At 41.3% G+C, this 139,042-nt stretch overlaps 13 protein-coding genes and 1 long non-coding RNA gene across 23 annotated transcripts; 7 read left to right on the top strand and 7 right to left on the bottom strand.

The window, feature by feature from the left end:
- The first annotated feature begins 5,583 nt into the window (after window positions 1-5,583).
- Window positions 5,584-12,026, top strand: LOC146688056 (neuromedin-U receptor 1-like). Its single transcript, XM_085438703.1, has 4 exons — window positions 5,584-5,901; window positions 7,365-8,100; window positions 10,185-10,418; window positions 10,653-12,026. The coding sequence occupies exons 2-4, from the start codon at window positions 7,404-7,406 to the stop codon at window positions 10,976-10,978; spliced, it is 1,257 nt and encodes a 418-aa protein (XP_085294829.1). The 5' UTR covers window positions 5,584-5,901; window positions 7,365-7,403; the 3' UTR covers window positions 10,979-12,026.
- A 2,952-nt stretch (window positions 12,027-14,978) lies between these two features.
- cpdp (CPD photolyase) lies at window positions 14,979-21,398 on the bottom strand. Of its 3 annotated transcripts, none has more exons than XM_085438920.1 (10): window positions 21,340-21,398; window positions 19,913-20,289; window positions 19,651-19,799; window positions 19,155-19,337; window positions 18,237-18,395; window positions 17,446-17,644; window positions 16,145-16,297; window positions 15,881-16,002; window positions 15,637-15,796; window positions 14,979-15,545 (listed from the first exon to the last, which is right to left on the bottom strand). In XM_085438920.1, exons 2-10 carry the CDS (start codon window positions 20,172-20,174, stop codon window positions 15,397-15,399), a joined length of 1,536 nt encoding a protein of 511 aa, XP_085295046.1. In that variant the 5' UTR covers window positions 20,175-20,289; window positions 21,340-21,398; the 3' UTR covers window positions 14,979-15,396. The 3 variants fall into 3 exon arrangements, with proteins under 3 accessions (XP_085295046.1, XP_085295047.1, XP_085295045.1); XM_085438921.1 differs by lacking the exon at window positions 21,340-21,398 and adding an exon at window positions 21,244-21,278; XM_085438919.1 differs by lacking the exon at window positions 21,340-21,398 and adding an exon at window positions 20,470-20,695.
- Window positions 20,752-25,914, top strand: LOC146688058 (UAP56-interacting factor-like). Its single transcript, XM_085438922.1, has 9 exons — window positions 20,752-20,925; window positions 21,092-21,229; window positions 21,343-21,506; window positions 23,798-23,946; window positions 24,084-24,156; window positions 24,271-24,326; window positions 24,491-24,565; window positions 25,128-25,254; window positions 25,342-25,914. The coding sequence occupies exons 1-9, from the start codon at window positions 20,853-20,855 to the stop codon at window positions 25,441-25,443; spliced, it is 957 nt and encodes a 318-aa protein (XP_085295048.1). The 5' UTR covers window positions 20,752-20,852; the 3' UTR covers window positions 25,444-25,914.
- A 2,184-nt stretch (window positions 25,915-28,098) lies between these two features.
- Window positions 28,099-49,687, bottom strand: LOC146688059 (TSC22 domain family protein 2-like). 2 transcript variants are annotated; one of them, XM_085438588.1, is made up of 4 exons: window positions 47,103-49,687; window positions 37,154-37,228; window positions 30,269-30,320; window positions 28,099-30,115 (listed from the first exon to the last, which is right to left on the bottom strand). In XM_085438588.1, the coding sequence occupies exons 1-4, from the start codon at window positions 48,959-48,961 to the stop codon at window positions 29,756-29,758; spliced, it is 2,346 nt and encodes a 781-aa protein (XP_085294714.1). In that variant the 5' UTR covers window positions 48,962-49,687; the 3' UTR covers window positions 28,099-29,755. The 2 variants fall into 2 exon arrangements, with proteins under 2 accessions (XP_085294714.1, XP_085294715.1); XM_085438589.1 differs by lacking the exon at window positions 37,154-37,228.
- Window positions 49,688-52,760: 3,073 nt separating this feature from the next.
- Window positions 52,761-57,324, top strand: LOC146688060 (profilin-2-like). Of its 2 annotated transcripts, none has more exons than XM_085438721.1 (3): window positions 52,761-53,196; window positions 54,425-54,617; window positions 56,593-56,911. In XM_085438721.1, exons 1-3 carry the CDS (start codon window positions 53,068-53,070, stop codon window positions 56,688-56,690), a joined length of 420 nt encoding a protein of 139 aa, XP_085294847.1. In that variant the 5' UTR covers window positions 52,761-53,067; the 3' UTR covers window positions 56,691-56,911. The 2 variants fall into 2 exon arrangements, with proteins under 2 accessions (XP_085294847.1, XP_085294846.1); XM_085438720.1 differs by lacking the exon at window positions 56,593-56,911 and adding an exon at window positions 56,918-57,324 and having other exon boundaries at window positions 52,810-53,196.
- A 1,900-nt stretch (window positions 57,325-59,224) lies between these two features.
- Window positions 59,225-64,116, top strand: LOC146688061 (uncharacterized). The gene is made up of 6 exons (XM_085438722.1): window positions 59,225-60,336; window positions 60,500-60,667; window positions 60,748-60,869; window positions 60,946-61,111; window positions 61,431-61,546; window positions 61,618-64,116. Exons 1-6 carry the CDS (start codon window positions 60,063-60,065, stop codon window positions 63,949-63,951), a joined length of 3,180 nt encoding a protein of 1,059 aa, XP_085294848.1. The 5' UTR covers window positions 59,225-60,062; the 3' UTR covers window positions 63,952-64,116.
- Window positions 64,117-64,866: 750 nt separating this feature from the next.
- LOC146688062 (alpha-2-HS-glycoprotein-like) lies at window positions 64,867-66,397 on the bottom strand. The gene is made up of 6 exons (XM_085439820.1): window positions 66,271-66,397; window positions 66,099-66,180; window positions 65,828-65,982; window positions 65,639-65,734; window positions 65,436-65,507; window positions 64,867-65,312 (listed from the first exon to the last, which is right to left on the bottom strand). The coding sequence occupies exons 1-6, from the start codon at window positions 66,355-66,357 to the stop codon at window positions 64,935-64,937; spliced, it is 870 nt and encodes a 289-aa protein (XP_085295946.1). The 5' UTR covers window positions 66,358-66,397; the 3' UTR covers window positions 64,867-64,934.
- Window positions 66,398-68,383: 1,986 nt separating this feature from the next.
- LOC146688063 (alpha-2-HS-glycoprotein-like) lies at window positions 68,384-70,755 on the bottom strand. Its single transcript, XM_085439536.1, has 7 exons — window positions 70,481-70,755; window positions 70,013-70,120; window positions 69,841-69,922; window positions 69,564-69,718; window positions 69,375-69,470; window positions 69,172-69,243; window positions 68,384-69,047 (listed from the first exon to the last, which is right to left on the bottom strand). The coding sequence occupies exons 1-7, from the start codon at window positions 70,676-70,678 to the stop codon at window positions 68,598-68,600; spliced, it is 1,161 nt and encodes a 386-aa protein (XP_085295662.1). The 5' UTR covers window positions 70,679-70,755; the 3' UTR covers window positions 68,384-68,597.
- A 1,476-nt stretch (window positions 70,756-72,231) lies between these two features.
- On the top strand, window positions 72,232-73,172 carry LOC146688064 (uncharacterized). The gene is made up of 3 exons (XR_014916481.1): window positions 72,232-72,479; window positions 72,569-72,657; window positions 73,057-73,172. It is a non-coding gene; the product is annotated as an uncharacterized LOC146688064 (long non-coding RNA).
- Window positions 73,173-73,239: 67 nt separating this feature from the next.
- On the top strand, window positions 73,240-76,476 carry LOC146688065 (sentrin-specific protease 5-like). 2 transcript variants are annotated; one of them, XM_085439679.1, is made up of 10 exons: window positions 73,240-73,682; window positions 73,785-73,991; window positions 74,065-74,170; window positions 74,246-74,393; window positions 74,506-74,553; window positions 75,510-75,587; window positions 75,776-75,913; window positions 75,989-76,072; window positions 76,160-76,210; window positions 76,294-76,476. In XM_085439679.1, exons 1-10 carry the CDS (start codon window positions 73,316-73,318, stop codon window positions 76,408-76,410), a joined length of 1,344 nt encoding a protein of 447 aa, XP_085295805.1. In that variant the 5' UTR covers window positions 73,240-73,315; the 3' UTR covers window positions 76,411-76,476. The 2 variants fall into 2 exon arrangements, with proteins under 2 accessions (XP_085295805.1, XP_085295804.1); XM_085439678.1 differs by having other exon boundaries at window positions 73,240-73,991.
- A 524-nt stretch (window positions 76,477-77,000) lies between these two features.
- LOC146688066 (protein crumbs homolog 1-like) lies at window positions 77,001-85,824 on the bottom strand. Its single transcript, XM_085440414.1, has 8 exons — window positions 85,821-85,824; window positions 83,391-84,362; window positions 81,697-82,247; window positions 81,401-81,566; window positions 78,819-79,728; window positions 78,693-78,734; window positions 78,460-78,582; window positions 77,001-78,341 (listed from the first exon to the last, which is right to left on the bottom strand). The coding sequence occupies exons 1-8, from the start codon at window positions 85,822-85,824 to the stop codon at window positions 78,089-78,091; spliced, it is 3,021 nt and encodes a 1,006-aa protein (XP_085296540.1). The 3' UTR covers window positions 77,001-78,088.
- Window positions 85,825-85,847: 23 nt separating this feature from the next.
- Window positions 85,848-95,589, top strand: zbtb41 (zinc finger and BTB domain containing 41). Its single transcript, XM_085438888.1, has 11 exons — window positions 85,848-86,166; window positions 86,679-87,920; window positions 88,914-89,121; window positions 90,303-90,372; window positions 91,947-92,094; window positions 92,429-92,558; window positions 92,691-92,786; window positions 92,956-93,062; window positions 93,198-93,303; window positions 93,450-93,538; window positions 94,165-95,589. Exons 2-11 carry the CDS (start codon window positions 86,711-86,713, stop codon window positions 94,794-94,796), a joined length of 2,796 nt encoding a protein of 931 aa, XP_085295014.1. The 5' UTR covers window positions 85,848-86,166; window positions 86,679-86,710; the 3' UTR covers window positions 94,797-95,589.
- Window positions 95,590-96,538: 949 nt separating this feature from the next.
- LOC146688068 (complement factor H-related protein 1-like) lies at window positions 96,539-114,986 on the bottom strand. Of its 5 annotated transcripts, none has more exons than XM_085438889.1 (10): window positions 114,854-114,984; window positions 114,584-114,760; window positions 113,445-113,624; window positions 113,187-113,363; window positions 112,180-112,266; window positions 111,977-112,018; window positions 111,695-111,856; window positions 111,436-111,606; window positions 96,850-96,875; window positions 96,539-96,718 (listed from the first exon to the last, which is right to left on the bottom strand). In XM_085438889.1, the coding sequence occupies exons 1-10, from the start codon at window positions 114,906-114,908 to the stop codon at window positions 96,698-96,700; spliced, it is 1,098 nt and encodes a 365-aa protein (XP_085295015.1). In that variant the 5' UTR covers window positions 114,909-114,984; the 3' UTR covers window positions 96,539-96,697. The 5 variants fall into 5 exon arrangements, with proteins under 5 accessions (XP_085295015.1, XP_085295017.1, XP_085295018.1 ...); XM_085438891.1 differs by lacking the exon at window positions 96,850-96,875 and adding an exon at window positions 110,716-110,741; XM_085438890.1 differs by lacking the exons at window positions 96,539-96,718; window positions 96,850-96,875 and adding exons at window positions 110,341-110,530; window positions 110,716-110,741.
- Window positions 98,493-99,735, bottom strand: LOC146688069 (complement factor H-related protein 1-like). The gene is made up of 4 exons (XM_085438896.1): window positions 99,617-99,735; window positions 99,358-99,537; window positions 98,824-99,000; window positions 98,493-98,740 (listed from the first exon to the last, which is right to left on the bottom strand). The coding sequence occupies exons 1-4, from the start codon at window positions 99,669-99,671 to the stop codon at window positions 98,547-98,549; spliced, it is 606 nt and encodes a 201-aa protein (XP_085295022.1). The 5' UTR covers window positions 99,672-99,735; the 3' UTR covers window positions 98,493-98,546.
- Window positions 114,987-139,042: the final 24,056 nt, after the last annotated feature.

The following is a 139,042-nucleotide window of genomic DNA, read 5'->3' on the forward strand; positions in this document are numbered from 1 at the left end:
TGTGGCGTAAAAACATGTGACAAAACAAATATGCAGGTCCCTCTGCTGTGGCCACCTCTTGGGAAATAAGGGAGCAGTCAAAAGTAGCTCAGCATTAACACTAAAGAGCACACAGCTAACGCCCAAAGCCTCTTAGCGATGTTAGCGAGACGGTCAATTTGTTTCATTGTGTTGTTTTTTTTAACCATCTTCAAACTTCTCACCTTTGGCAGTCTAAACAATGACGTAGCCACCATGATGGCACCCATTAGCTTGTAAAGTTTCTCTGGGTATTTTTACCGTCAGCACCTTGGCAACATAAGAGGTCCACTCTCAGTAGACAGTGTTGGGCTGTTTAGCTACGCTACATTAGCACTCTGCTTCAGACTGATAGCTGCGTCTGTCACTGCCTACACTCTGCCTAAATAGTCCTTATAATGTTTTAATTCTGTGTCTATTCTATGCTTGTGTTTTTCTCTTGTAAGAAAGACAACAATTCACCTTTTGCACCTTACTGCAGCTGTCTGTGGGCGGTGGTGCTGAAGCACGAGCTAATTGAGCCGCACGGTTTTCTCAGTGCTGAAACATATGAACTCGACTTGCTCCCTGTCTAATTTTGAGTTCTTCTGAACATTCGTACCTGACAAAATGCTTGGATAAATAAGTTTCTGTTTATGCATATATAGGATATGAAAGGTAAGCGAACTGTTTCACTTCTGCACCCTAGCAAAGGATTGGAGTGTTTACCGTTTTGTGTTTACACCTCTACTCCACTTCATTTCAAAGGGAAGTCTTGTTGGCAACTTTTTAATCCTTTATTTATATGACTGTACTAGTTTGTCCACAAGATGTATTCAGAGTTTATAGAGCTTAAGATTGCAGGTCAAAGAGAATTAAAGCTGAGGTGCTTCACTGATTGATTACACATGAATTCAAAATGATCTCTTTCTCTTTTTTGTGTTTAAGACTTTTATCCTTAGTTTTTTGGATGTGCAATTTGGGGATTTGGCTTGCTTGTTAGACAAAGTATCTCTGCAATGGTCTCGCTTTGTTATCTAAAACCATTTTCTGAAGTTTTACAATCCAAGCAATCAGTTAATTGTGAATAGATTAGACTGTAATGAAAATTATCATTAGCTGCAGCGTGATCTGCAACAGATGGGCTCTATTATCATCAGTAACAAAAACAAAATGCTGGTTTTATTTTAAAGTGTGAGTTAAAAAATGATATGAGTACTTTTAATTTTTATATTCAGACTTTTAATGTATTTTTAATGTTTTTTCAGTGTATCTTTTGTACTTTTGCCCATGTAAATATCTGAAAACGTTACCTTACAGTTATACATTTTCAAATGGCTTCAAAAAACAGTACGTCAACGTAAAGACGTGCAGTAGAGATCATTTCAGAAGTGTATCCATGCAAACCAATCTGATTATCGATCGATATAACCAACTTGTCCCTATCAGAAGGAACTTTTGATCCAAAGGAGCGTGATTGGGTCCGAATGTCCTGTTTGGCATGTTTACATGAAGCATTTTTAGTCCCGTCTGACTTTTAATCTGGTTACTTGCCCTAAAATGACACTTAGACTGACCAACATTTTCAAAATGGACAAAGTGGAGTCATATAGAATAAATGATGTCTGAGGCAATAAACTCATTAGAAAGGGGTTGACTGAAGACCATCATCCCATAAGTAAGTCCTATTGGAATGAAAGTGTTTGCATCCCCGGGCCTTTAAAAAAACGTAAATTTAAGGCACTTCTTAGCTTTACTTTTCAGACCCAAAAGTTACATCTGCCTTTTAAACTGTCTATAGTCCCCACAGGGAAGTACCCACATGTAGATCAAAATAAAAGCACTATTTAGCTATTCACTGAGCAATGGAGGCTAGTAATACTGAGCCTTGAATATCAAAAACAAAGAAAAACAGGGACAAGCTGAAAGACCAAATCTGTATGCACTGACAGGGGCTATATAACAGAAAAATGGGATTTTCAGTGTCTGTGAAACCATCCTTCACCACATCAGCTTTCATTATGACTTTCACTCTTGTGGTCACAGTTTAGTCCACTCTCATTTAAAACATTTTGCTGCTGGCCCCCTGTCACAGAATCCAAATTAACACTTGGCTAAAAGGAGGCACCAACAGGGACATATCAGTTCCCTGCTGTGAAAGTGTTGGACTCCAGCATCAGGATTAAAAGCAATGATTGAATTAGTCACCATCGCAGAGGGAGGCAGGGTTACGAGGAGGAGTGGAGGGGGGCAAGCCACAGTCATACGATCGTGTTCAACTGGCAAAATTTTCTGCTCTCTGACAGAAGCATCGCTGATGATTTATCTGTCTCCGTCCTTGCTAGTCTGTAAATGTATTGTGTAGGATGTTTCTCAGTGAGCTGCTGCATTAGCTAGACAATCCTCACGTACGGAATAGTTTCTCTTCTCTGCACAAATGCAAAAATAGTCTTAAATCCTGGATTTCTGGCTAATGAGGCTTTTGGTTTGCAGTAATAAAAGCACTCATCTCAGCCTTTAGAACTGGAGTACTTCACTTCCCGATACAGCACAAGAACACACTTGATGACTCACATATCCTCAGCCTAATGCAGGAAGACAAAACACAAAAACCCCCACAAGCCACTTAAAATCAAGGACCCACGTTAAAATACATCAACCCTGTTTTTCATACTATAGCAGTGAGTGATGAAATAAGGTGTAACGAGACTGTGCTGATTAAGCAGTGCTTGGATTAAGCTCGAGGTCTGATGTTAAAAACATGCCGTACTACATGTTAATAGTACATTACAGACCACTGTACTTATTACTGGTCTAGCAGAAAGAGATGCAGGGTTTTTGATTTTATCCCTCGTTACGACTCGCTAATTACTCAGTTCAGAGAGGACACGTTCACGCTGAAAGCGGCACAGCAAGAAAAAAATCACAGCTCTCATTTCCTGGAACAGAGCCAGTGAGGGGGGGTGTACCACAAAAGTGGGTGGTTGAGGCTGCTGCAATACAATGCAATATCATCCAACAAGTACTTTGTACTACTACTGTTTATCTTGCGATTAACTGTACTTGACGAAAGAAGTGGAGTGGTTTGCCTTTAAAGGTTTTTCTCCTGTAATTGATTATGTGACTGGTTGCTTACAAGATCGCTGTGTTGCTATATAACAACAGTGTTTTTGTCTGAATCCCTAAGGAGAAAACGTCTCACTGGCAATTTGCTTAAAGTTCCTCATTGTGGTTTCATTCAGTCTTAATTAGGAGGTCATATATATCAGAGCTTTGTTTTTGTATATACATTTTAAGGCAAAGCTAACAGCAGAGATAGTAGAAGAGAACTTCAAGGAAAAATCTCATAACAGTAAAACCTCACTTGTCATCCATGATTTTCTTACCTGCTGACAATCAAGCTTTTACTTCTTGGTTAAGATCATCATGCACTCTGCTCGTGCATCACTCTTGGTTGGGCTGTTATGTTGCCTTTGCTTAGAAACATTCAAAGCTGCATTGGTACAAATGGTGATAGTCAAGTCGAACAGAGTTTGCACTTTACCATCGCATTCTTGCCTTTTTGTACAATAATCCAGGAGAAAGTAAGGTGTTATACTACTCGTTACATTACTTTTGCATTTCTCTGTAAACTTACCTGAAACACATTGTCTCATAATTACCAAGACAACGTGATTCGTATTACAGTCCAACACAAATCCCTATCCTAATGAGGACACATATGATATTTGTCTTAGTATTTGGGTATGAACACAAAGCCGACAACACAAAGCAAAGATGAAAACCAGCACAAAGAGACTATAACGTTGCTGTCACAGTGATTCTACTTTAGAAATATGAACAGGTAGAAACAGAGGATGCAGTCTGACTGCTCATCCGTTTGTTACCTGTTGAAATTCAGGTTCTGGCTGTTTGGTTGGGGTCTGCATTCAATCAGCTTTATCATCACTCTGGGTTCTTTGCCTGCTTAGCATTAGCATGCTGTCTGTGCAGATGCTTGCAAAGAGCAAGACGTTGTTGTAGTTGTAGGCGTTTCTGTCATTTCTTTCCTATCTCCTGCTTACTTGGCTGATTGTTATTCAAGCAAATTTCTTCAGTCAGCTGTTGCCATTTTTTTTTATTAGTAGCTGTGATTTGAAAGCAGTAATGTTTCACAGGACTGGACAGGAGACTGACTGGAGGGTAGCAAGTTTTAATCTGGTCCTACGTGTCTTTCTAAAGAGATAGGTTGACTTCTTCACTTTCTATAAAAATCCTTGTGTGTCACTGCATGGTAAATAGTTACACCCAATATTGTTAGTGACACTAGTAGGTTATTTCAAGCTAAATGCTAACAGCTGCATAGCGCTAAAGTGCTAATATTAAGCAAGTGTGTCTTTGATTCACCCTGGCATGTGGTTAATATGTTGGATCAACACCACCACAAACAAGAGTAACCCACAGATGGGTTGTTTGTGACACTGACCCCTGGTGACAGCAAACAGTTACAACGTGTCTGTTTTAGAAGCACAGCAGAAGCATTTCGGAGTCCTAATGGGCTGAACATTGGCAATGCGTTGGTAGACCGTGGGGTGCTGCAGACTGCTCATCTTCCTGCAGAGAGCGCCTGTTGCCAGATGGAGGCAGTGCCAAAGGTATGAGGTACAACTGGAAGGTGGGCCACTCTTGCTTGTGTTTTAGGTGGTCCACCACCCAGAGTGAAATGATAAACTACAAAAAGTTGAAACAATAAAACGTGTCCAGTGCAGCCCCTGTTTCTCGTGTTCCTGGTGAACTCCACTGTTGCTCCATTCCTTGTTCCGGCCCACTCATCAATCAATCATCATTTGACCAATGCACAGTCAAACTATGTGGGTTTTTGGACGAACACATTTGCATAGACAAATAACTATGCAAATGGACACAACTGTGGGAACATCTTACAGCTAAAATATAGCAAAAACCAACATTCTGGATCAGTTTAAATCTTAATACACTGATGGGAAAAAAGATTAGAGATTAGCAAAGTAGTTATGATTCATCGTGTGAGGGACATGAACATCAACGGCAAAGCAGTCATGCCAACACGCACGTCACAATTATCGATCACCGAGGTACATCCAAGACATTCACATTTGCCTTCTGCAGACTGTAGGTTCTTTAACATTTTTTTGGGGTTTTTTTTTCAAAATTGCAAAAAGTATTTAAGAAAAAGCTGTTGCACAAATCAAAACAAAAGCTTTTTCGTCTTTTCTGATGGAAAAACCCAAAATTTCATATTTTTACAGCCTTTTTTTCTTGTTTCCAGATGTGCACCTCGCCAGTTGCTGCCGATTCTACTAATGAAAAAGAGTGTTTGTTTTATCTTTGATTTGAAATGAGTGGAAACGGGAGCACACACACACACACACACACACACACATACACCACACATACCTGTACTCAGCTCGCAGGCTTTAGGGTCAAAGCAATCTCACCTTTAATTTTCTCACCGGTGCAATATCTGTGAAAGCAATATAATGCAGGATCACAAGGCAGGTAGTGTCTGTGCAGGCTAGGTTCATGAAAGTGTGTATCACGGTGTCGAGAGTAAGATGAGAAGAAAAGATGAAAACAAGTTGAATTGGAGGAGAAAGATAAAGCATGTAGTGATGGATGGACGCGAGAAGATACTCCAGGGATAAAGAGAGATGGAGAGAGAGAGAGAGAGACAGAGAGAGAGAGAGCGAGAGGCGGGCTGAACACCAGCCATCAAATACGGGAAGCCGAGCCAGTTGTGACGCACCAAGGCACCAAGGCGGTCAAGATAAAGTGTCAGAAAAAAGTCCAGGATGCAGAGAAACATGACAATCACCCATCTTCCCTCATTTCTTCAGCTCTTGCGAATCCTGTAGATAAGAAGAGTATAAAGACCACAAACTGCAGGTGAGTGTTTGTCCTTTTTGTTTGTACCTCATTTGAAGTTATCTTAACAACTCCGCTGCCTGTTACAACGATATAGAAATCCCCGTGGGGGAATCCAAACACAGCCTAAACACATCTAAACAGCCTCCCTGGCGTCTGTATTCTGCTGAACATAAATTTCTAACAGGGCAATATTGTGACAGTGCTGTTAATCGTAAAATCAATTTTTGTCGAGAGGACCAGAGAGGATATTAAACATATTAAAGATAATTAGAAAGCATGTGCTGAACATTCTTATCATATCAGGGATTCAGTGAACTGATTGGGCTGCTGCTAGTTGCTATAGATGAAAGCCAACAACTGTCTTTTCTTTATGTAGAGATACAAAACACATAGGATGCAAACATCCAATCAAAGTTATATTAATATTAAAAAGTCACTGAGCTTACTTCTTTCTTTTGTACTTGAACCTAAGCTTCTTCTTCTTTTTTAAATCAGAGGCTTGAAATTTTATCATGTCAAGGTTGGACATTACAGTAGCCAAGGACAAGGTATGCCTACATTTATTCTCCAGCAACAGCTGCCTGGGCTGAAGCCAACCTGTAATGCCATGAGACTACTTTGGGGGGATTGTTTTTAAATTAGATGTCTTAATTATACTGAAGTCTAAAATTACATGTGATTATGCGTGAGGGGGGCGACAGGCAGCTATCATCTAGCTGTCTGCTTGGTGTCACCTCAGTTAATTGAAGTCGCTGACAGATAAAAGGATTCACAGTGCAGTTGTGCTGTCGAAGAGATAGTTAAAGAAAGTCTGCACTCCAACTTCAGTGAGGGAATTTCTGCTATTATTCTATTTACATCTGTTACTAATGTGCCACACTATGAACGCAGCTAATATTAGCTGATGACATGTAGTTCTTGGCCAAAACTGCAGCGCACTGACTGATACATGATATCGTGGGGGCTACGTCTTATATATAAAGCTAATTGCCAAGCTTCAAACAGCAGGATCCTATAGTTCTCAAGATACAAAGGAGCAGCATCTTCAGTATCATTTCCCTGCCTCATAGATGAATGTATTATTTCACTTCAACAACCGTTAATTATGAACTGTTTGCATTTTTAATTCAGATTTTTTTAAAATCACAACACTAGTTGATCCCATCAGATGTTAAATATCAAACTTCCTACTTTCTACTTTTACAGATTCCTGACTGGCTCCATAGTGTAGCGGATACTGCGCTCACCTAACATATAAAAGATCCTTTTAGAACAGAAGGAGCTACAAATCTCTGGGAGGGTTGTGTCAGGAAGGGCATCTGGTGTAACAATATGTCAAATCAAATATGCAGATCCATCTGCTTTGTCGAACCACGTTGTGAATAAGGCTGCAGCTTAAAGAGCCTTCACCCTTTTCTGACGCATGAGTGTTTAAGGAATCCTTTAAAATTCACACTGTCTCCTTTTTCTTTTTCCATCAGGTTTATATTAGTTGAGGAACCTGCTGTCCAGTCACCACGATGCCGATACCTAACTGCACCTTCAACTCTCTTGCAGCCATTTTAACTGGTGACAGAGAACTCAGTGACTTAGGATGCCCCGATTCTGCTGTGGTGTGTGGAATGAATATCTCCTGGGTGTTGACGAACGCCACTCAAGAAGATCTGGAAGAAAAGCTTTGCTTGACTGAGGACAAGTACCTATCCAAAAATCTGGGGGAATCAAAATCCCCCATGTTTCTCCCTGTCTGTGTCACTTACCTCACCATCTTCATCGTGGGTGTCCTGGGCAATTCCCTGACCTGTGCGGTCATTTTACGCTACAGGGTGATGCAAACGCCAACCAATTACTACTTGCTGAGCCTGGCTGCGTCCGACCTGCTGGTGCTGCTTCTGGGGATGCCGTTAGAGATCTACGAGATGTGGCAGAACTACCCCTTCCTGCTCGGAGAAGGGGGATGCTATTTTAAAACCTTCCTATTTGAAACTGTCTGCTTTGCTTCCATCCTCAATGTCACTGCACTCAGCGTGGAGCGCTACGTGGCGGTGGTGCACCCCCTCAAAGTCAAGCATTTGACCACACGTGCTCACGTTAAGAGGGTCATCCTCATGTTGTGGGGGCTGTCCATGCTGTGCGCTTTGCCAAACACCAGTCTGCATGGGATCGAAGTGCTGCCGCCACAGTTTGGTCGACAGTTTCCCCGATCTGCTATCTGCCGTATGTACAGAATTTATATTTTAGTTTTACTTTATACGGTCTGCAGATATGCTAGAAGCTCTCTGGTAATGTAAGCGTGTTCACCTGCTGATTTAAAGCAGGTATAAGGGTTACTCTTTACCACTCAGTACAGTAAGATGTCAAAAACCAATGGTTTTCATTCATAAACCAAAGTGTTGGGCTTGGTGATGGTGCTCGATAGAAAAAGCGAACCTTCCTGAGCTGCACATAGATAACTGGATGCCATCTGTAACAGTGATTAATCATTTAATCACTGTTGAAACACTTTACTCAAGTCCTGAGCAATATCAGTAAATCTTGTCTGGGATCACTACTGTAAAGTTCGTCCCAGTACACTGAATACAGTACGTGATACTACACTTTGGTAGCAGCAGTATTAACCTGGCTTGCCAGATTATGAGACCACAAATCCCTAGGGGGTTGTGTCAGGAAGGGTATCTGGCATATAACTGCTAAATCAAATATGGAGAACAACCTGCTGTTATGACCCTTTATGACTAAGAGAGCAGCTGAAAGTAGCTTTAATATTGCAAGAGGCAATCTACGTTATAGCTCTTGCAATATTTCAGTCTGGAACAAAGTAGTGGTTTTTCTAACAGACTGTTACCAGACATTTTCATGGTTATAGTTTGGGTAAAAAAACAAAACAAAACCCAGAAACCTGACTGCGTATTGGAAATAATTTACCTGAATTTAAGGAGCAGGACCACACCTCCATACATCTGACCTCCTGAGCACTACAAGCTATTCATTCTTGTTTTCATGTCCCATCCTCCCTCCCTTTTTCAATTAATTCACTTCTCATTAAAACATGGGGATCTGCCTGACCCAGGAGCCGCCGTCAGTCCCCTCTGAGGCCTTTCCCAAACCGCACCTTCAATTTATGCTCAGACCATCTGCTATTATCTTCTAGAAACACTGTCAAACCTAAATGAGGATGTGGTCCCAGCTAGCAAATTAACAGTTAAAAGTAATGGTATACCTGGAATTGTGATCTATAATCATTTTCAAGCATGAGCTCTGGATAATATTCGGGGAATCAAGCTGAAGCATTGTATGAAGTTGCCGTTTTGAATATACAACAGACAGATAGAAGAGAATTTGCTTTAGACGTCTTCTTTCTACTTGAAATAATTTGGCCTAGAGCAAAACGAAGGTAGGACAGGTTCAGACATGTCCACGAGCAACCATTACTTTATGCTAATAGCATTTTACAGACTGCTAATCATATGACATGAACTTGTTGGCCATTTTGGATGTGATAGCCATAGTGACAATGGAGAAAATGATATAGGACCCAGTCACACGGGCTTAGAGACCAGGTTGTGACTGTGCCAACCACCGGTAGTGAAAGAAAATTGAGTACTCCCCCACTAGTTGCTGGAGGTTGCTAGGAAAATGCCTGCTAAAGCCCAGTCTCCATCACTAGGGGAAAATACATCTTCTTCGAACAGTTCACAAAACCCTCCTCACGATTGCTTCGGTCGCTGTCTTATTGCTGTGATCACCCAAAGTTTGCATGGAAGTGATGCACTGGCCAGCTACTCTCTGAGGTGTAGGTAATCTGCAAAAACGGTGGCACAAACTGAAAATGAAGACCATTTGCCTTCAAAGTAAAAATGATGCATTTTGAAGCATGTTGACTGCAGTGCTGAGGCTCAACCTTTAATCTAAAGGTGAACCTACTCCATTTTCATGTTTGTGTCTCAGTTTTTCAAGTTTTACTCCAGCTTGAGTAGCGGTTAACAAGCGTCTGCAAAGAAACATGAAAAACTACAGGCAGCAGTTAGAATCTGCTAGAAATCAAAGCAATCTCTCAGAGGTCTTTGATGCAGCACCGTCTTTGTCTGGATTTCACCCAGCCAGAGCAAGCAACCTCCAGGAAACACTTCCAACTAGTCGGGAAACAAATATTTTTCTCTAGCAACAAGTACTGTGTACGTGATGTCACATGAGAAACCTTGAAGACAGCTGCCAGGTTAAAGTCTGCGTTAGACATTTTTATTTGCACTGCTCAGATTTATTCTGTTTCTCTTGCTATCCTATCTTATATATATCCTCAGATCTGGTCAAACCCATCTGGATGTACAACTTAATCATCCTGATCTCCACGCTGGTCTTCTTCCTGCTCCCCATGCTGATCATTAGCGTTCTCTACCTGCTCATTGGCTTGAGGCTGCGCAGGGAGAGGGTGCTGACCACGGTGGATACTAACGGTGGCTTCGGTTCTGAAAGTATCTCCAGCTCCCACAATCAGAGGCTGAGCAAACGAAATGTGCAAGTAACCAAAATGCTATGTAGGTGTTATTTTACTATATTTTTATTCTAAATTAAATTGGCAACAACCCTAACCCTACAAAAATCAAGACCCCATAGTCAACATTTCTGAAATGTTTGTGTTTAAATTCATTATTTTAAGATTATTTACAATATTTTGTTTAACTAGTCATCTGCCATTAAAGACTTTACTGGTGTCCCAAAACAAAATTTATGTGCCCCATGAATCACATCCATTGTTCCATCTGCTCTAGGTGTGCTGGTGGTTGTCTTTGGCCTGTGTTGGGCTCCCTTCCACATCGATCGCTTGATGTGGAGCTACATCAACATATCATACGAGCAGCACCGCAGGATCTTCGAGCATGTCCACGTCATCTCTGGAGTTCTCTTCTACCTGAGCTCCGCCGTCAACCCCATCCTCTACAACCTCATGTCCACCAGGTTCAGAGAAATGTTTAGCCACATTACCTGCTACTCTAACAGCTGGAGAGAACACTCGAGGAGCTTCCAGATGACTCAACGCAGCACCCTGCGTGAAAAAACATCCCAAAGTAACAAAATGACTTCTGGAGCCTTTTGAGCCTTTAGGAGACAAAGGAAGTAAAGGAAAAACTGAATAAACAAGAGTTCTGCACCAAGCACCACTAACATTATGGAAAACGATGTTCCTGCATTCATATAGATCTCGAACACAACCAGAATCTGTGTCTTAGCAGCTGATATGACTCACAATGAACACAATTCACAGGCTATTGCCCAAAAAACTACAAATATTACACTAAAATCTGACAAATACTGTAGGGGGAGCAGCAGGTCTTGTGAACTGTGGATGGACAGAAATAGACGGTCCTTCAGCCGGATGAGCTAAAAGGTGGTTCCTGAGGCGCCTCACCTTAAGAGAAAACAAGCATATTTCCCTCCTGCATGCTTTTACTCTATAATCATTTTTATCAACAAGTCCCAGAGTGTAAAAAGAACAATGACTGAAATTACATTCAGAGTGAAGACCAACAAGACCGCACACTGAGGTTACTGCACTGCCACATAGATGATGCAGCAGCATTTTTATGCATTGGCATCCCATCAAATGCATCAAAAGTAAACGCTTTCTATTGGAAATGGATGTGAATGTATTTATTACATACATACTGTGTAATGCAATGAATAATATTTCCAGGCTTGCCTACATGCTGCTCTACAGCCCATTAACACACTCCTAGCAGCAGTAACACTGAATACATTTGTCTGTGAATGAAAGCCAACGAAGTGTACATGAAACGGTTTGATATTTATAACCACTACGGACGCTAATCATGACACAAGTATTTACATTATATTCTGAAAATACTAAAGAATCATTGATATTATGTAGCAGTTGCCACAGAGGTTCCACATATATTGATACGTATATTATGGACTTGTATACAATGTACATGACTAGTAACTCTACATATTGCTTAAGTTTTCACTGCAGCATAATTTGACATATGGTTATTGCTCAGTCCCATTCATTTTCTGCTTTGCTGGTAAGCGGTGCTATTGTTTACCTATTGCTTTAATTACTTTTTGATGCACAATGTGTACATATGACATGTTTACAATATCTTTTTATGGTGTGCACCATTAAAACAGACCTGATTTTGAATATCAGTGCTGCTTGTAAGATGTGTCAGCAGGCCCACTCAGAAAGAAAAGATCACACCGAGTCTTGTCTTCTTTGGATTCCTATAGTGCAACCGGCCCCGGGAGGCAAAGGTCTTCTGTGTATACATCGCAGTAAAAGTGTCGGGGTGAACAATAACGAGGCGTGCCGAAAGCCACGAGAACCTTCCGACAGGATGTCTCATCTCAACTTTAGGTGACGCACAGCGCGGAGGAAAAAACTCATTTGTATACATGGAGAAGATGATGATGAGGGGTAGAAGCTAGGAGGAAAGATGATGTCACCGGGTCAATAATATGGAACAAAGAATTAATGAATGATTAGATGAAGCAGGATGTGAAAGCAGACAAAGATGAGCCATCTGTTCAATACTGACAAATCGCTTTGGAATGAAACAGCGTTATCAGTGTGCCACACCAGCACAGATGAAGGGCCCTCTACCCACAGCTTCCATCAACATAACAAAATGCAGCGTTTACGCACTGGCTATGCAAATTGGCCCATTAAAAAAAGGGTACATCACAGCGTCGCCCAAATAATTACAGACACTCAAGACCGGGGTAATGATTGACTCCTGTGGGACTTTAATGTGACACTTCGAGGCAGGCAACATCATTTACCTTTGAAAGATTTTTTTTAAATTAAGACATTAAAGGACAGATCACAGAAATTAGAAATTCAATGTGTTTCATTTTCACTCACAGAAATATGGAATCATCCTCACGATGAAAGTCACGAGGCCCAAGAATTGGAAACAATAGAAAGTTCATGCGATGCTCAGTGGGAGTTCTGGGAAGGAAGACTGGTGAGGGACACTAATCATCCGATCAAACTCAACAGACACGGAACTTTGAAAAGGTAATTTATATCCATCATCCTGACACGACAAGAGCTCCCAAAATAACAAACGGTAGTGAGTTACGAGTTTGAGCTTAGAAATCTAATTGGCTCTGCAACAACGGTAAACTTAAAGGCCACTTCTATTACAGTAGAAGATGAGGAGAGATGGAAACTTAAAGGCTACAGTGCCACTCAGTCCTCTTTTAATAGCAAAGTGATAATTGGAAATGTACTAGGACAGGAGATAATGTCAAGGCGCAGAGCAGTATCAGAGACAAGAAGGATATGGAAGTGGAGATATGATTTCCTGCCAAGAGGATGATGTGAAGTGCTTCATAATGAGATGAGGTTAAGTATATTGTGAGAATGGGGACTGACACAGATGGGCTGTCTCAAACTCAAAGGTCTCTCTTACATTAATAACAGTTGAGAAAAACGTTACTCCAAGTGTCATTGACCTGATGTGTTGAGGAGAGGCCAGAGCACAATGAAGCGACACCTTAGTACGCCAGCGCCGGGGTCAGCTCAAGGAGGATTTGCATTTACTAAGCAGTAGAATGAAGCAAGATAGCTGTCAGGTTTAAGGTACTTAATCCAGTTGCAAAGACTTTCCAGCAGGCTTCTATCAGTCGAACAACCGTGACTGACTGAGCCATTTGCAAACACTCCATCTGTCCAAATGACCAACACTATTCGCCCATCACTGTGTATTAATACTTGTAATCATGCTAGGATCTCTTTGGATAGCAATGCAGTTTTTTAAGGCTGAGAGCAGCTGTAACACTAGAGCAGCACTAGCACAAAAAATGTGTGTGGTTAAATGTTTTGAAAATGTTTCCTTATAATTCTGTGATAGTCAGCAGCATATTTATATATCAAATATCAGCAGTGATAATCCTGCCAGAAGTTTAGACAAGGTCAGTCATTCAGGAGATAATTAGATACCAATGAAATTGTTTAGATCAATCAAGCCATTTACTCTAGGAAAATAACTCCCATCTCTGCAGCTGTTAACGTGACTCACAGCCCTACTCGCTGTCATATAACCACACTATCACTAGCCACTTCATTAGGTACACTTTGCTAGTATCTGATTGGACCCCCTTTTACCTTCCGAACTTCCATAATTGTTTGCGCCATGGATTCAGCAAGACACGGGAAACATTCCTCTGAGATTCTGCTTCATGTCGACATGACAGCATCACACATTTGCTGCAGATTTGTCAGCTGCGTATCCATAATGGAAACCTGTTTCATCATATCCCCGAGTAAAACTGCTGACGCCAACGACTGTGCCTCTTTTAAATCACCATTTTTTTCCCAATCTGATGCTCAGCAGGTCATCTTAACCATGTCTACATACTTAAACGTGTTGAGTTACTGCCATGCGATTGGCTGATTGGATGTTTGCACTACAAGCAAGCAGCAGAATAGGCATGCCTTATAAAGTTTAGCAGTGAGAGTATATCCTTTATGACTGTAACCTGTAAAAGTCTACTTCTCTGAGCTCATTTTAATTAAATGAGGAAAAACAGGTGAAGTATCTCTCTCCCCTGAAATGAACTGAGCACAACAAAAGAGGCCATCGCAAGGACGAGCTTTCATATGCCAATTTGTGACTTGGTGTTAAGCACGTCATTACCTATGTGGGCTGTTTTTATCCACTACTGAGGAGTGCAGTTAATTAGGCTGGATAGAATGGGTTTTGGTTCTGTTTAATTACATCTGAGCTCAATAAAAGCACATTTAGGGCTGTGATGAAACCCAGTGGCTGCAAACATGAGAATATTAACACTTTTCATTTAGATTCACTTTGGATCATGTGAGGTTCTCTAGTCTAGAGCATTATTTTTCCATCTGTTTGCTGACAGTTTATGCTAGATGTGTTTACAAAAAAACCCAAAAACAAAACACATATTGACCGGTTTGATTAGATTATGGGGAAAGCCTCTCATCAAACATAGCTGTAGGCAGCATTACTGAAAACCTTGGCTAAATGGTGAAAGAGTTGGATTCAAATTAAATTACGTCTCAGTCACTGTGGGTGGGAGTATGCTTTTGAGTAAAGAGCAGTTCAGTCTGTTAAAGAAACACGCTTTATTTCAAGTTTAAAGAAATAACAGTGAGAGAGTTGGAAATGATACAAGTGGACAGAAAATGACTTCAAACTTGTATTAAAAACCGAACGACGGTAGTAATGTGATTGTTTTTATGGTGCTTTTATATTAACAAAGCCCAAAGTGCTTTCTCTAAAGCTCACTTTAAAATGCCACAAACAGCCTACAGTTTTATTATGCATGAACACGTCTGAATATTTAGTAAAAGTGTCGACGCAAGCAAGAATAGAGCGAATGTTTTGAACAAAACAAGCTGTGAAGAACAGAACAAAAAAACCAGAAAGGCTGTAACAAGAAAAAAAAATGTCCCTGAGGCCAAGGTGTAAGAGATCCACGCTGTCGAGCGCTTTTAACGCATCCTTCCAAACATATCGTGCTTCAAAGACTTTTAGGACAGTACTTTCTCTCAAACTGAGCCACGTTAAACTTCCGAAGGCAGCCTTTGTAGTTCATGTAGCGGATCTTCCCGAATACGGCTCTCTCCGCCCAGCCCTGGTCATGGATGCCGCAAATAGACCACATACAACCTACGAGACCAAAATGCAGCAGAGTGTGTGAGAGTGTGGGAGAAAACGAATGCATATTTGATCAAATAAGTCAAAATAAATCCGTTCTTACCGACAAAGCCGTTAGGGTCTTGACCATCCAGCTCGTAGCGATCGTTTAGGTACAGAGCGATGGAGAGCGCCTCCTCTGGGGAAGAAGTCCACTCCAGGATCTTTTTGGCCCAGTACATCCTCAAGAAACCATGCATCTTCCCCTCTGTAACCATCTGGTACTAATGGTGGTGATGCAGCAGTTAGAAAAAGCACAACATGGACCGAATGTGTTCAAACATTTCATTTTAGACTGAACGTTGTACCTGAGCTGCGTTCCACAGCTTGTCATGAGTCTTTGCTTTCTCCAGCTGCTCACGCGTGTAGAGATACGGCCTCTCGTCTTTGGCATGGTCTTTTAAGGTCTTCTGAGCCCACTCATACGCACCTATGAGACGCAGACACAAATATATTTAAACAAAAACACTTGTGAAGCTGAATAACTTCTATTCAACTAAATTTGCTTGCGATCCATCCGACTGACATCACAGCAATCGACAGGATGCAATTTTAATGAGGTCTCCACTGACCCTCCACGCTGTCGTATTTCTTGTTGTAGAAACAGAAGTTGTCAGTCAGCTCTCGACGCACCACCAGCTCTTCGATGAAGGCCGGTACGGACTGACTTGCATTCTTCCCGTTGCGCTGAACCTGCCAAGCCACACGCTGGGCCGAAATCTGGCCTAAAAGGACCAGGAAGACAAAAAGGCAGATATGGAGAGGAGAAGCAATTAAAATGTCTTTCCCGGTTCAGAGAACGTGCGGCAATCTTTCAGAGCTAAACTGTTCTGTGATGTGGTGCCACGGTTGCTCTCTTTGAACTTGTAAAGATGTTCAGTGTCTGCGGAGCCGTGAAGGAAAGGCATTAATATTCAAAACACAGGCGTGCTGATGCCTTCTGGATGTCCGAGATAACCGGACCAATAAAAGTTGTGAGTATAACTGCTGTCTTAAGCAATGAACTCAAGGGGGAGGTCATATGGGAAGTGTGTAGGACACTTTTATCATTTAGGGACATAATTTTAAACCATCTATAAAAGCAACACTCTGAACTCACCCACATTATCAAAAGTCTCAAGGAGATCTACAAAGAAGGCAGTCAAGTTTTTCTTGAAGAGGATTACAGCAGTTATTGCGCGATGAACAGACTGAACAGAACACCAAGATGCTATTAAGGATTCTTCTCCAGATGTACTGCACTAAAGTCTTAAGCCACCTGTCATGTATTCATATTTTGCTTCCAAGTAGCCAGACTTTCTTGTTATTTTTAAAGTGGTCCTGTGCAAAAGTTCTCTAAGTTTTCTGAAGTTCTTTCAAAGTTTCTCTTTTCTTTTTATCTTACTCGTTTTTAGTCCTGAGGACTGCTTTGTTAAGCCACTTAACACTGACTGTGACTCACTCAAGAATAAAAAAGCCTCCTAACTCAAGGGATGAACCAGTGTTTGGTCTGTGCATAACAGACAACTTAGTAAGGAACCAACTTTAAATTGTATCTTTAGGTACTTTGCAACTAGCAGCCTGTCAGAAAACACATTTGTTCCCATTTATTTTGTTAAATCTACAAAAAATATGCCAATTCTGTCATTGTTTGACAGGCATAAAAAAAAAATAGTATTTTTGCACCAGCAACATGATTCCTAAAAAGCTTTTAGCTCCAAACTAGTCATATCTTGTGCAGTGTGTCCTTAAGACATTTTGAAGAAACTGGACAAGTGCAGGACAAAAGCAGAATTGGCAGGACTAATCAACTAGAGCATATGAATAATATTAGAGAGTCATGTCCTTAAGAAAACTCTTTTTTTAAATTCAGAGTTTTACACAGAATACTGACCAAAGCGGAGCCAGGGGGAAAGCTGGCTCAGGGCGGGAGCGTTTGGGTCGTTGCGTTGGCTGCCAAACAGTTTAAGTCGTACATCAATGAAGGACTCCAGCATGTCCATCCCTGCTTTGGTGCCCGGCTTGGCCCATTCTGGCTCTTTTACATTTCTGTCAACATCCAGGGAGGCTAGGGTTTTGTCCCAGTCTACTCCCTGTGAGGTAAAGAAGCGAGAAAGGAGAAAAGATCAGTCGCAGCTGAGAGGGATGAGTTTAAACATATACAGTGGTGCTACAGAGATCTGACAACTTCAAAAGCAAAGGAGAAAATTCTTCTTTTTTTTTTTATCCAGCTAGAAAAATAGTGGGGGAGTCAAACTGTGTGTAGCATATCAATCTCAACCCTGGAGCAAAAGCACATACCCCTGCAGCTTTAATAACTACTACAAGGGGAAAGAGAGCTTTAACTTTTGGACAGTTAAAAAAAATTCCAGTTTATACCGAGTCATCAATAAATAATGTGTGGAAGTGAGGATAGAGTTGAAGGGTAAAAGTGTGTGCTTTCTGGCAGCAGCTCGACTTCCAGGCTCCCCGTCGATGAGCCTCCCTGACAGCTTACTTGCCTCGCAATTGATTTTAGAACAACAACCCCAAAGCAATGAATAATTTCATGACCTCTAGAAGATAAATTGTAATTGTTTACCAACTGATCCAAAAGTCTTTGAACTCACTATAAATTATAAATACGCCGCTTTTATTCTCAGTACATTCAACATTTATTCACTTCACTGTTTCTCGAGCGCTTACTTTGGCGGTTCTCGTAGCAGTGTGTGGGTGTGCGTCTACCAGGGGAAAATCAGTGAGGAACTCTGGTAACAGATTGGTAATTTTTCCTCTGATCGTCCGAGCGGAGTACTCCTGTTTAGGTGAAGCTACCCAGCAGGGAACAATATTGTGGGCATCAACCTATAAAAGGAAAATAGAGTGTTCAAGAAATAATGACAGGAAAAACAAAGTCAATACGCATGAAATGAGAATGAGATAAGATAAGATAAGATAGAACTTTATTAATCCCTCGGGTGGGTTCCTCTGGGAAATTCGATTTCCAAAAAAGCACAACACCGACAGAAGTTACAGAGTTATACACACACACATATATATAAATACAGAGACAATATAAATAAAATATACGAAGGGGATAAATAGAATAAATAGGAATAAAAATAAAAATACAAGTGAATTGCACATTTCAAGTATTGAGTCTATTGCACCGTTGACTATTTACAAAAGTATTGCACAAAAGGTATTGCACAGTGAGGTGAAGAGGCACTACAGCTTAGTTGTTCCCCCCTTTGTCCTCCTGTTTCCCCTCCCTCTCCCCTCCAGAGAGGAGTTAAACAGTCTGATGGCGTGTGGGACAAAGGAGTTTTTAAGTCTGTTAGTTCTTGTCTTTGGGAGAAGCAACCTGTCACTGAACAGACTCTTCTGGTTGTTAATGGCCGTGTGCAGAGGATGCCTGGCATTGTCCATAATGTCCATCAGTTTCTTTAATGTCCTTTTCTTTAGGTCTGCTGCATCAGTTTTCATACCTATTACTTTGGAATCAGGGGAACAAATAAAGAGAGAAAACAGCCTGGGGACAGACAATAAGCAGGATACAGAGCATCCTATCAGCACACACCTCCTGCAAATTGGATTTCAGAAAGTGAGGGTTTTTTTTCATACCTGTATGAAGGGAATGTCTTTGGAAAGTTTCTTTTTGACGTCCTCCAACCACTGCAGCGGCTCTCTGATAGGAGAGAAGTCTGTCACCACGGCCCCAAAGCTGTGGTCGGACACAAAGCCGGGGAGAACTTTCTCCGGAGCGCCGTGCAGCAAGTGGAACTGGACGTTTAACTGTTCACATTCCTGTTATATGGGCAGAAGAGCAAGAGTGAGGCTGGTTCACTGATGATGTACCTGCAACTACAACTAGACTCAAACAAGAGCGATTCCTCTGGTCTGGTGTAGTACTGCACAACTAATATACGAAATATTTCTCATATAACAATAGATACAAGTTTCTATCACAAAGATCCTTTTATTAAGCTCTGTTTATAAAACAATGCATTTTAAATTACACATGTAAAACAAGAAGCACTCAGAGAGCTCCCACCCCGTGCAGTATTTACTTTAAAAGAATAGTATTATATTCACTATATGTTCATTTTGATGTTTGTACCTTTGCAACTTCTTCCAGCCCCTTCAGCATGAAGCTGTAATGTCTCAGAGTAGACAGCTCTGATTTGGGCACTACCAAACAGAAACAGACATGCAGAGGGAGGTTCTCCTTCACAGCGAGCCGCTGGGCATGGATCAGTGTCCAGTTATCTAAACACACAGAGGGAATGCGCACATACGTCATGAGAAGAGACAGTGAGAAAATGCAAACCAAACAGAGGCTGCGCCATTGCTGCACTGCTGGCTCTGCTTTGATGGGTCACCTTGTACTCTCTGATCTCTTAACATCCAGTAGAGGACACCCTCAGAGCCCTGCTTTATCTTTTCAGTATCAGATAGAAAACGCAGGCGCTTTTTGTTGAACTTCACGTCTTTCTTTTCTGATCTCTGCAGCTGCACAAGACTTTGCAGCCAGCCCCCAACTTTCTCCTTCTTCTCCTGCTTGACGGGAGCCAGCTTCTGCTGCTTGGCACGGTGATCCTTTCCAGCCGTTGCAGAAGATGCCTTGCGTTTCGTGCCTGACATGGTGGGCTGGCAGCTGAAGAAACTGGTCAGGAAGAAGAGTGCGGGGCTGCTGGGCCTCTGATGATGGTGAGGAAGAAGCTTTAAGAAGCGCCCTGGTGCAGAAAAAGGTGATGTGCTGCAGGAAATCGAATAGAAACAGCGAAACTCAAAATTCAGAGTTTTTGCAGATGTGAGCAAAACAGTTACAGACTGGAAAACTTTCTATGAACAAAGCGACACTGCAAACTACAAGAACTGAGTCAACGGGGAAGCTCAATTAAACGTGTTTATAGTGATTCCTTCTACGGACACATACCTCCTCCAAACACAGTGCAGCATACAGGGTGGGAAGCTTCAACTGATGCAGGCTCCGCTCGAGTGGACAACAAAACGTGAAATTAAACGAATAAACAACAGACAGAGTAGCCGTCGTGACAGCAGCAGCCAGGTGTCTGAAACCCGCGGCGTTTTCTCTTACACAACCACTTACATGAGCGCGCTGGTCCGGGTTTTGTAACGCTGTGTTTTCATTGAATTGAAATACACTTCCCACAGTGCATGTCTGTCACGTCTTCACGGGGCATGCGCGGCAGAGGCGGTTTGTGTCTGTTCTAGCGTATACAGGAAAGGAGCGGATAGCTAGCACGGCTGCTAACTACATTTCTGTGTCCACTTGGGTTGTTCGCTGTGGTTTGAAGTATGAGCATGGGGGATTTCACAGCAGACCGAGGGAAAAGGACACCTATACCGGATAAAGTCGACATGTCCTTGGGTAAGGCCCTCACACAGCTATGAGCAACGTTACTAAAATAGATTGCAAGCTAATATTACTAGCACCTAACTACTGGGAGGTCGCCAGTAGCTAGCTAGGCTAGACAGGCAGCACTTGTCAGAGGGCTCGCAGATGTTGATCACTGCTCGTGTGATGATTTTAACAGATGACATTATTCGGCTGAACAAAAAAGAGCAACAGTTAAGGAGACAGGCCAATGTGAACCGCCGACCAGTGAAGAAGAAAGGCCGCTTAATCCAAGGAAAGGGAGTTTCACAGAGGACTGCAGGACCAGCCCAGAGAGGTGTGTTCGCTTACGTTTTCTCGGTTATTATTAGCTTCGTAGGTATGCTTCTCTTTTTCACCCCAGTTGAAACAAGTGTGTTTATCTAATGTCGCTATTCCAATACTTACCAGGAGGTGGCATTCCCCGAGGAGGAGGTCCCAAATTGAGAAACAGAAAGGTCCCACCAATAGTGGCTCGGAGACGGGGTCAGGGGGTCATCACGGGACTGGCGGCCAGGAGACCAGCGGCTCTGCTGAAGCGAGCCGGCACACTGAACAGATCAGCATTCAACCAGGTACTGGAGGACTGCACTGGAGGAGACATGAGCTATAGTCCATAATACTGCCCTGCCATCTTAACTGGCAAGCGCAGACCGTATTGTGGTTTTATTAAAGCGTGGGAATCACTCCAGCTTTTGAGGCCTTATTAGGGGGCAAAACACTGAGAAACCAGACCTGGAACACATACAGCTTTAATGGAGCCATGCTGGAAAATGACGCTACACCTTCATAAAGCAATGTTGGAATAATTCATCAACTTAAGTCCTGCTAGTATTAGTTGTAAATCATATTCAAAGTACTTCTAAAGTGGACAAAAATATATAAATCTCTTAAAATTTGGTTCCATTTATTATGTTTTCCTAAAGTCAGTATAGCTTGTTGAATGTACCAGTAGGCCCACTTTCATCACAACCAGAGGTAGCTATTTTTCCCAATCTTGTCGCCTGGCAACAGACATCAGCATCTCTTGCATGTTGTCCAGGAACGTCAAACTTTCTTCGTTAGCCGTGTCCCCTGTGGTTGTTTGACCTGTTTAAATGCTGTTCCAGAGTGTTTCTCAAGAGGGATATCGTGCTCAGGAGGTAGCACACTTTGAAAGTTCAGAAATGTTTTAGTTCATTTTAGTTATTTCACATGATCGCTGCATCGATTGGTAGAAATCATTTTGCCTGTTTTAAGGTATACAAAAGTCAGAGAAGTTCCTGCGTTAGCATCGCTTTACAATATGTACACATGCAAAATGAAATTTCTGCTAAGTACTACTACTTTCTACCACAACCTCCATGAAATCAGGATGCTGTGTGGTCCCCAGTGTGGGCCAAAAACCTAAATGTGAAGGAAACTGCCTACTTTTCACAAAGTGTCCCCATGTGTGAGACCAGACACTTTATGTTGGAGCTCTGGGAGTGCAGACATGAATCAAGGATATAATTTGGTTCCCGATAATGAAAATATGGAAGGTTAAAGTTAACAATCTTTCTTATATTATGCTTTTGTCAAACAGAAAGTTTACAAACAGAGCACGTATATTAAGATCAAATGGAGAAAGAAATATTCTTTTTGAGTCACAATTAATTACCAAAATCCTGGTGAAAAAATACATCCAAATCTGATCTCTTTCATAGTGAAATTCAACAAATAAACACCTCATTTGACATGCACAGACAAAGTATTGGCACCCTTCCTGATTCCCCCCCCCTCCCCATTTTTGTTACACTTATTTAGATAATCAAACACATTTTAGTATTAGACAGATAACCTGAGTGAATACAAAATGCAGCTTTAAAATGATGATTATTTGTTAAGGGAAAAAAAACTAACTGGCTCGTGTGTGGAAAAAGTAATTGGCCCTTAAACCTAATAACTGGTTGTGCCACTATTGGAAGCAAAATCTACAATCAAATGTTTGTGATCACTGGTAATGAGTCTTTCACATCGCTGTGGCTCTTTGTAGGTTTTTACGTTTTTTTATATTTAACCACATTGGAGGGTCTTTGAGCCAGAACAGCCCATTTAAGGTCGTGCCAGAGCTTCTCAGTCTGATTTCAGTCCAGATTTGAGGATGCCAGTACACTGAGAATGATTTTTCGAGCCATTCAGAGGTGGAACTTTCTGGTATCTTTCCGATCACTGTCCTGCTGCAGAACCTAAGTCAGGGGTAGGCAGCTCCAGGCCTCGAGGACCAGTGTCCTGTAGGTTTTAGACGTGTCCTTGATTTAACACAGCTAATTTAAATGGCTAAATTACCTCCTCAACATGTCTTGCAGTTCTACAGAGGCCTGGTGATGAACTAATCATTTGATTTGGGTATGATGACCCAGGGTGATATCTAAAACCTGCAGGATACAGGCATTTGAGGCCTAGAGTTGCCCACCCCTGACCTAATTGAAAGCAGAATTCCTGGTTCCATCAGTTGCATTAAGTCATCCATGCACTAAAGTAGCAAAGCAGTCCGAGACGGTCACACTACCACCGCCATGTTTGACTGTTAGTATGATGTTCTTAATGAAATACTGTGTTAGTTTTTTAGACTAAAACCTTCCACATGATATTTTGGTCCCTGAAAGCCCATTACTTTTTCACACAAGGGCAGGAAGGTTTGGATAGCTTTTCCCCTTAATAAAAAACTATTTTCAGGATAGTATCATCTTCTGAAGTGAAAAAGCAGTCCCATATTTTAGCGAACTTTTTCCACCTGATGTTACACAGAATCGCTTACTAACAACTAGTGTCTCGCTGTAAATAATTCCTCCTTTGAGTAAGTCTGCTGTACTTGAAAGTTCATGCCGTTCACGTCTTTTTTCAGAAAACAAGACAGAAAACAAGGCCCTTCTTTCAGCGCACTGAAACCCAGTACAGGAAGCCAGAGGTACAGAGGCGGCTGTACAGGCAGCCAGATCAACAGAGAGGCCCAAACGCCCCGTCAGTCAGGAGGCCTTTTCAACTGCGGCGACGGTGAGAATGTTTGCTTTTTATCACTCATTATGATTTCAGCTCTAGAGGAGGAGAGACCGATGTTATTCAGCTTTGATTCACCTACATAGTTTACACAGCTAGATTTTTTTATTTTATTTGTGCTCTGTTAATGCCAGACCGCTGCCGCCTGTCCAGCAGACTCAGAGGGAAGCACGACAGGCCACGTTTCTTTTTCGCAGGGGACTCAAGGTATCTGAGAGGTTACGTAGTGTGTTTGTTGTCTAAATCAAACCAGCAGTGAAGCTGGTCTTCGTGGCCATGTGGACTCTTCTCATTCTGCTTGTGCTTCATGTGTTTTAACAGGTACAAGCCCAAGTGCAGAAGCCAACTCCCCGCACACCTCCAGTCAGAACACGGCAGTGAGTATACTTCTGACAACCTGCGTTGTATGTTCATATGTGAGGAAGAGGAACTCGCACTGAGGATGTGAATCATTTAGAAGGGAAAGGGCACCGTTGTTGTCCGTTTTTGGGGTCTGTGTCTGTTTGTGTAACACGAGGCACCTTTTCCATTTGTCCAACAGGTGGCGCACATCGACAGCCAGCAGTGGAATCCTGACTGTTTCAATAGACAACCCCACAGCCAGGACACAGCCTGAGTGAGTACTCAGCAGGATCTCTGCAGTACACACTGATTTTAGACCTCGCTGTGAATGAAATGAGGGTTTTCGCTTGCTGTGGAAGAACTTCAGACGATCCAAAACGCTGCAGCAAGAGTATTAATGGGGAATAGCTTCGCTCTATTGGCTCTGGTTTAATCCATGACTGAGTTTCAAATCCTTCCCTTTAGGCTTGCTCATGGTTTCCAAAAGTAGATTAGGAGGCAGAGCCTTCAGCTATCACCTCTGCTGAGGAACCAGCTCCCAGTTTGGATTTAGGAGCCAGACAGTACTTTAAGTTTAAACTTGCCTTTTTGGTAAAGCCTATAGGGCTGGATCAGGTGCCTCTGGGCGACTTTCCATGATGCACTGAGCTTTTCTCCTCAACTCCACCTCTTTTCTCTTCCTATATGTCTCTATGCCATTATTAAATGTCACCCACTCTCCTGTAGTATCTAGTTTGCACTATTTGTTTGTGTCTTTCCCCTTGCTGAAGGATGTCCTCCTGTCGACAGAAGGTAGTTCTTCCTTTTGTCTGACTGTCTTTGTGCCTTGTACTTAGGCCCCCAACAGCTTGGACCCTGCATCCCCCTGCTGCCAGTGTTGCCCCCGTGAAGATGGAAACTGTGGAGAAGAAGATACCAAAAGGAGTGCCTCTGCAGTTTGACATCAACAGTGTTGGAAAACCGGTGAGAGTGTGCTTGAGTGTCGTCTAATCCACAGATATAGGACAGTTTTCATTCCAGTGTTGTAACCTCGGACCTTTCTCCCCACAGCAAACGTCGATGACTCTGAACGAGCGATTCCGCATCCTAAAAGACCGACGCTCTGCCACAGCTCAGAGCAGTAAAGGCAGCAGATTCGTCACTGTTGGTTAGCTGACCGGAAGGAAGACACAGATGATACTCAAACGCTCCTCTGTCCTGCTCAGACTCACACGGCGAACCCCACCTCTCTGATGGAGCGGACAGTGCAGACCCCAATGCCTCGCTCTGCTAATTGGAGGGAAGGCAAAAAGCCACAGGACAAACAAGGATGATGTGCACAACTGTGAGGACTTGAGTATGAAAGAGTTTGTTGTAAAAGAAGCCCCCAATCATTGTTCATATCATTGTCCTCAGCTGTTTGTGTTGTGGATGTTCTGTACTGGAAATGACTGAGGCCCCCCCCCCCCCATTTGGTCTTGGGACATTTGACACTAATCAAAGTTGGCTTCAGAGTATTTCTTTTCAGAATGGACCTCTATGCATTTGCTAGAATGGCACGTATGTTCTCTTCACCTTTTTTGACATTTTTGAGAGTTGTTTTGTAATGTTTCTTTAAATAAATGGGTTTCTCTTTAAAGACTATTACAGCTTCTGATTGGTGGGTAGCACACTAATGCCCGACAAGACTCCCTGATATCATTGTGCTGGTGTTCTTGCTTCAGAAATTGTAGCTGTTGTTGCCATAACTACTCATATCTAACTCATATCTACAACTGACCAGTGAAGTTGAAGCCGTTGCTTAAATGCATAAGGAAGTCGGTGAGGTAGCATAAAGCAGAGAACTGGACCATCATATGACATATATGAGTTAAAGTCCTGATTTATTTAACTCTTTCGCCAACATGATGCTGGTGGAGGTCATTAGTGAACCTGCTCACATTTGGACAGGTTTGGGAACTATTACAGTGCAGTTCCCAATTTTATTTGTATACTGCAAATACTTCAAGATGGTACAATAGCAGCAGAAACCCTAACAACCAGGTGAGTAAGTACATGTTGACAGGAAGGAAGGAAGAATTCACTTTTACCAGAAAGGAAACCTCCGGCAGAACCAGGCTCGTGAAGCTGCAGCCATCTGCCGTGTCCAGTTGGTGGATGAGTGGGAAGAAAACACCTCAGACCTTTACCACTCACATTCTAACTTTGGGTTAAGGTATTTTGTCAAGTTGTGCATGTGACAGGTTTTTGCTTTGTTTTTATTTCTTTGGTGAACATGCACGCCCACTGAAAGGACTTGAAAAACATTGGTAATGGACTTTTTACTATAATAATTCTAGTTTAATATTTGTGTTAATTTTCAAGGATTTTTTTTTTTAGCACTTTGGTTTGAAAAAACTATAACCAACCGGGATAATACACTTTTGCAACATTTACCACATTACAAAATCTTTTTAAAAGCCCCAAAAAGAACATCATTCTCTTGATGAGCTTCATGAGGTCATTGCCTGAAATGGTTTTCCAACAGTCTTACTGGAGTGCCCAGAGATGCTGAGCACTTGTTGGCTCTTTTGCCTTCACTCTGCGGTCCAGCTCATGCCAAACCATCTTGATTAGGTTTAGGTCATGTGACTGTGGAGGCCAGGCCATACGGCGCAGCACTCAGTCACTCTCCTTCTTGGTCAAATAGCCCTTACACAGCCTGGAGGTGTGTTTGGGGTCAGTGTCCTGTTGAGAAATAAATGATGGTCAAACTAAATGCAAACCGGATGAGATGGCATGTCACTGCAGGACGCTGTGGTAGCCATGCTGGTTCAGTGTGTCTTTAATTTTGAAGAAATCCCCCAACAGCAAAGCACCATCACACCTCCTCCTCCATGCTTCACGATGGGAACCGTGCATGTAGAGAATATCTATTCACCTTTTCTACATTGCACAATGACATGGTGGGTGGAACCAAAGATTTTAAATTTGGACTAATTTCCAAAGCACAGATTTCCACTGGTCCAGTGACCATTCCTTGTGTTTCTCGGCCCAAACAAATCTCTTCTGCTTGTTCCTTTTCCTTAGTAGTTCAGGTGACCCTGAATCCTCCCTTAGTTATGCTGCAATAGACGTAGGCTGCAGGGGGATTCCCATGATGCATTGAGTTTTTCCTTTCCAGTCACCTTTATAACTCATGATGTGTTAACAGACCTCTCTGCATTGAATCATACCTGTTATTAATCTCTGTCTCTCTTCCACAGCAGGTCTTTATCCTGTCTTCCTTCTCTCATCCCAACCGGTCGCAGCAGATGGCCCCGCCCCTCCCTGAGCCTGGTTCTGCCGGAGGTTTCTTCCTGTTAAAAGGGAGTTTTTCCTTCCCACTGTCGCCAAAGTGCTTTCTCATAGGGGGTCATATGATTGTTGGGTTTTTTCTGAATCTATTATTGTACGATCTACTGTAAAATAGAAAGCGCCTTGAGGCAACTGTTGTGATTTGGTGCTATATAAATAAAATTGAATTGAATAAAGGCCTGATTCACTCAGTCTCTGCTGAACAGCTGCTGTACAGATGTGTCTGCTACTAGAACTCTGTGTGGCATTTATCTGGGCTCTAATCTGTGCTGTTAACTTGCGATTTGTGAGGCTGGTGACCCAGATGAATGCATCCTCAGCAGCAGAGGTGATTCTTGGTCTTCCTCTCCTGGTAGGTCCTAGTGTGAGCCAGTTTCATCGTAGCGCTTGATGGTTTTTGTGACTGCACTTGGGGACACATTCAAAAGATTGTTTATTCATACAAACACAGAAACACTAAACTTTTGAACAAAAAGGTGAGACACGTTTGGAATCTGAATATTGCTTTTATTTAAATACATTAAAATTTTGCAATGTAACAAAACTATTGGCATATGAAATTCAAACACCATTTAAACGAACAAAACATGGCTCACTTCATTTTGCTGTGACTAGTGTTGGTAACACTAGGTTATTTTACTCCGCTCGCTGTTGCGCATCATTACCCCCCCACCCCCCCCCCCACGTCCCCATTTACACTGTTCACAGACTATCTTACAATAAGAGTGCTGAATAAAAATGAGGTAAGAAAGTGGTTTGAAGATTACAGATCATGCAGAACATGCTGAACAGCAACAAAAATATTCTGTGAAGGAGGAAGTAACAAATGAGAACCAAGGGAAAAAAGGAAAAAAAAAAGAAAAGAAAAAGGTGTGTGTGCATTTCAAAATACATTTACACAGCTTTGGATCTTTGGTTACAAAGTACATGTTTTCACTACTGCCACCGTGCCCGTGCCCCCACCCACCTACCCCGTTTCAGGAAAACCAATGGAGAACTAAAATGTGAGTGAGTGAGGGGACGTGGCAATACTAATTCACCTTTGCCTATCAAATTTTCACCGGAGGCCTTAAGATTTGATATCGGTGGGTAAAAGTCCATCATGCTATACAAAAATATACACTCAAACTGGATCTGGACTGAGCTACGAACTGGCAGTTGCAGCCTTAAAAATCTGGGTTAGTGTTAAACATTTGTCAGAATTTTTCTCTGTTTGTCGGCATTTCACAAATATATAAAGCTGTTGTCTGGGATGTGTGGCCAATCTGTTCAAACACTGGGGGAAAAAAGCAAGAGAGGAAACAAGTCGTTGGGCTCCTGTTAAATAGGTTTTGTTGTTTAAATTGTTCATTTATGAAAAATAGCAGCCCTGTAATAAATAAAAACACTTAACAGTAGAACTCAAAAGAGTGATGCAAGAGTTGGACTTAGTAACGGCAGCGGCGTGGCGCTCCGAGGAAGAAGGAGGAGGAGGAGGAGACAAATAAAAAAAACAAATAAAAAAAACAAACAAAAACAAAAAACAAAAACAAAAAAAAACCCAAAAAAAAAACCACTCCCAGTTTTTTCTTTACAACATGAAACGGCAAGGCTAAAAATACCCCTCCCCTTCAATTATCTCATTTAAAAAAATAATCGCTCTCTTTTTGACAATCACTCCCCGTCTGTCCGGCAAACCCCTCGCTTTCCACAACAACAACTACTGGTTTCGGGTCAGGTCACAGGTTGGTTTGGCTCGGGCCCGGTCCAAGAAAAGACATCCTCTCTACAAGCCCAGCTGTTAACCAATCTGGGAATACAGCCAAAATGGAAAAAACAAAAGAACCAAAAAGACAAAACAAAAAACCCTCAACCTTCCCCAACTCTACTCTGAACACTTTGTCTCAGTCCGTCTGTTGCACTCTTGATGATTGCATTAACACTGGAAAGGCCCACAGTACAGATGCATACACGCACACATTCTAACACCAATTCACAGTCTTGCTTCCTCACTCGGACACACACACACACACACACACACTCACACTCGCACAGAAGCACTGTACTCTTTGTGGTCAAGCTGGTGGCTAAGAAGTTCACATACACTAATTGTAATAAGTTGTAGAGAAGATGCTGTTCTGCTTTTCTTTTGTTGGTTTTTGATGCGCTTTCAAGCAGAGGTGACGTTGGGTTGCAGTTGTTGGCTGGGATCGAGCTGCGGCTGAGTCTGGAGCTGCTGGGGTTGGGGGTGGTGCTGAAGCTGGGGGTGCGACTGCGATGGAGGCTGAACTTGAAGCGGTGGCTGGGCTTGCTGCTGAGGCTGGCTGAGTCCTGGTTGGGAAGCCGCGGCGCCCGAGCTGCTGGTCGACTGGGTGGACAGCTGAGATAGCTGCTCGCTGTTGGCCAGAGATTTCAGCACGGCGTTCTCCCTCTCCAACACAGAGTTCCTCTCGTACAGCTCCTTGATCTGCTCCTTTAAGACCTCCACCTCTTCGCGCACTGCATACATCAGATGGCTTTTCACCAGGTCCTGAAGGAGAGCAGAGGGAAACATGAAGTGGGAACTAACCAGTGGTAGGAGCCATTGTCTTATTACATGTATACACTCTCTACATTGAACTCATTCCTAAGCTTTTCATTTAAAAGAGACGCATATATGATTAGTGGTAAAATGAATACTCACCATAGCCTGTTCAATTTTATTATCAATGGCAACAACATTGGTTCCAGAGGCACTGCAAAAAAAGAAAAGACAGATAAAGTACAGTTACACAAACAATCGCATCATGATTACTTTCTATATTTGACTTCTTCCTGCTTTTGTGTTCCCAAACACATCGGAAACATGGAAAATACTGACTTCTATTGAAATGGACAAAAATACTAATCCAACTTGAAATAAAGCAGAACCCCAGATAAAAAGCGAAACCAGATGACACATTGGTGGTCGACCAGTCAAACAAGGCGCCTCAGGCATCTAGGTCAGATCACACAAAAGCACCAGTCACCACTCTCACATCTACGCCTGGCCACCTACAGGAGAAATGACACGAGACCGGGCCCCGGCAACAGACTCAAGTTTGTTTGAATGATGCATCCGTTTGTTTAACAGCCATGATGACTGGACCGTGCGGATAAATCTCCAAAGGCAGCTGCCAGCTAACCCCACCGCTGGAAACAAATATTCATGCACCCAGATTCACATCAATGTGTAGCTATGATTAAGCGCTATTTGGTCTGACTCCTGTAAATCCATTACAACGTGAAGACACAGCTACAACCACGCGGGGAGGAGGAGCGGCGCTCTTACGTGCGGCGTGTGCGGTAGGAGGGCAGCGGATCGCAGCTCGCGAGCCGGGTCGGGTCCCCAGGGCAGCCCGGTGGTTTGTAGGAAAACGTGCACGGCATGGCGCTGCTGGAGCTCCACCGGTAGCAGCGCACAGAAGGTCATCGGTGCCTACCGGAGGCGGTTTAGCTGGGCAACTGTGACCACATTTAGAATAATGAAACACGAGCCGATGGGAGGAGAAGTGCGAGGAGCTGAAGGAGGTGGGGACACATGTCTGAAATTATTTCTGGCTCTGATGGCTTCATAGTGACTGATAAGTGCAGCGACTGTGCTCGGCAGGGCTACAAGTGCAAGTTAAATGGCCGAGGTGGAACGTGCTTTAAAATATAATTTTGATCCACTGCAAGCTATACTTGCTGATCAAACCAATTATCCCCCACTGTTACATCCAAATGTTACAGAGGCAGCTATAAGCAGGCATATGCTGTGTCTGCAGAATATGTGCAACAGCTGCACAATAACCCAGTTTTCCTCTGGGATTCACCTCCCCCATCCACATTTGTTCCATTAACTTTGTTTAATATCTTCCATCTTGCTCATGGGAGTAAACATATATACTGGTTTATTGAGAACATTCGAAATATCGCTGAATTATTTAACTGTGGATTGATTTACAGACATTACTATCACTGAAGTTATCCCGGTGATCAGTGATAAGAATAAGTAACCAAATAAAGAATTTATTTCTATTTCTTATATATTCAGTTAATGATGTTTAAAGTTTCTAATAATGAGGTGAGCTTTGTGCCATGTCAGAGGCATAAACAGGTCTGGCTGTTTGTGGGAGGGAACCAATCAAAGTTGGCCTCATCCTTAAGAGGAGCTGAAAATGGTGAAACTAAAACATGCAAACCTGCTCTAGCTGAGTCAAACAATATAAATACAGAAAGTAGAAATTAGCACTTTAAGAAATCAGTAAGATGTTATTACATACTTTCTCCACCAGGGGGACATGATGAGCTTAGCTGTCCAGCTGCATATCTTCTAACTCTGTACTTTGGTGAAAAATCTTATTATAGCAGTGTTTTCATTTTTAATTATCACTTAGTGTCTTAGTAAGATTCCTGATCTCATAAACAAACAAAAGGATCAGTTCAGCTGTAATAAGATGCAGATTTACACCTGCAACAAAAAGCTATGAAAAAAAATCATTGCCACCACGCGGTACTAAGGTGCCTTCAAATACATGTAGACTCCTACTGTTGTTCTGTTCCTCTACATGTAACTAGTGTGGGTGTGAGAGGCCGGCAGAAAGACTCGGATGATCTTTATCAGCAGGCTGTACTGTGGAAGGAATGTTCCCCATACTCCTGCTGCTGGGAAACACCGTCACTCACACCCCTGTCCTCCACTCCTACCTCTGGTCACTGCCAGATATGATAATGTCAAACACCACTTCCAAGCCAGCATGTCACACAATGACGGGGGAAAAAAATAAATAAAAAAATGCAGATGTTATGAACAAGATGCACATGGTGCAATCATGGCTAGAGGCGCAGATCACGCCCATCACTTCACGAAATAAAATTCAGCACTCGCTCATTAACGTCTCTTTATGTCGTTCCCTCAGACATTATGTGACCCCCACCATGAGTGCTTATACAAGCAAAACACTTTAAACAAGGAAAATAACATCAGCTTCACCCAGTACCAAACGTGTCTTTAATTTAGACGTGGTGCCGCACTCAGGACCTCCTATAGCTTTCCTCCCTAACAGGAGTTTTCAATAGGCCTGTGCCTAGAGGAATCTCTCAGTCTATAAAATACTGAGCCTTAATGGACTCGCTGGGTTACACCCTTGTTGCTTCACCAGTGGTTTTCAGATAGTACAGCAAACAAAAACATGCTCTGCTAATAACAGGATCACACTCTGCAGCTGCACATGTATAAATACAGGCTTGTTTGAATCTGTTAGAGCCCAAAGTTTGCTTATACCCACGCATGAAGTTCTACTTTTGAGAAAGACGAACGGCAGGATTTCAATTGGACCAGCCAAAGACAAAATAAGAAGAGCCGATATAATCTCTTAAAAGAAAAGCAAGTCAAGTTGATAAAACTGATGTGAAAAAACTGTAAATGTGACGGGGATGAGACAGGAAAACGATGACAGATGTTCACAGCTAAGGCCAGACGCTTTGTGGATTATACAGGATACAGTAAATTTCCATATTTTCTGGATAAATCTACAGTTAGGGTGGAAACCTGGGTCCAACCCTCATGTGACAACTCACATGGCAGAACAATTGTTAATGGAGGGAGCCATATTGTGCAAATTCTATCAAAACTGCTGCAGATTAACTTCCAGCCTGGTTTCAGCTCTACTGTCATCCAAGGTTAAATGTGATACTCCTCTGTAGTGCCTTTAAATGACCTCATTGTAATTAAAGCAGGGGGGTATGAAGCATTTTCTCCTGGGGTTTCCTCCAGCTGGTTTCAGAGAGCTGGGTTGAGACTATTGTAATCAAATCAGAGAATAAAACGGCCGGGAAAACTCTAAAAAACCCCATGTGCACTGTCAGGGGAAACATGTGACAAGCCAGCAAACTGTAACTATGGAGACTGGAAAACAATAATACAATCAACCTTTATTAAGAGTCTGTCAGAACAAGTGGGTAAATATGATTCTATTAAGTCATGATGGTTTGGGCAGCTCCTCTCGACTATGACTGGACATACAGACTGAAGCAGGCATGTATAAAAACTAAACAAAAAAAAACAAAACACTCACAACAAGTCAAAACCATATTAGGAGACCATCTGGTATTCGAAGTAAAACTTCCAAGAACAACTGGCACTGAGGGAGGGAGGGGATTTTTGGTTTTTGGGAACTGCACCATCAGTAGTGTTTTGGAGCACTGGTACGAGCTCTGCTGATACACATGATCTTGTTTAAGTCTCTAGAGCTCCTGTGAAAGCCAAGAACTAGTCTGAGCGCCTGACTTTGAACCAAATCACGTTAAATGCTTGGCGGAGCCGCCTCCTCCGTTTTGACAGCATTACAAAGCGAGCACTGTACGACCGCTGATGTATGTGGGGTCAAATCCCGGAGGCCTAAAGGCTGGGCTCAGATGAGGGTCTGAACTTACTCTGCCGCTGATTATACAACCGATCGCTCCTATAAACTTCACCTTCTACACCAACAGGACTGAAGTTTATAAGCTCCCGGCAGAAGTTTGCAGCTTCCCTTACAGTGCTAGCTGTAAAACAGGAATGCCAATAAAAAGTCCATTAGCGCTAGAGAGGTTTACACTAGTACCAGGGCAAGTGGAGCGGCGGGCATGCATAAGTCATCTGCACATCAAATAGTTGTCATTCCTTCTCCCTGAAAGAACTGCTGCCATATTTAAGACCACTAAGTTTCCTTCAGCAACATTAGCAAAAAAAAAAAAAGGGAAAAAAAAGAGACATGATGATACAAGTTTAGAGCTTGGGAGGTGAAGGCGAGGCTGATCATGTGCCCAAGGACAACAGGTGCACGGGACAATATTCTCGTGTCATGCCCCCAAGACGCCCCCAATTTAAAGGGGGAAATCTGTGTTCTCTTTCTAAGCAGCTTGGTACTGCAACCACACAAATATTTACTTTCATTTTTATCACAGACCTGTGAACTTCCACAGTTACATTAGACAGCTGTGTCTGTAGGAAGGCAGTCCGCCACAGAGAACAAAATGAGGAAGTGCTATAATTATAACCAAACAGCAAGCCTCAAAACTCGAGCGTGGCTTTGGTGTAATTATGAAGCAGCAGTATATATTTATTACCCAAGAAAGCTGACGGGCTTTATTTGACTTGGTGGTTAACGACATTTTTAAATGTGTTGATCGATTTTGGCAGCATGCAAAAATAAATGAACACATATTGGGTCATGAATGGATAATGATACCAGGAACTGTAAATATTCTGAACCAGGTCTGATATTTAAAAAAAAAAAAAAAAAAAAAAATTGACAGCTGACGAGACGTTTTCCTTTTTAAGACATCAAGTTTTTGTTGCTCTCTTTATCTGTAAATGTCGTTCTATTTGCTGATAACTCAACAAGGCTGATATTGTCAAATGTATCAGTGTGTTTACCCTAATATCTGTATAATACACCCACAGGTCTGACAGGGGTCAATAGGTGCCATGCCTTTAAGCTCTTCTAAAACAGATTCTTCTGGAAATATAAAAATATATTAAAGAAAAAAGTAAACAAAATGAAAAACCTGGCAGGAGACAGAGGCGACCCTACATGCGTTCTTCTGTTGGGAACATGTGACCCATGGAGATGATCAAATGGGTGAATTTCCTATACAACTGATGTAGATCTACTTTGAGGAGGTTTTTCAGGTTAAACAGGCCTCCACACAGGAAGCATTTCCACCATCGCCCTTACGACTGGTCAGTAGCTGACAAAAGGCTCTGGTTGGCTGGGTAACCCTCTACCACCCCCTCATATGTCAATCGCGGTCATTGGTAGTCACGTCAATCACTTGCCAAGAAGTTAAGAAGTTTACTCTGAACCCTCCTAAATTATGTTGCTGACTGTCTTTGGCCTGAGTGCTTCATATGTAAACGGCCCTTTAAAGTACAAAGCAGAGTTATGGTAGGGTTGCATATGTTAGGGATGTATAGATGAGGCACAGTTCTCTGTAAACAAACATGAAACGGATGGTTTCACTTCTATACAAAAAGAAATGCAGGAATGATGCTATGATATAGCAGCCCATGTGGTCTTATTCCAGCGGATGGGTGTCATCTGGAACATCATTTCCAACACACGGGTGAAGAAAAAAAAAAAAGACCTTCAGGATATTAATTTTTCACTTTCTCCGCCTTCATCTGGTCGCCTCACACATCATCCCAAACCAACCGTATAAAAGAGTCGGATCACGTGTCAAACGGCCATCGCCCAAATCTATCAAACAAAACTTTGGTTATCTTTGCATCCAAGGAAACAAAAGCAGTCCTTGATGGGACAATGTACCCACAACAACGGCGCTCCAAAAGAAGAAAGAAAAAAAAAAAAAAAAAAAAAAGAATGCATGGGGCGAAACATTTGTGCCATCTTACACTGCTGCTGCCTTCAGCCAAGAGTAGAAATCACGTGCACGCCACGCAGCATCACACTCTGGATAACACCACCACAACGCTGATCTATCTTTTCAAATTTAAATCAAAGCAGCTAAGGCGCCAAAAGGGCTGACATTACTGTATATGCACGCGCATGAAAGTGTGTGTGCGCGTACATGTGTGTGAGCGAGTAGTTCCTCAGCGGCTGGTTGTGTGTCAGCTGTATATTTCTCTAAAACAGTTTCATTTCCTGTCACTGAGATATGGTTTCATGTGCTTCTCTTTTCATTTTTGTAAATGGCATCAGAAAAATGTTCGCCCCTCCGATTGTCTCGCTACGCCATCTACTTACCTCGCTGTCATGTAGGAAATGAATCATTTCATGATGAATTTAAAATGTAACCGTGAATAAAAACCATTTGGCAGGAAAGAGTGCAGAAAGAGCGCACTAGAAACCTGGCTTTACTCAGGTTCATATTTAACTCCAGTGTTGCAGAGAGCATGCACACACTCTTCACGCCTCTTTTAGCCACTTTAAAGCTGAAACAACAAGTTTAAAGTATTTTCATTGGATTGTTTTCATACTGTATGCATGTTTAAACCATGAACATCAGCTTAAAAGTCCTATCAGTCTGCAGAACTGCTCTGATCGAGTTGTTTCATGTTCTTTGTTGTCACTTCACAATACTTAAACCAGAATGACATTTAGAAGTGTCAAGCGCTGTTAGATGTATTTGATGTTTGAGAGCACAATATTGCTCTTTAGCATTACAGAAGAAGGCTACAGTGTGGACATCTCCATTCCTGTGATCAACAACTGTGTACACTACCAGACTATCCTAGAGTTTGCACTACGAAACACAGTCAGCTGTTGGATTAATAGTGGCCGACTGAAAAATTTCAACGTTTAAGTGACACACACACACAATATATGACATCTTAAAAAGAGACTGCGTTAATTTGCTAGTGAGAAGCAGTGGGAAAAATAAATAAATAACAGAGCGAAGAGATGCCGGTTGAGAAATCTACTGGCTAATCCTGCGCTTGCAGCCAGGCTTCGTTTCCAAACTCAATCCATGCACGTGGAAAAAGCAAAGCTCGCTGCTACTGAACACTGCACACACAATGTTACACTCTTGCAGGCCTGCCCGGACCAATCCAGTACTGTACCTATCAATGTGCGCCTTTGAGTCTCTTAATCTGCTGCCAGACTGGAAGGCCTGGTAGAAAGCCTTGGAGGGATTCCTGTGTCAACCGCATTCAGGGAAGAGAGAAGAGACAGAGACAGAGTGAAGAGCTGCGACAGTGAAAACAGACTCAAGTTTGACTCCTACAAATGCTTTCTCACACATCTTCAAAACTCTCTAGCAGTAAACATGACTAGAGTTAAGGCTCTTAGTCTTAATGGGAAGATTCAAAGAGAGTAAAGCAAAGGTCTGAGGTCTTCAATTAAACACAGGAAGTTATGTTCAAAGGTGGGGACAGCTTCAAACACATTAAGGACCTCCCTCCAGCTTTTAACCGTCAACATGCTGATCACTCAGTTGTACTCCCTGATTTCACCCTCAACTTGTACTCACACACACACACACACACACACGTAAATATCATTTGTCTTGGATATTTGAACGTCACTGCAGAATTGTGCATGTGCAGACGAGGGATGGTAAGAATATTTCATATATTTTAAACTCAAATGACTTGCGCAACTACTTCTAGTTCAAAAATATATATGCTTTTCCTTGATGATATATAACAAAGGTTTTGGAATAATTAGGAAAATTAGCATTTTTAAATAGCCTTTTTTAAATCGGGGCTTCATTTACGCAAGCAGAACAGACATCTGTATTTCTCAAAAAACCCTAAAATAACTAAATAAAACCGATTTTTGAGTAACAAGGTAGCAGACTATCCTTGCTTACATAATCATCTCCTGGAGACGATTCTGAGCCAATAAAAACCCGACAATGCAGTTTCTATTGCCAGAATGCACTCAAATGTTTTCTGCCAACTACCACTGACAAACAAAAACAGAAGAAACACATGACTACTTGCTACGCTGCAGATCAGAAATAAGGGAAGTGCAAAATGCTAAAATGTTAATTTAAATAAATATCTGTTAGTTGCTTAGCTTCTTCTCACATTATCTTTGAACATATATCCAGTGTAAAATTAACGTGACACAATCTGCAACTGACACTGATAAATGTCCTTGCAGTTGCTAACAGGCCAGTATCTTTCCAAATGGAGGATATTGACAGACACCAAACGTTTGGCCAATTTATCTTTAGCAATGCAGCCGTAGGAGAGTAGATGTGACGGGAATGGTGAGCATCTTCCAAGAATGGCAGGGATTCCCAGTGAACAGAGTGGTATTTATGCCTAATGACACTAGAAAGCAGTTTTCAAATTCTGCTGGTGGGAAGACCTTTAAAAAATGTTTTTAAGAACCTTAGAAAAAAACAAAAAAACAACAACAAATTTTATAGACACACAAATACACGAGCACAACTGCTTTATTGCTGGGCTGATGTTATCTGTATCTGCATTTACAATGGCCAATAAATGAACATTTAAAAAGCAAAAAAAGAGATGCGAGAAACACCCTTCAATCATGCCAGGCGTATGGATACTGCACAGACAGCCCACCAGGGGGCACTCTACAAATTTCCTCATGTCAAGACGTGTTTGAAATGCCACAAAAACGACTGTAACTGAGCAGAGGTGGGCAATTTTTAGAAGAACCTGTTAACAGTTTGTGTCTTTAAATAAATAAATAAATAAATAAATAAATAAATAAATAAATAAATAATCGGCTGATATGACAGAATATTGATTTTTTTTTTTACATGATCAAATATTGGTATTGATGAGGATGAAGCTGGATCTTTTTCCTGATCAATTCCTGGTTAATTTGAGTCAAATACAATCACATTATTCAATTTCACTCTACCCCCCATATTCCTGGTAACTAGCTACAAGTACACTGTGTTCTAACAACACATGCATGAGGGGAAGGCAAAGGAAATCCCCCCCCCCCCCAATCCCAACACACAGACACACAGATATACTTCATTCACTCTCAGTCTGTGCATTTTAAGACTGCTTCTTTCTCACATTCACACGAACACAAATGCGCACTGACTGCACGTGCACACACACGCACAGTAAAGTGTAGATTTACAGCATGTGTGTGGATATTATAGCAGCCAAGGCTCTTTTCCTAGAAATTTCTGGCACAAACTGCCTTTGTCACATTACCTCATGACTTAACACTCTCACTAGCTCTGGCTCTGCTTAATATTACTTTGTGGCCTGCAAATCTCTGTACACACACACCCACACACGTGTGCCAGGCACGCCTCCACAGGAAAACCTCAGTTTTTCAAGGCTAAAGCTCTGCACAAGTCCTATATCGACTGAAATCAACAAGGTCAGATGACTTGGAGTTGGGTAGCCTCTTGATGAATGAGGTAAGAACCAGAAGAGTCATCATTCTCTGTCTTCAAGTAGCAAACTCTCGACTCTCAAAGGCTGTCTTTGTCAGTCTAAAAGGCAACATGTCAATATCCCTTTATGAAAGCTGCTCTTTGTAAACCAGACAGTCACCGTGTTCAGCAGCTGAGAACATGCGGCCTCCTCCATAAACCCCAAAATCCAGAGTGTGTGTGTGTATATGTGTGTGTCATACAAAAGGAGGGAACACATAACCCAACAGATGTGCACACACAATGAAAATATCCCCCCCCCCCCCCCTCTTTTTTAACCACTCTCTGAGATCCCACAAGGTTACCTGATTGAAAAAAAGAAGGTTGCACATGCTCAGGCTTTGCTTGAGACGACCCTAAAGCTAATGTATGACCAGGCAGCAGAAAATAATCTGAAAATAACTCCTGGATGCATTTTTGCTGGTTGATGTCACACATTAAGCTGGGGCATGACACGTGCATTCTTTATTTATTTATTTATTTTTATCTCTCCCCCCCCCCCCTTGTTTCTGCAAACCAGTGGTTTGCAGGTTTAGGTCACGGTGTTGAACCTCTTAATAACCTTGCTAAGTAGCTGAGCATGTGAAAAACCCACAACAGCCTTAAGTGATGAAGCAAAGGGGGAGCGGGGTAGGAAGCTTGAGTTGGAGAGCGAGAGCATGCAGAAGTGCAGGAGGAGAAAATATCAAAGAGCAAAAGTGTGAGAGGGAAACACGAAGACTACAAAAAGGTGTCAACCTAGATATTTTCCTCTCCAGTCAAGGTGTTGCAGAGGCGGCATGGTTCACTCAAGGTCCCCCTCACAGCAGAAGCACCGAAACTTCAAACCGGGGCCAAATGAGCTACAGAGTTTTACAAAGGTGGGGAAGTTTGCTCTTCTGTTTGCAGTGCAAATCATCCCCTTTCTACCCTCCATCAAAAACATGGCCATTGGATGGATAGAGAGTGTTTGAGTTTATAAAAAGGGGGCTGAGGGATCACTAACAAACTGGTAGTGTTGGTACTAACTGGACAGGTAGAGTAATCTGGAGGTAAGTTATGCACAAAGAAGAGGGAGAGGCTATAAGGGGCTGTTGAAAGCTCTCATTGTTGGTGCACATGAGGAATCAGGTTTTCAGCAAAATCCATATATCTGCCACACAGCACAAGTAGGTCAAAACTATTTAGATTTCAGTGGCCTCGTGAGATTTCTTTCAGCAGGTTTTAGGTTGTAGTCAAGGGAGATGGAGAGCAAGAAGGACCCAGAGCAACTGCACGATTACAGCAGAGCTACCAGAGGAGACTGGAAACCTGGATTTTAGCGTTCAAACTAATTTATAACCTCATGTTTAGCATAGCAAAACTAGGTAGTTGCATTTTTTTGATCTTGTCGCTCCTTTTAGGGCACTCCCCAAGAGTAACCGAACACTTTTAAATCTGCTTTTATCAAGCTACTTTTAGAGATGCGAGGAAATAGCACATTAAAAAATAAAACAACTTTTAGTTCCAGGGTCTAGTTCCTGGTATTAGATGGAGCCTTAGGAGTATCTAAACATATCCCACATGCGTAGATCTTAAAGTGGATTGTACAGTTCATGTATCCAGTTTCTGAACCACTTATTCAGCTTGGGTTTGAGAGGCGGGGTACAGCCTGGACAGGTTGCCAATCATAGAGAGACAAGCTTACACACACACTTTAGAATCACCAATTAACCCAACAAGTATGGTTTCCTTCCACAGCCGAGAGACAGAGCACCCAGAGGAAGCCCATGCAGGCACAGGAAAACTAAATTGCATGTAGTGGAAAATAACTGACAGCAGCAGTGAATAGATATATGTGTAGATTAAAAGACTTGGGCTAAAAGAAGCTGGTATTTAATTGACCAAAGAACAAAACTGCTTAAAGACTTTTTCAATTATTGTGTCACTTGTTAATGTTTTGCTTTCCACAAGCAAGATAAAAAGAACACTGTGAGCTAAGCTTATCTATAACACAGTACAGCACATCCCCAGTTAAACACCGGACCAACTTGGTGAAGCTGTTCTGCTTGTGAGAAAAATGAAGAGCTTCAGGTGGGATGCAAATTAAAAACTGAGTCCAAAATACACAACCCCTCCAATCTTATCAGTTCTTTTTAATCCGTACATGCCTGCTTCTCTAATGGCTGCACACATAAAACTGACATTTTGCACGCCCGAGTCACATGCTAGCCTTCTTTCTACACCGGTGAGACTGACATAAGAAGACCGTTGCATTATTTCAGATAATCCCACTGGTCTCAAAGAAAAAAAGAAACAAAAACACAACCTGTCAACATGGATTCTGAGCCTCTACACCTGGGGTGGAGGGGTGGATGACTGCAGCAAAGCCTACAGACATACTGACTAATAGTGCCGGTCAAACTAGAACAATACACCCTTCTTTTATAAAAATAACTCAAAGGCTGAGATTAGGCTGGGGTCATAGAGGAAGAACAACTTGACTAGTGCACACAGAAACACACACCTAAAGTTGAGGCTCCATTTCAATATTTACAGCCAGAAAAAGAGAGTATTACATTGCTGTTAAATGCAAATAAAGATACTTGTAGATCTACTGCTCGCTGCTGTGCAGCTCAAAGGGTATTACAGCCGAAAGGCAGATTAAAAACTTTCATTCCAATCAAAGCCACTTTTTTTTTTTAAGTGTTGACTTGTACCTCAGTGAAGCACTGTGGATAAAATGTACCCACCAAATGTCATATGATATGACGCAAGGAAGCAGGGAGTCAGCTAAGGAATATTAAATGAATAGAAGGTGGAGAGCAGTGTGAGCGACTGTGACTGAAAACAGGATACAGCAGTTAGAGGAGAGGTCAGCGATGGGAGGGAAAGACCCTGTGGTACATGCTGTCTCTGTGTCACACTCACTCTCACACACAGAGCTACCACTTCCACTATGACTAAAAATGAATAAGCAGTTCTTATCCACGTCCACCCCCAGCATGGATACTTGTGCACACATACGCAAGCGCTCATGGAGTCCAGCCATCCCCTTAAAGACACACCTCTTATCCACCCACACGAGCACAGTCTCTCAATTCACTGTGGCAGTAACTATATCGCAAACCTGGACTCCCCTCCTCTCTCCTACCTCCTAAGGAGTCTGATCTTACATAAGCTCCCGTTATGTGAGGACAATAAACCATGCCCCCCCAGCATGAGGCTCAATTACATACAGACTTCAGTTGCAATACATTTATGATGAGTTTGCAAAATAGCAGCCATCCCCCCCTCTGTGAGTACGGCAAAGACATTATGGCAATCCAGAAATGTTGTTTTATGCCTTCGGTTGTTGAAGCCATCTGGGAAACATTAAGCTGAGAAAACCATATTCTAAAAATGAGAACAGCATCTTCAGTCTCGAGTATATATAGCCATTGTTTTATTTTAATTACTTGTGAGCAAAACTAAATGGGGGAAGGAAGCTATGGACAAATGTAAGAGTCTTTCCAGTTTCTGCACTATGAAGTCTATAACCCTTTAAAAGATGCAATAAATACTATGTAATGCATGTTTTATTGGGAGGTGTTATTAAGACACTTGATATTAACACTCAGCATAAGAAAGAAAGCTGCCATTACTAATAAAACCTTTAATGAACTGCATGCATAAAAATCATACATACAAAAGACCCTGAACTTTTGTATACATGTTACACATATCTAGTACAAATGGATATATTAAGATGGCTAAGGCCCCAATCAAACCGATCAACAATCAGTGGTAACTACAGGTCAGGAAAGACGTGTAGTCCCCGATTATAGTCACAGTGAAACTGACTGCTAAGCCCCAGTCATGCTGACCTAGAGGTCAATCAGTGCCCCCTGGTAACCACCTGTACCTAAACGAACGTGTGTACTCCATGACCAGTTGGTGAATAGTTGCTGTCAATCCCCAGTGAGACATTAGTCACAAAGAAGTATACGTTACTATACTGAAAACCACCTTGTGAATGTCTTAGTCTTGTTTTGCTCTTCTTTCCCCTAACCCTCAACTGGTTGGGCTGGATGGCTTCCCCTGCTCGAGCCTGGTTTCGCCAGAGATTTCTTCCTGTTTCAAAGGGAAATTTTCCTTCCCACTAGGGCTGTTCGATATAACGATATATATCGGATGACGATATAAAAACGTCTATCGTTTCATTTTACACTATCGTTTGTTTCGTGGTGTCGCAAAATAAACTGTTTACGGCAATATTTTTTTCATCGTTTTGATGCTCACTGTAGTGGCTATATTAATTTCTTAAAGTTCTCTCTTTCTCTTATATTTAATATAACCACACTATTGAAGGACAAGCGCCTGTTTTTATGCGTTGTGGTTAGCAACAACGACGGTAACGCCATCGCGTGTCCGCTTGTTTATGTTCCACATAAACCTTTCACAATAAAGCACAAGATCCTGTTGAGACTTTTCAAAATAAACCGAATCACGTGAAAGAGCAGATTATTTACAGATGAGAAGTAAAAAAAAAAAAGAGCCGTCAGGTGCTAAAAAACAAACCTTAGACTCAAACGTTAGAACAGGCTTTTCCCCACAGCACGCTGTGTAATAAATACTCACAAAGAAAACGTCGGCCGTTACAACTTATGTCTAAAAATGTCGAGTTTCATGCATCGGTTAAAACACTCGACTCCAGCTACATGACGCGCAGCTGGAAACACTTCCCGCAAGTCGAGCTGCCCAAGATTCACAGAATTTACAGAAAATGTTAGATTTTAGTGATTTATATCGTTATCAGGACGATAGAATTCTTATATCGGGATATGAGATTTTGTTCATATCGCACAGCCCTACTTCCCACTTTCGGCAAGTGCTAACAGGGGGTCGTCTGATTGTTGGGTTTTTGTAATATTGTAGGATCTTACTAAATAAAGTGCATTGCAGAAGCGATTGATGTGAATTGGCACTGTAACTGGACAGTTACACCCTGCCTTTTGTTGAAATGAATGACTTATTCCATAGTGGCCTTATCATTTCTGAGCTACCATTAGCTAGCGCTGCTCACTGTTACTGCTGGGAGAGGAAGAGAAAGCACTGAGGATAGGCACTAGGGAGTGAGTTTTGTGCAAAAATCTGTCCAAAATACCTCATACAGCAGGCACTCCACGGGGTGAGTCAACCAAGAGAGTCGGGAAAGGTCTCACTTTTTTCACACTTATGCTACAGTCTGTTTATTTGGCAATAAAAAGCCTAATTTGTGTCTACAGAAAAAAAGAGAAAGTTTAATGAGCATGAATTTTCTTGTTGTTTGACACATGAGTATGGAGAGAAACAAACAGTGCAGTAGAAATGTAGAAATTAAGAATGGAAACATGTTGTTTTTTTTTTTTTTTTAAAGCTACGGGAGGGAGGTGTGCCAGGCATAGCTAAAATGCCTACTAAAGAGAGGCACAGCAGGTTTCAGTACGCAACTTCTTCCTCCTCTTCTGTGCTTAACTCAGTTGCTGCAGTAAAGGAATGTCATTCAACACTTCATCTGTACGTGAGCAACTGTGATGCCTCTTCTGTCAGTCAGAGGGGCAGACAGCATGCTGACCACACCAACAGAGAGCAGTACGCTAGCCGGTGTTTTGAATGACTTACAGATGAGTGTGAACCCTTACTATGAAACATGTATGTTTGCTCCTGTCCAAAGGCTCTAAACAGAACAGGGTAATTTAGCCTAAACTTGCATTGCAAAAGAAAGGGGCCATTGCGTGACAACGCACAGTTGGTTGACACGCCCCTTTGTGAGGTCTCTTATCGGCAAAACAGGGGCACAGTGGAAAAACTACTGCTCAGTGTCTGATAGTGCTTGGCTGTCGTAAGAGACCCCCGCTCTTATCACCCCGGGAGCTCGGTCTTCTCACAAGCAAACTATAGGTGCTCCAAAAATCTAGCGCCCGAAGAGAGTGACATTATCACAGACATTAATAACCTTTGAAATGTCACCTGATATTAAAAAAGTGCACTCAAAATAACTGGCTTGTGGTCATTACAACTTAAACAGATCAAGTGAAGAGCTGAATATAAACCTGCGAAGCTCATCTCCCTCTCATGGTGCGAAAGACTTTCAGGATGGACACATACTGCAGAGATACTGCGTGAAACTGATAAAACAAAGCTTAAGTTGTATGATTTGGTTTGCTGGTTGGACATGCTTATATGAGTCAAAAGCTGACATGTATTTCTCATAGTGGCAGCTAAAGTGTTTGGAAGGCTTTTTGAGTCCAATTGCAATCATTTGCATCAAGAAAATAAATTGTTCTCGATGTCATGAGTGATATCTGTGCAAATGTATTTATGTTATTGTGTGACACAGACTCATCAGTATCTAGTAAGATAGTCTCCGATGTCCATTTAGAAATAACATCCATAAATAATTCAAAAATGATTTATTAGTGCCAAAATGTAAACAAATAAAGGATTTTTAAAAAATAAAACAAAATAAAAGCCAGTCACAGAAATGACAGAAGTCATCGAAGCACTTTAAACTTCCTTGAAGTGCACATTACAAACTGACACTTCAACATACAGCTCGAGAGGAAGAAAGAAAGTAGTGCCAGTGCTCTGCAGGCTGCGTATCCTGTCTGGTCTACATTCTGGTACATCTCTAAGACTGTAAATGGAAACCACTGAGAGATTTCAGGCTTTAAATCATTTCCGCTCATGTGTGCCATCTACTACTGAGAGAAAGATCATTTCTGGAAGAGATGCAAACTTCACATACTCCTATTTTTTAGTTCACAAATCAAATCATGCGCAATTGTGATATCTTTTGTAGATGACATTTGCTTACAAAGAGACTCCTTATGTGACACCACATCACAAATTTAACAATGTAAATGCCCAAAACTTCTCTAAACATTTTTAGTGAGCAGTACCTGGTGGGGCTAACTGTAGCAATGCCCCCCCAAAATACATTTAAAAAATAAAATACTCTTCATTATGTTTGTATCAGAACGGATTTTCTAAAACAGGACCTGACTTAATAAAATCTGCTGTACATGTGCAGTGCAGCCTCAGTTAGCCTGGCTAACTGAACACTGAACTAACCTTACACATAGTAGCAACCAGCAAAACATCTGTGAGGTTTGCAGCCAAGGCCATCACCTCACACACTGTCCTAGAGGGTGATAGCTGGAGTAAAAGCTGGAGACTCACACATACACACACACCCTTACACACAAGGAGTCACAGAGTCACTGTGATACAGGAGCCATGTGTATTTAACAAGTTGTTTCTTGTGCTGGGGAAGTGTGCTACACTCCACTGACTGCTTTAGGCCCCAATATTAAAACAGCAAACATATTTCCTTCCTGTGTGCCACTACTCTCTTCCTCGTCATACTCCCCTTCCTCAATACCTCCCTGAAACTACGGGGAAAACCCTGTCCGTATTAACAAGCACACAGTGCTGCTGTTTGTTACGGCTTTTCATCTTTCTGCAAATGGCTAAACGTGTGACAAACTTCTCCCCTGCTGTGGACTAAATTAAGCATGTTTAGTCCTTGCATGGTCATTGTGATTTTTTGAGCGGTGTTCATTACGGGTAGTTTTAGAGAGGATCAGCAGTGATGATGTGAAGCTTAACAGGGATAGGGATATTAATATAAAGACTTGGAAATATATTACCTGTCCTCCTCCCCGTCGACAGGTATGTGGATTGCAAATATGCTGTTGACAGTCGGAGTGGTGAGCTGCAGGCTCTCAGGCATGAAGGGCTTAGCTGGTTCCTTCACAGAGACAACTGGAGACTGTATGTTGATGATTCCATCTGACTTCCTCCCACCACCAGCTTCCACCTGACCAAATGCAGTCACTGGGAGGCCCTGTGGCCCCAAAGCCCCTGCAGTGTTGCTGTGGGCTATCTGACCTGGAGGCAAACTCGGGGTTGTCACATTTGGCTTTGCTGCACTGGAGGCAATGGGCACAACAGTGGGCACAGTGGGGGGCACACTGGAACTCACTGCAATGGCAGGCACGTTTTGTACACCAGAGGATGGAGGGTGGCCGTGGGGTTGAGGCTGTCCAGCGGTGGCATAAAGATTCACAGTCTGCTGCTTCAGAGCAGATCCACCAACCAATACGGGGCCTCCAGCAGCTCCCATCCCTACAGTCTGCTGCTGCAAGACAGTTGGAGCTGGCTGTCCAGCAGGTAGAAGTACTCCTCCTACTGCTGCTCCAAGAACATCTACAGCCTGACTTGGCGCAGATGCCCCTCCAGAGGCTGTAGGCATCACCGAAGTGGGTCCTTGTCCCTGGCTGGACACTGGGTGGGGCTGGCCTGAGGCAAGCCCTGGTGGCAGGGGTGCAGAGTGGTGCTGCTGATAGTACTCTGCCTGGTTCTGCATCAGTCCAGGTGATTGGCCGGCCAGGTGCTGGCCCACAGGAAGCTGTTGTTGCTGCTGCTGCTGCTGCTGAGGAGGGTAAGGACTTGGTTGGACAGAGAGAGGCATGATGGGAGACTTCTGTATGAGGACACCGGATTGAGGTGGGCCGTTTTGCTCGACAGGCAGCAGGTTCTGTGGAACAAGAGGCTGCAGACCTGCCACTGCTGGCTGAGCCGGAACAGCCGTAGGCCTGGAGAAAGAACTGTGCGTGACCGACCCACTCACACCTTGTTGGCGGGCGCTGTAGTTTTGATGGTGGATTTGCTGCTGCGGTGGCTGCGCCTCCACCGAGTGCACACGACTAGAAGAGAGAGAAGAGTCCGCCATGGAGCCCAAGCCATGACTCGAGGGCGTTGTTGAGGTTGCGGCAGATCCTCCTGTAAGCCCGAGCCCACTGTCTCTGTCTGCAGCAGGGTCCAGTGCTGTGTTGGCATGTCTCATGCTATCCACAGTCCGACCAACAACAGAGCTCTCAGAGTCCTTCTCATAAAACTCCGTGCACGTCCACCTGCCTCGCCGAAACGGTTCTCCAGTACCATGATCAAGTTTAATGACCCTGAACCGCGAGGAGCAACTCACCGTGGAGGTGGCAGGAGGTGGAGCTGAACTGGGCACTGCAGCAGGTTGGGATGTGTTCACTGACGCACTCGCTGGCCCAGCGATGGCTGCAGAAGCAGGCTGCTGCTGCTGCACTGGCCCAGCCTGAGTGATAAGGGGTAAACCAGCCCCAGCGCCAATCCCCGGTGCTTGCTGACCACCTTGACTCGAACCAGACACTCCCACTTTTCTGAAATCCCCAGAGGGGTTGCTTGACAGCGCTGACAGCTGACTGGCATGAGGTACGCTTGATGGTGGCATCACTCCGACCGCCTCTGGCTCCACAACATTATTCAGAGCTTCTTCGGATGAACTTATGTCACACGCAGGCTCATAATCAGCCCGTGGCATGTCGTAGATTTCCGACGACACGTCCTCAGTCCGTGACTCGTCTGGATCGTCCAGACTCTCCGTGTCGTCGGCGGCACCTACAGCCGCCACCTGGGCCTGAGTCACACTTGTGATCTGAAAGCAGCTCTTTTTCTTGGCCGGCATTTTCGACATATTGACAGCCTGAATCCAAGTCCCGTATGGCTATGTTTATCCTCAGTCAAAAAGGGGCGAGCTGGCTGCAGCTTTTAAAAGCTTAGAGCATAATAAGCAGCAGACCTGGAGCTAGTTTTCTTTTTAGCCTACCTAACTGTAATCAAGATGTATCTGCGCCATCCTCTTCCTCTCTCGGACTCCTGTTGCGTTTCAAGAGCTCATAACGCAATGCCACACTTCGTGTCGTCTTGTCCAGCAGCAGGGCTTCAGACACGATTACCAACAGCCCGTGCGGTGACCGATCCGCGGCTTTCGGCCCGCTAATGTCCCGGTTGTCCAGTTGTCGAGCGGCCGTTGTCGCAGAGTGGGCTGCCCAGCTGTAGGGGCTACTTTAAGCTGAGGAGGGCCCGTAGCCCTCCACTCACTGAGCTAGCTAACAATTCAAGCCAACTGGCTGCTGCACACTCCCCCTACGTCGGAACAAGTATGTGAGACATCCTTCTGAAAGCGGCGCTGCGTAGCCTCTCGCTTCACCAGCTCAAAGTCATTCGTTGTCGACACTCACTCCGTCGCTGACTACGGTTGAGGGAGAAAGGGGCTCTTAAATATGACGCGTTAATAAAAAAAAACCCCAAATGATATTCTAAACAGCGTCTACAGTTGCCTCCCTCACTCAGTCACTCCTGACAAGATGGCTATGTTGTGTGCGACCGCGCTGCATCGTGGGTAGGTAGTGAGCGCAAAAGACGTTTACGTACCAGGCTTTTGAGAATCCATCCTAATGATGCCTTCATGGGCCTTCGGAAAAAAACAAAAACAAATACGTTCACAACTGCACGCACAGAAAGAGTAAAAAGAAATGTTTTAGACATTTGTTTTTAGACTACTCATTAGAGTAGCACTACCCTGAAATTGTTGTCGGGGTAGTGCTACTCTAATGACTATTTAACCTTTTATATTCTATTTGTCACTATTCAGACAACGGATCTATTTGACCGATTACTTTGGACTTTGGAAAACTGTGAAACGTAATTAGCTCATAATTTCCTCATTATCAGTCTAGCTGATTATGCGATTAGTCAGATTTATTTAAATCACAATAGATGGATGTCTTGATAAAACACTCCCAAACACTCTTGCTTGTTTGCTACCGCCTGCCCCTCAGAGCAAAATACTCTTTTCTTATCGCTGTAAAGTTTATTTCTTTCTTTTTTTTTTAGTTACACCTTGCCTTAATTAGCTGTTACTGGGCTATTATATCAGGTAGCATGAGGTATAAAATGCCTTATTTGATGATCAGCTGCAATAACAAACTAAATCCACCCAGTATTCTGTTTAAATGTGTTATGGAGCAATACGACAAAATATGCATACTTGTAACATATATGAGCAAATAAAAAAAATAGAAACTATCTAATTAAGAATTAACCAGAATGCTTCCTGTTTCAATTTTACAGGAACTTTACAGGATATCTCTCAAAAGCACCGAAAGGAAAAAGACGTGCTCTGAAACCAGCGAAACATGTTTTTTCTCACAGACCACGAGGCTTCCCAAATCATAGAGAACACTGCCCTCGGTGGCCAAGAATGAGTTTTGAATTCAAAGAGGTCCTTCCCTTTCCTTTTTTGGTGATTTTGGGTGAACCTTGAACCCTTCACCGTTTCATTTAGCTTATATCAAGTAATGGTTGTTTTAGGTCCGCTATAATAATAACAGTGGTGTGATAAAAAAAAAAAAAAAACCCTGCAGTTTCAAACAGTGTACATGTCTGTGATTAAAACTGTTTAACTGGGTCCAAAATAGAAAAGATTAGGTTTAGCTTGCACTGTCTCCAACACAGTGACTTATATACCAAGTGGAACGATCTGGGCCTGATTTTGATAAGAAGGGGGAGGATGGGGTGTCTGAAATGGACATAGTGAACTACTGGTCATCACTTTTACAATGGACTGTAGAATAATCACATTTATTTGTTTTGTTGATCTTGTTTAAAAACATTTAGACGCAGTGAAAAGGATGTAAGGTTAAATACTTGTTAATGTGACATTCATGCTGCTGTTAGGATGACAAGGCAAAAAAGGCAGTATGAGCATCATCTAATGTTTAAGTAGTCAAGAATGATGACTTTTGTTTTTAAAGAAAAAGCATATTTTAAATGCAGAAATTGTCTTTTTTTTAGTCTGAGACAAACAAAGCTATGCTTCAAATAGTGTAAGTAAAAACAGTACTAATCTCATAATCCTGAACCTTTTTAAAGCGAGTGCAATGATTTGTCCAACTGGGACAGCATATTTGATCAAATAGATGTGGTAATGTATATAAGTATGAGCAAAAGGCGTTCCACTGTAATTCCCAAACATAATTCTAATTTTCCATATATTTGTGTTAGCTAGAGTCTGAGCACATTTTTTATATTAATCACATAAAAGAATCTAAAATGATGTCATGAAAAGTTCCAAGCTGATAAGATAATGTTAAGCAGTCTTGGGCTTCTGAGTTTGTCTCCAGGACCCCAAGCAGAACACAGATAATAAATATACGGGTTGCTTATCTCAGATAATCAGATTTCTTAGGGGAGACTGGTTTATATCTCACAGTAGTCATCACTTGCTAGTACCAGGTTGGACTTCCTTTTTGCCTTCCGATCTGCCTTAATTCTTCATCCCTTGGATTCAATAGGGTGTTTAAAACATTCCTGAGAGATTTTGGCCCATATTGACATGACAACATCACACAGTTACTGCAGATTTGTTGGCTGCACGTTCATGAGCACATCCAAAGGTGCTTGATTTGACTAAGATCTGGTGATGTGGGGATTATTTGAGTACAGTGAACTTAGTATGTTCAAGTAAGCAATTTGAGATGATCTTTCTTGGAAGCAACCAGAAGATGAATGCACTGTAGTCAAAAAAGGATGGACACATTCAACAACAGGCAGGCTGTGGTGTTTAAACGATGCACAGTTGGTACTAAGGGACCTAAAGTGTGCCTAGAAAACATCCCCCTCACCATTACACCACCACTACTAGTCTGAACCATTGATATGATGCAGGATGGAGCCATGCTTTCTTGTTTTTTTTAACCCTACATCAGAATGTTGGAGCAGAAACTGAGACTCACCAGGAAACATTTTCCAGTATCTTGTTGACTGGAGCCTCAGTTTCCTGTTCTTAGCTGACAGAAGTGGCACCCTTTGGCTGCTGCTGTAGCCCATCTGCTTCAAGGTCAAAGTGTTGTGTGTTCAGAATATAATGAATTATGAATAATGAACATAATGAATGGCCTTTTTGGGTTATTATTCCCTTTCTATCACCTCAAAGCAGTCTAGCCATTATCCTCCGACCTTTGAAATCAACAAGGCATTTTCACCCTAACCCAAACCCCGATATTTTTTTCCTGAAATACAGAGACAAACAACCACGCCACGTTCAAAGTCACTTAAATCACCTTTCTTCATCATTCTGATGCTCGGTTTGAATTTCAGCATGTCGTCTCGACCATATTTACAATGCATTGAGTTGCTGCTATGTGATTGGCTGATAAGATACTTGCAATTACTTGCAGATGAACAGGTGTACCTAACAAAGTGGCCGGTGAATGCAGATTTTAAGTAGCAATAATATGAAGGATCGTTAGGTGAGAAAATAATCGCGAAATCCATCAGACACGTGCATCTCAGTGCGTGTTGTTTTTGTGTACTGCGGGTAAAAGCCCACACGGTGTCTGGTCTGACGCTCTTTGTCATGTCATCCATACAACATGAAAACACTTGAAGTTAATGGAAGAATCAGTAAATCTCCACCCCGGCAGTCCCTCAGACTTGACTGTTGGCTGAGCTGATAAGTCCCTCTTTATTCCGCCGCCTGCTGCCATAAAAGCGCCAGGGAGCTCATTGTGCGGAGTGATCTGATACGGACTACACCCAGCCGCTGCCTCACTGCCCTGGCTTTCTTTGCTGCCCCAGCCTTCGCGTTGCTCAACGTCGAAGTGTGGGTTAGATTGGAGACTCTAAATTAGTCTGCGGGCTTTCTTTCATTCTGTCTTGCCTCTTATTTGGCGACAACACTAAAAAATAGGTGTAGTTTTTTAAATTAAATATATTTATATCATCAGTTTCTTGAAAATGTCTTGGCAAAGCTACGTGGAAAACCTGATGGCCGATGGCAGCTGTCAGGATAGCGCCATTGTTGGTTATATGGACGCCAAATATGTTTGGGCAGCACATGCCGGTGGTACATTCAACAATATCACGGTAAGAAGTCAAAACGAGCTCGTTTGGGGGTGTGAGAGTGTGGTTTCGTTTGGCAGTAATGTTATCTGTCACGCAGACGTTCACCAGCCAGAGGAGCGCAGAAACCGTTACCTCGCAGGATCTGAGCGACTAACGAGCTAACGGTGCCGAGCTAGCTTATGGGCTAGCTGGCTAGCTCACCAGTGGCCTGTGTCGGCTTTTTCTAGCTAAGGAAACGTTGGGATTAGACCTCATGTGGTTCAGAGAAGGCTTCTCGTATAATGGCTTTCACACACAAATAGATGATTATGGCGTGCTGTCTTGTAATAATCAAAATAAAGGGGTGAGGGAACCCGGGTAAAACAACACTTAGCTAATTTAAGACCAGCGAGTAGACTGTGTCTGATTGAAGGGAGCGTGCATGCTTTTGTGTGCACGCTTGCTTTGATTAGCTAACTTTAAGCTGCTGCTTTACCGGCTCCGGGTGCTTTTAAAAGCTAATGTGTGGTGTTTGGTTCAGCCTGGGGTAAATCCGCAGTGTTATCAGTGCGAGCAAGAAACGAGTGCAATTATAAATGCTCGTCTTTTAATAGGGAATGAGCGTTTTCAGTTCATTCATTGGGATTGCTTGAGCGGTAGACCGGTGCATAGACGCCGCTTTACTTCCGCTAGTCCCTGCAGGCAGAGGATCCCGATCATATTATCGCCTGGTTTGGGGACAGGGCGTGTTAGGATTCAGAGAATGGGTTTCAACGCGGTCCTTTCCCTTGATGCTAGTCTGTAATTCCTAATGCCGCTGTTTTGTCACACGTGACCGGTGCCAGAATGCTACTATTAATAATATACCTTTTGTTTTTCTCTGTGCCTTTCTAAAATATTAGATAATTGAGGCCTCTATCATTTTGTCTGACACCCAGAACAGAATTGGAATATGTCTTTGCAAAAAAATCACCCAATTCTCACAAAAGAATTATAAAACAGTGTTTACAAGGATGGAAACGAATCCCCAAAAGTCAAGACATGTGCAATTCTTTTAAAATAGCCCTCAATTATTATTGTGCGGAATTCATGTGTGCATAAAAGTCATGCATTAAAGTTGATCTAACTAATAATACTGTGTTATTTGAAATGGGATTATGCTTGCCATGTCACTGGAACCACATCTACTTCTTGGGCATGTGACTAATATCGCCTCAATCCTGTTGCTTTGTGTGTCTCTTTTTTTGTTTGCCCCTCTCTCTCTCCTCAGTCTCAGGAAATAGACGTCCTTATCGGTAAGGACAGGGAGACCTTTTACACCAGCGGTCTCACTCTGGGCTCAAAGAAGTGTTCAGTCCTCAGAGACAGCCTCCAGGATGAGGGCGACTGGACAATGGACATCAGGACAAAGAGCCAAGGAGGAGAACCTACATACAATATCTCTGTGGGAAGAGCCGGCAAAGGTAAAGGCGTATTATGGGTTAGCTTTTTGCAGCTATCAGAATGCATACTTAGGCTAAGACACTACTGTTTCCCATAAACACATGGGTATGAGCAATGTCTTAAATTAGATTTGTCAGGCTCATTCTCTTGCAGCATGACATCACTTCCTTATCTCATTGCTATGGTTGTAATCCACACCTGAGCCAGAATAAGATCTACAGGATGCACAAAGTTATATTTTTCCCAGTATTTCATTAATAGTTTATATTCTTAATTAGTCATTTGTTCTATAAAGGTCAAATGATACAGGATGGCCAAAACTACTGAAATAGTTTAACATTAGTGAAGAAACAAGTTTTGTGTTGGCAGAAAATTGTTATTTTGATGATTTAAATCTTTTGTAGGCCTCAAACACATGGTTTTAGTATCTTTGACTCAAGTTACGGTTACTCTAGTGTTTGCATTTATTACAAGATTAGTACAGCTTTATAAGCCACGATATCCCCGCTTCTTTCAATTTGCCTGTGTGCGCGTGCGTGCGCGCTAATTGCACACATCCAAAACATTTAAATACTTTTAAATCAGTTCTCACTTGAAAATGATTTGTTTAAAAATGACTGTAACCTGGTGCTAAGGTGAGAAACACTGGTTGCAATGAAAACCAGATTCTGTTTTCATTTACTGTTTTGTCCTCAGCTATAAGTTGTATTGTTCTTTTTGGGTTTTTTTTTCTTCTTTCCCTAAGCACGAGCTATTTCCACCTGTTATTCTACTTCTCTGCATGTTGTTCCTCACTTGAAGAGTCAAAGAAATAATGCACACATTTGATTCAACAGCACATGCATGGAGGTGCTACAGTCTTAACTGTATGGAAGGTACAGTGCACCTTGATTAGTGTCTTTCTTTTTTGGTATTATCTTTCTTTAGCAGAAAGAGCCAGGACCCTCAAAAAAGGAGCGATTCTGTCCTAAATCTCTTGGGCGAATCACATCTGGTTTGTTGGTAAACGCAGAGGTCAGCAGAAGCTGAGAAAATGGGTCTAATCAAGTGCACTGGTCTTCCTGCAGTTTGTCAGTGCAAAACACACCAATATTTAAAAGTGCACTGAAGACGAGGGCTGTGCAGGAAACTGCTCACTCATCCGTAACTGTTTTGTCTTTAACAGAACTAGAAATTATGGTTAATGAATTTGGCAGATTTGAATCAATGGTTCAGTGACACAGGACATGTGTAGAGGCTGTATTGTGTCAAGTAGCAACATGAATAATGCTAATAATAAAACTGCACTTCAGTTGAATATCCTTAGATGTCACATTTCTAATAGTGTTTCCCACATACTTGTGCTCCACTTGTGGCGGGAGATAAGTGTGTGTGTAAAAGTGGGAGGAGCTGTCTTAAATAATAAATTATAAGCATTTTCTATGCAACTTGGGTCTGCACTTTGACCCAAGGTTTTTTGCTTTTTTGCTTTTTTTTAAGCAATGTCATCAGCTGTATCTTCAGTGAGTCTCATACTGCAGTTGAACTATGACTCCATAGTTTTTAGACTGTAGCTGGTAGCCCTTATTATTCCCTGCAGCCTCAGTGAGCTCGGTGTAGCGCCACATAAACCAGTTCTCCACCTGCTGCAGGTTCTGGCAGGTGTGAACCTCCAGCTCACAGTGGATCTTCAAAAGCACATCCACTGAGCAGCAGGTGAAAGCTGCAGCAGAGAAAACGTGCGAAGAGAAATGGTCAGTGCTTGCTGGTTATCAGCAACTGACCTTTCAAAATAAGAGTGCAGAAATTTTTCTAGTGTTAACTTGATCAGAGATGACGTCGGACTCAATGAGGAAAATAAAATTGAACAAAAACATTTATCAGGCACATTTAGGTAGCTGTTAATATACCTGAGCGGCCCGCCCAAGTAGAACCTGTGTGTGGGAAAACACTCTTACTGCTTTTCTCTTACCTCTTTTTCTTAACTGTCTCTTTTCTATCTCTTCTCTTTTCCAGTTTTGGTTCTTGTAATGGGCAAAGAAGGGGTCCATGGAGGCGGATTGAATAAGAAGGCTTACTCAATGGCAAAATACTTGAGGGATTCAGGGTTTTAATGATTTCAAGCTCACTTAGCTAAAATTTGAGGGACATAAAGAAGAGAAAAGAAATATTGCTGTTAAGATTTCTCCTGAAAGCAGTCAAATGTCTTGGAAACTTTTAATAGCAATGAAGAGTGGTAAGATGCTGTGTCACCTTTGTTCCCCCCTCCCCCATCCATCCTGTAGGGGGAGGGAGACTCTTCAATTCTGTTCATTTCTCTTTTTTTCCTTGTGTGCTCCAGTATTGGTTATAGTCATGGGAAAGGAGGCGGTCCATGGTGGAAATCTTAACAAGAAAGCACATGCAATGGCTGAGTACCTGAGGAAGTCTGGATATTAAGCAACCTCTCCACCCGTTCGTCACCTTAGCAGCTCACTACCACTCACCGTATTGTGTTGACACTACTTCCAGGATTAGGTGGCATACAGTGTTACTTCCTATCCAGTCTACTTTTATACACAACCTTTTGTTTGCTTAACCCTCCCAACACCACCCTCTTTATTTATTTTTGTTTTTTTTTTAATGTTCCCCACTTAAACATTGTACTTCTGATGTTTCTGACACTACAGTAATGGCATGTTCATTGAAATGTTAACCACAAGTGTGCATCAAATATGATCGCAAAGTGTAATAAAAGCGTTCAACAAATTTGGACTCGCCTTCTATAACATTCACTGCAGCAAGTGGCTAGTATTTGAACAGGAAGTACACATGTGATGGTGGTGAAGGTGCATAATTACGCATTTTCTTTCCCCTTCTTTTGAGCATTACTAAAAGATGCTGTGGTTTTGTTTTTGTTTTTTTGTTTTTTTTTTGTTTTTTTGTTTTATAAATCAGCATGTTGGCATTTAAAAGTTGCATGCATACTCTCTGTAACACTTGGATCCCAGCCCGGCTCCCTCCTCTGTCCTAGCGCCGTATTCCAGCCAAAACCATCTTCTCATCTGCTTCCATTAAAGAAATGACAAACTTCCTCTAAAGTCCTGTATGTGTGTACCGATTCGCCGCCCTCGCCGCACAACTTCTTCAACCCTCCATCACATGCTTTTCTTTGCTGTTGTACCTGAATGTGGTCTTAAAAGTTAACGATGTGGTGTTGGGCTGTTGTGTAAGGTCACCCATTACTGAGGTCGTCGTCTCACTTCACTATATTTCGGGAGTCTCTGCAGACATTCCACCTCTGTGCCAGCTGAGACGTCTGTCATCTCCTGCTATCTGTAAATTTTGCTGTAAAATCACTACATGCATACACACCCCTCTCCCCCCCAAGTCTCCCTCCCTTTGGACCAATTGTCAATATAAAAGGGTTATCAGAGCTCCTTCAGCTTATTCTGATGGATGATTGTTGGCATCACCTGTTGACTGTAAATCATTAAGACGACTACTTGAGATGACTGTAAAACATGTAACTGCTTCTTTAGACTTCAACACTACTTAAACTTCTCATCACTAATTGATTTGTCGCTAACTTCTTGTTCATTAACCGATGAAACTGAAATGTTATTGTACTACAGTATGAATGCATTTTGACTGTAAACTGAGGCTGCTGGGCTCCAGCGCCTTGGGATTATTTGCCTTGTGCTTTAGTCATCAAAGGTGTATTCACAAATTGTCATAGTACGGTACGTAGAAGTATATTTAAAAGAAAAAAAAAGATGCTGTGTACACTAAACATATTGAAAATGGTGTTGGTTGGAATAAGAACATTTGTAAGTTGTCTTGTGAATTTTTTTTTTTCTGAGAATAACTGTGTATTCTGTGCCATAAAAAAAAAAAAATCAATATCTGATGATCTGTTGCTACCACAAGTTGGATTTTTAAACTGCTGCCCCAGCAAGAAGTAACTTTTAATGGCACTTTTCCTAAGGGATATTTTGGCATCAGTAATCTCCAGACTTTGTGGAATATGTACAGAATTAAACGACGGGGGGGAAAAAAGTTTGGAATATTTTGTCCACTTTTCTTTGAGTGGGAAGTTTCCTTCTGCCACAAAATCTGCTGTTTCAAATGCCATGCATCGATGAGACGTCTTGTTTACAGACAGATCAAATAAACATTATTCCAACCAGAGGGAAAGCCAGTATGTCCAGTCTGTTGCCTCATCACTTCAATCTTTGTTTAATGGAGTAAATCAGGAGTTTTAGTGATTATAGCTGTAACTGGGGCAGTTTGAATTTATTGTGCTAATGATACACTGAATTAGCAACAGTACATACTCTGATTGGGAAAACACTGACCTAGATCTTATGATCAAACAGGAGAACGCTACTGCTACACTTAATGTGTGAATTATCACATTCCACTCTTTAATAGGAGAATGCACTCGAGTCTTGCCAAATCCCAGAAATAAACTTGCTGAAGTGTTTAATGACTAAAATCTGTAGGAATTACAGAGTTTTAATAAATTGCAGGCTGCCATCAAAGGGAAATCGCTTTGATCTGCTCGGGCTGCTTTGGTATTTTCAGTAGCTAAGGACAAACTTTTAAGGTTAAAACAATAAAATAAAGTGTTGATCTAAATGGGATTTGGGTGATAATCTGTCTTACTTTCAGACCAGTTCCTAATCAAACCAAAGGAAAGAAAACATGCTAGACAGGAAGGATAAACTGGCTACACAGCTCTAAATCTCTGAGACAAAATCAGTCATGTCTTTACTCATTTTCTCACTGGCAAAAAAAAAGTCTCACGACATCATTGTCTTGTATAAAGACTAGCTGCATGTGTTTTTGCTACACTAAAGAAACACACTAGATTTTAGATATGCACCATATCAGGCACATTTCCTCAGAGTGGGACTCAAATTTGGAAACTCGGGACAAGCGCTAGATTTCAGTAAAATTTGTGGTTCTAAACAGTGTTTGACTGCTTAGTATTGAGTTTAGTACAGCTGCTGCTTGCCCACCAAACCCACACTACCCACACTTTGACCAGAATAAAGGAGACACGGACAGCAACACAATCCATATGTGATTTATTATTGCAGTGGAGTTTTGATTTGAGATTTTATTCAATTTTTCTTTTAAAAAAGTTTCAAAGATGTTTCACACAAAATGAAGCAACAAAAAGTCTGAAAATTGGCCACTAAACAAGCTGTAGAAGAATTATATTACCATAAAATATAATCTGTATAGCATCATTCAGCCGAAGGAAAACTGAGCAGCAAAAAAGTTCTGTTAGAAAAATGGCAGCAGGGTAACTTGTTGTAAATCTTGTTGTCTTGTCAGAGCCACAGACTACCTCCTGCTCTTAACTGCGCCATTGGCACCAGCTGCTGTGGTTAGGTGTTTGATTAGTCAAAATTAAGACCAGGTTTAGCACTACATGCTAAGAGGACTGATCAGTTTTTGTGGTACAGTCCTGGGGCAGTGCTTTTTCCTCTGTTCCAATGGCGTGTAGAGAGAGCAGGGGTGTTAATGGCTCACTGTATTTTGGGCTCTTTTTGTTTTCTGCTTCACTTTGTCAATGCGCAACACTGACGAGGCTTAAAGCCCTGGATGAACTAGGTGGAAACTCAACGCTTAGTCAAAGTGGAGCTAAAGGTCATCAGCATCATGGAAAACTTTCAATTGGGCAAAAGCTGCTGCGAAGTCCTAAACCCAACAGAAACAAGACCACAAACAACACCAGGGATGTTGAAACAGATTACCAGGCAGACGTGGGTACGTAAAGTTAAAATTGAAAGTGAGCCATGGCTTTTAAAAGTAATAAATCCAACATTTGGTCTCTTATGCTTGTAAAGGATTTTGTGTTCATAGTGTTTTAGGGCCTCTAGTAAACGACTGCATACCTTCTAAAACTAATTTCAAACCCTACTTTTGAAAGCCTGGGAGGAAGCTAAACAACCAGATGGACAATATGGTGGTCTCGACCTGGAGGCAATGGAACGACTCCTTAAGATGGAACCAAAGGTTGAATGTACGCTAGACTCCATGACGCTTCAGGTTCATGATGCTGCTTCTACCCCTGGATCTCTGCTTTTCGTGGACAGGGGTAAGTAGTTATGTTAAGGTCTGCATAGTAGTTCCATGTAATGCTTTTTACACCCTCCTCCTGCTGAACGTCTCCCCCAGGAAGCCATTTGTCTCCTTTGCCCCTGTCCAAGTTACCTTCGAGCTGCGGTTACACCATCAGCTCGACACGACGAGATCTGGTCCTAGTCGCACCCTATGATGGTTGCTTCGTCGCTCTCCAGGTGGGTCACTGTGATCTGAAGGCACTGCACATTTTAACCACGTGCTTATGTATAATAGCTTCCTTGCTGCTTTCAGGAGGACACTTATGTTCTCCCACTGCTTTGGTGGGGCATACCAGTGAGGATGTCGTGCCCTTTCATGGGCTCGCTGTCACTGAATCCTCCGATGGTCACCTGCAATACTGCGGACATGCTCGTAAAAACGGAGTGGACCCTGCCCGTCTCCAATATTAAAGTTAAGTGTGAGTTTTTGGTCCTCATCATGTCTCTGTTTTTGTTTTTAAACCAGCACTAAAGACATGACATGTTGGCTAAACTGGCCTACAAATACTTTTTCCAAACCCTGTGTGACTATGACAACCACTTAATTTTCATGTATTTTAGATTCTCTTAAGGTTAACTGATGGTCCAAACTCCAGTGTGTGTGTTTTGTTTTTTGTCTAAACTTTTTAGCTTTCTATGTGGCTTTCTATATTTTCTAAATGATAGCTTAGTTTGCCAAAAGATGACTTTAGGAGTAGGAAACCTAAGGTGAGTTCCTGCCTGCCATTTATTTTGCAGTGAACGGTAAATGGGAGCCACTAACCGTGGCCTCAAACAGATGTGGCTTCAGCACAGTCGAACATCCTGAAGGTGTGGTCATCTCTGCTCATTATGCGCCCTGCCTAGAGAAAAAGGTATGTTGTGCATGTTTGTTTTGATTTTTCTCCCTTTCTTAGGAAGAAAGATAACTTGTATTTCTGTTCAGGATGGGTTGTATACTCTGGAAGTTGCTGGAGATGGAGAAACAACAATTTCCTGTCCGTCACAATTACCAGCTCAGCCTGAATTCACAGAAAACCCAGCAAAGGATCCCGATTGGCAAAATGAAACGCCGAGCAAAGGTGTGTATGCGTCGACTTTTCCTCATGATCCTCATCAAGCGGTTCTTCCTCAGAACTCAGATATGCTGAATCAGTGGCCAGAAGATACGGATCGTCCTTTCCACCCCACTTTCTTTTACTCTGCAAGTCTGGTCAATACACCTGCTGCACCCGCAGTGAATCCTAGACCTGCTTCATCTCCAGTTGTCCAAACTGATGCAGGGAAAAGATGGCAACATTTTCCCCCTTTTTATTCTCAGCCACCTGCCCCTACACTGTCACTAATAACTAAACCACCAGCAGGTCAGTTTGAAGAACATTTGCTTCCCAGCCCAATCAACCCACGGCCTAGTCTCCTTCAGGAACCTCCTGCAAGCCAACCCGAGAGTCAAGACAAAAAACCCCCATATTCATTTTCTTTTTACTCACAGCCTTCAGCATCTGAAGATCATCCACCATATCACAAATTACCTGAAAAACCAGAGGAAGCAGAACCCAAAGCACAGAACCAACTTTCCCACCTCTATCACTTCTACCCCCAACCAAAGCCCAAAGCACAGCCTGCTACAAACCCCTCCACTGTTCCTCAGCCACCACAGCCTGAAGCCCCTCAGCGTCAGGTACACCAGCAAATGTACTTGTGCCCTGAAAATCAGCCTGCCAGAAATCCAAATGCTGCTTTGGCATCAGCAGCTGAAAGTCTTTTGGGACAAGTGTACAAACTTTGTCAAATATCTGAGACACCAGCTGGAACAAATGAGGAAAATCCAGTCCAAAGCACACCACCTCTTCTCAGATATCCACAGGGTCAGATGCATCACCTACTTAACCAGCTCTATTACCCACAGCAGCTCCAGCTGCTACAGCCTGTGACATTACCCTCTGCTACCTATTTGCAGCCACAGGGTGCTGCTAAACCCAGTGACCAAAAACATCCTGAATCTGCAATTCCACTAACTATCAATAGTTATACAGCCCCGCAAGATCCTCAGCTCAGCTCTGCATATATGCAACCTGTGTGCTCCTTGTCTAACTGCTGTACACAAATGACTTTTTATCAGCTTCTCCATATTACTCCAGCTAGAGTTGGCAGTTGTGCAGATGTGCCTCACTTGTTTCCAGATCTTTCATTTCCACCTACAGCTTCATATTTTGAGTTTGGTGTGGGTTCTGCAAGACTTCCTCAACAGCCGACTGAAGCAGCACAATCTGCCTCATCTTACACCTCTGTGCCCCTCTCACTGCACCCCTTTCCAGATCAAAATGTGGAGCAATTATATTTACAGCCACCAGATGGCAACCCTACTACACCACGAGGAAATGATCCAAGTTGGACTGCAAATCATGAACCACTGAACCGCGTGAACCCCGCACCTAATTCACTGCATGCCCACTGGCCGTATCTACACAGCCAATCCTCAGAACCTCTGCCTTCAGGTTATGACCCAGCAGGGCAATATCAGCTGAATAACATTAAGTCCCCAGTGCAGGTAAACGGTCAACTATTGACTGGGAACTTGAACCGTCCAACGTGGCCTAATTTTATGTCTAACAACCCAAATTCACAGCAGCAACACAATAAATCACCTGGAGAGGAACTTGATAATTTTATGGTTCCTTTCGATAGGCTTCAGCACGCTCCTGTATCCACTTATAACAACTCTGTGTTCCCGAACAATTTAAAACCATTCATAAGTGACTCAAACTCCAAACATGAGCAGACTCTAAATTTCTATTCTGGGAATTATGTGCTGCTACAGCGTGAACTACCAGGCAGGGAGCCCAACAGCTTCGTGGATTCCTCTGAGCTTTACAGAGATCCGACTGTTGATTTAAATTTTATGACCCAAAATCTTGCAAAAAAGCAGAATGGTAAACTTAAGACTCCACTGAATTTTAAGCCCCTGCAGGGAAATGAACAACTCTCCAAGTGGCTTGAGGAAGGTATTCCCACTCCCTCGCCTGGTAATGCTAACCATGGTGATGATTATGATAATGAAAATGAGGATAATGATGACATTAACAATTCCGGTCTGCCATTCCTTTCTCTTACTACGGATGGCCCTCCACTTATATTTCCCCTCTACAAGCCACCTTTAGGTGCAGCACAGTTAAAGCTAAAATTCCACGAATCCTTTAAAGACTTCTCGACTCCTTTAGGCTCCAGCAACAGGTTTCCACCCCATAATGCTCAAAAGATGTTTCAAGGATGGGGCTGAGAAGCTGATCACTAAGCTGGTGGTAGTGTGTAGCTGAGGCAGGTGTTGAACTCCTTACCCTTGTTGTTTGGACTCGTACGAATGTCTCTTGAACTCCTTCAGAAGAAGCATTGAAGTTGGAAGCATGAAAGCAGCAATTTCTAGCAATGTGAATAAATGGTGCAACTACCCAAAACGTGTGCTTTGAACTTTTTTTTTTCTGGAGTGTGTGTTGGGCAGAAGGGCATAGAATTCATATCTGCTGTGACGTAGGTCGTGACGGACGACCTCTGTTTGGCTGCTTTTGCTATCAGTTTACCCAGTGGGGCCATAATATCCGCTTCTTACACTTGGAAGGTACACAGCCTTTTTTGAACCTGTTTGTCCAGCTTGTTTGTGCTTTAGCATGATATGCATTGATCCGTTCTTGTAAATGCAATAAATGGAATTTGCCCATTCATAAACAGTTGCCTGGGGGTGGGTGGATGAGTGCTTGTGTGGTGAACTTGAAAATCAAGTGTTCCACTGCTCTCATTTGTTTTAGCACACAATGTTTGTCAGTAAAATATACTGTGTAATGAAATCTTTAAAAAGCGTGTGTGTGTGTGTGTGTGTGTGTGTGTGTGTGTGTGTGTGTGTGTGTGTGTGTGTGTTCTTCTTCCATGACTGTATGAGAAGTGTCAGCGGGTTCACAGCAGGATTGAATGCACTGTAAACTTCTGCACTTGTTCTGAAAGACTTTGCAGGGATGACTGAATGCATCATGGTACATATAAGTGTGCTCACTAGGCCTGTAAATGTACTGACATAGTCGATTGTTTTGATTTATAAACACATTTACTGAAGATTTAATGATCAGCATTACATTCAGTTTTACACAGATGATTGTCTGATTTGACAGTTTAAAGCAAATTATTCCTACTGCCACTACTGGACATGGCTCACATATCAAAGGTGCTCTGCTACAAATGAAAGCAAGTATAGAGTCTGTGGGACTTGAACACTTAGAAGAATCTGACTCTTCCTGGGCAGACTGGCACGAGAGAAACTGGTCCTGTTTGAACAGCAGGAGCATCAACCATGATGGCAGCAGATACATCTCTCTTCCTGAAGAAAAGAGGAGGCTCCTTACTCGTCAAAGATTCTCCAGCTGAATCATAATCTGCAGCTGGAGCAGCAGCAGCAGCAGGGACGACAGGTACAACTTCAGCTGATTCTGCTGACTCTGCAGATAACAGGACATTTTGATGGGGGTTGTGGAGAGCAGTCAGTTTGTGGTGGCTGTGGCCATGCTTGTGTGACAGGCCGTGTGTGTGCACATGAACCACTGGTGGTAGGACGGGGTCTGCAGCTGCAGTGCTGTTGGCATCTACAATGGGAATCTAAAAAAATGACATCAGTGAGAGAAAAACAGTTCTTAATGTTTTCTGTGTGAACGTTAGATGGTGAATGTTGTTTTGTCTTCATGAAGCAGAACATATTAGAAGTCAGATGCAGTATTTTACCAGAGTGGAGAACATCTTGCAGTCCACACTGTGCTGGGCGATTGTACCTTTGGCTGTACAAATCCCACGAGCCTGGAGAGAGAGGCACAGCTCTCAGTTTTGTTCATTTTCAACATCTGGTGACCTGATTGAACATTTCTCCATCTCAGATCAGATCAACAGGCCTGAAAACAAACTGAGTGCTTTTACTACTGTGTACTCACAGCCATGGCATCGTTGAGAGGCACGCAGGGATCCTCGGTGCAGTTTCCCTCAACAACCACATATTCTGTTATGAAGATGGGCCCACCAGACACAATCTGAGAGTATTAAACAGCACTGATGAACTGACAGCTGCAGGTTAAAGCATGCAGCTGTGTTACATCTGGTAAAAAGTATCCTGACTGTCTGACCTGTGATGACAACCTTCCAACCTCGAGAAGAACGTGTGTCGTGTTCACAGTCATGTTGTTGAAGGTTGTCAGAGAGGCATGGACAAAGTCCAGCGCATCGGTGTTATTGAGGGGAAGGAGGCTGGGACAGCCCAAACACAAATCCTCTGTGGATACTACAAGTCGAGCAGGAAAGTCACATACAGGTTATTGACACATGCAGTATGTATGGACACTGCTGTGGTTTGTTCTTTGTAATCATTTGGATGAGAGCAGCATCTGTGATCTTTACCCTCTGATTTGCACTTGAATGCAATGACCTTCAGAACACCGCCAACCTTCTTCAGCACCACATCACAGTCTCCTTCTACCGCCTGGAAGAGAACAAAGAATCAAAGTAGGTTGATCAGAACTAATATCGACTGAATTACAGGAGTCGAAGCCTGAGAGCTTCTGCGTCTCACCGTCTGTACTTTGGGCCTGACTGTGCAGTTGGCAAGAGGCAGCGGGTCCAACACGTGACAGTCTGTCTCCAGCAGGTCAACTTCCATGTCGTATTCATCTCCGTCTGGCTAAAAAAGCAAAAATATATACAAATCACTGCACAATTGTTACATTACTTTTAAAAAATGTAGTGCATAAGATGGTAATTGACTAAATTCTGCTGTATATACTCATAAAAGCAAAGTGGACCTCCCGTCTCCAAAATTAAAGCTAAATTTAATTTCCCTCGTCTCCCCATTTAAAAAAAAAAAGTCCTGTTTCATGTTTAAGACCAGCACTAAATACATAAACATTACCTGGATTCTGCTGCAACTCCTTTTTCAAACTCTGCATGACTTTTACAAAGACTAAGTTATGTTAGGCTCTTATGCTGTGCATGTCACCTTACATCTTACTCCCATTAAAGGACTCGTGTCCCTCTTTTTTTTATGTCACAACATGTGCAATAAAAGTCTTAAGGCCAGCCTCAGCGGTGTCGCAGGAAGACATCTGCAGGACAGAAGCAAAACCTTCTGTTCAGTCATATTTTCTGTTACAGGATTCATGAGGGAAGTTTTTCTCATGATCGGACACGTTTGTTTCAGTTTTGTGTCACTTGTCTGTGTACTCTGTCCCAGTTCATCATTTAAAGCTAATTAATTTACTCATTTAATTCATGTAGACTTGTACAATGGCCTGAGCCACAATTTGTTACAAACATTTAAATGTTGCAGTGATTAAAATGAGTCGTCCTCTGTTAACAGCAGTGCTCAATATAAACAATAAAGAAAAGTGAATATATTCAGTCTAACGAGCTGTTATATCATTAGCTGTGGAAATTGAGGAGCAGTGCATGTGTTTTCAGTATGAAAGCTTCCTTTGGCATCTAAATGATTTTTGATTTGGAAAAGGGTGACTCTAAGAATCCAGTAAATTCTATTAAGTGGAAAGTTACTGTTTAATAGGTTGAAGTTTACAGTGAGCGGTAGCTGGGAGCCATGAACTCTGGCCTCAAACAGATGTGCTTTCAGCACAGTCGGACATCCTGAAGGTGTGGTCATCTCTGCTCATTATTCAACCTGTCTATAGGAAACGATACGGTGTGCATATCTGTTTGATTCTCTGCCTTTAAGAGGAAAAAACATGTATATTTCTGTTCAGGATGGGTTGTACACTCTGGAAATAGAGGGCAAACAGTAACACTGAGCAAAAGTGAGTATAAACCCACTATTTCACTTGATCCTCATCAAGCTTCAAACCTTTCAAGGTGGCTGCCCCACAACTTCCAGGTTTTCCATATAAATTAAAGGAAACTAAATGAGGGTCCGGAGGATACTGACCAACATCACAACCTTACTGTTTGGACTCTTGTGAATGCCTCATTACGGGCTCAGTAACCAAAATTGTGCTTTAATTTTTTTTAAGCTGAGAATTTGATGTTTATGGGTTCAAAACAACTGTCTAAAACATCTGGAAAGTGGGTGTTAGAGCAGCTGGGTATAAAAATCATCTTATCTCTTCGTGTGTGGGTAACCAAGGACAACTTTTTCTTTATTTGGCTGCTTCTCTTATCAGTTTAGCCCGTGGGGGCATCATATCGCTTTTTAGACTCAGAGGGTTCACAGCATTTTTGAGGCTGTCTACCTAATTTGTCCTTTACCATGAACTGCAGCTTCCTGAACATTGATCCATTCTTGTAAATTCACTAATAGACTTTGCCTATATTCACCAGCATTGACCTGTATGTTTGTCTGTCTGTAACCTGAGAAACTCAGGTCGATGGGATAAAATATCTTATCAACATTTTCACATTGAAATCTTTAAATAGCCTCTTATGATTATGAAGTGTGAACTCTTTCATACTTGGATGTATGAGTATCCTGGTGTTTTCATTCATTTCTGAAATGTTGAGTTGTGGTGAGCATGGATGTGCAGAGGAAAAGCTGCTGTTGTTCATGGCTGTATCAGAAATGTCAGCCGGTTCACAGGAGGGTCGTTGGCATGAGTCAACACAACAGGCAAACAGCACTGTGGACTTTTGAAATCGTTCTAGAGGACTTTGCAGAATGACGGCAAGAACTACAGTACAAATGATCAGTGTGTCCTCATTAACCCTGTAAATTCACTTGAGATTTATTCAACATCTTTACAGACAATTTGACAGAGAAGCTTGTCTGATTTGACAGTTTAAAACAATGAATTATTTCTCATTGGTTGGTGTTTTGTTACATCTACTGGAAATGGCTAATGTATCAAAGGTGCTCTGCTACAAATGAAAGCAAGTATAGAGTCTGTGAGACTTGGACACTTAGAAGAACCTGACTCTTCCTGGGCAGACTGGCACGAGAGTAACTGGTCCTGTTTGAACAGCAGGAGCATCAACCACGGCAGCAGCTGCAGCAGATACATCTCTCTTCTTCAAGTTAGGTGAGCTTTCCTTCAATAAAGATTCTCCAGCTGAGTCAGAATCTGCAGCAAGGGCAGGATCTGCAGCGAGAGCAGGGTCTGCAGCTGGAGCTGGATCTGCAGCTGGAGCTGGATCTGCAGCTGGAGCAGCAGCAGCAGGGACGACAGGTACAACTTCATCTGATTCTGCTGACTCTGCAGATAACAGGACGTTTTGATGGGGGTTGTGGAGAGCCGTCAGTTTGTGGTGGCTGTGGCCATGCTTGTGTGACAGGCCGTGTGTGTGCACATGAACCACTGGTGGTAGGACGGGGTCTGCAGCTGCAGTGCTGTTGGCATCTACAATGGGAATCTAAAAAAATGACATCAGTGAGAGAAAAAACAGTTCTTAATGTTTTCTGTGTGAACGTTAGATGGTGAATGTTGTTTTGTCTTCATGAAGCAGAACATATTAGAAGTCAGATGCAGTATTTTACCAGAGTGGAGAACATCTTGCAGTCCACACTGTGCTGGGCGATTGTACCTTTGGCTGTACAAATCCCACGAGCCTGGAGAGAGAGGCACAGCTCTCAGTTTTGTTCATTTTCAACATCTGGTGACCTGATTGAACATTTCTCCATCTCAGATCAGATCAACAGGCCTGAAAACAAACTGAGTGCTTTTACTACTGTGTACTCACAGCCATGGCATCGTTGAGAGGCACGCAGGGATCCTCGGTGCAGTTTCCCTCAACAACCACATATTCTGTTATGAAGATGGGCCCACCAGACACAATCTGAAAGTATTAAACAGCACTGATGAACTGACAGCTGCAGGTTAAAGCATGCAGCTGTGTTACATCTGGTAAAAAGTATCCTGACTGTCTGACCTGTGATGACAACCTTCCAACCTCGAGAAGAACGTGTGTCGTGTTCACAGTCATGTTGTTGAAGGTTGTCAGAGAGGCATGGACAAAGTCCAGCGCATCGGTGTTATTGAGGGGAAGGAGGCTGGGACAGCCCAAACACAAATCCTCTGTGGATACTACAAGTCGAGCAGGAAAGTCACATACAGGTTATTGACAGTGTGGTTGACAGTATGTATGGACACTGCTGTGGTTTGTTCTTTGTAATCATTTGGATGAGAGCAGCATCTGTGATCTTTACCCTCTGATTTGCACTTGAATGCAATGACCTTCAGAACACCGCCAACCTTCTTCAGCACCACATCACAGTCTCCTTCTACCGCCTGGAAGAGAAGGAAGAATCAAAGTAGGTTGATCAGAACTAATATCGACTGAATTACAGGAGTCGAAGCCTGAGAGCTTCTGCGTCTCACCGTCTGTACTTTGGGCCTGACTGTGCAGTTGGCAAGAGGCAGTGGGTCCAACACGTGACAGTCTGTCTCCAGCAGGTCAACTTCCATGTCGTATTCATCTCCGTCTGGCTAAAAAAGCAAAAATATATACAAATCACTGCACAATTGTTACATTACTTTTAAAAAATGTAGTGCATAAGATGGTAATTGACTAAATTCTGCTGTATATATTATTCCAGATGCAGGTGAACATATAAGAGCTCCTATTAGCAAAAATAGAGCACATAGCTGCTTTTGATTTAGTCTGAAAATGTCCTAAAAAGTTAGAAAGAGAGGGGCACCATAAACAAAACTGTCTATAACATGATGCAGTATGGACTTCTACACTTAGTGTTTATCCTTCTTCTCTGCCCAGTAAACGTTATTCTTTTCTACTGTGTTCACACATTTCTGTATGTAACTAAACAGCACCTCCACCTGCTGACTTACCTTCGCGTAGACCTTGATGTCGTCGATCTGGTTCAGTACATACTTGTAGCCATGATGGTGCTGGGCGTTGAGGTAATCCTGCGCCACCAGAGCAGCCTCCTCCGCCTCGGGGGAGTCGCACAGAGGCCTTCGCACGATGGGTTGAGCCCATGTCCCCACCAGCAGTCCCAGCACCACAGTGAAGCTCAGGAGATTCATTTCTGTGTGAAATGCAACAAAAATAAGGTATCACAGACGAGCAGACGCTGGTAAAGATGAGAGGCAGAGCTGGTGCAGGTCGCTGCTTATATATCCTGTACTTTAAACATGAAAACAGAGCCAAGTTAAACACCATGTTCATCCCTCCTGACTCTTGCGTCACATGGTGCTGCTCTTTTTTTTTTTTTTTTTTTTTTTTTTTTAAAGGATAACTGCCAAAGAAAATGGAAACTCACAAAGTCTAGCGTGGGACGAGCAGCCTTTAGTTCAAATCAGTTTTAGTGTCACACTCCTGCAACATATTCTGACATCTGTCTCTATGTCTGCCGTGAATATATATCAAATATTACATGTGAGAAGATCTTTGGGTTCACTCGTATTGTGTAACCAGCTGTCTCCCTCAACAGAGGTCACGCTGGTCATCTACAGAGCTGGGCCCCACTGTCAGCAGGGATCTGCGGACTTGCTCAATGATACTAAAAAAAAGAAAAAAACAGGATGTTTGCCAGGTTTTGGGGGGACAGCGACCATCTGCTTGTTACACCAGTGTCACTCAAGGTCAGCAGCAGGCCGCAAACAGAGATACTGATGAGAAGATTTCAAATGTTTTCTCAAATGAGCAATAAAGTGCAGACTGAGGACCGCCGCAGAGTTTTTCCATTCCCTCTAGAATACTTCACAAAGCTTAGAGGTTTAATAACTTTAGTAAAAACACACGGTCACTTCCATTCAGCATTAAATCACAGATATGTTACAGTACCATGCAAACGTCTCGAGCCACGGCCATTTCTTTAGATTTAGCTTTGAATGAGCCCTTTAAACTGTATCTTTAGGCACTTTGTTAGTAGCAGCCTGCCACAAGAACAACCTCCCAAGTTTGTTTGGCTTCTCCTGAAAATAGTTTAGATTTTTCCCAACTACTTTTAAAATTGAAATCTTGTGGCTGGGACTTCATTTTTAAAAGACTTCCTGCAGCCTCTGCTACGTGCAGAGACTGCAGGGAAGTCCATAATGTTTTTGTTTGGCTTATCATTTTCATGTTTAGTTTTGTGGATTCTGGAATTGTTTAATAGTCAATGACTGCAGAAGGTTGGAAGGCAAACAAGACATTTTTTATTCTGATGTTTCTGTAGCTTTGTATTTATTAATGAGACATGATTTCTTTGACTGGTGTTTTAATGATATTGCAAGATCAACTTTAAAGACAAAACAGAAATGGATGATGGATGAAAAAGCATAAGGGGTAAGAGTGTTGAGAGTAATGGAAACTAGAAAGAAGAACTTATTGTGGTCTTATTTTGCAAAGTAAAGGGATGTATAAGTTGAAGTTGAAGATACGGTATATTTACCCGGGTTATCAAGATTTGTTGTAACACTTGTTTCTATAAAATTTCTATAAAATAAAATCCCTGAACGCACAGAGAGGGCCTGCAGGGGGCAGTGACACACTTTAATGTAACTAAACGGACGTCTAAAGAAGAAGATCGTGTTTTGATTGGTCAGGATGAGAGGGGCACGTGACTACATGTGACTGTTAACGGTCAACGGATTGGATGAAGCCGAAGTCTAACAACCAATCACAGCAAGACGTCGCTCACGTTGCGTCCGTCTGCGTGATCCAATCTTGCATCGGCTAACCTGAATGCTAAGTAAGCTAAAGAGTTTTAGCTCCAAACGCCGTGTTCTGAATAAGAAACGCTCTGATTTATGTGAACGCACACACAGACAGGACGTGTCCGCGAAGAGCTTTCTCCGCTTCGAGGTTTCATTGAGCCAAACGAGGGGGAAACTGCGAGGCTACGTGAGTGTGTGGCTAGCTCCTCGTTTGTTGCAGCCAATTGTTGGGTGTCTTTAAACATCGCCGGCTTTTTTTTCTTTTTTTTTTTTTAGCAAGGGTCTGTGATTGGAAACACGTGTCTGGAAGAAAGCAATTCAAGGCGGGCAAAACAGCGACCTGTACCCGCTCCGACAGCCTGGAGGTAACAAAATAATATTGCTTGTAAAAATAAAAATGTGTGTCTTTCTATGTGGGGACATGTGCTGCACACGCGCACCTGCAGGCAGGTCTGTAACTCTCAGACCTCTGACAACTTCTGAAAAAGGCCTCCTTCTCAGTATAAAGAGCTGATGCAAGTGCAAAAGCAACAACTGTGATGGAAGACCTGTTCAGATCATTTGCCTTGGTAAAAGAAGCAGTAAGTAATTAGTCCATATGCACATTGTTAGTAGCAGCCTGCTACTAAAATTCTTCTCTACCTGAGAAGAATTTACCAGCGTTCAGCCACTGATCGGTTCACCGTAGGATCAGATCTATTTATGAAATCCTTTTTCATCAAAGTGAGGCTCATGTGTAATCAAACTTTTGTTCTGTGTCGCAGCAGATGGTCAGACTGTGAAACCAAAGCCAGGACAGGGACCCCTAAGTAAGCTGTGAGGATCGTGTCAAATTGTGAATTCTTCAGACCTCATGTTATTTCACCTTTCCACTTCAAGGTGAAATTGTCTCATCTAACAGCGGCTGGATCATGGCCCGGAAACCATGTAGCTCCGTGTGTTGGTTTGTTGCTAAATGCTGCTACATTTGAGCCGCCTCGCTCACACTTGGCTCTCCGGAAAGCGTTCTTCACTCTCTGCCAAATGCACCGAGCACAGAGCCAGCGGAGCAAAGCGAAATACTTGAAGAGGAGGAAGGGATCCATTTCTTTAATCAATGGGGTCTCTCACATGTCCAGGCGAGCCAAGAGGCGCTTGTACTGTAAACTACAGCTTTGGATGTGGAGGAAGTGGAGAGAGAAGTGCCACTTTGGGATATTTAGAGCTAAAAAACGCTTTGGCTCGGGCCCTGGCCTCAGTTTAAAGACACAAAAAAATAAAAGGAAAGCGTACCACGCGCTGAATACAGCAAAAACATCAGTCCTTGTGTCAGCTCTTGGATGTGATACTGGAGGTTCAGAGGATCCCCTTAAAAGACAGAACCAGGATGTGAACACAGATGCTGCTGCAGGTACTGATGGTGAAACCATTACAGGAGAAACTTTGGTACACATTGGTGAAATTAGAGAGCCTTTAAGACACTGTCATAGTATCCAATCTTCATTAAATGCAGACAGTTACACATGTGAAGACGTCACACAGAGCAGGGTACCAGGAACAACTCCTGCACAAAGACTCGAGGTCGGCAGCCCATCAGCACAGACTGCTGGTACTCCAGGCCAGGACCAAAGTACAGTCACAGATGAGACCATCAGTAGTAAAAAAACAGTATCCCCTCACACTGATGTCAGCCTGAACGCACTGACGAAGGACATCCACGGTATGTGCATCGTTAACATTTGGTGCAACTTTCTTCTCTGGGCCGTTTGTTAAGAGTTTCTGTGTTTCTCCAGAGTTTCTTGATGACTTCTACATGAAATATGGAAGCTTAATCCCATTACGTAAGAACGACGTCTTGAGGCATCTCAAGGGGAAGTTTTACACTGGTTTAAGTGACAGGTAAATCAGAATTCTGTTGTTGTGGTAAAGAGTAAGTGGGAGCTTTCTGAGCGTTGCCCGTTTGTGTCTGTTCAGGAAAAACACAGTCCTCTCTGAGGTTACCAGATACCGAGCTGCGATCCTCCAGAAGCCCGTCCGGTCTTTTCAGGTGGTCTACAAGAAACACACGTTGACTCTGGACGATTTGTTGACGCTGGCAGATCAGAACTGGCTCAACGACCAGGTTAGCATCATCTATAACACCAAACACGGCATGCTTTACTGGATTCACTGGAGTGTGAATGTTTAAGATCAATGTAACGGGTGTGTGTACGCATTTGTTGTTTCTGTTGAAGGTTATGAACATGTACGGGGAACTGATCATGGATTCTTCCCATCAGAAGGTAATTAAACAAAGCTCTAAATGAAGCTCTAAAAATGCTGGAATTTTTCTTGCATCGGAACGCTAAGCGAGGAAAGATTTCACCTACCTGAGTTTTTCAATAAAGGGACTATAAGGCTGTATGTATTTCTATATTATTTAACGAGGTCAGTTTATTTACTCCAGACTGTTTAAAATGCTTTTTACCCCTCCGCTGTAAAAGGCTGACAGAGTATTGCTGTCACCCTGCCGGGCAGGCAGGCATGGAGGAGGAGGAGAGCTGGAGAGGGAATCAAGCCAGTTTCAGGAACAGTTTCTGCTCCTCTGTACAAGGAGGAGCAGGAGCCCCACAAAATGACTTCCAGCTGCTCTCTATGAGGAGAGCAGCTGGAACCTAATGTGGGGCTAAAGGACATGAGAACCTAATGTCCTTTAGTTGGAGCTCACAGATGATCTTCGTGCAGCTCGACTGGCTTTCGGTGCCACAGATCACCAGAACGGGCAAGTCGACCACTGGCACCCGTCGCTTTTCACACATGAGAGCAGATTCACTGAACTTGTGTAGCAGACCTGAGTCTGAAGATATCATCCAAACATGATACTCTCTGCAGCATCAGCCAGGATGATTGGTTAGGCAGTCGGTCAGTGATGCTCTGGTGACGAATAGCCTCTGAGCGTCAAACATGGCTCAGCTTGTTAGCCAGTGCTGCGTTGAGTGCTGTTAGATATGGAGATGAAATCCACAGACCTACAGTTAGACCTTATGCTGGTGCAGTAGGCCCCAGGTTCCTTGCTAGTAGCCCATGTAGTGCTGTGGACTACCCCTAGGAGTACTGGTACCCCAATATGAGACAATACTGTAGATATCGTTCCAATATTTATCCTATTACTTGAAAGCGATGTTTGATCCTAGAACTTTTAAATCTACGTATTTTTAATTGTTATAAACTGATGATTTCTGTTTGTCTTCGCTTTTAGGTCCATTTTCTCAACAGTTTCTTCCACCGGCAGCTGATGACCAAAGGATACGATGGTGTTAAGCGATGGACGAAGCAGGTGAGCTCTTACATGGAAATGATGTGATACCCTTGTTAGTCATGCAGCTTTCTATTGCCATGTTTCTCCCAGAAGCAAAAAGAACTAACATAACTTTTATTTCTATGCAATGAAAAGTATGAAAAAAGTCTCTAAAGAACTAAAGAGTGGGTGGGATGGGTGGCTGTGATCTCGTGTGTCTCGTCCAGGTGGATTTGTTTTCTAAGAGACTTCTTTTGGTGCCTATCCATCTGGAGGTTCACTGGTGTTTGGTGACTGCAGACATCGTCCAAAAGAAAATCTGCCTTTATGACTCTCAAGGGAACGGGCTCCAGAAAGTTGGAAGGGTAATTACACACTTCACGTACACGCAGTTACTTTGACAAAATACTTTTTCTATCTAAACGTTTTCCTCTCAACAGAACATCCTGAAATACTTGATGACCGAAGCAAAAGAAAAGAAGCAAACTGCTTTTGAAAGCGGTTGGACGGTGGCGTTCGATGAGGTACGTCGTCCTGGTTTAAACTGTTACCTGTTTGAACGCTTGCTCTCACTGACACGATGTGCTGTCTCCCCCTGCTGCTCCTCGCAGAAAGTCCCGCAGCAGACCAACGAGAACGACTGCGGAGTTTTTGTTCTGGAGGTATGTGCGACTTTGTTCGCGTGCATGATCGTTTCAGATTTGTTTCTGTTGCTTGCTCACTACATGATATTGCTCTTTTACAGTATTCTAGATGCCTTGCTCTGACAAGACCCCTCCACTTCTCACAAAAAGACATACCAAAGATACGAAAGAGGATCTACAAAGAGCTCTGCGACTGTAAGCTCCATGAACAGGACTGATGAGTCATTAACTTGTTGGATGGATGTGTTTTGGTATAAAAATAACATAATAAGCAACTTAAAGAAGTCCAGATGCTTTTCTTTCCAAGCTCCTTGGACTACGATGACCTGGTCCAAGGATGACTGAGAACCTTCACAGACAACATCGTGTAGGGTGTGATTGTGGTAGCAGCTCCACAGCGGCCTTACATTATGTATATAATGTGAAAATACGATCCCTGCTGCGAAATATAATTCACTCGTCAGGTCACATTTTCATCCATTTTGGTAACTACTGCATATGATCAGTATTTAATCAAGCATGTCTTTGAGAGGAGAAGACGAGTGGACTTACCTGGAGCCATACGGAGTCTGTCCTGTCCTGTGTCCGTTTGGCAGCTACTATGTTTCTGTGAATCTTATTGGCACCATTGTTAGCATCAGATTTGACCTGTTATCACCAGATGAGTGAATTGAAGTAGTGTTTTCTTGAATGTGCCTGTTTCAGATGAGCAATATGTATACAAAGGATTTAAATAAAAACTGTCATTTTCCAAACATTTCACATTTATTTATATTTGTTTCTCTTAAAAGAGACCTTTAATGCTCATTTCCATCCACATGTTTTTTTCCTGTGACTCAGAGTAGGTTTGCATGATTCATATTTCAGTATGATCCTTTTTTTAATCACATATTGGACCTTTTGCAGCCCCTCAGGTGTGCCTGATAGTCATATTAGGCATATCACATCACACAGTGCCAAAAGTAGAAAAAAAAATGCATAAAAGTGAGTGTTTAACTCACGTTTGCATTTGCTGACCTCACCAGTTCAGTCTCTATCCATGTTTAACATGAGCATCCACAATTGTAGATGCTATGTTTGAGAAATGAAGGAAAAGCATAATGGGTTCCCTTTCAAGATCAGATACTGTATGCAGGACAACTTATTTTATATTACGTTACATAAATATTTGTAAATACGTCTTAGATACATATATTGTAATTTCAGTTTCATCCACTTGATTATAACTATGCGAGGAACAGTTACAAACCCCAGTGAGAGAAAAGCTGTCGCACAGATCAAAAAGTGGATATTTAAGGCACACACAGAGCTCTCTAAAGTGTAGTTTTCAGTATTAGAACCAGATTCACACACTGTCAAAAACACGATGGAGTATGTATTGTTCAACATAACCAAATAAACCTGTTCACAACAGACACATCTCTATTGCTGACCCTGTCAATACATTACACGAATACATAACGTATATCAACAGCCACTGTTCCTCGTTAGCAGCTCGTTGTAAAGCTGAGATTTAAAAAAAATTGTCTTCATAAAAAATTCAAACATTCATAAAAGTCTCATGTTTACGAGTGCACACTGAAACCAAGAGCTGTGTATCTGCAACACGGACCACTTAAATACTGCAGGTATTATGTAGATTAATGCAGATACACCTGGTTTATCAACCTAAATCACAAGAGGCCACAAAGGAGAACAGTTTCCCCTTACCACGGAGACTATGTAGGTAGATATATTTGCTCGCAATGTCTGTGGACGTGTATGTTCCCACAGGAAGAGATAAAACTGATTCATACAGCCCAAAGATGTTGCAGATCTCCTCCAGTAGATGTGCTGTTGTGACTGATTAACCCTTCACATCGAGCTAGGTCTGATTTTATTCATCATAAAGAGGGTCTAATCGTTGATCTGGAACCCCCACTCAATTTCTGGCTCGTCGTCGAGACGAATCACGAGGTAGGACACGAGCTGGAAGAGGTTCTGCCACAGGCCCAGGAAGAGGTACAAGTAGAAGTCGCTGACGTCTATTTGGCAGTGAATCCCCGAGTAATTCATGTCGCACACGCACTCAAAACTGTTCACATAGTTGACACAGAAACCTCCGTTCATACAGGGGTCAGAGGCACATTCATCCACGTCCTTCTCACACCTGAAAGGAAAATTTAAAAAAGTTCTGTTTTTGGCCACCTGGGGGCAGTAGCTGCACTGAAATGGACTTTTAAAATCACAAGTTGCGTGCAAATTAACTATCATTATGCATGTCATACCATTGTCCCGCGAAGCCAGGCAGGCAGTAACAAGCATCATCAGCCTCGGAGCAGCTTCCTCCATTAAAGCAGCTGTAGTTCCACCGTGTACCCGTGCATGTAGACACGGGCAACCGAGGAAGTCTGGGCAAACATCAGAAGAGAGAAAGTAAACACTGTTTAATTCAGAAATGGTTGATTTGTTGTTTACTTGGTTAAGTGAAGTGTGTTGAATTTGATGTAAAAGCACTTACGGATTGGTCTCGATGTACCATGGGATTTCAGGGAGTTTCTCGCTGTAATAGAGAAGTTTGCAAATCAGCACAACTGGTGACATTGCTATCTCTGGTGACATTGAAATCAACTCTTGAGGAACTCACTCGCAGTACTGGCCGGTCATATTTTGAGGGCATAGACAGGAGTACGTCTGGAAGCCTTTGAGGCACGTGGCGCCGTGGCTGCAATTGCTTTTTTCACACATATCGACTTCTACCTCACATTGCTCGCCGCTGTACCCCTGCTCACACGCACACTTATACCCTCCAGGTAGGCTGACACAGTTGCCGTAGAGACAGGGCCCGGAGATGCAGGGGTCTGTCGAGTCTTGACACAGGTGGCCCGTCCACTCGGAGGAACACGTGCACTGATGCAGGTCAAACAGGTCCTCGCAGACACCCTCGTTCCTGCAAGGGTTAGGTGTGCAAACACTGGCTCCCCAGCAGCCGTACAGCAGGGGAGCATTGCTGTTTATCCTCAAAAACTGCTCCTCCTGAGGTCTGGGCAGGTTCAGCTCTGTATCGGGGTGGAAAGGGAGAAGAAGCCCCCCAATCTCGACAGGACCCAGACAGCCAGACAGATCCACTCCAGCATTCAGGCTTAGACCACCCAGGAAGATGTCCGCTTCCTTGCTGAGAAACTCCAGGTCACCCACAGCTGTTTTGGGCATGCTAATGGCCTCCTTTCCTCCATCCACGACCATGATCCAACTGGAGGTCGATGCCTGGGTTTCCAAGCTGAGCTTCACAGTGTGCCACTTTCCATCACTGAACTGAGTCTGGCTTTGAATAGACACGTTGTCCTTGTCACCCCCAACCTGGAGATCCATGACCACATGAGAGTTCAGGAGAGAGACCGTCAGGTAGTTTGAGTCCTTGTGTGCATGCAGTAATGTGGCAGCAAGCCGTCTTGAGCGGAAGCTGAGGGAGACACTGGTCAGGCTGCGCTTAATCTTTCCATTGCTCCGGTACTGTGGAATGCTGCTTCCAAGCCGAAATGTCACATTAGACAAGCCTGTAGCAGAGACAGGGAGGAGCAGCTTACTTGTTGCAGTCTCAAAGCATCACACCCATACAGACTACAGTCCCCCCTGAACATTAAAGACTCATGTTTTCAGGTCTTGAAGAGTAACCTAATACCACATTGCTCTTAGTCCTCCCTGTGGCTGAAAGTTTGACACAACCCATTGTAAATATGCTCTACATTTTGGGGCGTGGGCCATATTATAGAGCAAATTAATCTTTTCCCAATTTCCTTTATTTTTAACACATGTACACAGTAGATTTTGTATTACTCGATTGTCCTTTTTCCTTTTCAGTTATCCAATATAGATGTGAGAAGAACTTTTCTCCCTTACAAATGCTAAAACAAAAAATAAATGCCATCTAAATTTGCAGGCCTATGTGAATTTAATTTTCTTTCTTTCAAAATCACTGTTCACATCTCTCAAAAGGAGTGTCTCAAACCCCGTAAAGTACCTTGAGGTTAGTCAAGGCTAATCCACTCCATAAAATACCCTTAAAACCACAGTCTACTTACAATGTAAGATTGGGACATGTTATTGGTTTTACTGTCAAATTACCAAGAAATTATGTTGCACTTAGAGCAGCAATTACTTAGAGTATGACTTATCCCCTTTCCTGTAAAATACCCAGAATTGTGGCACTATGTAAAGTTACTTACTAATTACTAAAAATTACTTACAGACTTATTCAATTTATTTACAACAATTATTTATTTGCGTCCTCTAAAAGCATTATTCTAGTATTCCTACCTTTATGAATGTGTAGGTTATTATAATTACATTGTAATATCAAATAAAAAAACCACTGACATTCCATTAAATTACAGGGGAATTACATGCTGAGTTGCACGCTGTATTATAAAGCGTTAAACCAGTTTCTTTAAGAACTGCATACTGCTCATGTTTAATAAAAAAACAGTCTGGTCTGCTTTTACAAAGTGCACCCTGTGAGCGGGAAGTTCCTAGTGTAGTCACAAGGTTAGAGTTTAATTAAGCTAATGTCTTTTTTCAGGACTCTGTAAGTTCAACCACACTTGACAGTAGCCTGGCAGCATAGCAAATACAAACATACCAACTCTGCCTCAGCGGAAACTGATTTGTACTGGCGTACAGAAGGAGATGATTCCACTTTATTCTGACTGAGCCTTAATAACTTCAACGAAAACATAATTCCAATAACATCCAGTGTGAAATAACCCCACTGTCCTTACCGTTTGTTTTTATTTAAACAGCAAATTAGCTCAAAAACTGTTTAAAAAGCTACTGTTTTCCCCCTCCCCTCTGTGAACATGTGACTGCTCCAGGAAGACATGTCATCATAAACTACCACAGCCATGTGGCAGCAGAGTTAATCTGACCAGGGATTACCACGCCTTAGAGGAATCCCATGCAGGATCCCTGCCTCTACTGTGTTCCCTGCTGTAATCAACAGTGCTGTAATTAAAACTGTGTGTGCACCATTGAGTCCCCTAAAGGGACGTGCAGTGCTGATGATGTCTTCAGTGGATGTCAGTTCGCTTGCACATTACTTGTAAATTCTTCCAAATGCTTGCATGTGCCATGAATGGGAAATGAATTCTTAAAGAGTCTTTATTCCTCCCTGATGATGTACTTTCAGGACATGCATTATGCATGACTGGAACCTGTTATCAGGTTACTTACATTCAAAACCCTGAGAGAGGGGCTGACACATTGCAGCAGCTGGGCAGGGAGACAGCTCGCACCATTTCACCTCCTCACAGCGCCGCCCTGCAGTGTTGGGGGGGCAGTTGCAAATGAAATCATCCCACATGGAGTAACACACTCCCCCGTTAAGACAGGGGTTCACCTAATGCAGAGAAGACAGTATCAATTAATTATAAAGCACTCTTTCAGTGTTAGTGCAGACACCAGGGTCGCAAGGGGTAGCAGCTCATGCACAACAGCGTTATCGATATGGCAGCACTGCCATAACTCACAGCACAGGCGTTGTCGCTGCTGCATCCTTCTGCAACGCTGATGAGTTGTTCCAGGTTGTACGATTCTACCGGAGTTGATATTGGATAGAACTGCAGTCTTTTGTTGTTAATCCTCAGATCCTGGATGCATCCCTTGAAGTACCCGCCAAAAGAAGCCGATGCCCTTGAGTCTGGTAGCCCCCCGACATAAACCATATCCCCAGGATGGACCTGGATGAGCCTGATGGGTATAAAGCCCTGGCTTTGGGCTGACTGGAACAAGGTGGCTACCACTCCTTCCAGTTTCAGAGTCACCAGGTGGAAATGGCCGTCATTGATCACAGCCCGACCGACCAGGGTCTCAAAGTTGTTGACCTGAACTTTGATCATACCCGCTTCCAACCACAGGCGGAGGTACTGGCTTGTGGTGTTAGTCATGATAAGGAGCAGACCACTGGACTGTCTGGTGCGGATGAACATGGATATGATCACAGTATCACCTGGGTCATCATCCAATGAGAACACAGCATAGCTCTCGAGGTCTTTGTTTCCAAACCTGGCTGTGATGTACTCTGTATAAGCACGAGAAAGAGAGAAATTCATAATTTACTTAACAGGAGCAGTAAAGTCTTACATGTACAATCCCAGTAAAATCAAAAATGTGCAGCATCTCCAGTCTTTATGTAAGTGATAAAAAGATGTATCGTCTTATCTAACACCAAATAGTCTCTAATCTCATTTTTAAGCAAAAGAATGCCATGATTATTGTACAGTCGTCAGTGTTATGGGAACTAAACGAGTTATTGTTTCAGTAAAAGGTTTTTACAATGAAGAAGCTCCTCAGTTTGGCAACCAAAGAAGACACAAGTCCATAAGACTCCCTGATCTGGCAAACTGAAGGCATTCCCGGTCAATTACTGAACACCACGTTTTTTTAATCCTCGATGCAGGTGTATGTTCTAAAAGCATGGCTGTTTGACTTGACAGTCTGCTATTTCTACCAGCTCCGTAAGCTCCTTTAACGTCTGCCGACTAATTTTATCCTGCAGGGTGCTTCTCTTCACAGCTCACCACTGACACTTGAGCAGCAAGATGACTCAGGCTGAGCTTGAACTTGAACCAGTGCACCTATATTTAAAGGGTATCTCCAATAATTTGTCATCAGCTAAATTAAATGTTATTCAGGATTCAGAAATGTTACCTAACAGAGATCAGGTTAGCGCTAATGGGTGTGGTTCAATGGAAATCGCACCACATCTATTAAACCAAAAGTTGCACAAGGCCAAAAAAGGCTTTTGCTCACAAAACCTACATATTTTTTAAAAGTTATAACCTCAGACTGAAACAGCCATTTGTTAAAGAGGACCTCCATTGCTGTGTTTCATTGTGGGAAAGAAAATTTGTTTTTTGAGGTTCTGTACCTAAAGAAATAAAAAGACTATGTAGGGAGGAGGCTGGGATGGAGAGACAGGTCAACAAAACACTGGATGCAGAGCTTTTTAATGCCATGACTTTATGCAGTATTTGATGTTGCAGGTAAGGAAACAAACACAGGAGAAGCCCTGAACAGTAGGCGGGGACAGACAAGGTTTTTGTGGATGGCGGAGCAAATAGGAAGAAAAACTGGGAACTAACAAGCAATTTGAGTTTATTTGAGAATCTAATTAAAAAATTTACACAGCTTGCAATGATGTTAATGTATATGTAAGTCTTACCCTCTGCACAGTTGTTTCCCTCATATGGCCTGTGGCACTCACAAAGGTAACCCCTCCAGCCTTGGCTAACACAGCGGCCTCGGTTCTGACACGGGCTGTCGTCACACTTGTCTTTGTCGCTGCACCCCACAGTGATGTTCGCCTGGATGTGTGAACCTTCTGGCGCTATAACCGGCAATAACAGCCGTGAGTCTACAAACACATCTCTGAAGCAGCCCAGAAAAGCAGGAGGGTAGTCTGCTTCCTCCACTGCCCTGCCCAGTGTCCAGTTCCCACTGATTGCTCCAATGAAGAGGCTGTGACGAACTGCTTCGGGCTCAGGGAGAGAGGAGGCCTGTTCAAGCAGCTGGACTTCAGCATTGGACTCTCTGGTGCAGCTTCCTTCAGTGCATAGCAGCCTGATGAGACTGACCACGCCACCCAGAGATGCTTCCACTGTGTGCCACTTGCTGTCAGACAAATATCCTGGAAGCTCTTGAACCAATGTGCTGGAGCCTTGGCCTCTCAGGCTGAGGAGGCAGAGATGCCCGTGCATCAGCTCGATGCTGAAGAGCAGATCGTCCACCCTGCGTTGTAAGAGGGTGCCAACCAGTTGTTCCGTCCTGAAGCTGAAGGTGACGTTAAGAGGAGCTTCTTGGTCTAGGAGCGGCGTCTGTATGTACACATAGCCTCTGGACTCAAATGAGAAAACAGTAGGAGTCTGGCATTTAGGGCTCGTGAAGCCAGCAGGGCAGATGCATGTGTAACTGTGGTGATCGTTCACAAATAAGGGAGAACACACTCCTCCATTCTCACACTGGTTCTCATTACAGCCTGTAAGTGCAACTGTGCAATTCTGTCCACCATACAGCTGCCCGTTTTGGCTCTGAGAGGCGCAAAGGCATCTGAATCCTCCATTGTGGCTCTCACATACACCACCGTTTTGGCATGGCTGCTGTTCACATCCACTGATGTCCTCGCTGGAGACGGTGTCTAGAGAACAGATTATAGTTCATTATAACTTTTTATACATATATTTGTGTAAACAGAGAGGCACGTAAGGCGTCTACACAAATGAATTAATTTTAAACATACAAAAAAAAATCAGCTGTACAAACTTCAGTACACTTCACTTCACTTCAAATATGCCAATGACGAGGTGAGAACGAGAGCAGAAAAACATACTAATGACTCTAATATTGACCTGTGACAACAACACACAAGTTATATTTACCTGCAAAAAGCAACCACAGCATGCACAAATACACGCTGAATCTCAACATTGTCCCTTACAATCCTACAAACTGTTCAATATTTGGCAGGTTTGTTATTTTGGATCAAACACAGGTGAAAATACTTGCATGTGCACCTCCATCTTCACTGCCTGAGGACCACTGTTTGTGTGCGTTCACTGAAATGCATGGATCGCTGCACGCCAGATAGGAGGGATTAAGCTAATGCACTTACAATGTCTTACACGTTAAACGTGTTGGGGAAGGGAGGGGTGCACCCAAGAGGCTAATCTGAACAACTTCAAGCATGTTCCCTGGACAGAACTCTAATGTCCTCTTATGTAAGGGATGGCGATGCCAGAGGTGCCAGAGTTTGGGGACAACTGAAATTCAGTTTGAGAATTAAGTTTATGTAGAGGTAAGCAGTCCTTCCATTCACTTTTATGCACATGTCCTGAAACATGGACACTAACGCAAATGGATGTGTGCACGTGCACACACATATGCACTGCAGGTTGAGTGCAGTTTGGCTGCAGTGGGTTGGATCAAGGCTCCAGTCTTTGAATGAGGCAAACTGAGGCCAGTGTTTCTAATCTGGGAAGCATCTTTGTCATTTAAATGCCTCTGACGTAACCACAATTCATTTAACTCTAAGAGCTTTCACTTTGGTCTCTGGTACAACTAATGGGCTTGATGCTCTGTTTGTGTTGCTTATTTTACCATTGGTCTGGCTCAGGCTGATAAACCTAGGACTCCACCCTATGATGAGGGTTTTGAACCCTTAAACTCATTCACTGAAAATATTACCAAAATACTCCTTATTGCCATGCATTCACTTTAGTGAATTCAGAAGTACAGTGCTAACAATGTACTTCAAATTTAAATATACAGTACAACCAAATTGCCCTGCAGGAGGTGGGTGACTCTGTAAATTCTTCCACCTGGAGGGGCCACAGCCTAATCGTGGATTCACATCCAGGGGCCTTCTTGCTGTGGGTCAACAGTGCCGACCATCTCACCACGATTCCTCCAATATTACTTTATATTATATTTTTGTTGCAATTGGCTGGGAATTTTTACATTTTTAAAAACAAAATACTGCATTTATATGTTGTCAACGGTTTAAAAAAAAATCTTAAATGTTAGCTGTCAGATAAATGTAGTTGGAAAGTAGAAAAAAAAGAAAGCCAATATGCCATTAGCTGTTGGACTACATTACCCATGATGCCGTCGTGTTATGAGCTCACGATGATAATCGACAAAAAACACCCCAGCCTTTGTTTATTTCGTCTTTGACTTTTCATGTATTATATAGAAAATGAAGTAACACGGGCATGAACTGTCGTAATTGTTGAGGTTTATTTCTCTGCTGCTTGTGTTTACGCGGATAAAAATGGACCGTTAGAGAACAAAAGCTGAAGCAGCCAATGAGCAAACGGCTTGTTTCGGTGTCTGGTGGGGCGTTACAAATATCCAGGAAATTATTATTCCTTCGTTTATTTCTCACATTTCTTATTCAAGCTGGGGGTACGCGGTCCCTTGTAAACGTGTCCCGCAACTCTTAGGTAAGACGTTTGGTTAAAATACGAGTGCGTATGAAATGATAGTTTGCAGGGTAACATCAGAGGTCGTTTGTCAACACTCTCCTCGGAGGGGGGCCCGCCCGTCACTCCGATAACACAATGTTAGGGGTCCTTGAGGTGGGGAGCGAATATGTAAATACCCCTGTCCTGGCAGTTAACAATTTAGATTAGCAGCAGAGTTAAGTTAGCTTAATTTCACATTTAAGGCCACTGAGGCCTTTATTGTGTTGAATGCATTGTTTATAACGAATAGCAGTTTTGTGTTTCGCATTAGCACGAGAAATCTCTTAGCATCTTTTTATGTGTGGTTATGCATATGTATGACTACAGTCTCCTTTTACAGTCAGCTTTGCTGCACTGTGTTGCACTTACATACCAAACCATTTGTGGAACCTCTTGACTAACGTGCTCCTGTGAAATCTGAATAAAAAACCAAGTAGTCAGCAGCTATACATGTTCAGTCCCAGCTCTGATGACATTCCTCTTCTCTCCAGGAGGGATTCCTTGTAGACCTGCAGACATATTAATGACGAAAAAGCCTAGCACTATGCTCCGTCCCAGACGTGGCAGGCAGGCCAGTGCCAGTGGTGACGGTGTACCTCCATCCAACATCCCAACAAACTCTGAAACGTTACAGGAGTCAGCCCCACAAATGAGACATCTGATCATGTCACAGCACAGTAACAACCTCCTCAATTTCTTGAATGAGGACCGGAGCCGGCAGAAGTTCTGCGATGTGTTTGTGTCTGTAGGTGGGAAGACCTACAGTGCTCACAAGGTGGTTTTGGCCCATGGGAGCAGCTATTTCCATGCTGAGCTGTCCAAGAATCCTTCTGCTAAAACTCATGTGACTCTGGAGCACGTGGAGGACTCTGTTTTCCAGCACCTGCTCAGCTTCTTGTACACCGCTGAGTGTGTTGTTGCAGAGACAGCACTCCCAGCTCTAACTGAAGCGGCCCGATTCCTGGACATGATGGATATATTAAAGCTGTTATGTAAAGACGGTGAAGTACAACCTGTAAGTGTAATACAAACCCAGGTTGAGACAATAGCTTCTCATAAAGTGGAAACTACCTCCAACAACTCGCCAGGAGCTGATACAGAGATCAACAGTCCAGCTGACGTTCAAGGAAACCTGTTCGGTCATGATAACTCCAATCAGGGTCAATTGGCTGAGAGTGTACACACTGATGTACATCAGGAGGCCTCAAATGAGGAAGAAAAGACGACAGGTCAGGGAAGTGCTACCACACGGAGATCAGCTCGTAGGAGGAGAACACCTACTAAGTATAAAAGAAATGATGGTGAGTACAGTAGCAGTGCTCCCAAGGAAAAACAAAGCACTGCATCATCAAGGCAGCACAACAAAAACAGACTGGAAGGAAAAGGGGAAGTGAATGTGACAGCCAAGCTGGATGTGAATAAGGCATCTAAACCAGTTCAGGGTGACGATGTAATGGATATGGAAGAGGAGGAGGAAGAGAGAGGAGACGCAAATGCCGCTATTATTGCTGAGACAGCTGATGAGGCAGAGAGCCGTGCAGATCTGCAGAATTCAGATCTACAGAGGACAGAGCAGCAGGCTGCTGACAGGGTGGAGATGCATGTTGGAGCAGCAGCAGGAAGCTCTAACCAGAGTCCAGTGTATCCTGAAGGTCTGGCTCCAGTCATCATACAGAACTCCAGCAAGAAGATCCTCAAGTGCCCCAAATGTGACAAGACGTTTGACCGTGCAGGTGGGAACCACGGAATAAGATCTAGATTATTAGTGTTATTCTTATCTTACAGGGTTAACAGATAAGACCAGTGATAATTATTTTTTGTAATGTCATTCAGTGTTTGGTCGGCACACACATATAATAGCTATAAATGCTCATCATGAATTACCACAGCCTAAGATTTGAGGGTCATTCCATAGAAGATCAGTCAAAATTGATTTTGTAAAACTTTTTGTTTATTTATCAGCGCTTTGTAACCCCAAACGTTAATAGAGATGAGTTGTAGTTTGCACTTTTTAAATTTTATTGCAGCATTTCACCCCCCATAATTTCATGGGTAAAATAAATATATATATATATATATATATATATATATATATATATATATATATATATATATATATATATATATATATATATCATACATACACCATTAACACGGCTAACCTGTTAGACAGTAAAACAAGTTATGTCATACGAAGGGTCTTCTTTTTTGTCTACATTTTCATACGAGTCTCATCTCCTGGCCATGGTTCCTTCTGTTTCATAATATTTATAATACAGTAAGTTTGTAATGTTCAGCAAGTGTTTAATATTAGATTCTGTTTAACCAAGGAAAGCAGGATTTGTGATAACACAACTAGTGTGGAAGAATATTCAACTGATTTAACCCCTTACTGATTTCCTGTTTTTTGGTATGTTTGTCACACTTAAATGTTTCAGATCATTAAACAAATGTAAATATTAGACAAAGATAACACAAGTAAATAAAAGAGTTTCTAAATGAAGGTGCTTATTATTAAAGGAAAAAAAATCCAAACTTACATGGCCATTGTTTATAAATAGATTTTTTTGTGGCCTCTAAAGTGTCTTTAGAGAGTGCCTCTAAAAGGCATTGCTGTGTTTGTATTGTAAGTGTAAAGGGTTTTTTTCTTGTAGAGGTACGTCTGTAGTGTGTGTTTATCTTATGACCCAGATGTGTTCCTAATACAGTATAAATCATATTTCCAGGGAAATATGAGAGCCACACTCGAGTGCACACAGGCGAGAAACCTTTCCAGTGTGACATCTGTCTGCAGCGTTACTCCACCAAGTCTAACCTGACTGTACACAAGAAGAAGCACGCCAGCGACGTCCCGTTCCAGAAAAAGGAGCACAAATGTCCCTTCTGCAACAAACTCCATGCCAGCAAGAAAACCCTGGCCAAGCACGTCAGGAGGTGAGAGATGGCCATTTTACTTTGGTATTGTAATAAATTCACATAATGTTCATGGGATGATTGATGCCAGGGTAAGAAAATGGATGTAAATGTGCAAGTATAGTATGTTTGGACCACTCCCTGTCGCTCTGGTTGCAAATCATCACCAGCTCAAGATATCAGCATACATGTGTGGGAGGTATTTAGGCTTTGCTTTGTACAAAAAAGAGAAGCTATAACACTGCATCCATGTACATACAGTGTATATGGTGTGTGCAGTGCAGTGAATGATAATTCATATACACTAATAGTTAAAAATAAATCCAGAAAGATCAGCCTCGTGGTGAAGAGTCTGAGATTGGCAGTCTATCATTTTACATGTTCAGTTTCCGTGTTATTGGATTTAATATACAATTAAAATGATTGAAGCAGTGTCACCAGCACTATAGCGCTCATATTTGTAAAACTCTGGCTCTACTTAAATTCTAGTTAAGATATTATACAATACAATACAATTTGATTTATATAGCACATTTAAAAAACCACAGGTATGCCAAAGTGCTTCACAGAATGAGTTAAGAGCAATAATAAATACAAATATGAAAATACAAATAAAATATACTAACAGGCGGGTGACATAACTAACCAATAATACACCAGGCATAGTAGGCACCAGTGAAGTCTGCACACAATGCTGAAGGTTAAAACATTATAAACATTAACAAAGTGATAAAGATAAGTTCCAGTACACTAAAAATGTGGGCTCTAGGAGGCGGGGAAAGCAAGACTAAACAAATAAGTTTTTAATCGAGATTTAAAAGATTGAATTGAATCAGACGCCCGAATAGCTAGGGGGAGGTTATTCCAGAGGTAGAGTGCGACAGTGGCGAATGCGCGGTCACCTCTGGTCTTGAGCCGAGATCTAGGTCGCACCAGGAGCATTTGGCCTGCTGATCTAAGCGCTCTCCCAGGGATATAAAAGCTGAGGAGATCCGTAAGATAGCTGGGCGCGGTGTTACTTATGATTTTAAAAGTGAGCAATAAGATTTTAAAATCAATACGAAATTTAATAGGGAGCCAGTGCAGGTCGGATATTATAGTTAAGTCATTTGTGCAGCACAAACATCACACAACACCAACATCAGCTGAGCTGCTGCTGTGCTGTTGCGCTGTGTAATGAAGTATCTTCTCTTTCCTGTCAGGTTTCATCCAGACCACATCCAAGAGTTTCTTACCAAAAGGAAGAGGAAGAGTGAAAGCTGGAAATGTGCTGTGAGGACTGGTTTCAGTTTTGAAGAAATATTTATGTTATTGACAGTGATGTTAGCAAATGTATTTCTCCTGATGAGCCCACATCCATTTTTTATAATATATTTCCAAGACTCAGTCAATCAAACAATCAGTTATTATCAAATTAAATACTTTTTAAGAACTTTATCTTTTTAACTGATAGTCTGTGGAATCAACAATAATATTAGTTCAATTCAATTTATTTGATACAGCACCAAATCACAACAACAGTCGCCTCAAGGTGCAAGAACCTACAATAACACATACAGAGAAAAACCCAACAATCATATGACCCCCTATGAGAAAGCACTTTGGCGACAGCGGGAAGGAAAAACTCCCTTTTAACAGGAAGAAACCTCCGGCAGAACCAGGCTCAGAGAGGGGCGGGGCCATCTGCTGCGACTGGTTGGGGTGAGAGAAGGAAGACAAGATAAAGACATGCTGTGGAAGAGAGACAGAGGTTAATAACAAGTATGATTCAGTGGAGAGAGGTCTGTTAACGCATAGTAAGTGAGAAAGGTGGCTGAAGAAGCAGCTGCATCATGGGAATCCCCGGCAGCCTACACCTATTGCAGAATAACTAAGGGAGGATTCAGGGTCACCTGGTCCAGCCCTAACTATATGCTTTAGCAGAAAGGAAAGTTTTAAGCCTAATCTTAAAAGTAGAGATCGTGTCTGTCTCCCGAATCCAAACTGGAAGCTGGTTCCACAGAAGAGGGGCCTGAAAACTGAAGGTTCTCCCTCCCTTTATCAAATGAGTTAATTTTTCATTCTGCAGTCTGCAGCTGATGTGGTAAGATACTGATCAGACCAGAACGCACAACCACTGTGGTCCCACTTGCAAACTCTTTGAACACGTTTTCCTTTCTCGTCTCTGTCATGCATTCATGCATGCAAATGTCAATAAAGTTACAGTACTTATTTTCAAGCCTTCTGCTAGGCCTACGGAGGAGGAGTGAGGATCAACAAAGATGATTTGTTTTTTAATTCATACATTTTTTTATGTGGCATGTCATTTCAAATGCAGCTTTTCAGACAGCTCAACAGGTGTCACCAAACACAAAGTGTCTGTGCCGTTTGCCACACAGTCTCTGTTGTTTGCTGCTCCAACAGTTGTTGTGTTTGAAGAGAAAAAAGTTAGTGTGTGATCGTTTTAATCTGAGAAATGGAGAAAGATGTAAGAAGGAGAGGAGAGGGAGGTGACAGATTATTTTCAAAGACAAGGACTGTTCAGCAAGTAACATTTGTTAAAATGGAAATTTACATGTTACACAACTTATTGTGAAATGTCTTTTATAAGAGACTAAATGATAATAATTTATTGCTCAGAGTTTATACAGGATGGCAGCTGTAGGCTAAACTGGATAGTTTGTGGTCTTGTGGTAAAGTTATAATAATGGATTAAGCTCATTGATCAATGTTTTCCTGTGTCAATATTTAAAGAAACTCTTTATATTAGTATATCTGTGAAATAACCAGTGTTTACACCCATGACTTTTATATGGGCTGTAATGATGAATTAATCCTACCTGTAACCTTTGAACTCTCTGTATCAGATCTGTTTCAAGACCTTCACTCGCAAACCTCATCTGGAGGAGCACATGATCCTGCACAGCCAAGACCGGCCTTTTAAATGCTCCTTCTGTGATGAATACTTTAAATCCAGGTTTGCCAGGCTGAAACACCAAGAGAAGTTCCACTTAGGTGAGAACTATTTGTTTCACTTATATATTTAAACGTATTTTTGAATCTCAGATAAGTATTTAAATAGAGAATATTCAGGAGATAAAGTTTTTGTTTTTCATGTTTTCAGACTATATTAAATCCAAACCTTTAACGTTTTTCTCCAGGTGCTTCAACTTCGTCTCATAGTCCAAAGACATGCAGACGGGTTAGTTTAGGTTAAGTTAGTGATTCTAAATTGACTGTATTTGTTCATGTGAGAGTGAATGGTTATCTGAATGTGCCAGGGTGTACTTTTGTAACCCATATTGAAGTAGCAATTGATCTACTCGATTTCGTCCTGCCTCATTTTCAGGTCCTTTCCCCTGTGAGATCTGTGGTCGTCAGTTTAATGACACCGGCAACAGGAAGAGGCACATCGAGTGCACACATGGAGGCAAAAGAAAGTGGACCTGCTTGGTTTGTGGGAAATCAGTAAGAGAAAGGTACACCTGTCTGTGCCTGTTACATTTCCCACATGGCCCGTTTTTATGTGGGAGTGCACTATGTTATACGGCAATGATTATTTATTTAAAAAAATAGTCATAGATGATCATATTTGAGTTTCCACATCACAGGACAACCCTAAAGGAGCATTTGAGGATCCACAGTGGAGAGAAACCTCACCTCTGTAGTATTTGTGGCCAAAGTTTCCGTCACGGCAGCTCCTACAGGTGGGTCCTGTGAGATTTGGAGACGCCGTTTGGTGTTGGTGATCACAAAAGTTTCAAACTTTCTACTATGAAATTTCCCACTTGTGGGACTAATAAAGGTATCTTATGACCTTATGAACATAACTTCATAGTAGACTTGTCTTTAATGAGAAAACTGTTCCTTGGACAGGCTTCACCTCAGAGTCCACCATGATGACAAGCGATATGAGTGTGATGTTTGTGGGAAAACCTTCATACGCCACGATCACCTGACCAAACATCAGAAAATACACTCTGGTGAGCATGGAAGGGACGGCAGTGCTATTCTCTAGTTTTACTTGTTACTTTTGTGGCTTTTTCTCCGCACAGAGTCACATGGTACAGCGTAAAACACTTAAAACAGTATTTTAACTGTGCCCATTTCTATTACAGGTGAGAAAGCACACCAGTGTGAGGAGTGTGGCAAGTGCTTCAGACGCCATGATCACCTGACAGTCCACTACAGAAGTGTTCATCTGGGAGAGAAAGTCTGGCAGAAGTATGTTATACAAACCACGGGCTGGTTCTCTAGTGTAGTTGTGTTGTTGTTGTCACTTGCTTCTCTCTGCATCTCCTTTCCAGAGTAGCCTGGAGGTTTGGTAAACGTTCCCTTTGTGTGTTAATGACAGATTTTTTTCCTCTCAGGTATAAAACTGCTGTGCATCAGTGTGAGGTCTGCAAGAAAGAATTTAAAGGAAAGTCAAGTCTAGAAATGCACTTTAGGACTCACTCAGGTAAGGAAGCAAATGAGTTAGTGGAAAGTCTACATTTGCATGAAAATACTTCCTGTATGAGAACAGAAAAGAAGTGGATCTTTAATGAGTGTTTTTAGGCTTGTTTTATTCTTTTTTTTTTTATAAACTGAATCCTTTAAACATGAGCAGCTTCAACTGGAGATTATATTCTGTTTTGGATGCAGACACAGATATCTGGATGAGTAGTCATTCTTGTCATACTTCTTTGAATCTCACTTTAAGCCCCGTGGATGTGTCTGTAAGCTCCGCGCTCACCGTCTCATGATAAAACTTAAGTCACTTTGACACAAACAGATCTGAGCAGACTCCTGGATGCAGAAACTATAACAAGACCACTAACTGCTGCTGACAGCTGTGCATTTGTTGTTTAACAGTTTCATTTGTATGAGCTGTGTCGAGTAGACAACATTTAGAAGAACCATGAAATAAAGACTTTTTGGGTTTGGAGAAGTGATAACAAAAGACGCCTCTACAAACAGTCGGGGGGTCTTGAAAGCCTGACAGTCAGTGTTCTGATGTAGGGTCCATCAGGACAGAAGATGATTATTATTAAATTAAAGGTGCCGTAGACGTGAATGTCTGTCTTTCTGTGTTATGTGTAACAGGTGAGAAACCGCACAGATGTCCCGAGTGCCATCAGACATTTCGGATCAAGAAGACTTTGACGAAGCACATGGTGATTCACTCAGACGTCCGTCCCTTTAACTGTCCCCACTGCAGCGCCACTTTTAAAAGAAAAGACAAGCTCAAGTACCACGTCGACCACGTGCACAGCACGCGCTTTGCCGAGCAGCCCCTCAGCTCGATCGGTGAAGAAAAAATAGTGTCGGTTACTTTTGAGGAAAGCTCAAAGACGTACCATGCCGAGCCCAAGTCGAGCCACCAAACCAGCCCCGCTCCTACAAACGTGTGCGTTCCCGTCACTTTAGTTCCCATCCAGATGGCTGGAGGAGCGCAGGGCGACTTGACCATTCACAGGCCTCCACCTCACTCCTCACAGACTCACACAGTCATTAGCTTGCAGACTCAAGGACAGCAGCAAAACTCTGGCTACCAGGCTACGGACATGGCCTTCTTAGAGAAGTACACCCTCACACCTCAACCGGGCAACATCGTCCACCCCGTGAGGTCGGATCAGATGCTGGACCACCGAGAGCAGTCCTACCTGGGAACGCTGCTTGGACTCGATTCATCTTCCTCTGTGCAGAACTTGGCCACCTCTGATCATGCCCACTGACGCTCCTTGGCAAAAAACTGGAGCTTAAAGGCAAAGCGCAACAAACTTGGCACAGAAATCATGTAGGGAGAACCAAAGACGTAGTCACCTCTGCAGTGTGTTTGTATTTTAACATGGCGGTGACTCGCAGTCAGACTCACGTGCCATCTAAACTTAGGACAAAAAAAATAAATCCAACCAGATTTTGATGGATTTGTGTGACATGTTTAAGATAAAAACCTGTAAATTTAATTTAAACTTAAAAAAAGACATTCTGGTAATAATGAAACATTTTTAAACATTACTTTAGCAAATCCAAGTCTAGGCAGGATTTTTTGCTGTTACTGAAGTGTTTACCGTTTCATATCAGAGTTTTTGTTAGCACGGTCACTGTCATTTTTAACGGATTCATTTTAAAATGAATGATGAGATTTTTGATAGACAAATCATGTAATTATTTTTAGTACAAACAATTTGCCGGTTCTAACTTCTAATAATTAATGCTGGTTCACCAAATACACAATAAACTTCTAATAAAAATAATAATCGCTGGTGGTTAGAGGAATTCTAAACTGTGACTGCAGTATACATGTGTGCAATTTGTCAAAAACAAGCACAATGATTTCTTTTTAAAAACTTGATGTAGTTTTATGATTTAGAGTAATGTAGGTGAAAGGGAGAGCTTTCAGCCACTTGTGAGCTTGAACAGCTGTAGGTGTGAATAACCTTTGTTGTTTAGCTTTAGTTACACATCTGGTTTTAAGTTGAGATGTTTCATGAACAAATTTCAAGCTTGTTAAATAAAGTAAAACAAGTGTACAATGAATAACATATAATGACTCTTTATTTGAGGGCAATAATTAGGCATACACTGCGTTTCTTTTACAGATGAAGACTCACCAACAGACAAGTCTTTTTAAAGATAAGTTTTCAGTTAATATCTCTTTGGAAATCACCTGGTTGGTGCAAATATACCCCTGACCTCCTTCAGTTCCTCGGATGTCCGTAAACATCTGGGAACCCGAGGAGACCAGCAGCTGGAACCTCTGGGAGATTTGTCTGATATAAGATTCTAGCTGTGTTGCGTCTTTGTCTTTGGTTTTGTCTCAAATATTTCCCTTCAGTTAAACTGCAGGCAAATTCAGCACCCAGACTCCTGCACTACAAAGTGATGCTGTAAAGATGGTGCAGGATGCAGTTAGTGTTGTCCTGTTGAAATATGCAAGGCCTTCCTTGCATATTTAAAAAGCGCTATACAAATACAGGCCATTTACCATTTACCTTCCCAGAAAAAGACCTATTCTGGGTGGGAGCATAAACCGCACTAAAACCTGTACATATGCAATGTTTTTGTGTTTTCAATGCTGTACAGTCATGTGAAAAAAAGTCTTCAGAGCACTATGTGGTTCTGTGAAGTACATCTATCAAAGCAGAGGTTTTGGCTTTTTGCAGGTCTAGAGCATTCAGGTGTGTGTTAACAGGAAGGCAACAGCGTGGTTTTTATAACATTACCGTAGGTGAATGTTGAAAAAGATTCACTGCATATGAGTGTAATGAAATGTGCAATAATCTTAATAATACACTTGTTTTGATATTTGGGAAATAATTGTGTTTTTAAACAGTAAAGAAAAGAAGAAGAAGGATTACTTCTTCTCATTTCTTTACTGTTTCCTATAACTTCCTATAACGAGAACTGATTGATTTTAAATCGATGCTCTTCAGATATAAACACTAAAAACAAGAACAGTAAAGAGCAGCAGGAGTCTTTATGAGGAGGAGACTTTATTCAGTTCAGCTGTGTTTTTGTTTCATATATGAGCACACAAACCATTTTCTCTCACACTCTCAAAGATGAAAATGATGATGTGATCATATGTCAGGCGTCTCCTCTAAAAGCTCCAGGGTGGTGAGGAAATCCTCAGCTACAGCTGTGCTTTGCACCTCTGGTTAGAAGAAAATATGTTTTATGAATAAATTACGAGTGTAAAAAAATCAAGTTGTGATTCTGCATTTAAGCATCTTTAAATGACAGATCAGAGCAATAACAGCATTTCTTTTAAAGAGGAACACTCACCACTGCATGTTCCACCCAGTTACAACCTGTAAACAGTGATGCAGAAGCTCAGTGTGAACACTTCAGTTACTTAACATTTGCAGATGAGGTGTGTTCAGTTTTCTACATGTCTACAAGCTGCTGACAGTTTTTATCAGGTTTAATATTTTGTTTAATCGACTTTACTGGGATACTGTTAAAATCACTGCATGAGGCAGAAGTTTCTATAGAAGTGGATATGGTTGTTTACTAAATAGTCCCCTGTGTTTACACGAGGCACAAAGTAAACAACATATTTATCAGCCTCATTAAAGGTGATCACACAGTAAACTCTGTTTAAAGCCTTTCTGCATATGTTAAAACCTTAAAGAGGAATTATAGATTTGATCAACTGGTCCCTAAATGCAATTCACACTCTCCTTTCAATGAGAAGCCTGGGCTCGGGTGAGCCCGAGTGTCCTGGAGGGACGTTCCCCGCCGGATACACGATGGATGGGTGGAGGAACTAGAGGGTCGTGTGCCTGGCGGGACTGTCGATTGAGGACATTGAAGACATCTACCTTTTCGGAAGCATGATAACGGGGTTCTTGCTGATCGGAGCTGGCTTGGCCCTAGCTTATCGGAAATTGAAGAAAGCGGAAATGGCTGATCAAAACCCCACAAGGCTGCCTGCTGTGATTGAAACCGTGGCACAAGTTGTGACTTCTCAAAATGTGCTCATCAAACGCAGCATGGATAAGATCAAGAGAAGCTTGATGCTGTTGTGGGCACTTAGAGTATGCTCTTTGAGCGCAAAATTGATAACATCTCTGAGAAGCTCACGGCTCTCCAACGGGAGATTGAGAGACCAGTGACGGACATTTAGATCGACTGTAAAATTAACATGCAGTTGTTTGCACTAAAGGAAACCACCATCATTTCATGCGTCTACCATATCGGTGCCAGCTGTGGCCTCACAGCTGGAGCTGAACATCAAAAACACTCTCTCTGATAACAGACTCTGTTTAGACTCTTCGTCCCCATCCCGTGTCCCGCATCTTGTATTCCAAACGACTTCGGATGCTTATCTCCAAGGCCGAGGTCAGACGGCGGGTCTGGGCCCAGCGCATGCTGCAGGACCTGATGCGCTGTCTACACTGGCTTACTCTCACCCCTTACCCACCCCTGTTGCTTGCCATGTGCTTCTATGGTGTATTACAATTCATGTGCTTTTGTGCTGAGGTGTTTTTTTCTGTTCTCAAACTGTTCTCCCCTCAGGAGCTCAGTCTGGGTGGAGCTTTTATGTCCTCCTCTTACTTCATGTTGTGTATTTTCGTTATTTTTCTTATCAGCCTACCGCTCTGACCTATCTCCCCAATGTGATGTTGTGTAAGTATGTTTGGTCGGAGGGTTCCTTTGTGAGTGCGCATGCCAACCAGCACGCTGCCTGCTGTAACCCATAATTTCCTTCAGGATTAATAAAGTATTTCTGATTCTGATTAAAGAGATACATATTAATAGAGTCTATAAGATCTATTGTGATTCCACTAGAAATTGCCAAGTGGAAATGCCAGGGATAATTTCAGGTTTAAAAGCAGATAGGAAAAAATATGTGTTAGTCATTTTAATAATTTCCACATCACAGGCATTAGTTCAGGGAAAGGGAAGCTTAGTTGTTTTTAAACTTACTGTGGATTATTGCCAAATAAGAAAAAGTAAATACATAAATGCAGATCTCATTAAACAGTCAGCTTACTGCATGTTGGCACTGGTGTCCAGTTTCTCTGTATACAAACAGATTTCTTGGTGTGTGCAGTGTATCCGTCTTCACACTCATACTGCACTTCTGAACCTGCTGCAAACACTTCCTGGTATCCATGAATGATGACTGCATGGGGGATTTTAGGAGGTGCACTGCATGCACTCATACTTCCTGTAAAAATAAAAAGTCATGAATAGAAGCAGAAAAAAAAAGTGTTGAACAGCTAACTGGAGTCAAACATGTGGCAGACTTACTCTCACAGACTGGTGCAGAGGACCATTTTCCATTTCCACAGGTAATGGTGGTGAAGTGGTTTTGGTGCTCAAATCCTCCATCGCATGTTATCATTAGTGTACTTCCATCCTCATACCAGCCGTATACCAGCCGGTACTTTCCATTGGGAATAGTTGGTGGAAGGCAGCTGCTTTCATCTGAGGAAAAACAGACCAGAGTCACCATCAACACTTTGTGAATAGTTATTTCAAGGAATTACTGTAAGATATTTTTTTATTTTTCCTTGTGGGAGACTGAAATTCCTGATTTGTAATTCTTTAAAACTACTATAAATAAATTTTTTTGCACTTGGCACAAAAACATTAAATTAAACTTCACCATCCTGCTATTGGATTTTATTGCTTTTTATATTTATTTACTGAAACAATCAGATTTCATTGTTCTTTTTCTCAGATGAGTCTATTTATTAGCAAATCTAAACTAATTACATTTTTTAAGAACAGAATTTATATTGAAGCTTTAAAGCACATTCACCATTCCCAGGACTGACCTACCTATACATTGTGGTTCATGAGACCATTTCCCACGTTCACAGGTACTGGTTGCCCACCAACCCTCCACTACAGGTTTATATCCGTTATCACAGGAATAAGTGATCGTGGTTCTGTCAGAGTAAGTCTCTTGTCTGAGGAGAAAGTTACCATGAACCAGTCTGGGAGAATCACAACCCTGTGCTGAAACAATAAAAAATGTTTTTAAAAATCCCACATAAGTCTCACATTTACAAATTATAACAGAATTGAATCTTCTTACCTTGAAGTAATCCAGGAAACAAAACGAGGACAAATCCAAGAGTCCTGAGACACATTTTGCAGCAATGAAAGCACGATGTGAAGGCAGAGTAAAGAGCTGTGTTCTGCTGGACGAGTTAATAATTGTTTGGAATTTCCCCCAAAGAACTAAGAAGTCAGGACACAGTAAACATTGCGCTGAGTAACTCTGGCTCTGGTCCATATTTCTCAGACATGTTGTATAAATAAACTATTGCTGTGAATAGATTAAAAAAATGTAACTAGAGTTTTTTTTATTGGTTTGGCGCAGTTTTCACAAGCAATTGGTACATTTTCAAAACTCTTAGTACTTATATCACAACAGATCATCAAAAGTGCTCCTTTTTCAAACATTTCAGCATATTTTCAATTGTGTTAGTACAATACACATAATGACAAAATATCCTTTTCACTACACAAAATAAGTGTTTCATCTAAATAAATGTTTCGTTCACAGTTACTGCCTTTCAAAATGTTATCACTATAAAATTTTTGATTGGAATCTCTTATTATTCAGTTTAAGGTGGAAGGTGTATGATCGCCATCCCCATGAGCATGTCTCCCTTCTTCAAGCCATGTGTGAAGCTTGTGGTGATATAACTGCTGAGCAATGTCAAGCCTGGATTCGTCTTGCCAGGAGATTTTTCCCACGGTGCCTGAACAATGAAGACATCCACTGGGATGTTGATGAAACTTTATGGCCCAATGTTAATGACCGGCTTGATTAATTGTATAAAAGTGATAAAAATAAAATAAATATATTGTGCTTATGTAAATGACTTGTTTTTTTTCTCCCTTTTTCGTGTGTGTGTGTGTGTGTATATGTGTATATATACATACACATATACATACATACATACATACATACATACATACATACATACATACATATATATATATATATATATATATATAAACATATATATATATATATACAGTGGGGCAAAAAAGTATTTAGTCAGCCACCGATTGTGCAAGTTCCCCCACTTAAAATGTTGACAGAGGTCAGTAATTTGCACCAGAGGTACACTTCAACTGTGAGAGACAGAATGTGAAAAAAAAATCCATGAATTCACATGGTAGGATTTGTAAAGAATTTATTCGTAAATTAGGGTGGAAAATAAGTATTTGGTCACCTCAAACAAGGAAAATCTCTGGCTCTCACAGACCAAACCAATTAAAAAAAACTAATCCCACAATTTTCTGTAATTAATCGCAATTACTTGATCAATAGCCTGGCCACAATTACATTTTCTTCAACTTTATATTTAAACTTGTAACTAAAATTCATGAACTAATGAAGTAAATGGAGAATAAACACAAAGAATGTATGCTTAAATTCAAAGAGAATTTGTATAGTTTTCTTCAATCTTTTACAGTTTTTTTTAATTGGTTGGTACTATTTTCATAACTAAAGTGTGCATTTTCAAATCTCTCAGTACAAAACTCACATTTGATTACATTTGTAACACCACTAGTCATTCTTTCAAATCTGATGTCATGATTTCATTGTATTTGCACATATTTTCATTCCACTTAATCATTGTTTCAGAACATATGATCATTGTGATATATTTTGAGAACATTTGCTTTAATCACCCAAACAAAACAGTAAGATCTTTTTTCAACTTAGTACTTTTACCAATCATTTCATTCAGGAGCAAATAATACAAGGTAAGCGTTTCAAATTGTCCTTGGTGATGAATGAGTGTAACTGAACTGTAAAACTTCACACAGAAAATTTTACACTTATGTTCAGACATAAAAAAAAAATTATACACACACGAAAAAGGGAGAAAAAAACCAAGTAATTTACATAAGAAAAATATATTTTTATTTTTTTTTAATCACTTTTACACAATTAATCAAGCTGGTCATTAACATTGGGCCATAAAGTTTCATCAACATCACAGTGGATGTCTTCGTTGTTCAGGCACTGTGGGAAAAATCTCCTGGCATGACGAATCCAGGCTTGACATTGCTCAGCAGTTATATCACCACAAGCTTCACACATGGCTTGAAGAAGGGAGACATGCTCATGGGGATGGCGATCATACACCTTCCACCTCCATGTAGAGAAGAATTCCTCAATTGGGTTGAGGAAAGGGGAATATGGTGGAAGATAGAGGGGTCATGAAGCGAGGATGTGTTTGAAACCATTCCTGAACCAGCTGTGCATGGTGGAAGCTGACATTGTCCCACCCCACACAACAACATAGACGATGTCTTCTCCCTGACAGGCCTGCTCCAGTTCATTTAAAAAAAAAAACTATCAGGTGTTCAGTGTTGTATGACCCTAGAACTGGTCTACAGCCTACCACACCATCTTCAGATATAGCTGCACACATAGAGATGTTTCCCCCACGTTGTCCAGGGACTTGGATGGTAGCCCTTTGTCCAATAAGGTTACGTCCTCTGCGTCTAGTTTTTGCCAGATTGAAACCGGCCGCATCAACAAAAATATACTTGTGATGATTCACAGCAGCGTCCAGCTCCATCACCCACTAAAATGATAATTTAGTTAGTTTTTTTAGCCGCATGTCATTCCTTGCCCTGACCATTTCCACCACAGCCAACTCCTGTTGGTCAGTCAAAACACGTGGGCGACCACCACCAGGTTGTCTCCTGTTAATTCTGAGGACAATCATATACTGTGAATATTGAAGTATTACAAATTACATTACTGTAAACTGACAATTACATGTTGTTCATCTATACAATAGAGTACTATATTTTAGAAGTGAAGTTGCTATAGCAGACATACCGGTTTTCTTGGCAAAAAGTTCTGATGATAGAGCTGACAGTTGACCTTTGTAAATTAGGCTGTACCAACCTGGCAGCCTCAGCCATGGTAAAGCCTCTGTTAACCACATGGTCAACAATGATGGCCCGGACTTCATTAGAGATGATGGTGCGTTGTCTTCTGCCTACATTTCTCTGAAGACCACCTCTCTGTCGAGGAGCACCACCACCTCTTCGATGAAGGTTTCCTCTCCCTACGAGTCTATCCTGCTCCATATTTGAACAGTGCAAAGTCTCAAACACAGTTCTACTTATATGGTAACTAATTGTGATCATCAAGGGGAAACAATTAGCAATTATAGTATTTCTAGATTGAAAGCTCTTGCAGCAATGTGTAACTTATGTGTAACTTACAAATGACCAGACAACAATCAGTCAAGTTGAAAATCCATGGACATAATGAATGATTCATTGATTAAACATTAAGATCAGTTGAATTAAATGACAGACAAATGTATTAAACTGAATAATAAGAGATGCAAATCAAAAATTTTATAGTGATAACATTTTGAAAGGCAGTAACTGTGAACGAAACATTTATTTAGATGAAACACTTATTTTGTGTAGTGAAAAGGATATTTTGTCATTATGTGTATTGTACTGACACAATTGAAAATATGCTGAAATGTTTGAAAAAGGAGCACTTTTGATGATCTGTTGTGATATAAGTACTAAGAGTTTTGAAAATGTACCAATTGCTTGTGAAAACTGCGCCAAACCAATAAAAGAAAACTGTAGCACAGGTTCTCGCCTGTGGAATACAACTTTTAAAAACAAAAACAAAAAAACTATATACTAATAGGTTAGTTTACACTAATATATAATATGTATTAGTGCTGTCAAACAAATGTTTAATCAGATTCATCACAGGGTTACTGTGGATTCATTTTGATTAATCACGATTAAATATCATTCAATGCATCATTCATGCAGTTTCTTGCAATCCACTTGGCAATTGTGTCAGTCAATATTTCCGAGGTAGACTTACTGAGTCCCCGATGCTCCGTGAGTGGTTTGTAGCAAGCTGAGTGACGCGTTAACCAAAGTCCTAGCAGCATCCCCGGCTAACGTATGCGTTGCGTCAATGTGATATTTTAAGCTGGAGGTGCTTTAGTGAAAAGAAAATTCCTTCTTGCACAATGTGCATAATAATACTTTACGTTGGTCGACTGTTCCGTCTTGTTATTTTTTTAATACTCAAATTTCCCATCGAGAGGGCCAATGTGTGTTCATCATTTTCCATATTGAGCTGATTGGTTCAGCTGCCCGTCACTACCAGATCAACTGCCCATTTGCGCATGTGCGAAGGTAACTCTGTTTGGACAAACTGCCCGAAAGGCGTTGACAGAAACATTTCAGGAATTTTGAGTCATTCTGCACTCCAGATGCGTTAATTTTGACAGGACTAAAATAAAGACAAATGAATGCACAAAGACTCATATTTTTTTTACTCCTGTTGTCTCATTTACTGTGAATATTTAGTCCTTCTGACCGTGAGACGCAGTCATTGTCAAGAAAACACTTCAGTATTTCACTTTTATATGGCAGAAAAAGTCCATGTTTATTCATTTGATCCTGAATTTCTCAGAAAATGTTTTGGATAAATTCTATGAGGTTGTTTACAGATCCCAGATTTCAAAGAGACTTCCCGGATTGCTGTAATCAGAGGTCACCATTACGAAACATCAAACATGTAGAAGCACAGGTTTTCTGGTTAATGTGTGTTTGATTTAAAATCAGAGATTCTCTGATTGTCAGCTAGATCTCTACAAGCTCTGTGTTTTTGTTAAGAAACAGATGTCAGGGAAAATGAGGGAAAATATAAGAAAGCACAGTTAGATTCTCCTTTACTTGAGTTTACAGCATCCCAACAGGTTTGGCGTGGCTGCCTAGCAACTAAAAATGTTTCCAGGTGTATAGTAAGAACATTTGTTTTTACCAAATTCATATGAGGCGGAAGGATTTGGCAAAATCTGTGTTTTTCCCATTTTTCAGAAAGAAGACTTTAAGGTGCGCCAAACTGAACATTTATAAAATCATCATACCAGAGTAACTGGAACATGGCTGGAAATGTTCTCATCACATGACAACCTTAAAGGAGCACTTGATGATTCAGGGTGGAGAGAAACCTGACCTCTGTGGTATCTGTGGCTGATGTTTCCATAGTGACAGCTGCTACAGGTGAGTCCAGTGACTTTTGGAGAGGCTTGATGATGACAAAAGTTTCAAACTCTCAATTATTAATATGCCGTTTTTATAGCTATAGTTATAGCTATAGTTCTCTATATTGGCTAAACTGTTCCCCTCCTTGAATCGCTACCTTATCGTGGTGGAGGGGTTTGTGTGTCACAGGGATCCCAGGGGCTATGTTGTCTGGGGGCTTTTGCCCCCTGGTAGGGTCTCCCATGGCAAATTGGCCCTGGGTGAGGGACCAGACAAAGAGCGATTCATAAGACCCTTATGAAAAGGACACCGAGGGAACAGTTTACCCTGCCCGGGATAGGGTTACCGGGGCCCCGCCCTGGAGCCAGGCCCGGGGAGGGTGCCCGAGGGCGAGCGTCTGGTGGCCGGGCCTTAGTCCATGGGGCCCGGCCGGGCACAGCCTGAAGAGGAGACATGGGCCCATCCTCCCGCAGGCCCACCACCCGCAGGAGGCGCCATAGGGGTCGGGTGCATTGTGTGCCGGGTGGCGGCCAGGAGCGGAGGCCCTGGAGGACTGACCCCCGGCTGCCAAGACTGGCAATAGGGACATGGAATGTCACCTCTCTGGTGGGGAAGGAGCCTGAGTTAGTGCGTGAGGTTGAGAGGTACCGGCTAGATATAGTCGGGCTCACCTCTACACATGGCTTGGGCTCTGGAACCAGTCTCCTGGAGAGGGGCTGGACTCTGTCTCAGTCTGGAGTTGCCCCTGGTGAGAGGCGGCGGGCTGGGGTGGGTATCCTAATATCCCCTCGGCTTGCTGCCGGTACGTTGGGGTTTTTCCCGGTGGACGAGAGGGTTTGTTCCCTGCGCCTTAGGGTCGGGGAACGGGTCCTGACTGTCATCTGCGCTTATGCGCCGAGTGGCAGTTCAGAGTACCCAGCCTTCTTAGAGTACCTGGGGGGGGTGCTGGAGGGTGCTCCACCTGGAGACTCTGTTGTCCTGCTGGGAGACTTCAATGCTCACGTGGGTAACGGCAGCGAGACCTGGAGGGGCGTGATTGGGAGGAACGGCCTCCCTGATCTGAACCCGAGCGGTGCTCTGTTATTGGACTTCTGTGCTAATCACAGTTTGGCCATAACGAACACCCTGTTCGAACATAAGAGTGTCCATAAGTGCACGTGGCACCAGGACGCTCTAGGCCGTAGGTCGATGATCGATTTTGTAATCGTATCAGCAGATCTGCGACCATATGTTCTGGACACTCGGGTAAAGAGAGGGGCTGAGCTGTCAACTGATCACCACCTGGTGGTGAGTTGGATCAGGTGGCGGGGGAAGACGCTGGACAGACCTGGTGCACCTAAACACGTAGTGAGGGTGTGCTGGGAACGTCTAGCAGAGGCCCCAGTCCGCGAGATCTTCAACGCACACCTCCGGCAGAGCTTCAACAGCATTCCGAGGGAGACTGGGGACATTGAGTCCGAATGGACCATGTTCAGCGTCTCCATTGCCGAAGCTGCTGCATTGAGCTGCGGCCGCAAGGTGGTTGGTGCCTGCCGTGGTGGTAATCCCCGAACCAAATGGTGGACACCAGAGGTGAAGGGAGCCACCAGGCTGAAGAAGGAGTCCTATCGGGCTTGATTAGCCTGTGGGACTCCGGAGGCAGCCGACAGGTATCGACAGGCCAAGCGGAATGCGGCTCGGGCAGTGGCTGAAGCAAAACCTTGGGTGTGGGAGGAGTTCGGAGAGGCCATGGAAAAAGACTTTCGGACTGCCTCGAAGAGATTCTGGCAAACCGTCAGACGTCTCAGGAGGGGAAAGCGGTGCTCTACCTGCACTGTGTATAGTGCTGGCGGAGCGCTGCTGACGTCGACTGAGAAAATTGTCAGGCGGTGGAAGGAATACTTCGAGGACCTCCTTAATCCCACTGACACGTCTTCCGAGGAGGAAGCAGAGTCTGGGGATGAGGGGAATGACCCGCCAATTTCCGGGGGCGAGGTCACTGAGGCAGTTAAACAACTCCTTGGTGGCAGAGCCCCTGGTGTTGATGAGGTCCGCCCCGAGTTCCTGAAGGCTCTGGACGTTGTAGGGCTGTCCTGGTTGACACGCCTCTGCAATGTTGCGTGGAGATCAGGGGCAGTACCTGTGGACTGGCAGACCGGGGTGGTGGTCCCCATCTTTAAGAAAGGGGACCGGAGGGTGTGTTCCAACTACAGGGGGATCACACTCCTCAGCCTCCCTGGGAAAGTCTATGCCAGGGTGCTGGAAAGGAGAGTTCGTCCGTTAGTCGAACCTCGGATACAGGAGGAACAATGCGGTTTTCGTCCTGGTCGCGGAACACTGGACCAGCTCTTTATCCTCTCCAGGATACTTGAGGGTGCATGGGAGTTTGCCCAACCAGTCTACATGTGTTTTGTGGACTTGGAGAAGGCATTCGACCGTGTCCCTCGGGGTGTCCTGTGGGAGGTGTTGCGGGAATATGGGGTGTCTGGCCCATTGCTACGGGCCATTCGATCCCTATACAACCGTTGCAAGAGCTTGGTTCGCATTGCCGGCAATAAGTCGGACTCGTTCCTGGTGGGTGATGGGCTCCGCCAGGGCTGCCCTTTGTCTCCAGTTCTGTTCATAATTTTTATGGACAGAATTTCTAGGCGCAGCCAAGTGGCGGAGGGCTTTTGCTTTGGTGGCCTCAGAATCTCATCTCTGATTTTTGCAGATGATGTGGTTCTGTTGGCTTCATCGGGTGAGGGCCTCCAGCTCGCACTGGAACGGTTCGCAGCCGAGTGTGAAGCAGCGGGAATGAGGATCAGCACCTCCAAATCTGAGGCCATGGTTCTCAGCCGGAAAAGGGTGGAGTGCCCACTCCGGGTCGGGGATGAGCTCCTGCCCCAAGTGGAGGAGTTCAAGTATCTCGGGGTCTTGTTCGCGAGTGATGGGAGAAGGGAGCCGGAGATCGACAGACGGATTGGGGCTGCAGCTGCAGTAATGCGGACGCTGCACCGGTCCGTCGTGGTGAAGAGGGAGCTGAGTGTAAAAGCGAAGCTCTCAATTTACCGGTCGATCTACGTCCCTACCCTCACCTATGGCCACGAGCTGTGGGTAGTGACCGAAAGAACGAGATCGCGGATACAAGCGGCAGAAATGAGCTTCCTCCGAAGGGTGGCTGGCCTCTCCCTTAGAGATAGGGTGAGAAGTTTGGCCATCCGGGAGGGGCTCAGAGTAGAGCAGCTGCTGCTCCACATCGAAAGGAGCCAGCTGAGGTGGTTCGGGCATCTGACAAGGATGCCCCCTGGGCGCCTCCTGGGTGAGGTGTTCCAGGCATGTCCCACCGGGAGGAGGCCCCGGGGCAGACCCAGGACACGCTGGAGAGATTATATCTCTCGGCTGGCCTGGGAACGCCTTGGTATTCCCCCGGATAAGCTGGAGGAGGTGGCTGGGGAGATGGAGGTCTGGGCCTCTTTGCTTAGGCTGCTGCCCCCGCGACCCGGCCCCGGACAAAGCGGATGAAGATGGATGGATGGATGGATGTTCCTTGGACAGGCTTCACCTCAGAGTCCACCATGATGACGAGCGGTATGAGTGTGATGTTTGTGGGAAAACCTTCATACGCCACGATCACCTGACCCAACATCAGAAAATACACTCTGGTGAGCATGGAAGGGACGGCAGTGCTATTCTCTAGTTTTACTTGTTACTTTCGTGGCTTTGCCTCCACACAGTCACATGGTACAGCGTTAAAACACTTAAAAACAGTATTTTAACTGTACCCATTTCTATTACAGGTGAGAAAGCACACCAGTGTGAGGAGTGTGGCAAGTGCATTAGATGCCATGATAACCTGACAGTCCACTACAGAAGTGCTCATCTGGGAGAGAAAGTCTGGCAGAAGTATGTTATACAAACCACGGGCTTGTTCTCTAGTGGAGTGGTGTTGTTGTTGTCACCGGCTTCTCTCTCTCCTTTCCAGAGTAGCCTGTAACTTTGGCAAGTGTTGTTTTCTTTTGTTGTCTGCATAAATAAATACTGCAGAAAGTTGCTGTGAAAGTCAAGTCTGGAAATGCACTTCAGGACTCACTCAGGTAAGGAAGCAAAGGAAATAGTGTAAAGTGTCGAACTGTCAGATATGTCTGGGCTCGTCTGGTTGTGCACGATGGGGAAGTAGACACATGGCATTGTTATGAAGCTTATGAATAAGTTGAATAAGGAAAATCTGTAATGAGTGATCTATCTGCTTTTGTGGGTGTTAGGCTGCTTTTTTTTTAAAAATTTGTTGGTCATACATACACTGCATCTGGAAAGTATTCATAGTATTTCACGTGGATGTATGGAAAAAAAATTATTGCGCTAGCTTAAGTGGTTGCAGTGCTACCAGGATTTAAAAATAGTTACGCAAAACAGAGCGTGCCCACTCCGACCGGCTTTAAAGGGTTAAAAACAGTAAAGAAATAAAAACAAAGTTATTATTTTTATGAGGCTTTTCCCGTAACTTTGGTCAGAACTGTTTGACAATTCGATAGTTTAAACATTCTTCACATTTGTAAAAAGTAGGGATGGGTATCGTTTAGGTTTTATCCGATACCGGTGCCAAATCGGTACTTTTGAAACGGTGCCGGTGCTTAAACGGTGCTCAAACCGGTGCTTAAAGAATGGAGAACACAAAATTGGTCCAAAAACCTCTCATGTTCAGCTGTTTTTTGTAAAAATATAACAATGTTAGCCTTTTCTGCAGCTATGGGGCATATATGGTATCACTCTTGGCTGGGAGCAGCGCTTAAACAATGGAAAAAAACACAAACTTTGTCCTAAACCTCTCATGTTTAACTGTTTTCCACTTTTTCTTTGGTCATTTTAGCCTTTTTAGCCAGGGTGAAGGGAGTATCTGCCATCAAACAAGAGGACAGCCGCATGTAGCTATGATGATGTTTGCTAGTTCACCTTACATGCATTAATGTAATAACGTGGTTAGCCTACTCAACGTAAATTAGCTACTCACGCAGAGAAGAACGGCTGCTGCTGCCACCATCATCCGTCATCATTTCTGCTACACTGGCAGGGCTAGGGGCCAGGACTCTCCTCTTCGTGTTTTTGGGGGATGTTGCATAACAGGCAACCCACCCGCAGTAGATGTGCTCGGTGTGAGGTCTCGCAGCAAGCTATCAAATACGGCGCATTTCTGGGCTTTAAAAAAAAAACGCTATGCGTCGCCAGGTGTTTCATCGGATTTGAGGTGTTACCTCCTTTGACAGTATCACAGTATCAGCTTAAAGCACTTGTGGCAGGCTGCTGAGTTTGCATATTTTGCTATGAAGTACAGCCAGACTTTTGACCGATTCGCCTTGGACATTTTTAATCTGTAGCTCTGCTCTAACAGAACGTACGTACCTGGCCCCGCCTACTATCCTCGGAAACGTAAAATGATTGGCTAGAATCTAAAGTGTATCACAGCTCAGGAAAAAAAAGCACCGAAATAAAGCACCGAAATGTGCGCTGCTTTTCGGTCTGGTTACTACCGTTTATGTCAGAACCGGTGCCATCATGGCACCGGACACCGGTACCCATCCCTAGTAAAAAGTGATGAAGTTTTTCTCAAACTTTTTGCCATGATCAATAAATCAAAACTGCAAAAACAAACAAACGGCAAAAAGAAATGTGTGAGTTTGTAGGTGTATGACTGTCTGGAGGCTCCAGAAAAGAAAACCACATGTGAGAACTTTCAGCAACTTGTCACCCTGAACAGGAACACCCTGAAATCAAGAGCAGCAGGAGTAATGATAGTAAATACTGAGACTTTATTCAGTTCACCGGTGTTTGTTTCATATATGAGCACACAAATCATTTTCTCTCACACTCTTCAAGATGACAATGAAGATGTGATGATGTGATCATATGTCAGGTGTCTCCTTTAAAAGCTCCAAGGTGGTGATCAAATCCTCAGCTACGGCTGTGTTTTGCACCTCTGGTTAGAAGAAAATATATTTTGTGAATAAATTACAAGTGTAAAAACAAAAAACAAGAACCCCCCCCCCCCCCCCCACCAAAAAAACAAACAAACAAAAAACCAAGATGTGTTTCTTCATATGAAAGCTCTTTAAATGACAGATCAGAGCAATAACAGCAATTCTTTTAAAGAGGAACACTCACCACTGCATGCTCTGCCCAGTTACAACCTGTAAACAGTGATGCAGAAGCTCAGTGTGAACACTTCAGTTACTTAACATTTGCAGATGAGGTGTGTTCAGTTTTCTACATGTCTACAAGTTTCTACAAAGTTTCTATAGAAGTGGATATGTTTGTTTACAAAATAGTCCCCTGTGTTTACACGAGGCACAAAGTAAACAACATATTTATCAGCCTCGTTAAAGGTGATCACACAGTAAACTCTGTTTAAAGCTTTCCTGTGTATGTTAAAGAAATACATATTCATTGGGTCTATAAGATCTATTGTGTATATCTGTTACTCATTTTAATAATTTCCACATCACAGGCATTAGTGCAGGGAAAGGGAAGCTGTCAGGGCAGCAGCATACACTACAAGGTGTGACAGGTGCCTGTGCAGTACTTCTGGTGACAAGTAATGAAGGCAACAACGAATCAGTGAATCAGCAGAGTTGCTGCAGTTTTTTTCTGTGTGTTTAAAGGAGTTTAAAGTTGTAAAAGCTTGGTTGGATATGACGACACACAGAGACATTAAGTGCTTTTAAAATGTAGTTGTTATTAAAACGATTCATGTTCAGTTGTTTTATTTATTTCAAAGTTTTCTTTCTTATAGGTAATAAAAACGTGTTAACATGTAGGCAACACAGCACTGAAAACTTTTCTGACTGACACGTTCAAACATAGAGAGTTTACAGTAATACTTACAGTTAGTTGCCTCCACTCTTCCATTGATGCATCGAACCTTAGAATAATGTTCTAACGACCAGCTGTGTGGTTTCACACACTCCACTCTCTCTTCCTTACCATTTTCTATGTGCACAGTTCCCACAGATATGTATGCAGGATTGTCATTGGTGTTGACAGCACAGAAGTTAGCTGGACACAAGAAACAACCATTAAATTAAAATTTCTCCCCAACGCTTTAAGAGATCCTTAAAAATGATTATCATTGATGTGTTTATACCTCTGCACTCAGGTACGTCTGACCACGTGCCATTGCTGATACACTTCACTCTTCCTGGACCCACTAATCTGTACAAACGTTGGCATTGGTATAACAAATAGTATCGTGAAGTTTGCTGAGCAACAGCATTTTCAATAACAGGGAAGTTTCCGCAACTTTGAACTGAAATGAAAACGCAGGAATATTTCTGAAAACATACCAAACTGTGGCCGAGGTAATGCACTTAACATTCTGATTGGTCAGCATGAATAAATTCAAGGAGAAAATAATGTACTTATTTACTTGTTGTATAACGAAGACGTGTATCTCTCTCATTTGAAGATCCTGAAAGATACAAAACAGTTATTTTGCTTTGAGATTAGGCCAATTTGAACATTTTCTCTATTATTATTTTATAAAGTTTGTCAGTCATTTTTATGTTAACAAGGTATTCATGCTAGAGAACTTTTAACCCCCACTGAGACATAATGTAAATCATAACCTACCTCCATGTCCTGGCTGTATCACACTGCCGTCTCCTGTTTCTGTAACTGTTGATTCAGTATGTTCACCACCTGGTCTGGTTTCAATCTCTGTCAGAGAGACAGAAAATACATCACATATTCTACACACACTACATATGCATCCAAGAACTTTTACTGCTCAAAAACACCCAAAAATAAAAGGATAAAGTCACTGTAATATGTATTAAATATCTGGTTTTTTTTGTATTTTTGTATTTTATTAAATTTCACTATGAACAGCAGAAAAGACTGTAAACAGACACTGACAGTCCACTTCCTGTTTAAACGTGCATCATTTGTAGACTGTAAACTTCGATTGATTGCAGAATACTTATTATTTTTTATTTATTATATTTCTGACCACCTGATCATTCACTATGCAGCAGACTGTGACAGCACTGAGCAGCTCCTTTAGTGGGAGACTGCGGCACCCACGGTGTGGGACGGAGAGATTTCGCAGGTCTTTCCTCCCCACTGCTGTCAGACTCCATAATAAAGACTTTAACTGATCAAGCACACACATCCATACATATCCAATAATACTAAGTGCAATAATCCTTTCTGTCATCGTTGTATTTTTACTCAGTTGTATATAGTATTTGTATTTGTATTCTATTTTTATCTTATTGTATATTTATTTTATTTTATTCTACTGTATATAGTATTTTATTTTATTCTATTCTGTACAGTTGTGTACTGTATTTATTCTTATTGTATTTATTCTTATTGTATTTATTCTTATTGTATTCTAATTTTTGCCTCATAACTTTTGCACTGTCCACTTCCTGCTGTGACAAAACAAATTTCCCACGTGTGGGACTAATAAAGGTTATCTTATCTTATCTTATCTTATCTTACTAAACATTCTCATTCATTTGTGCACTGATACAAGTGTCATGTAATCAGTTGTTTTTAAACTTACTGTGGATTATTGCCAATTCATAAAAAGTAAATACATAAATGCAGATCTCATTAAACAGTCAGCTTACTGCATGTTGGCACTGCTGTCCAGTTTCCCTGTATACAAACAGATTTCTCGGTGTGTGCAGTGTATCTGTCTTCACACTCATACTGCACTTCTGAACCTGCTGCAAACACTTCCTGGTATCCATGAATGATGACTGCATGGGGGATTTTAGGAGGTGCACTGCATGCACTCATACTTCCTGTAAAAATAAAAAGTCATGAATAGAAGCAGAAAAAAAGTGTTGAACAGCTAACTGGAGTCAAACATGTGGCAGACTTACTCTCACAGACTGGTGCAGAGGACCATTTTCCATTTCCACAGGTAGTGGTGTTGATCTGGTTTTGGTGCTCAAATCCTCCATCGCATGTTATCGTTAGTGTACTTCCATCCTCATACCAGCTGTTTGAGTTTTCAGGGTACTTTCCATTGGGAATAGTTGGTGGAAGGCAGCTGCTTTCATCTGTGGAAGAACAGACCAGAGTCACCATCAACACTTTGAGATTTCACAGAGTAACTTTTACATTCATAATTAAAACTTTCTGACTGCGAACAGCAACATGTCGCATTAAACGTTGTGAAGAGTTAATTCAAGGAATTACTGGAAGAAAGTTTTTTTTAATTGTTCCTTTAAATCTGAGGAAAACCAGACAAAAGTCACCATCAACAGTTTAACAATATTAACTGTTGGGGTTCAGGGTTAGTGTAAGTGTTCATAAAAGTCACGATCAATGACAAATTCCCATCTTAACCATGAAGACAAGCAACATGTATTTTCTTTTTAATTATAATTTATGTTTTATTGGTTTTCTTATTTATACAACATGAACAACAATACAACTTAATCACAGTGGAGGGGAAAAAAACAAAACAAAACAAATCAAAACAACAACAAAAAAAGAACAAACAGACAAAAACTAAACAAAACAAAAACCCTAACAAACACGTATTTTCTTGGAAGAAATGCAATTTTCTTTTATTCGTGGCAGAATGATTCTTGACAGGCTTGGACTTCTGTGATTTGTGGTATTTAACTTTAAAACTCCACAAACAGCAAAATGTGTCCCTGCATGAACGGTTAATTCAAAGAGAATTAGGAGTCCCAAACTCTGATTTGTATGTCCTGTACCTCATAATATTATTTTTTATTTAGTTTATAACTTTTTTAGAGTTAAAATGAAAGCTTCACCATCCTGACATAAGATTGAACATTGTCTTTATTTGCTGATCAGTCTGATTTTTAGCTTATTTCTTATGTTTTGAGACAACTGATTACACAATCTTTTAATAATAATAATAATAATAATATATATATATATATATATATATATATATATATATATATATATATATATATATATATATTTAAGTTTTTAAGCACATTTACCATTCCCAGTATAGACATATATATGTAACACTTACCTATGCATTGTGGTTCATGAGACCATTGCCCATGTTCACAGGTACTGGTTGCCCACCAACCCTCCACTACAGGTTTATATCCGTTATCACAGGAATAAGTGATCGTGGTTCTGTCAGAGTAAGTCTCTTGTTCGGGGATAAAATAACCATGAAGCCTGGGAGCGTCACAGCGCTGTGCTGAAATACAATAAAAACAAACAAACAAGCCCCATAAAAACGCACATTAGATATATAACCAACAACTTCAAATAAATAAATAAATGTCCTCACCGAGAAGCACTCCAGGAAATAAAATCAGGACAAATCCAAGAGACCTGAGACACATTTTGCAGGAATTAATTCACAAAGCAGAGCAGAGTAGAACCTTGTTCTTCTGAACCAGTTAATAATTAGTCATCAAAGCCTAAAAGTTGGGAAACAGTAAACAAACGGCTGAGTAATTCTGGCTGCTGTTGAAATCAATTCACAAATAGACACTGCGTGCACATTTTATAAATGTATAAAGCTTAAATTGGGGTCCTTACAAATGCACACAAAGTACGCAGACACACATTTTGTACACATAGTGAACGTTAAGAAAACACCGCTCAGTTGGAACTGCTTGTATTTATTTCTTTCCTCCTGCATTTGTCAGATAATGTTTTTGTACAAAAATCTATGAGGTTATTTACAGTCCAGATTTCAAACTGACTTCCCGGACAGCCGTAATCAGAGTTCAACATTGTGAAACATCAAACAGCAGCCACGTCAACGCACAGACGTTCAGCAAAGACTGAATCCTAAAGCCAGAAACAAAACAAGCAAAAAGGATGTTGACTGTGTTCAGTAATATTGTTATCATGATATTTGTTTTGCGGTGAAAGATTCAGTTCTTATTGATCCTTGCATGCTCTCTATATTTTCTTTTGAGGGACATGTGTTGGGTAGATTGAAGTAAAATTAAGTAAAAGGACAGCTGTTTAAAAAAACAAAATAGTAATGGATGAATTACATATGAGTTTTAGTTTCCTACTATTCTCACTCTATTGACAGCTGGCTGAGAGCTCGGAGCTTTCTCTGGATAAATGTGACATCTCAGGGGAATCACAGGACAGCAGTTTATATAAATTGTTAGATCCTGACACATCGCTATGCTGATGAATATAGGCTTTGTTACAGCGTCTTAAAACCTGTGCATCATTTTTATTAATTACTATTAGTTTGTTGTCAGCGTGCTCTGCAAGGCTGCCGGTGTTTATTAAATTCAGTATTACATATTAAAAGAATCCAACATTAATCTTGTGAAGTGTGTTTGAGTCTAATTCAGGGATGTCAAACTCATCTTACATTGTGTGGCACTATAGCCCACTGATCTAAAGTGGGCTCGACCAGTGAAACTGTCCATCGGTGAAAATAAGTTTAGTTAAAAATCAAAGCACTGAGACGTCGTAAGAAAGAAAAACAAACGACTATTTGAACAGTACAACTAAGTTTTTCCACATAATAAAAAAATGCTGCTGTAATGAAATAAATATTTCAGTGATACTCTTTGAGCATAAATTGGAATAAATAAATGTGTAAAATGACCAAAGAAAATTGGCTGATTAAATTAGCTCGTTGCCCAGATTGTGCAGTAATTATAAAACAAGAACGTTTCTGTGAATTCAAAGAAATTGTCCTATTTCTATGGGCTCAAAATGTGGTCATAAATATTTTGTACTTGTAAAAAAGATTTGTATGTGTAAAAAAGATTTGTATGTGTAAAAAAGATTTGTGTGTGCGTAAAAAAGATTTGTATGTGTAAAAAGAATTTGTGTGTGCGTAAAAAAGATTTGTATGTGTAAAAAAGATTTGTGTGTGCGTAAAAAAGATTTGTATGTGTAAAAAGAATTTGTGTGTGCGTAAAAAAGATTTGTATGTGTAAAAAAGATTTGTGTGTGCGTAAAAAAGATTTGTATGTGTAAAAAAGATTTGTATGTGTAAAAAAGATTTGTGTGTGCGTAAAAAAGATTTGTGTGTGTAAAAAAGATTTGTGTGTGCGTAAAAAAGATTTGTATGTGTAAAAAAGATTTGTGTGTGTAAAAAAGATTTGTGTGTGCGTAAAAAAGATTTGTGTGTGCGTAAAAAAGATTTGTATGTGTAAAACAGATTTGTGTGTGCGTAAAAAAGATTTGTATGTGTAAAAAAGATTTGTGTGTGGACTTAGAAAAAAAACCCCTGCAAGTTACAAGTACGGATTTTGACCCTATTTTTCTTCCTTTCATCTGATTGGTCAATGTCATGTCAATCACAAATGTAACAATCCAATCAGAGAACAGATGGGTTTGGCTGTCGAGGGGCGCTTTTTTTGAACTGCAGGTCTTTGAAGGGAATAAATGTCCTTTTACATGCCAACCCAGCGTTTTCCGGACCGCGGGGTGGGGGCGGGCAGTGTTTTGGAAATGACAGTCTTCATTACAAAGCTTTCTTCGTTATGAATTAGCATACATGTTTTTATTGAACATTTGAAGAACTAGCAAAAAAAACAAACTCTTGTAGAGGACATAAAGTCAGAGATAGAAAAGACAAGGAGCAGGTGCATCTAGTACAGGTAGATCTGCTGCAAAAACCCACAGAGCCCAGCAGCCAGCGTAACAAATTCTGGATCCTTTGCTTTTAGTTAGCAGTTAGCATTAGCAGCACATCCTGTGTCCGATGTGAAAGGACTTTTATGCTGCGCACTGTGACTCACAGCAATGGTCCTGGGTCAACCCTGACTTTGTGTTAAACTAATCCTAAAGTAATAATGGTATTTCTAACCACTGATATACCACAACTTTTTCCTTTCAACAGCTACTGAAAGTTAGGGGACCTAGCTTCTATCAGATATTTATATAGCGATCCTCCAGCTTCAAACTGTATCACCCTTCAAGGACCTGCAGTTCAAAAAAGCGCCCCTCTGACAGCCAAACCCATCTGTTCTCTGATTGGATTGTTACATTTGTGATTGACATGACATTGACCAATCAGATGAAAGGAAGAAAAATAGGGTCAAAATCCGTACTTGTAACTTGCAGGGTTTTTTTTTCTAAGTCCACACACAAATCTTTTTTACGCACACACAAATCTTTTTTACACATACAAATCTTTTTTACGCACACACAAATCTTTTTTACACATACAAATCTTTTTTACGCACACACAAATCTTTTTTACGCACACACAAATTCTTTTTACACATACAAATCTTTTTTACGCACACACAAATCTTTTTTACACATACAAATCTTTTTTACAAGTACAAAATATTTATGACCACATTTTGAGCCCATATATTTTCTGGGCCCACTAAAAAGTTTCTATATACTCAATATTGAAAATATTGAAAAGGCATGAATTTTCAAATTTTTCCTTTTTTAAAATTTATTACTTAATTACTTTGGTGGACTATGAATAGCCACAGATCTTTATCAGCTGCTTATGTCAGCAACCTGCTCTCTTCTGCCCCGGGTGATGATGTCATCAAGCTGCTCTCCTCTGCCGCTTACAGGTCCGCTTACTTAAGATACCTGGAGCATAATCTGGAATAAACTGGAACTAATGACCATAGTTTAACAAGTAGTTTTTATTTAATGAAATAAATACCTCAAGTGGAAATAGAATAACATTTTTAGACTGTTGCTTCTACATTCATAATGTTATAATCTTTAAATGTTAACTGTTTTTCTTTTTTTTTAATACCTTGAGCTGCAAGAAGATGGGATGAACAGCAAGTTCCACAGAAAGCCGTGCCTACCGCACACTCCAACTCACAATGAACGATGCTATGAAACACCCAACTGCTGATTCAGTCATAACTAAAGCAAGAAAACTGGTACATGCTGTAAGAGATGATCAAAAGGTGTTGCAAAACTCTGTTTTGGGATTGTACCACTCATTGGAACAGTACTTTTGACATGTTGTGACGACTGCTAGAAACCAGAGCTGAACTAAACCAACTGCTTGAGTAGCTGGGGACGGACACACACACAAGTGATTGGGCCCTTGAAGGAGACGTCTGGAGAAACGTCTTTTTAACAGATGAGACCAAAGTGGAGGTTTGGCCATAATGCACAGCAGTACCTTCAGCAAAAATCAAACACAGTCCAAATATTTCAACCCAAATGTAGAGCATGCTGGTTTAAGGGTGGTGATTTGGGCTTGTTCTGCAACCACAAGAGAGAGGCACCTTGCAGTTGACGAACTCCTCTGTATGCCAAAGTTTTCTAGTGTCTGTCTGACAGCTAAAGCTTCTCCTAAGTTAGACCATGCAACAGGATAATGACCCCAAGCACAGCAGCAAATCTACAGAATGGAAGTCCAGACCTTAACCTGACTGAAATGCTGTGTATCAAGGATTGCTTGCAAATGTCAATGAATTGAAGCAGCTGAAGTTAGTGCTGCTAACTGCTGGATTTATAAACTACTCAGTCATAGAATGATTGCGACACTGAATTAAAACACTAAATGTGATTCAGATTTTTTTCTTTTGTATATATTATTTTACATCCAGTGGTTAATTTATGCTAAGGAGTATATATTTTCATTATGGTTAACAAAATTTCGGTATAAAATCTGGATTTAGATACATGTAAGCCTCTTGTGCATTTTGTGCCTGGCGCTTGCAGTGATGTACTGTCACATAAGCCAATCCTAATTACACAATGAGTGTAGGGGTGGGCAATATAAACGATATACGATAGAAACGATATAAATTTGGCCAACGATAGAGATTTTGACTAGTGATGGGTTGGTCGCGAACGAAATGGCTCTTAGAGCCGGGTCCTTATCGCGAGCCATGGGTTTTTGTTTTTTTTTTCTTTCTCTCACCCTCTCTCTCGCACTTTTTTCCCGCTTCACTCAGCATGAGCCTTGTGCTTTACGCTGGGAAGAGGGGGGAGGGGCGGTAGTTACACTCAATAGCACAGGAACAGAGCAGGAGGGAGAGACAGAGAAAGAGCCAGGGACAACAACGTCACATTAGAAAGGTATAGTAATCATCCACAACTATTTTCAGTTGCAGATGATAAAGGATTCAGAAAGTTTATTTATGCAGGTCCATATGACAGAGAATATGCATGTTCTTTTAGTTTTCATATTATAATTTATATTTAATTGTGTTGTGGTTTGCAGTGTTTTGTGTTGTTTCACTTTAAATTTGTAAAAGGAAAAAGCTGAAAATTTAAATAGTTCAAAGTTGAACTGGGAATAGTTGATTTTTGTATTATATGATTTATTTATTACATTTTATGTGGAGTGAATAAATAAAAGTATATTTACGGTGGCCCCTACAGACAAAGCACATACAAACTTCAAATCACGTACAAACTCTGAAGCACGTACAAACCCTGAAGCACGTACAAACTCTAAAACACGTACAAACTCCGAAGCACGTACAAACTGCAAAACACGTAAAAACTAAGAAGCACATAAAAACTCAAAACACGTACAAAAGACAACAGAAGTGCTCTAGGATGCTAGGGGCAGTGTTGAGCTTTTGTTACCTAGTGGCTACACAAGCCAGCAAGTACCAACGACCTGATTTGGTGTGTGGTAGTAACAGGTAAATGAACATTTCTTTTTAAAAATTATTTTGTTGTTTTGCTCGCAGCATTTTCTTTCCGATGAGTTCTAAATAAATTCATATCTCTCTTAATAGGCTTTTAGTGTATTTTGAATGCGCTGAGGTCATAGATAATTAGATAGAACATCGTAATGTGTGATGCTATAGAATCACGTCATGTTGACGGAGTAGCTTATTATTTGGCATTATTGCAGGCAAACCAGCATATGAAATATGAAACAGAAAAGAAAAGTATGTTTATTTCTTTTATTCAAGATCTGTTCATCTGTACTTAGCAAGTACATACACATGAAATGCAAACTATTTACATGGCAACGCACAGCTGGCAACCTGGCTGTATCTTGGTCATATGGTCAATGTACTCACAACATGGAGGCTTAAAAACGGCTAAATCTTGTACCCAACCGTTTGTGAACTAGATGTGTGTCTCCAGGGATTTATAATTCCGAAAATGATTCGCCGTGTATGCGCTGACTCCACAGACCGGGTAAGCGAAGATATCGGGATAGGACAACGGCGGTAGGCTGTCTGGGTTTCCACTCCACTGCCTTATTTCATATGGGTCCACATTACCGATGCACGCTATTTTTTCCAAGTACCATCTCTTGGCGTCTGGGCGCAATCGGTCGCGATACAGCCCTTTGTCTTTTGCGTTGATTTTAAGCAAGGTTCTGCCAGTCCCGCTTCCAACACAGTGTGTTTGTTTTGATTTGTGGCCTTCTGACATGGTGCCGCGATCCCACAATGCACTGCGGTGTGACGTCAACTCCAAAGCCCTATTGCGATAGCGCATGTTGATGATGTCCTCAAGCTGCGCCTGTTTTGGTCGAAAGCATGGCGGCGGCTAAAACTATTATCGTCTGCAAATTATGGTGACAGTCATAGCAAAGAGATGAAGCACTTTTGAAATATGGGGAAAGCCAAAAACTGCGCTTCCTCCACTTCCGTAACATTGATTCATTAATGTTGAAATCTCTCGCAGCTGTTCTGTTCCCATATTGTTGCAGTATATTAATTACTAACCTTGTATTGTGGATGAATAATCTCAGTTGTTCTCCTGACTGAAGTTTGGCCCCTGTATCTGGTTGTTCAGTCTGACGTCACTAGCCGTGTCTGGACCTAAACTCCGCTGCAGGTCCATATATCAAACGATCACTATGGCATTATTGAGAGTTGAAAAACTGTCTAAAGTCTTTCATCTTTAATAAAATGATCAGCGTTCTGCTCTACCAGGTGTAACAATTGAGTTTAACATCCAGGCATCCATGAAAACGGAATTTATGACATTTAACGGAGTTAGAAGTTAGCAGGGAGTTAGCTCGCTAGCTTCTATCTAAATACAATATAGCATGTCCTGACTGCAGGGTTTTGGAAACAAATTAAAACGTACAGCTCTGCTATCACTTCCAGCATAAATGAAGACAGAAAACGAAACAGCAGTGACGTTTGTAGGGTTACTGAAGTTGGGCTAGCTGGTATATAATGATGTGCTACGTGACCGCTAGCAACACAGCTATGTTAGCATAATATAAACAAGCTAACTTTTTTTCCACTCGATAAAAGTTAACGTGAGTGTTCTCGGTGGTCAGGAACAAATGTAATCGCATGGCAGGATGCTGTAAAAGGACCAAACTTCAGCCAGGAGAACAACTGAGATAATCCATCCACAATACGAGGTTAGTCATTAATATACTGCTGCATGGGCTGGGCTGTAGTTACATCCTAAGGGTTTAAAAACTGAGCTTAAACAAATGATTAGCGGTAATAAAAGCCGAGGGAGGTCAACAGTGATCACTGACTGTTTTAGGAGCTTTTTGAGATTAAATAGAAGAAAATACATAACATTAACCATGTTAACAACACAAAAGCCATATTAAACGCAGACTACTTTAGGCCCGAAAGTAGGATTCGTCGTGTCATCACTGAACAACCGGATAGCATCCTGCTATGCAATTGCATTTGTCCCTGACCACCAGAATCCCTCACGTTAACTTTTATCGAGTGGAAAAAATGTTGGTGTTCATCCTCCAGCTTCACTGTGCTAATGTTATGCTAACATAGCTGTGTCGCTAGCAATCACGTAGCACAACATTATATACCAACTTCAGTAACCCTGCAAACGCCACTGCTGTTTAGTTTTCTGTCTTCATTTATGTTGGAAGTGGTAGCAGAGCTGTACATTTTAATTCATTTCAAAAATTGTCTTCTTCTTTTTTGTGTGTGTGTTTTTCCATTTAACCATAAAGTAAACACAGACAGGGTCAACATAAGTATGAAAATAAATTAAAACACACGTGCGCACCCCCCCCCCCCCCCCCCCCCAAAAAAAAAAGAAAATTTGGTTACCAGTTCAGAGTTATAAACACACACAAAAGAATATCTTATTAATACAAATGTTATAAAGAAATAAAACAGCTCTCTGATTTTTCTTTGTATTTTTGTTTTGGTTTTGTTTGTCTTCTTGTTTTATTTAATTGCTTCTGGGATTTGGATTTAACAAGTAAAGTATTCATATTATGCACACATACAAACACATGCAGCTATCACCCATTTCTTGTATTTATACTTAAGACAACTTATTCTTGAACGAATACATCGATCAGTCACATGTAAAATGTAGCCAATTGTGTTTATTGTTCCACCCCACCTCCCTAACCTGTCTGTTCAAAAGTGAACACAGGTTAGGGAGATGATGGAGGAAATTGTGGGGGTTGTAAAGAAAAGGGTAAAAGAAAGGTAGAAGGGGAAAAAAGAGGTAAAAAAGGGATAGAAAGGAGGGAATAGAGGAGAGAAAACCCCAACAATCCCCTCTGAGCAAGCACTTGGCGATAGTGAATAGGAAAAACTCCCTTTAAAAGGAAGAAACCTATGACAGAACCAGGCTCTAGAGGGAGCAGTCAACTGTCGGGACTGGTTGGGGGGTGAGGTTGAAAAAAGAGAGAGAGAGGGAGATGGGGGGGGAGATGGGGAAGGTGTCAGGAGTTAAAGGGACGGAGATGGGAGAGAACAGAGGAGAGGTGAAAATTAAGATGGAACAGAGGTGGAGGAAGACGTGTTTTTTTCTTCAGTTCCATCCATTTACATATTGTCCTAAAATTGATGCCAGTGGGCTTATAAGTGGTTGGTGTTAAAAAAGCCCCAAATATAAATATGAATTTTAGGACACGATGTTGAGACCAAATTAGGTGAAAAGCCGAAGCAGCCAGTTCCACTTCTTCTTCTTCTTCTTAATTTGCGGTATCTCTGGCAGGCTCTTAACTTCGGTTTCGAGTTCAGCCACCTTGGCAGTAAGGATTTTCTGTTTATCTCGTAGCCTTTGCAAAGATTCCTGGACGCACAATGCAGTCCTCTTTTTCTTTCTTTTCTCGTCGTCGGGTGTCTTCTTCTTTCAGAGTCTCCTGCAGAGACATTGCAGTCGATGGTAGCGAGTCCTCTTTCTCTATCTTCTCCTGTCCTCCAGTGCCATTTTCTTTCAGAAGCTCGGATCTTTGCATTTTATTTGCATCGGCAGAATTTTGTTCTTTTTGCTTCTTTGTGACTTCAAGGTAGGGAGCTCTGGCTTCTTTCAGCTCTTGGTCAAGAGACTCTACCTTCAAATCATGAAGGCCCTTGTTGGAAAGCAGCTGGGATTTCAGGTCACTGATTTCTGTCTTGAGTGACTCCTTCTCCTGGCTATGTTTAATGGCCTGCTCTTTCAGCTGTTTCTGGAGCATCTCTATCTGCTCTCGTTGATTCCTACATTGGACCTCCAATTCAGCCTCCTTAGAGGACTTTAGGCCTACAGAGTCGGCGTGTGAAGTGCCTGCGGTTGGAGTGGCAGACTCCACACACTGCTCTGTGGTAGGGTGGCTGATTTGGTCCTGCAGGGATAGCATCACCTCATCCAGTTTCAATTGCTTGATTGTCATTTGTGAGAGCCTCTGTTTCACTCTTGTTATCGGGCTTATTTCTAGAAGCCTCTTCCAGCTGCTCTATGAGGTCTTTAATTGTTTCCTCATGATTTCTGTTGTTGTCGTACATTTGTGCATGAAGTTTGCTCTGCTGAAACTGGTAATAAGAGGCCCTCTTGTTAGCACCAACCATTTGCCAATAAATGTCGTTCTGATAGTTTTGGGAGGCTTGCAGTTGCTGTTTGAGAGCAGCAATCTCGTCCCATGGATTATACTGGACTGCGCCCTGATGGGGTCTAAATCTGGGATTGGACTGATGTTGGACTGATGTTGCCTGAGTAAACGGTCTTCTTGGCTCTTCAGCCACTCTTTGCTGTTTTCGCTTTTTTGCTTTCTTTGTTTTCTTGACCGTTTCTGTTTGAGCTTGTGCCACGGGAGATTTTTCAGTATTTGGTTTTCCGGGTTTTTCAAGCTCATTTTTTGGTCCTTGCAGGATTGTTGTTTTCATTGTTGCAATGACCATTTTCGTTTGTGCTTCTGCCATTGTCGATGGTTCAGCGTTTGTGTCTGCGTTTCTCTGCGTCTGCCTTATCTTAGTTTTAACAACCAGGTTGTTGTGTGTTTCTGCCATCCGAGATCCACTAAAGTTGGTTGAGTTTCTCTCCTATTTAAGGATTTTTCCAGTAGAATGTTCACTCTGACATCACGGGCTGTTCCTTTGAAGTGCCATGATTGGAGCAATTCAAAATAAAATGCCTACAAACCTACTGTAAAGGAAAGGCTTTTATTTTGTAGCATATACTGATTTAACACTATAAAAGCTACTGTACAGAAATTGCAGTAAAAAATAAAGCAAAAGCAAAATATAAGTTTAACTAGAAAAATTTGCATTTCCTGCGAAAATGCAGTGTGGATGCTTAAAGCTGAAGCTGTATGCAAAAAGTAGCTGAAAAAGCTGAAAAGTTGCAGAAATTGTAAAAACTTTGCAGAAGCAAAAGAAGTTTGCTAAAATGGAATAACTTAGCAGAACTGCAATATCTTAGAGGAAACATAATACTTGGCAGAAATACAATAGCATAGCAGAATTTAGCAGAAATATTGTAACTTATCAGAAACATGATAACTTCTCAAAAATACAAGAATTTAGGAGAAATAGTATAAGATAACAGAAAGAATATATTTAGCCAAAAATACTTAAACATTACAGAAACACTATGATTTAGAAAAATAGTACAACAGAGCAGAAATATTGTGATTTACCAGAGACACTGTGATGAACTATGAATATTGTAATTTTAAATTGAGACTATGTTTTAGCACAAATATTATAATTTGGCAGAAATACTATAATTTAGCAGAAATACTATATTAAGCACAAATCCTATAAAAAGCAGAAATGGTATGATTAAGCATAAATACTATATTTAGTAGAAATACTTTGTTTTAGCACAAATCCCATAAAAAGCAGAAATACTGTACTATGATTTAGTAGAAAAACTATAATTAATCAGAAATACTAAATTTAGCAGAAATACTATATTAAGCACAAATACTATGAAAAGCAGAAATAGTATGATTAAGCATAAATACTACATTTAGCAGAAATACTATATTAAGCACAAATCCTATAAAAGCAGAAATAGTATATTAAGCACAAATCTTATAAAATAGCAGAAACAGTATGATTTAGCACAATAGTAATAAGTTAAACAGAAAAATTGGAAAAGCAAAATGGACAGCTGAAAAAATGCTGAACATGCTGAGGGTCCCTCAAATATACTTGTTAAATGACAAAAATCTGCAAAAAAATTTATTACAGCCACACAATCACAAATATGTACACATGAGGAAACACACATGCACAGAGAGACCCACACACAAGATCCAATTCAGTCAACCAGTCTAAATATATTGAATTTAAATCTTAGAATGAGATCATCCCATTAAAAGCCTTTCTCTCTCTCTCTCTCTCTCTCTCTGTCACACACACACACACACACACACACACACACACACACACACACACACACACACACACACACACACACACACACACACAGGGAGAGAGAAGTAAGTTTCTAGGTCAGCCTGGGAGCTGGTGAATTTGAATCCACCAATCAGAGAGGCTGTGCACTTTTCCCCACCAAAACAGGTGCATCTGTTTACACACGCAGCAGCACAGAGAGACACAGGATTTTTGCAGTCTATTTCTCATAGTGACGACTCCCCTCAAACAAATGACCGTAATTTCCTAACCGTAGGGGCTAGAACGGTCATTCTTACACCGTTTTGTTCAGAAGAGATGGGGGAATCTTCAAGTGTTGACAATTTAATATTAAAATATGAATTTTTAGAGATATATGACATGGATGACTTGTTGACTTAGAAGCCACGAATTCCCCAATATGCAAATTTGAATGCCTGAGACCACATATGTGATTGGCTGGCTGGGAAGCCGTGCAGGCCCTGATTTGTGGATTTGAATTCCTCAGCCCTCAGATATGATTGGCTGGCTTAGAAGCCACGAAGGCCCCAATATGCAAATTTGAATGCCTCAGGACACTTATTTGATTGGCTGGGAAACTGTGCAGGCCCTGATTTGAAAATTTGAATGTCTCAGTCCTCACAGAGGATTGGCTGCCTGGGGACCTGGCAGAAATATATAGAAATACTATTATTAAGCATAAATACTACATTTAGTAGAAATACTATGTTTTAGCACAAATATTATAAAAAGAAGAAAAACTATAATTTAGCAGAAATACTATATTAAGCACAAATCCTATGAAAAGCAGAAATAGTATGATTTAGCAGAAATACTGTATTTAGCACAAGTACCGAAAAGTACCAGAAATACTATGATTTAGCAGAATAGTAATAACTTATTGAAACACAAATGCACAGAGGGACACACAAACACAGGCTCTAATCCAGTCAACCAGTCTAACTATGTTCAATTTAAATCCTACAATGACATGCTGTCAAATAAGGGCAGGGTCCTCTCTCTCCCACTAAACACACACACACACACACACACACACACACACACACACACACACACACACACAGGGAGAGAGGACTAAGTTTCTAGGTCAGCCTGGGAGCTGCTGAATTTGAATCCACCAATCAGAGAGGCTGTTTACGTTTTCCCGCCAAAACAGGTGCATCTTTTTACACACGCAGCACAGAGACATAGACCTGCTTCTTTCAGTTTATTTCACATAGTGAGGATTCCCCTCAAACAAATGACCATAATTTCCTAACCATAGGGGCTAGAGCGGTCATTCTTACACCGTTTTGTTCAGAAGAGATGGGGGAATCTTCAAGTGTTGACAATTTATCATTAAAATATGAATTTTTAGAGATATATGACATGGATGACTTGTTGACTTAGAAGCCACGAATTCCCCAATATGCAAATTTGAATACCTGGAGCCCACATACATGATTGGCTGGCTGGGAAGCTGTGCAGGCCCTGATTTGTGGATTTGAATTCCTCAGCCCTCAGATATGATTGGCTGGCTTAGAAGCCATGAAGGCCCCAATATGCAAATTTGAATGCCTCAGGACACATATATGATTGGCTGGGAAGCCGTGCAGGCCCTGATTTGAAAATTTGAATTTCTCAGTCCTCACAGAGGATTGGCTGCCTGGGGACCTGGCAGAAATATATAGAAATACTATGATTAAGCATAAATACTACATTTAGTAGAAATACTATGTTTTAGCACAAATACTATAAAAAGCAGAAATACTATAATTTAGCAGAAATACTATATTAAGCACAAATCCTATAAAAAGCAGAAATAGGATGATTAAGCATAAACACTACATTTAGTAGAAATACTATGTTTGAGCAAAAATCCTATAAAAAGCAGAAATACTATATTAGGCACAAATCCCATAAAAAGCAGAAATAGTATGATTAAGCATAAATACTACATTTAGTAGAAATACTATGTTTTAGCACAAATAGTATAAAAAGCAGAAATATTGTAATTTAGCAGAAATACTATATTAGGCACAAATCTTATAAAATAGCAGAAATAGTATTATTTAGCACAATAGTAATAAGTTAAACAGAAAAATTGGAAAAGCAAAATGGACAGCTGAAAAAATGCTGAACATGCTGAGGGTCCCTCAAATATACTTGTTAAATGAAAAAATCAGCAAAAAAATGCACAGGGAGAGAGAAGTAAGTTTCTAGGTCAGCCTGGGAGCTGCTGAATTTGAATCCACCAATCAGAGAGCCTGTGTACTTTTTCCCGCCAAAACATGTGCCTCTTTTTACACACGCAGCACAGAGAGGCACAGGATTATTGCAGCCTATTTCTCATAGTGAGGACTCCCCTCAAACAAATGAAAATAATTTCCTAACCGTAGGGGCTAGAGCGGTCATTCTTACACCGTTTTGTTCAGAAGAGATGGGGGAATCTTCCAGTGTTTACAATTTATCATTAAAATATGAATTATTAAAGATATTTGACTTCTAATGCACCATAACTGAGTAGAGCGAAGCAAAAACTGCCTTGACTTGCCCTCAAACAACGCTTTCTAACTCTAAATCTATTTGGAGTATCGATATCATTCTTTCACCGTAAGAGACAGCAGGGTTTGGTGAACAATCATGGAAATTTTCAGGTCTCTGTGGAAATCCAACAAAAAGTTATGACGAGAGAAAAAAGTGGTTCATTTCCACAGTTTGAAATCTGAAGAAATCTGAGCGAAGGACAAATTTCCTACCCTCAAACAAGTCCAACTCATTTCAGAACGGTAATAGGTGAGAAAATAATTCTTGAATTGTGAGCGTCACGAGTGTCTGAAGATATACCGGGACAAGCCTCATGTCTTAACTTTGCTTCGTTAAGGAGATATGACGATTCGAATATGCCTCTCATTACAGAAATGCAGCGGTGATTTTGAACAAACTCTCCATTGACTTTATATGGAGAGTTTTCTGACCTTGTGTTAGTCTGAGGAGATTTGCCAAAATTCTATAAATCCCACAACAATGATGGTGACATTTTCTGAAAGCCAGCAAAAATACCTACGTTTTGATGTATAATTTGTGGAAGTTGAGTGAAAATTGAGCAAGTAGCAGGAAGTTGTTCGGACATGAAGTGAAAATTGCAAAACCTTCAGTGGCACACTGGAAGCCAAGAGCATAGCAACCATAACAACACATGTATTTTGTGAAAAATCACAATTTTGCAACTCAAAACTTTAAGAGGCATAAAAGTAAAACAGTAAAAGATTTGAAAAAGCTGAATCATACCTGAATAGCCCAATAATTTGTGAACATTTTAAAATTTGAATGGTTGTTCTAGGTGAAAGTATGAGGAAGTAGTTAAGTTTCAAAAACAAGCAAATTTTAGCAGAATTGCTGAAGTTTCCCATTCATTTCAATGGGACAAATTAAAGGAAAAAAGCTTAATATTTTAAAAAGTATAATAGCAAAAAAATAGCAAAAGTCATAGCCGGAAAGAGCAAAAATAGCAGAATAGTTTAAAATTTGAACGGTGAAAATCGGCTGAAAATTGTGGAAGTAGTTCTACGGCGAAAAGTGTACGGAAGCAACTTGAAGAATAATAATAATAACTAGAAAAATTTGCATTTCCTGCGAAAATGCAGTGTGGATGCTTAAAGCTGAAGCTGTATGCAAAAAGTAGCTGAAAAAGCTGAAAAGTTGCAGAAATTGTAAAAACTTTGCAGAAGCAAAAGAAGTTTGCTAAAATGGAATAACTTAGCAGAACTGCAATATCTTAGAGGAAACATAATACTTGGCAGAAATACAATAGCATAGCAGAATTTAGCAGAAATATTGTAACTTACCAGAAACATGATAACTTCTCAAAAATACAAGAATTTAGGAGAAATAGTATAAGATAACAGAAAGAATATATTTAGCCAAAAATACTTAAACATTACAGAAACACTATGATTTAGAAAAATAGTACAACAGAGCAGAAATATTGTGATTTACCAGAGACACTGTGATGAACTATGAATATTGTAATTTTAAATTGAGACTATGTTTTAGCACAAATATTATAATTTGGCAGAAATACTATAATTTAGCAGAAATACTATATTAAGCACAAATCCTATAAAAAGCAGTAATGGTATGATTAAGCACAAATACTACATTTAGTAGAAATACTTTGTTTTAGCACAAATCCCATAAAAAGCAGAAATACTGTACTATGATTTAGTAGAAAAACTATAATTAATCAGAAATACTAAATTTAGCAGAAATACTATATTAAGCACAAATCCTATAAAAGCAGAAATAGTATATTAAGCACAATAGTAATAAGTTAAACAGAAAAATTGGAAAAGCAAAATGGACAGCTGAAAAAATGCTGAACATGCTGAGGGTCCCTCAAATATACTTGTTAAATGACAAAAATCTGCAAGAAAATTTATTACAGCCACACAATCACAAATATGTACACATGAGGAAACACACATGCACAGAGAGACCCACACACAAGATCCAATTCAGTCAACCAGTCTAAATATATTGAATTTAAATCTTAGAATGAGATCATCCCATTAAAAGCCTTTCTCTCTCTCTCTCTCTCTGTCACACACACACACACAGGGAGAGAGAAGTAAGTTTCTAGGTCAGCCTGGGAGCTGGTGAATTTGAATCCACCAATCAGAGAGGCTGTGCACTTTTCCCCACCAAAGCAGGTGCATCTGTTTACACACGAAGCAGCACAGAGAGACACAGGATTTTTGCAGTCTATTTCTCATAGTGACGACTCCCCTCAAACAAATGACCGTAATTTCCTAACCGTAGGGGCTAGAACGGTCATTCTTACACCGTTTTGTTCAGAAGAGATGGGGGAATCTTCAAGTGTTGACAATTTAATATTAAAATATGAATTTTTAGAGATATATGACATGGATGACTTGTTGACTTAGAAGCCACGAATTCCCCAATATGCAAATTTGAATGCCTGAGACCACATATGTGATTGGCTGGCTGGGAAGCCGTGCAGGCCCTGATTTGTGGATTTGAATTCCTCAGCCCTCAGATATGATTGGCTGGCTTAGAAGCCATGAAGGCCCCAATATGCAAATTTGAATGCCTCAGGACACTTATTTGATTGGCTGGGAAACTGTGCAGGCCCTGATTTGAAAATTTGAATGTCTCAGTCCTCACAGAGGATTGGCTGCCTGGGGACCTGGCAGAAATATATAGAAATACTATGATTAAGCATAAATACTACATTTAGTAGAAATACTATGTTTTAGCACAAATACTATAAAAAGAAGAAAAACTATAATTTAGCAGAAATACTATATTAAGCACAAATCCTATAAAAAGCAGAAATACTATAATTTAGAACAAATAGTATAAAAAGCAGAAATACTATAATTTAGCAGAAATACTATGTTAGGCACAAATCCTATAAAAAGCAGAAATACTATAATTTAGCAGAAATACTATGTTAGGCACAAATCCTATAAAAAGCAGAAATACTATAATTTAGCAGAAATACTATATTAGGCATAAATCCTATGAAAAGCAGAAATAGTATGATTTAGCAGAAATACTGTATTTAGCACAAGTACCGAAAAGTACCAGAAACACTATGATTTAGCAGAATAGTAATAACTTATTGAAACACAAATGCACAGAGTGACACACAAACACAGGCTCTAATCCAGTCAACCAGTCTAACTGTTCAATTTAAATCCTACAATGACATGCTGCCAAATAAGGGCAGGGTCCTCTCTCTCCCACTAAACACACACACACACACACACACACACACACACACACACACACACACACACAGGGAGAGAGGACTAAGTTTCTAGGTCAGCCTGGGAGCTGCTGAATTTGAATCCACCAATCAGAGAGGCTGTTTACGTTTTCCCGCCAAAACAGGTGCATCTTTTTACACACGCAGCACAGAGACATAGACCTGCTTCTTTCAGTTTATTTCACATAGTGAGGATTCCCCTCAAACAAATGACCATAATTTCCTAACCATAGGGGCTAGAGCGGTCATTCTTACACCGTTTTGTTCAGAAGAGATGGGGGAATCTTCAAGTGTTGACAATTTATCATTAAAATATGAATTTTTAGAGATATATGACATGGATGACTTGTTGACTTAGAAGCCACGAATTCCCCAATATGCAAATTTGAATACCTGGAGCCCACATACATGATTGGCTGGCTGGGAAGCTGTGCAGGCCCTGATTTGTGGATTTGAATTCCTCAGCCCTCAGATATGATTGGCTGGCTTAGAAGCCATGAAGGCCCCAATATGCAAATTTGAATGCCTCAGGACACATATATGATTGGCTGGGAAGCCGTGCAGGCCCTGATTTGAAAATTTGAATTTCTCAGTCCTCACAGAGGATTGGCTGCCTGGGGACCTGGCAGAAATATATAGAAATACTATGATTAAGCATAAATACTACATTTAGTAGAAATACTATGTTTTAGCACAAATACTATAAAAAGCAGAAATACTATAATTTAGCAGAAATACTATATTAAGCACAAATCCTATAAAAAGCAGAAATAGGATGATTAAGCATAAACACTACATTTAGTAGAAATACTATGTTTGAGCAAAAATCCTATAAAAAGCAGAAATACTATATTAGGCACAAATCCCATAAAAAGCAGAAATAGTATGATTAAGCATAAATACTACATTTAGTAGAAATACTATGTTTTAGCACAAATAGTATAAAAAGCAGAAATATTGTAATTTAGCAGAAATACTATATTAGGCACAAATCTTATAAAATAGCAGAAATAGTATTATTTAGCACAATAGTAATAAGTTAAACAGAAAAATTGGAAAAGCAAAATGGACAGCTGAAAAAATGCTGAACATGCTGAGGGTCCCTCAAATATACTTGTTAAATGAAAAAATCAGCAAAAAAATGCACAGGGAGAGAGAAGTAAGTTTCTAGGTCAGCCTGGGAGCTGCTGAATTTGAATCCACCAATCAGAGAGCCTGTGTACTTTTTCCCGCCAAAACATGTGCCTCTTTTTACACACGCAGCACAGAGAGGCACAGGATTATTGCAGCCTATTTCTCATAGTGAGGACTCCCCTCAAACAAATGACCATAATTTCCAAACCGTAGGGGCTAGAGCGATCATTCTTACACCGTTTTGTTCAGAAGAGATGGGGGAATCTTCCAGTGTTTACAATTTATCATTAAAATATGAATTATTAAAGATATTTGACTTGTAATGCACCATAACTGAGTAGAGCGAAGCAAAAACTGCCTTGACTTGCCCTCAAACAACGCTTTCTAACTCGAAATCTATTTGGAGTATCGATATCATTCTTTCACCGTAAGAGACAGCAGGCTTTGGTGAACAATCATGGAAATTTTCAGGTCTCTGTGGAAATCCAACAAAAAGTTATGACGAGAGAAAAAAGTGGTTCATTTCCAGAGTTTGAAATCTGAAGAAATCTGAGCGAAGGACGAATTTCCTACCCTCAAACAAGTCCAACTCATTTCAGAACGGTAATAGGTGAGAAAGAAATTCTTGAATTGTGAGCGTCAGGGGTGTCTGAAGATATTCGGGGACAAGCCTCATGTCTTAACTTTGCTTCGTTAAGGAGATATGACGATTCGAATATGCCTCTCATTACAGAAATCCAGCCGTGATTTTGAACAAGCTCTCCATTCACTTTATATGGAGAGTTTTCTGACCTTGTGTTAGTCTGAGGAGATTTGCAAAAATTCTATAAATCCCACAACAATGATGGTGACATTTTCTGAAAGCCAGCAAAAATACCTACGTTTTGATGTATAATTTGTGGAAGTTGAGTGAAAATTGAGCAAGTAGCAGGAAGTTGTTCGGACATGAAGTGAAAATTGCAAAACCTTCAGTGGCACACTGGAAGCCAAGAGCATAGCAACCATAACAACACATGTATTTTGTGAAAAATCAAAAAAATGAAACTCAAAACTTTAAGAGGCATAAAAGTAAAACGGTATAAGATTTGAAAAAGCTGAATCATACCTGAATAGCCCAATAATTTGTGAACATTTTAAAATTTGAATGGTTGTTCTAGGTGAAAGTATGAGGAAGTAGTTAAGTTTCAAAAACAAGCAAATTTTAGCAGAATTGCTGAAGTTTCCCATTCATTTCAATGGGACAAATTAAAGGAAAAAAGTGGAATATTTTAAAAAGTATAATAGTTAAAAATAGCAAAAGTCATAGCCGGAAAGAGCAAAAATAGCTGAATAGTTTAAAATTTGAACGGTGAAAATCGGCTGAAAATTGTGGAAGTAGTTCTACGGCGAAAAGTGTACGGAAGTCCTAAGAATAATAATAACTAGAAAAATTTGCATTTCCTGCGAAAATGCAGTGTGGATGCTTAAAGCTGAAGCTGTATGCAAAAAGTAGCTGAAAAAGCTGAAAAGTTGCAGAAATTGTAAAAACTTTGCAGAAGCAAAAGAACTTTGCTAAAATGGAATAACTTAGCAGAACTGCAATATCTTAGAGGAAACATAATACTTGGCAGAAATACAATAGCATAGCAGAATTTAGCAGAAATATTGTAACTTACCAGAAACATGATAACTTCTCAAAAATACAAGAATTTAGAGAAATAGTATAAGATAACAGAAAGAATATATTTAGCCAAAAATACTTAAACATTACAGAAACACTATGATTTAGAAAAATAGTACAACAGTCCTCACAGAGGATTGGCTGCCTGGGGACCTGGCAGAAATATATAGAAATAGTATGATTAAGCATAAATACTACATTTAGTAGAAATACTATGTTTTAGCACAAATACTATAAAAAGCAGAAATACTATAATTTAGCAGAAATACCATATTAAGCACAAATCATATAAAAAGCAGAAATACTATATTAAGCACAAATTCTATAAAAAGCAGAAATACTATATTAAGCACAAATCCTATTAAAAGCAGAAATACTATATTAAGCACAAATCTTATGAAATAGCAGAAACAGTATGATTTAGCACAATAGTAATAAGTTAAACAGAAAAATTGGAAAAGCAAAATGGACAGCTGAAAAAATGCTGAACATGCTGAGGGTCCCTCAAATATACTTGTTAAATGAAAAAATCAGCAAAAAAATGCACAGGGAGAGAGAAGTAAGTTTCTAGGTCAGCCTGGGAGCTGCTGAATTTGAATCCACCAATCAGAGAGCCTGTGTACTTTTTCCCGCCAAAACAGGTGCATCTTTTTACACACGCAGCAGAGAGAGGCACAGGATTATTGCAGCCTATTTCTCATAGTGAGGACTCCCCTCAAACAAATGACCATAATTTCCAAACCGTAGGGGCTAGAGCGGTCATTCTTACACTGTTTTGTTCAGAAGAGATGGGGGAATCTTCCAGTGTTAACAATTTATCATTAAAATGTGAATTTTTAGAGATATACGACATGGATGACTTGTTGACTTAGAAGCCACGAATTCCCCCAATATGCAAATTTGAATGCCTGAGGCCACATATATGATTGGCTGCCTGGGAAGCCGTGCAGGCCCTGATTTGTGGATTTGAATTCCTCAGCCCTCAGATATGATTGGCTGGCTTAGAAGCCATGAAGGCCCCAATATGCAAATTTGAATGCCTCAGGACACATATATGATTGGCTGGGAAACCGTGCAGGCCCTGATTTGAAAATTTGAATGTCTAAGTCCTCACAGAGGATTGGCTGCCTGGGGACATGGCAGAAATATATAGAAATACTATGATTAAACATAAATACTACATTTAGTAGAAATACTATGTTTTAGCACAAATACTATAAAAAGCAGAAATACTATAATTTAGCAGAAATACTATATTATTAAGCACAAATCCTATAAAAAGCAGAAATACTATATTAGGCACAAATCCTATAAAAAGCAGAAATAGTATGATTAAGCATAAATACTACATTTAGTAGAAATACTATGTTTTAGCACAAATAGTATAAAAAGCAGAAATATTATAATTTAGCACAAATAGTATAAAAAGCAGAAATATTATAATTTAGCACAAATAGTATAAAAAGCAGAAATATTATAATTTAGCACAAATAGTATAAAAAGCAGAAATACTACATTTAGTAGAAATACTATGTTTTAGCACAAATAGTATAAAAAGCAGAAATATTATAATTTAGCACAAATAGTATAAAAAGCAGAAATATTATAATTTAGCACAAATAGTATAAAAAGCAGAAATATTATAATTTAGCACAAATAGTATAAAAAGCAGAAATACTACATTTAGTAGAAATACTATGTTTTAGCACAAATAGTATAATAAAGCAGAAACACTATAATTTAGCAGAAATACTGTATTTAGCACAAGTACCGAAAAGTACCAGAAATACTATGATTTAGCAGAATAGCAATAACTTACAAAATTACAAATATGGAGGCATATTGAAACAGAAATGCAGAGAGGGACACACAAACACAGGCTCTAATCCAGTCAATCAGTCTAACTATATTCAATTTAAATCCTACAATGACATGCTGCCAAATAAGGGCAGGGTCCTCTCTCTCCCACTAAACACACACACACACACACACACACACACACACACACAGACAGACACAGAGGGAGAGAGCTGCCGAATTTAAATCCACCAATCAGAGTGGCTGTTTACGTTTTCCCGCCAAAAAAGGTGCATCTTTTTACACACGCAGCAGAGAGAGGCACAGGATTATTGCAGTCTATTTCTCATAGTGACGACTCCCCTCAAACAAATGACCATAATTTCCTAACCGTAGGGGCTAGAACGGTCATTCTTACACCGTTTTGTTCAGAAGACATGGGGGAATCTTCCAGTGTTTACAATTTATCATTAAAATATGAATTATTAAAGATATTTGACTTCTAATGCACCATAACTGAGTAGAGCGAAGCAAAAACTGCCTTGACTTGCCCTCAAACAACGCTTTGTAACTTGAAATCTATTTGGAGTATCGATATCATTCTTTCACCGTAAGAGACAGCAGGCTTTGGTGAACAATCATGGAAATTTTCAGGTCTCTGTGGAAATCCAACAAAAAGTTATGACGAGAGAAAAAAGTGGTTCATTTCCAGACTTTGAAATCTGAAGAAATCTGAGCGAAGGACGAATTTCCTACCCTCAAACAAGTCCAACTCATTTCAGAACGGTAATAGTTGAGAAAGAAATTCTTGAATTGTGAGCGTCAGGAGTGTCTGAAGATATGCCGGGACAAGCCTCATGTCTTAACTTTGCTTCGTTAAGGAGATATGACGATTCGAATATGCCTCTCATTACAGAAATGCAGCGGTGATTTTGAACAAACTCTCCATTGACTTTATATGGAGAGTTTTCTGACCTTGTGTTAGTCTGAGGAGATTTGCGAAAGTTCTATGAATACCACAACAATGATAGTGACATTTTCTGAAAGCCAGAAAAAATACCTACGTTTTGATGTATAATTTGTGTAAGTTGAGTGAAAATTGAGCAAGTAGCAAACAGTTGTTCGGACATGAAGAGAAGACTGCAAAACCTTCAGTGGCACACTGGAAGCCAAGAGCATAGCAACCATAACAACGCATGTATTTTGTGAAAAATCACAATTTTGCAACTCAAAACTTTAAGAGGCATAAAAGTAAAACAGTAAAAGATTTGAAAAAGCTGAATCATACCTGAATAGCCCAATAATTTGTGAACATTTTAAAATTTGAATGGTTGTTCTAGGTGAAAGTATGAGGAAGTAGTTAAGTTTCAAAAACAAGCAAATTTTAGCAGAATTGCTGAAGTTTCCCATTCATTTCAATGGGACAAATTAAAGGAAAAAAGTGGAATATTTTAAAAAGTATAATAGTTAAAAATAGCAAAAGTCATAGCCGGAAAGAGCAAAAATAGCTGAATAGTTTAAAATTTGAACGGTGAAAATCGGCTGAAAATTGTGGAAGTAGTTTAACGGCGAAAAGTGTACGGAAGTCCTAAGAATAATAATAATAATAATAATAATAAAGAATAAAGAGAAACAGGAACTCAATAGTGTGGATGCTTAAAGCATCCACACAACTAGAAAAATTTGCATTTCCTGCGAAAATGCAGTGTGGATGCTTAAAGCTGAAGCTGTATGCAAAAAGTAGCTGAAAAAGCTGAAAAGTTGCAGAAATTGTAAAAACTTTGCAGAAGCAAAAGAAGTTTGCTAAAATGGAATAACTTAGCAGAACTGCAATATCTTAGAGGAAACATAATACTTGGCAGAAATACAATAGCATAGCAGAATTTAGCAGAAATATTGTAACTTACCAGAAACATGATAACTTCTCAAAAATACAAGAATTTAGGAGAAATAGTATAAGATAACAGAAAGAATATATTTAGCCAAAAATACTTAAACATTACAGAAACACTATGATTTAGAAAAATAGTACAACAGAGCAGAAATATTGTGATTTACCAGAGACACTGTGATGAACTATGAATATTGTAATTTTAAATTGAGACTATGTTTTAGCACAAATATTATAATTTGGCAGAAATACTATAATTTAGCAGAAATACTATATTAAGCACAAATCCTATAAAAAGCAGAAATGGTATGATTAAGCACAAATACTACATTTAGTAGAAATACTTTGTTTTAGCACAAATCCCATAAAAAGCAGAAATACTGTACTATGATTTAGTAGAAAAACTATAATTAATCAGAAATACTAAATTTAGCAGAAATACTATATTAAGCACAAATACTATAAAAAGCAGAAATACTACATTTAGCAGAAATACTATATTAAGCACAAATCCTATAAAAGCAGAAATAGTATATTAAGCACAAATCTTATAAAATAGCAGAAATAGTATGATTTAGCACAATAGTAATAAGTTAAACAGAAAAATTGGAAAAGCAAAATGGACAGCTGAAAAAATGCTGAACATGCTGAGGGTCCCTCAAATATACTTGTTAAATGACAAAAATCTGCAAAAAAATTTATTACAGCCACACAATCACAAATATGTA

This window comes from Copadichromis virginalis, linkage group LG18, assembly GCF_057382275.1.
Source record: "Copadichromis virginalis isolate Kocher_CV1m ecotype Utaka linkage group LG18, C_Virginalis_male_GT1.1, whole genome shotgun sequence".
Lineage (NCBI taxonomy): Eukaryota > Metazoa > Chordata > Actinopteri > Cichliformes > Cichlidae > Copadichromis > Copadichromis virginalis.

What these genes read in the sequence shown, in the direction of transcription:
- LOC146688056 (XM_085438703.1), top strand. Translation starts at nt 7,404, where the DNA reads ATGCCGATACCTAACTGCACCTTCAACTCTCTTGCAGCCATTTTAACT. An exon ending in TCCCCGATCTGCTATCTGCC is followed by an intron (nt 8,101 to 10,184) that starts GTATGTACAGAA and finishes ATATATCCTCAG; the next exon opens with ATCTGGTCAAACCCATCTGG. An exon ending in GCAAGTAACCAAAATGCTAT is followed by an intron (nt 10,419 to 10,652) that starts GTAGGTGTTATT and finishes CATCTGCTCTAG; the next exon opens with GTGTGCTGGTGGTTGTCTTT.
- cpdp (XM_085438919.1), bottom strand. Translation starts at nt 20,492, where the DNA reads ATGCTGCACTGTGTTTGGAGGAG. An exon ending in AAGAGATCAGAGAGTACAAG is followed by an intron (nt 19,800 to 19,912) that starts GTGACCCATCAA and finishes CTGTGTGTTTAG; the next exon opens with ATAACTGGACACTGATCCAT. An exon ending in AGCTGTGGAACGCAGCTCAG is followed by an intron (nt 15,797 to 15,880) that starts GTACAACGTTCA and finishes CACCACCATTAG; the next exon opens with TACCAGATGGTTACAGAGGG.
- LOC146688058 (XM_085438922.1), top strand. Translation starts at nt 20,853, where the DNA reads ATGAGCATGGGGGATTTCACAGCAGACCGAGGGAAAAGGACACCTATA. An exon ending in TTTTTCGCAGGGGACTCAAG is followed by an intron (nt 24,157 to 24,270) that starts GTATCTGAGAGG and finishes GTGTTTTAACAG; the next exon opens with GTACAAGCCCAAGTGCAGAA. An exon ending in TCAACAGTGTTGGAAAACCG is followed by an intron (nt 25,255 to 25,341) that starts GTGAGAGTGTGC and finishes TTCTCCCCACAG; the next exon opens with CAAACGTCGATGACTCTGAA.
- LOC146688059 (XM_085438588.1), bottom strand. Translation starts at nt 48,961, where the DNA reads ATGTCGAAAATGCCGGCCAAGAAAAAGAGCTGCTTTCAGATCACAAGT. An exon ending in GTCGACGGGGAGGAGGACAG is followed by an intron (nt 37,229 to 47,102) that starts GTAATATATTTC and finishes CGGTTGACACAG; the next exon opens with GAATCCCTCCAAGGCTTTCT. An exon ending in TCAAAGGCGCACATTGATAG is followed by an intron (nt 30,321 to 37,153) that starts GTACAGTACTGG and finishes CTTTTTTTGCAG; the next exon opens with TGCCTCTGGAACCAATGTTG.
- LOC146688060 (XM_085438721.1), top strand. Translation starts at nt 53,068, where the DNA reads ATGTCTTGGCAAAGCTACGTGGAAAACCTGATGGCCGATGGCAGCTGT. An exon ending in GTACATTCAACAATATCACG is followed by an intron (nt 53,197 to 54,424) that starts GTAAGAAGTCAA and finishes CTCTCTCCTCAG; the next exon opens with TCTCAGGAAATAGACGTCCT. An exon ending in TGTGGGAAGAGCCGGCAAAG is followed by an intron (nt 54,618 to 56,592) that starts GTAAAGGCGTAT and finishes TCTCTTTTCCAG; the next exon opens with TTTTGGTTCTTGTAATGGGC.
- LOC146688061 (XM_085438722.1), top strand. Translation starts at nt 60,063, where the DNA reads ATGGCGTGTAGAGAGAGCAGGGGTGTTAATGGCTCACTGTATTTTGGG. An exon ending in GTTGCTTCGTCGCTCTCCAG is followed by an intron (nt 60,870 to 60,945) that starts GTGGGTCACTGT and finishes TGCTGCTTTCAG; the next exon opens with GAGGACACTTATGTTCTCCC. An exon ending in CTCCAATATTAAAGTTAAGT is followed by an intron (nt 61,112 to 61,430) that starts GTGAGTTTTTGG and finishes TTTATTTTGCAG; the next exon opens with TGAACGGTAAATGGGAGCCA.
- LOC146688062 (XM_085439820.1), bottom strand. Translation starts at nt 66,357, where the DNA reads ATGGAAGTTGACCTGCTGGAGACAGACTGTCACGTGTTGGACCCGCTG. An exon ending in TCAGGCCCAAAGTACAGACG is followed by an intron (nt 66,181 to 66,270) that starts GTGAGACGCAGA and finishes GTTCTCTTCCAG; the next exon opens with GCGGTAGAAGGAGACTGTGA. An exon ending in CTCTCAACGATGCCATGGCT is followed by an intron (nt 65,508 to 65,638) that starts GTGAGTACACAG and finishes CTCTCTCTCCAG; the next exon opens with GCTCGTGGGATTTGTACAGC.
- LOC146688063 (XM_085439536.1), bottom strand. Translation starts at nt 70,678, where the DNA reads ATGAATCTCCTGAGCTTCACTGTGGTGCTGGGACTGCTGGTGGGGACA. An exon ending in TCAGGCCCAAAGTACAGACG is followed by an intron (nt 69,923 to 70,012) that starts GTGAGACGCAGA and finishes CTTCTCTTCCAG; the next exon opens with GCGGTAGAAGGAGACTGTGA. An exon ending in ATTCAAGTGCAAATCAGAGG is followed by an intron (nt 69,719 to 69,840) that starts GTAAAGATCACA and finishes CTCGACTTGTAG; the next exon opens with TATCCACAGAGGATTTGTGT.
- LOC146688065 (XM_085439678.1), top strand. Translation starts at nt 73,316, where the DNA reads ATGCACCGAGCACAGAGCCAGCGGAGCAAAGCGAAATACTTGAAGAGG. An exon ending in TGGATTCTTCCCATCAGAAG is followed by an intron (nt 74,554 to 75,509) that starts GTAATTAAACAA and finishes CTTCGCTTTTAG; the next exon opens with GTCCATTTTCTCAACAGTTT. An exon ending in TTAAGCGATGGACGAAGCAG is followed by an intron (nt 75,588 to 75,775) that starts GTGAGCTCTTAC and finishes TGTCTCGTCCAG; the next exon opens with GTGGATTTGTTTTCTAAGAG.
- LOC146688066 (XM_085440414.1), bottom strand. An exon ending in CCTCTCTCAGGGTTTTGAAT is followed by an intron (nt 79,729 to 81,400) that starts GTAAGTAACCTG and finishes TCTCTGCTACAG; the next exon opens with GCTTGTCTAATGTGACATTT. An exon ending in TGGTACATCGAGACCAATCC is followed by an intron (nt 78,583 to 78,692) that starts GTAAGTGCTTTT and finishes ATGTTTGCCCAG; the next exon opens with ACTTCCTCGGTTGCCCGTGT.
- zbtb41 (XM_085438888.1), top strand. Translation starts at nt 86,711, where the DNA reads ATGACGAAAAAGCCTAGCACTATGCTCCGTCCCAGACGTGGCAGGCAG. An exon ending in CTGGCCAAGCACGTCAGGAG is followed by an intron (nt 89,122 to 90,302) that starts GTGAGAGATGGC and finishes CTTTCCTGTCAG; the next exon opens with GTTTCATCCAGACCACATCC. An exon ending in ACATCAGAAAATACACTCTG is followed by an intron (nt 93,063 to 93,197) that starts GTGAGCATGGAA and finishes TTTCTATTACAG; the next exon opens with GTGAGAAAGCACACCAGTGT.
- LOC146688069 (XM_085438896.1), bottom strand. Translation starts at nt 99,671, where the DNA reads ATGTGTCTCAGGACTCTTGGATTTGTCCTCGTTTTGTTTCCTGGATTA. An exon ending in GTTTCCTGGATTACTTCAAG is followed by an intron (nt 99,538 to 99,616) that starts GTAAGAAGATTC and finishes TTATTGTTTCAG; the next exon opens with CACAGGGTTGTGATTCTCCC. An exon ending in TCATGAACCACAATGTATAG is followed by an intron (nt 99,001 to 99,357) that starts GTAGGTCAGTCC and finishes GTTTTTCCTCAG; the next exon opens with ATGAAAGCAGCTGCCTTCCA.
- LOC146688068 (XM_085438889.1), bottom strand. Translation starts at nt 114,908, where the DNA reads ATGTGTCTCAGGTCTCTTGGATTTGTCCTGATTTTATTTCCTGGAGTG. An exon ending in TCATGAACCACAATGCATAG is followed by an intron (nt 113,625 to 114,583) that starts GTAAGTGTTACA and finishes GTTCTTCCACAG; the next exon opens with ATGAAAGCAGCTGCCTTCCA. An exon ending in ACGTCTTCGTTATACAACAA is followed by an intron (nt 111,857 to 111,976) that starts GTAAATAAGTAC and finishes TTTTCATTTCAG; the next exon opens with TTCAAAGTTGCGGAAACTTC.